Here is a 106,265-nt window from a genome sequence, read left to right as displayed (position 1 = left end):
AAGGTTTTGCCCTTGGAGCAACAGACAAACCACCGGTTTCCCTGCTCTGTGTTTGAGCCGGTGTGAGAGAGGGGAGGGGTGGGGGTGGGGGTGGGGATGGGGGGGATTGTTGCACCCCGTATACTCGCCTTTGTTGTCATAGCAACAGCATGTCTGCTGAGTGTATCTTGAATGAGCACATAGGCTTATAAGGGTCAGTCTCAGCTTTAAGGCTAAATTAATGCTTCATCGTGATGTCTGAGATAAGAAGAAGAAGAACCAGGATCTGCTTTCTTCTGATGTTAAAGGAATAATTCACCCCAGTGTGAAAATGATCTAAAGCATAGATTCATCTAAAACGCTGAAGGACACAAGTTTGAATTTCTCCGAACAGGTTGTGCAGCTGAATCCAAGTATTTTGTGGTTAAATGTTTGTGTCCATCTGTCTGATGTTTACCTGGTTATCACACAGGTCCTGTTACACACTAATGTCTCACATTCATATGTGGTCAGGGATGCATTTGTCAATAATTATTGTTGTGTGGATGCAAATGTATACCTGACTGCAGTAAAGTGAGCCTGATCAGTATGTTGGTATCTGTACATGATGCAAAACCCTGCAAACTCAGTGTGTACTCAAAGTAAATACACACTTTGTCCCTCTCTCCTCCTCATTATCATGTCTCACTTTTTCATTTGAAGCTTTTCTGTGGGATTTTTTTTTAATTAAGTGTGCAAACATTAATCACAGTCCTCTTCTTTAGCTCTACTTCAAAATGCATATTTAAATATATATATTTCTCTGTGCAGCAGTGAGCTCAGGTCCCCAATATTAAAATAAATTGTGAGCGGGGAAGCGAAACATATATATATATATTTTTTTTTTCCTTTTCAAAAACAAGTGCTAATACAAGATATATTTGAGACACGTTCTAATTCATGCAGAGCATAATCAGGATGTTTTGTTTTTGGATAAAAGACAGCAGGTCTGAACACGACCCTGGTTCCTCCTCACAATGTACTAAACGATTACAATCATAGTGATACACCAGGGCGTCGTCTGCGAGGAGTTTAGTTTGTAAGAGGTAAATCTTTGAGATTTGGTTTACGTAGCACAGTTGTTTAGCCTCGGATTGTCCTGCACTTTAACATTTCCTATTTATAGGCTAAATCTGTGAAAAACATGAGAGGAGTCAGAACACAACGATCCTGCTCCTGAACTGAAGGGCTAAACTAGAAGTGACCGCAGGTGCGAAGAGATGAGTCGGTTAAATTTGTTGTCAAACTTTGTGTGTTGTACTTTTCACAAAGAAGTAGGAATCTCTGTTTATCCTGTTTATGTTTTTTTTGAACACATCATCACCTCATAATACCCTCCCACTCACATCACTATTTGACATTTTTTAAGTCATATTTTTGGCACCGTGTGTAAAACTTTTTGCTTAGATTCAACTGACGGTTTTAGAAAGTCGTAGATATTAACTGTAAGATAGTTTGCAGATAAGTTACAGTAGGACAATGATGACAGTGAAGGCCGGCGTAAAATAACGAGCGAGCTGTTGGTTTGTAATGGAGCAGAGATGACGGTTTGTCTACGGTATCGAGCCCAGATGTGGTCACAGCCAAACTGTCATAACAAAATATGAATCCTGCATTTGTTAAAACACCCTGCAGATCAGTAGTTCATCTTCAAAACAAGAAAACTCTCACTGGAACACTCAATATTTCAAACAAACACAAGATTTAGTGTGTTTTAAGTGCTACCTATTTGTCATCCTGTGATGTAAGGTACCTCCTGTGCTTTAAAAACAACCCTAATTAGTTTGCTTCCTTTTTGAGAAAGAAATATTCATACCTATTAGACGGAACACCGATCATTTTGCCTCATTTTGGAGCAAAGATTACTCAGATGTTTTTTACCGTTGAAACAGGGCCAACTCATGGTTTAAATGAATGGGAAGTGTTTGAAGTAGTGTTTTAATTTGGCTGAGAAGCAATATGACCGACTCTCGAGAGACTGTGAACTCAAGAAGAAAAGCTTTGATTACCGGAGCGGCTGTAATCCCACACAGACGATTGTTGCGGCCCGAAGTCAATAATTCACGTCTCACCTCTACAAATCTCTGTGTCCGGTCTGTCTATGAGCAGAAGAAGGAAAAACAAACAATGTCGAGTGGAAAGACAAAAAAAAACCCTGAGCCAACAAAGCTAAAAAAAACAAAAAGTTAGGATGCCAGAATACACTGAAAAACTAAAGCTCAGACTGTGTTTTTACTCTTAAAGCCTTGTTCTACAACTCAGAGAAACATCCAGAGGGAACAAATATCATTCCATGTATGTTGTATGTACAGTATGCGTGTTCATTTTATCTCATTTTTTTTTAATTTGATATTTCAGGCTGAAGCAAGACAAGTAAAGACACTTGTTTTTATTTTAATTATTAGTCTGAGTTATTTTTATTTCTCTCTGTGTGTGTATGTGTGTGTGCATGTGTTAAAATATGCATTCTCTATTATCACCATACCGTTACCACATGCACAGACTCACACATACACACACACACTCACACACATATACACACACAAACACGCTTTCACACACTTGCCTGTTCTGGTGGAGGTTATAACGGCAGAATGACGTCACTGTATCCGGTTTGTATATGGAGATCTGTTATTAAAACGTTGAAACTGAAACAATCATCTTCTCATGTTTTCTGTGTGTGACTGACATGCTGTATCCATACTGGTTTTATTGGTTAATTTACAGTATATTATAATAACATGATACTGGTTAAATGCCTGCTGTCAATATGATGGAGGTTCCTCTCTGACTACAGCCACAGAGAAATTATTATTGTTATTAACTAGTGTTTTATTATGAAATATTTACAAAGGAAGTGAGCACATTAATAAAGTGTAAATAGGATTTCATCTGTTCCAGTGAAGAGGTTTGGAGGCTTCTGCAGGGAAACAAAATAATCAAATCTAAAGTTATTTAATATTGGCACTAAATATGATGTATAACTACTTAATTCACTGATCTGTGGTGGATTTGAGAAGAAATGTTTAAGGACCATTTCAGTGTTTTTACATATTTTATCCCATTAATCTCACATCAAACTAGAGGATATTTTCTATCCTTTGGTTTCCATTTATGTCTTATTTATGCTTTAAAATTACAGACAGTAGCAGACTCTTTAATGTCTACATTAAATTTGTCTTAGTTACATTAAAACCATTTAAAGACCTTGCGGTGCAGACTTAGAATAGATCAAATAATTTAGTGTTTTATTGCAGTGATCTTCCCCCAAAAGAAATATTTTCAGAACAAAAGTAAGTGTAACATGTATGTTAATGGAGTGGACAAAATATTAAGAACACCATTCAATATAATGCACCTCAGTACAGCAACACACCACCCATTACGACCTCAGTAATAAACATTAAGCAGAATTATCACCTTTCTGACAATGTCAACAGCAACTGAAAACGTATGAGCTTCATAAATGTAGAATTTATATCAGAGCTGTACAGGTGTACCTAATAAAGTGGCCGGTGAGTGTATTTTGCAGCTCAGTAGTTACTGAAAAACTCATCCCTTTCTTTTATCGATAGAGGGCAGTGCAGACAAATACAGCCAGTTTCAATTTTTGTCCTTGTGGTGGGAAAAAAAAGTGCCGACGTGACGTGGACGTGACGTCCCGACAGCTCCGTCTGCTCGCCCATGATGGGGGTTGTTTTCTGTCTGCGTCAAGTCAGAGACTGTCAGTGAACAACCGGAACCTTTTCATTCTGTCTTTAGAATAAAATCTCTGTCAGTAAAAGAAAAGGATTGTATGATCAGATGGTTTAGTTTCTCCCCTCAGGGATCATTAAACTTTCATATGTAGTCTAACTGAGGCTGCAGCTACTTATTATATTCATTACATTTAAATTTATTCCTTTGGCTTTGACACTTTAAACCAAAGCAACATACAAATGAGCTACAATCCAAACCACAGTGGTACAATGCAGCCCATATTAATCAACGATCAATGTTAATTAGTCAGTGATTAAAATAATGAGTGAGTAATTAATTATTTAGTCTATGAAATGGCACAAAAATACTAAAAAAATGAAGCATTATAAAGTAACTGGTTGAGTTAAAGCTGATTGTAGATATTTTAAATAGTGTTGTGTGGTTCAAAGACCCTGCACACTCATGGTCCTCCACCCCCCCACAGGTTAGACCTGATTATAGCTTTTCTCAGGACTGTGCAGATGTGCACAGACTGGTCTCACCTGACATCTCTCTCCGACTCAACTGCATCAGTATTGTTAGTTCATGAAGTTTGACGACTTCACATAAATCCCAATGTAGCTTTGTACAACTCCAACATGAACACATGTGATAGCTACAGGAAACACCTGAGAAGATATGCAGGACCGTTAATCTATAATAATGTATCATATTTTACTAGTTGATGATATGATTAGTCTGTAAGATCAAAGTGAGAGCTAACTGTAGCTGTAGAATGAATGTAATGGAGTAAAAATGTAACGACAGCCGAGTATAAAGTAGCATAAAATGTGTAAGTACAATAGTTGAGTTAATATACTTCCACTACTGTCAAATTCAGGGATTCAGGGACAAGTCTGTGTAAAGAAATCATCATTCTCTATGTGTTTGACTGCTTCACTACCTTCACTCCTTATTCTTTATAGTATCCTTCACAGTTCCTCGTTAGTTGACCAGAATGCACCTGTGTCTCTGCCTCCACTCGTTTACCTGATCGTGTTCACCTGTTCACTGCTACTTAAGCTGCTGCTGCTTCTTTCCTGACTGATTCTCAACTTTTCATCACCACGTGTGTGTCTATTTTTGCCATTTGTGCAAATAAATCACTGAAGTCTGAATTTTTATTCTTCTGTCATTCTGACTCCCATAATGAGACTCACCATCCTATCCTGAAATCCTATATCATCCTATTTTACACTATGAATACTTTTATAAACAAGAATCTTAAGCTGTATCTTAAGTCCTGACTGACAGCCGATCATGTGAACTCAAAGAGACTCTTGCTTTGAAAACAATGACAGGAAACAGCGTTGTGTAATAGTTGCGCACTTTACGCGGCGGAGGGTTTGGTGTCTCCACGGTGTCGTCGTGCCAGAATAAACAATAATAATAAAGGCAGAATCGTGGTTCACCGAGCAGTTTGAAGATGGAGAAGAAAGAGGAGACCGTCGTGGTCAAACGGTAAGACTGGTTTATTCAAATACACATTTAATATGTTTTTAATCCGTATTGTGTGTCCGCTGCAACTTTCCCACACGCGTCCCGGTGAGGAAAACAATGCGGGCTGTGCGGTGCGATGTCGTTTAACCTCGAAACTCATCAGTGGCTGTTTGATACAGATTAGAAAGGTTTTAACACCACATGTTGCTTGCATTACAGAGAAATATAGACTGTCTGTATTTCCTTTTCAGTGCTTATAATCTATGCAGCTAACAGTGATTTTTAACTCAACTTTATTTATATAGCAGCTCTCATACAAACATGCAGCTCAGAGTGCTTCACAGAGCAGGATTATAACAACACAGATAAATAAATAAATAAGCAAATAAAAGCAAAATAGAAAACAAGGTTAAAAAATACAACAATAATACAGGTGTTGAAAATAGATAAATAAAAGTCAATAAAATAAACACTAGGAATAAAAATGATATAAAAAGCAACAGTTAAAACTTAAAAACTCAGCTTGCTTTCTCCTTTTATGTATCTTGGGTCTGGAATGAGTTGCAAAATACCATTTATCTTAAAGGCACTCCCATTGTTAAAGGCCTTTTGCAAGCTGCCCTGAAGGAAACATGCTGTTGTTGTTTTATATAACCTTGACTTGAGGTGGATTGTGTTATTGTGGTTATAGATGGTTTGGCCTCTAGCCTGTTTTCTCTTCTTTTATTCTTTCTCTTGTTTTACTGGTGCAGTGACTGTTCAGAACGGGCCGGTTGCTGATTATTTCTCGAGAACCACTTATCAATTAAAATGATCATGACTTAATAAATGAAATGCTTTGAATCCAGACAGAGGGTGCGGTCGAATAGTTTTTTTGCTCAGGAAGGAACTGAGTGAAATGATCTGGAAGTATCTAAGAGCTGGTCACATTCTCCAGCTGCTAAGGAAAGGTGCTTCAGTGCTTCACTTTCTTATCTCCTTTAACATAAGGTACATTTAACCATCCTTAACTAAAAGAAAGGAGATAAGTCTGCCCATAATTCCTTGCGGCAACAATATTTAAAGCAACCAAGCGATGCACCACTCACTAACTCAAACAAAATGATACGTACAGTAGTAGATTTGTAGGCGTGACATGTTATCTTGCAGACATTTATTATTCATTTTCATACAATAATTGGGATTCAGGAGCGTGATTCTCAATGTGACAGTTTTGTGACTGTTAGCCTGTATTCTTGGTAATGAAGTAACATTTTCCACCACTGTGTTGTCCGCATTTATTTATCCTGCATGAAATAACACGGTAAGAACACACAGGGTGAGGTATCTAATCCATCCATCCATCTTCAGAACGTTGTAGTTTCACCACAGCAGACAGACGTCAATAACATCTGCCGTCGCATAGTTACGTAGCTCAGTGTGAGTGCAGTTGGATTCTTTTATCACCTCGGTTGTCTTTTATGAATTCTCCTTCACATCCTTCCTTGACCTTGTGACGTTTTCCATCAAGGTCAAGGAAAAGATGATACTTTTCAACCGCAGCCAGAGACTTTACCAGTGAGATTAAACTGAAGGTTTATTGGTTGATTCTGCTGCCAATCAAACATGTCAACACTCAGATTGGCTAGTTTACTGCCTCCGGCTCTGTTTTTCTCTCATTCTTCTCTCACGGGCAGTTTAACTGAGGCCAGAATCCCTGCCCCCGCCCCGCTGTGATGTGACTTTGTTTATATCAAACAGCCCCCGCTGCACTCAGACACAGAGCTGAGCGGCTCGCTGTTCCCTTTATTCAAAGCTTATTAATATATATAACATGCATAGAACGTGTCGTGTTACACGGTAAATCACCTGCTGAGTGTTTGATGGTTGTTTATTTGTGCTTTAGAACGTAAACGCCATGAAACAATCAGAAGATAACGTTCTGTCATTCCTGGGTCGTCTGTCATTTATCTCTATCTCAGAGAAAGCTTTCCAGTTTGTCTCTCTGATGCTCGCTCGCTCTCTCTCTTTTTCTCTTGTCTTTTTTAAAACAAGTCAAGAAACCCGCGACAAAGCCTAACTTTTAACGTTATCAAACAAAGAGAGGTGTCGTCCCCTCGTATCTCTCATGACGGGGTTGTATAGGTCTGATCGTGACGTGCAGTCACAGATACCAGAAGCGACGCCCCGCCGCTGCTGATCGCTTGTTTATTCAGAGTTTGAGTTTATTAATATTAATCATACTGTGTGTCCAGATTGCACCAAATTCAACACTGCACTCCCTTTGGTCCCCAGCCAAACACCCGCCAAGTGTGAAGTCGATCGGATGAACGGTTCAAGCATTACGCAAAGGACATACAGACAGAGATTCCTTCCTTTAGTAGATAAATGTATTTTATGTGTTCAATCATGTGAAATTGTTGTGAAACTGCTAATTCCGCCGTCTTGACCAGGACTCCCTGGAAGAAGAGGTCTTGTATCTCGATGGGACCTTCCTGGATAAATAAAGGATGGATGGATAGATAGACAGATAGAAAGATAAACTAAAGCTATAACATTACTCCGAATTACAATTTAATTTCCTTTTAAAAACACAGAGAGAGCTTGCCATTGTGATATCAGAGGCAGCGTGTTCCACAGTTCAGGGGCATAAAGACAGAAGGAAGCCTCAACGGTACTTTTATGGGGCGTTAAGGAACATTTAGTGATCTGGAACATACAATGAAAGAAAATCTCTGATGCAGGGAGGAGTAAGGTTATGTAAAGCTTTTTAAACAAGTAAAAGAACTTTAAAATCAATTCTCTTTTAGCGGGGTCTTATTTCAATAACACACGGCATCATTTTATAAAAGGGCTGTGTGGTTTATTTATGGTTCTCAACATGTATTCTGGTATATTTGTATGTACTTGTACTTGTATGTTCTTGCATTAATCTGTGTATAGTGTCCTGTCGCGTCATTATAGTTGGTCAGACTTCCATAGAAGTCTTAGTTCATGTCACCGACTGGTCATTAGTGTAAATCATTCGTGGTGTTTTGCCTCAAGGATTTATGTTGACTCACATTTCATGCTACGTTGCTTTTATTTAGCTATCAAGTCCCGCAGCAACGGACACATTGAGTCATGCAGCACAGTGTTGACTGGCCTCTGGTGACTTGTAAAACTTCTTCTCCCAGTATGATTTATCATTTAAAAAAGGAGTCTTGACACGCTTGAAAAATGTTTTAACACCGCTGGGCGTTAAAAAAGATTAAAAATAGTGTTTCTTTTAGCTCTCTGAGGATCTTTACTCACTAAATAGTGAAAGATAAAAATGAAGTAATGTTGGTTTTAGAAAGATTGAGTAAGAAACATATTTTCATTCTGACCTATAAATGCACGTGAATGTATGTTTGGCTTTATGTCTCGTGTGAACCAGCCTGCTTTGTTGGAAGTTATAGATTATTATCATCCATCCTTTGATACAGAACTAGAGAGTACGGTGGCCTGCAAGGATCATGGAATACAAGCAGACCAAAGTTTATATAATTGAGCTATTTCAGTGGTATCGTCTCAAAAATAACTGGACAGATTAACTTGCATAACACAAAATATTGATTTTACAGTTGTGGTGGTTGTCTTTCAAGGGTTTATTGCAATAACAAGAATACACATTTGCAAGTATGGATCTGTAGATACTGTATGAAGTTCAGGTATTTTTACATACAGCTGCATGCGTCACAATCATCCCATTTTTGTCACCCTACCAGTTATTTTTAATTAATTCAGCGTATCTTTAGGGGGTTTCTTTCAGTTGAAGGTCGAGTCCTTAACTGCCTTTCCTTCCCGGACTTTCCCGCTCTGCTTCTGGCTAATGAGAAGCCAAAGTTACAGTGACCGAGTCCCAGAGCTCACCTGTGATGGAACCTGTTGGGAACGTTTTCACACAGGAAGCGGAAGGCAGTTTAACACAATAAGAGTAAAAAATATCCATTACAACAGTTTTCATTTAATGCCGTGTCTATAATCATTTCAAATACATGTCGATAATCAGTATAGGCATCCATATTTGGGTATAAATATTGGGCGAATGTTTAATGCAAACACTGAAGCTGGAAATAGAGCGGACTCACTCCCAGTCCAGAGAGAGAGAGAGAGAGAGAGAGAGCACATACACGACCTCACTCAGCCGAGGTTGATATTTTCCGCTGGTATTTGCAGTATATAGGCGTGTTACTCATTTCAGGCTTGCACTCAGCATCAGATTGTGACTCATCTGTGTGGTCGTCATCTGATATGATCACTTAGTTATTTTGCACACTTACAGCCAAGTCCAGTTGGAACCTGAACCTGTTTTGTTTGGATGACATACAACTGCAGATTATGATGATGATGATGTCCTGAGTCTTAAAATACTCCCTTTATTTTCTACCTAATGCAATGATATTTACTTTTATTTGATGCAGTGGTCCATATGCTGATGGTAACATGTATCCACTAGGATGGAAAATTCTTTGCACTGTGGGAATGTTGGCAGCGCTGAAACATGAATCTTCACTTTACATTCAGTCAAACTAATGTGGCAGCTACAATTGTTAGATTTCATCTGTGAGACCGACATTTATCTTCCAAATAGGAGTTATATCATATATCAAAATGCTGCAGAGACATAAGAGCCAGCGGTAAATTACCAAAAGAGCTGCACGGATAAGTTCGTCGGATCATTTTCTCTCCTCGAGATGATGACGCAGGAGTCGGACCGCCAGCAGCCAAGATGATGCTGGTGACACTGAAAAAAACTGACATTAAGAAAAACTGAAGATTGACATTAAAATGCCAAAAATATCAAAGTAAAGTAAGATAAGTAATTTCTTTTAATGCAAATGCCAAATTTTATTTTGACTGCCAAAACTGAACTGTTACTGTTTTAAGCTCATAAAATACTGGCTGTTGGCAAATTCAGTTACCAGTGGGGAGAAAAAAACAAAAAAATAACAAAGCTGTTTTAATATCATCATGCAAGACTGCGAGACAGTTATGTATGTTAACTCCCATGTGTTGTTTGGAAGCAACAGCGGATTTTGTGCCAACACACACATTTCAGTCGTCTTTGTTCTGCTGAAGTGTGTTCCAACCCAAACTAGTCCCAGCTTCACGGTCTTCTGAGTTCAACATGTATGTCAGCGGGGATACGAGACGTCTGCGTGTGTGTGTGTGTGTGTGTGTGTGTGTGAGAGTACAGGCTGGAGGTGTGTATTTATTTAGATTGTGTGTGTGTGTGTGGGTGTGTGTGGGTGTTTTCCTTCTTACACAATCTCATAGGACGACTCCTGCAAATAAACAGCTTTATAGTCAGTAACCACAGTTTGTTCTCCAAGACACAGACACACACACACACACACACACACACACAGAGACACTGTGGTGTTCACAGTCTCCCAGACACACAAACACACACACACAAACATGCAAACACACACACACACTCGCGTTGAGCAATAACAAATGGTCGCCAAAATGCAGCTCTGCTCTCTGACCAAGGACAGTCTGTTCCCTCAGGCTCCTCCCAGCTGGCACACTTGTGTTGCTGCTGTGAGAGACCGAGTGACCGGACCAGTTCAGCAGAAGCAGTATTATTAACCGCAGTGGTACTATTATTAACATTAGTAATAATAGGATTAGTGTTAGCTGTAACAACGGCAGTAATGTTATTATTAGAGGTGTACTGATGGCAGGTCGCACAGACTGTAAAGCTGGTTGATGGATATAAAATTGACTTGACAATAGTCGGTCCACTCAAACACCTGCTTCTTCTTACAGTGTGATGCACCCTCTAATACAGTTTTCAGTTTTATTTTCTATGTATTACATTTATTTTTTTACATATTTCCAAAACATCAGTTTCATGAGGAAAAACTGCCTTTTTTCAGCTTTGTGACGAAACGTTTTTCAGAAGATCCGAAACGTCTTTAAATGGTTTATTTTGCTTAAGAAGTAGGAGATATTACTGAACGCATTAAAGGCCAGTTTATCTGAATCTGTATTCAAATTCTGTAATTTAGTGGAGTAGAATTAATAGTAGTTGTAGTAACTGTAGTATTAGTTGTAGTGTTAACAGTAGTATCAGTATTAGTATCAGTATCAGTATTAACAATGGTGGTAGAAGTACTAGCGGAGTTATTTGCAGTAGCAGTAAAAGTAGTAACTAACTTTCCAGTTAAAATGTTTCTGAACGCTAACTAAATGTCAGAGAAAGTCCAGACTGAACCCTCATACAGCAGCGTTATGACTGACATTTTTAGTTTGGACATAATTCAATAATTCAACATCACAAGAGTGTCAGAGGATCCATCACACGTATTGAATTATCTCTCACTTCAGTGAAACTTGGGACTCCCTAAAACCAAACGTTGCTTGTGACTCACTGTGACAGTTTGTACAAGTTATGACCGGTTCAACCGTTGCGTACGTGATTTGTCTTTTTCACCTTCTCAGACTAATTTAAAACATTCAGAGGCCTGAAGACGTCAAATTATCCAGTAAAATCATCGAATCATTTCCTGATCACTTAAAGATCCCATCCTGACATGTTCTTGGACATATAAAAATCATCTGCTTGGAATAATAAATTACACTTGACATGACAAGAAATGTTCAGTTACCACATTTAAATCATTTAAAATTCTTAACATGGCATCTTCTCTGTCTACCTCATTAAAAATCCAGAATATATGAATATGCAAATATGTTTCATTTCAAAAGCTTCAATAGACATGTATTAAGACACATAAAATAGTCTGCTTGGAATAATAATGTGTGTCTGATATTGTTTTTCCACCAAAAAAGTGTAATTACGACATTAAAATCCATAAAATGGATTCTACTTCCTCATTAAACAAATCTAGAATCTATAAATATGCTAATTTAATTTCAAGTATAGTATATAGTATATATAAAGTAAGTATAACTGCTGGACACAAGTGGTGTTTGTGTTTCTGGAGGCTTCAAGTTTCCACATCACACTTGTATAAGTTAAATACCGGATCACGATTGGCTCCAAACTACTTGTGATGTCACAAATCCTGCTCGTAGGCCCCGCCTCCTTAAAATCTGATTTTCAGTGACCGCAGAGAAACTTTCCACTTTCAGGAGATGAATGTGAGAACAGTCTTTTAGGTTCAAACTCTGCACGTACATCATTCTGCACAGCGAAGCTCAAACATTCAACTGACGGAAAAAGAAGAAAAACACATTTTTTTTAACTGAAGCGGGACTTTAAATTAATCTCACGCCCCCCAGGTTGTGACCCGCTGCCTTACAAAGTCAAACCAAACCAAACATTCTCAGGGCAGCATCCTTTACATTTATGATTCAAATCATCTGTCAGAGAGTCCCCTGTCGTCGTTTCATCGGTTTCCCAGACCGCTCTGAGAATAAAGTTTTACGGGATCATGTGATAATCTTTAACGAGTAATGTGACAAAGCCACAAGTTGTGAAATCAGAAGGAGCCTTGTTACTTCCAGCTGAGTGAAGTCGTCCCCATGTGAACCGCTCAGACGTCTTAATCCCTCAGAAGCAGCTCGCAGTGGGTTTGTCTGTTTGTGATTCCTGTCAACCGGACGGTTGATGTGTGTTTCTGGGTGACGTGGGTTTGTGTTTGTCTCCACACCCTCATGTGTCTCGACATGCAAGTATGTGTATATAATGGTTGTCCTGTCTACCCTTTTGTGGTTCGCTGACGTTTGTGTGTTCAGCTGCGCTTCCTCTCAGATGTAGCGTGACAATCCTCAAATATAAAAATATATTTGACAGGAGGAATTGTGTTAGGAGGCGCTGGCATGTGACCTTTTTATATATAAACTATTTGTAGTGTGCTGCGGCTGCTACGCTATTTATTTACTCAAAAGAGACACGTCTGCATGCAGGGACTGGAACGGTACACCGTGTATGCTCGAGATCTTCTTTAATATACAGAGGAGGTAAAACTGGTGAACTGTGTTTTTATCAAAATAATTAATAACATTTTACCAAAACAATCTAACAGGATGAAAAGTCTGTAGTCATGTTGCAGCCCTGTCGACACACACCAGAAAACAAAACTGTGTCTGATGTTGAAGGTTCAGTTGGACGAAAATTAGGAAGAATTTAGTCGCAGACATACAAACACAAAGCTGGTGGGACTGTAGACCCAGTTAATTTAAAATACTGTACATATGTTCAAGTCACAGAACTAAAGATCCTTTTTTCTTTGTCTGTAACAATCTTTGACCCACAAGATGGTTTAACTGCTGAAGGTATTTTCAAGTTATGTAGATTTGAACACAAAAAACACTAGTCTTTCTGAGTGATACAAGACAAAATATAACATCATAAAAGCCAATATACAGTACAGTTATACACAGCACGTACGAAAGGAATTAACTAACAATTCTTTTCCTTATCAATTAATCTGCTGGTTATTTTCTTGATTGATCGTTTGGTCTATTAAAACATCCATCTTCAGATGACTTGGTTTGTTTGACCAACGGTCTGAAATCCAGAGATTCAATCTGCTGTCACATAAAACCAGCAGATGTTCATGAACGACTGACTGGAACTGATGAATGTTTGACATTTTTGCTTTAAAAACGACTGAAACTGTTAATTATCAAAATAGTTGCCGATTTTTTTTTGTTGATCTATTTTTAAGCTTCCCCCAACAAAAAAAGAGAAAGGAAAGTAGGACCGTGAAGGACCGTGAAGGCTCGGCCTGCAACCCAGGGTTTGAAGAGATGAGAAAGCACAAAAAACTCAGAGGCCAAGTTAGTGACATGCATTGATGTTACATGAATGCATACAGATGGAGAGGAGGAGAGAGGAGAGAGGAGCTCAGTGCATCATGGGAAGTCCCCCAGCAGTCTTGGCCTATAGCAGCATAACTAGGCGAGCCTGGTCGGCCCCTAACTATAAGCTTTATCAAAAAGGAAAGTTTTAAGCCTACTCTTAAACATAGAGAGGGTGTCTGCACCCCGGACCGAATCTGGAAGATGGTTCCACAGGAGAGGAGCCTGATAGTTGAAGGTTCTGCCTCCCATTCTACTTTTAAAGACTGTAGGAACCACCAGTAAGCCTGCATACTGGGAGTGCAGTGGTCTAGTGGGATAATACTAAAATGGGAGAAATATGATGTCTTTTTCTAGTTTTAGTCAGTTCACGTGCAGCTGCATTCTGGACCAGCTGGAGAGTCTTTAGAGACTTGTTAAGGAGTTACAATAATCCAGCCTCGAAGTAACAAATGCGTGGACTAGTTTTTCTTGGGACAGGATGTGTCTGATTTTTGTGATATTACGTAAGTGAAAAAAGGCAGTCTTTGAAATTTGATTTATGTGGGAGTTAAAGGACATATCCTGATCAAAGATAACTCCCAGATTCCTTACGGCCAGGGTAATGTCATCCAGAGTAGCTATAACATTAGATAATATGTTTCTAAGGTGTTTAGGGCCACGCACAATAACTTCAGTTTTATCTGAGTTTAGTAGCAGAAAATTGCAGGTCATCCAGGTCTTCAGGCATGCTTTGAGTTTGTTTAACTGATTGGTTGGCAATTCATTTAATAGTTGGCCACTAATTAATTAATTGACAAATTTTTGCAGTTCTAGTCAGAAACTCCCGTTCATAAGAAGGTTGGTTTACAATAAAAAAAAGATATTTCTCAATCCAAACAAAGATGGTAGCCAGAAATCACATCTTCTGGCTTAATTGTGCAAAACAGGAGAAATATATAAATGTGTTGTTGTGTATAAAGATACAAATTAATGGAAAGTTTTAAGTTCAACATTAATTTACACCAGTATTGTTTCTTTTGTCCATATTTAGTTCCTGTGCCATCATGTCAGATGTGACACCAGACTGGTTTTTTGTAACTTTATGATACACAGCACAGAAAGATATTTTCTACTTCTGAGAGTCGAGTCTGCAGGAGAGTCTCTCTGCTTATGATTATAGACATCGTGCAGATGTGTGTTGCATCCTGAAGCTCACAGCTGATCTCATGCACTGCTGACTCAGATAGAGTTACAGGGGTCTGAAGTAATGTCACACCCCCTCGTATCGCTTTCACATTATGTAACAAGGGCTGGCTGTCAGCTTGTAGCGCGGTGCAGGATGTGTTTTTTGTTGCAGCGAGTCCTTCAGTGTCTTCTCCAGGACGAAGACAGTTTTTGATCATTGATGCTGCAGAAATGTTGCATTTGGTTCTCAAAGTGTTAAGTTTTGATAATCATACTTATTTAAAAAGCAATTAGCCATCAGGTTATCACATAAATGTCAGTTTTCCTCTCTACAACAACTCATATTAGACAATAAATGATAAATCTTTCACATTTGCTGTCTTAAAAACAGATTTATGGTTAAAAAAAATAATTAATTTGGTGTACAGGAGGTATGTAATGTGTTGTTGTTTTTTTTATAATATAATTTGAACTTGTTTATAAAAAGAAACACAAAAAAACTAAAAATGTCCATCCTCTACATAAACCAAAACATCACAGAGAAAATCCAGTAAAAGACAACCTGGTTCTCTGACAGGTGATCTGTAACAGATGTAGTGAAACGAGACCAGGTCAAAACCTCACACATGGCTGGACCGCGTACGGAACGCTGGAGGGCTTTTCATTTGAGAAGACGGATACAGGAAGTGACACTTGACCGACCGTTAGTGCGACTGAAGTGGTGACACTTGGCCAACTGTTACACCGTCGGTCAGCCGAGGTGTGACTTCATCAGTCAGTCAGTCAGGGACAGACTTCCACCTCTGTGGTCCAGCTGAAAAACATCACTGCAAGGAGTGACTTAAACCAAAAATGTTGATTAAACAATAAAACAGGATTTTATTGGGTACAATTCTAATGAAATTCTCTGAAAACATCGAACCTTTCCCAGCATCGGTGATAAACAAACCAAATCCCTTTTCGGTAAAAGCTGCTACTTATCATTTGATAAGCAGCTGATATCTTGTGTTTGTACACTGAGCAGCAGATATAAAGTAAGATTTGCCAACATGAAAACACAAAGACTTGTCAGATAAACCGACTGACTCAGTATCCTGGCTGCTGTGACACTCACTTATACACGTGAGCATGTGTGCGTTACATTGCTGACCTTTGTATAAAAGCCATAACATGGATGAATATGTCATAATAGATTTGCTTCCCTGTGTATTTACTGCTTCTGGGAACATCTGCTGCCACTTTGAGCTGTGAGTGAAAGCCATTCACGAGTAATTTACTGTGTCATCTTCTGATCCAGCAGCACTGAAAAACACAAACATCATTAATCCCTCCTCAAATGTTTTTGCATGGTAATCATAAAGTTTTGCTTCGCTGTTAATGCTAACTGTCAGATTGGCTGAGGAACATGCAGTGGAGCTGAGTCTTTGTCAGAGTCCAGGAACATTGTGTGCTACCGTCTGAATACTGAAAGCTGAGTTCACACACTGTTCACTCACTACTGAATAGTGTTTGTTTTCACTTCCCATGTCGACGCTGCACTCCTAACAGGTCGTACGAGCGACATATTCTGCTTATGAACAAGTAAATCATGTAATATCATATGTGTGCAGACTTCTCCGTCTTTCATCTGTTTTTTTGCCGGCTGTAATTTGAGGTCTGTTTCTTTAATAAAAGATCACTGTCTCATCTAATCATATCAGCTCCACAGTCCATACACCTGCGCCATTTTGCCCATTTGTAATTGAATTAAAGCCGCAGTATGTAAGTTTTTTTTCCTTATATTTTCTTAGTCAAATATGCTCCTTAACATGGAGAGATGTAAAAGGCTTCTGTCATCCCGGCTCATTGAACAGCCTAGCAGCAAAACAGAGATATTCCCTTCTCAAGTTTTTAAGTGAGCGTCGCCCTTCTAACCAATCAGAGGAGGCCAAAGTCAGGGGCGGGAGCTGACGGCTGCCAATCAATATGTGAACACTTCTACTACTCATCTCATAACAAGGCTACATGCTAGTATTAGCTGCTGGAAGATGTCGCTATGGCTCCCAATACCTGCACTGGTTGAAAGCAAGATCTCCATTACTTCCAGTTAAGGATGGGTATCGTTAGGATTTATCAATACCAGTGCTGCTTATCAACACCGATACTTGTCTGTACTCATATTGATATTACTCTCCATAATTTGGTGCAAAAAATAAAGACATGACATGAAAAGATTCAACAGTTATTTATTTACAAACATAACAGTTAAATTATTCATGTGATATAAAAAAGGCAAGTTAGCACTCCAAGCTAATGCATGCTAACTATGCTATGTCGTTGTCGTTAGTGGGTGATATCTGGCGCTGGCAGCATTTTTTTGCAGATACTAGATATCAAACTAAAGCCAGAGACTATATTGTATTGCGTTATTGTGAGCACGTCTGAGCAGAAGGCAGAAGATAACGTTATCTTGGAGCCCGACAAGCCCGGGCAAGGTCTCTCTTCCTGCGGGCAGCTCTTCTTCTCCTGCTTCAGACTCACTCAGACTCACCGTGGGCGGCAGCTGTCTCCACAGCCTGCTGCTGGGTGGTCTTCTTCTTCCTCTTCTTCTTCTTCTGCTTCCTCATCTGCTGCTCCTTCTTCTCCTCCTCCTCTGTCGTCCATGGCAGATGGCAACCCGTGTTAAGGTGCATTACCGCCACGTACGCCAGCTATGTTAGCATGAATTAACGTTACATAAATACCAGGAACTTATCGATATTTTGGTACTGCATTCCGCGAAGACCCGCCCTACTCTGATTGGCTAATACTCGTTGCTTTCGTTGGTTAGGTTTAGGCATGAGGAGTGAGATGATTGGGTTAGAATAAGAATATCAGGGCGGAGTAGGAGTGTTTGCTTTCAAATCTCATACTAGCGCTAGCTTGATTTCCAGAACTTGCATATTGTAGCTTTAACAAGCGACTCGATGTGGTGTAAACATGTTACAGCTTAGTGAAGTTTATTATAAGTTTAAGAGAGTGTAAGACAAACCTTGAGAAGAAGAAGAGCAACAGAGTAGGCATCCTTCTTCCAGGACAGAGTCATGAATGTTGTATAAACAGAGTAGACAGAAAAACATAAATATTACATAAAACTATATGAACAGTTTATGTATATTTTGTGCCAAACCATTTTTACTCGACTGCAACAAGAATGAGGATGCCAAATCCAAGCTGTGCACTAATCTCAAAATGATGAATATCCGCCACACACCCTCCAGGGCCACTGTTGTTGTGACTCAGAGGTCACATAAACATTTTCTGTGTATTTGTGTATGTGCTTTAGTCGTCTCTCTCACTTTCTCTGCTAATCCTGCTTTGTAACGGGCTGCAGATGAGCTTCCCTGATTGGCTGAGTGAATGAGTGTGAGTGTGGACGTTAATCCAGGGAGCTGACTGGTTCCAGTCTCCAAACTTGTGGTTTTGAAAGGCTGGAACCAAGCTGACCACCCTGCCGGCCATTATGTTGTTGTGTAGAAGGTTGTAAATAGCTTTTGCAAATAACAGCCTGGGTTCTGCAGGGGCGGGCGGCATTTTGATTTAACTTCTTCTCCTGTTTTTGTTCTTTTGGTCAGTGATTTATATTTTTGTTTCTTTTCTTTGGTTCGGTAATTCGAGGTTCAGTAACTTTAGTTTCCTTCTGGTTGTTGTTTTGCTGCTAGCCCACCCTGAAGCCAAAAAACTATGACAAAAACATTGAAAAGGCGCCAAAATTCCTTGTTGCTGGCGTTTCTCATTTTCATGTCGCGCCCACAGCTGGACCGTAACACTGTATACAGTAAAACTACAGTATAATTTTCAGGAAGTGCAGACATTATTGCATGTTGAATTATATGGTTTTGTATTGTAGTGTATAGTATCAGTTTATCTTGTATCACAGTCAAAACTGAGGAGATATTTTTGAAGCAGTATCTTGTGTTTTGTCCTTGTCGTGTGTTTAATCATTCATCAGAAAGCCTGACTGAGCTCTGAGTGATACTAAAGTTAATGTTTCTTTTATTGTCAGTGATTATTGGTTCCTTTTTTTGTCTTGTTACGGCACTCTAACAACAGTCGCTGCACATTACAAGTGTTTGTAGTTTCAAAGGGCAGAAATTAGTTGCGTTTGAAGTCATTTCAAGTAGAGCAAATCCACAGTGTTGCTTTCTGTGTCTAATTGGATGTGATTGGATATCCGCCCACTGTACAAAACACTGTATATGTGTGTGTGTGTGAGAAATTTAACCCTGCTTTTGTCCCTTTTGTCAGCACATGTTTCTGGATTCAGAGAGAGAGAGAGAGGGAAAAAACAAACAGCGAGGGAGGATCTGGACACTTTCCCAGTAGCTAAATAACATTCTGTTCTCTTCAGTTTTTGGACATTTCTCTCTATTTTTGCTGTCCATTATTTTCCTACTTTGGGCAAAAAAAAAAAAAAAAAAATCTAGGAATGTTTATAGCCCGAATAAAGAGATGGAGGTCTTTATGCCCCCCCGCCTCCCTCCCTCTTTCAAGAATGCCAAGGATGAATTTATAGAAGGGTCGCTGCTGTGGTTCCTTAAGCGGAGTCGAGCAAACCCCAGCGGGACGTCGGAGGGTCTCAAGACAAAACTGAAGATTTTAAGGCTTTTAAAAAGCAATAAAAGTTTGAATCATATCCGTCATAATTGAAAGTGTCAGTGATGAGTGTTAATTGAGGATAAGCAGGAAGATGCAGCCCTTGATTTTTTTCGTTGTTGCATCAAAACTCCCAAATTTTCTTACAGCTCACAGTTTTTTAAAAGTCATCACAGATCACAGCTGAGTTGGAAAACATCATCTGGGAGGAACCTTTTGGAATTTGTTGATAGAATCTGAAAGAGTGTTTTCATTTCTTTTAAACGATCCGTGTTATTTGGTTGTAGATGTGACTTCATCAGATGATATGATTTGAAAAGAGACATTAAAATCAGTCTCAGATAAATGATGATGATGCTTTAAAGATCACAGCAGCAGAACTTTAATGTTTAATTTTGCAGGTTTAATTTCCCATTTAGCAAATGTTAGTAATATGAAACGTTGGTGTATTTACAGTATTTTAATCAGGGTTTTCTTCAGTTTCTTATCATTGAACTTACAGAAATGCACTTGTGTGTTTTAGATCAAACAAACAATGAAAACAGTGTCTTTAACAGAGAAAAAAAAGGAAAAACATGGAGAGAACTGAAAAAAAATGGATACCTGAGGGTTGTTTTTGAGGGGAAAATGTTTAAAAGGCTGAGAGGACGTGATGGAGGGAGTGTGATATGATCTTTTTTTCTTTCTCTTCTGTTGATCCTTAACTCCTTGCTGACATATTTTCTTTTCTGTCCCATTTCAACTCTTGTTTTTCTCCCACATTTCTGCCGTCTCTCCTCATCTCCCCACCCGCCTCTCCCTTCTTTTTTGTTTATGACATCTAAACGCTCTTTCTTTCTTTGTCCTCCTCCTCCTCTTTCCCTCTCATTCTTCCTCTTTTTATATCCCCTTCTTTCACTTTCTTCCTCTTCTTTTCTTCAAACATTTCTCTCTTGTCCCAACACACCTATCCCACATCCCTCTCATCCTCCTCCTCCTCCTCTTCCTCCTCCTCCAGGACCAGTTCAGAGCAGAGGAAGCTGCATTCCCGTGATGCGGCCAGGTGCAGGCGGAGTAAGGAGACAGAGGTCTTTTATGAGCTCGCCCGCACTCTCCCCCTCCCCCGCCGAATCTCCAGCCACCTGGACAAAGCCGCCATCATGAGAGTCACCCTCAGCTACCTGCGGATGCGCCACCTCCTCCAACCCGGTGAGAATCTGCAGATAATCCTGAACCAGATACTCCCGTCAGGTTCAGACACGGTTTCTCAATTATTTGTTTGTCTTTAACTTGCTTACTCTCCTCTAACTCCTTAAAAAACATCATAACTCAATGAAACGTGAGGATATTGAGCGATCGCTCGGCCTCCACCTGGCTGATACATCGCTATAACATTCCCCACGTCTCAGTCGTCTCAATTAAAATCCTCTCGTCTCCCCTTCATGACTGAAGGAGATTCAATAGTGAACTCAGTCAGGCTTCTCGAGCCTGCTTGATTGGAAAAAGCAGCGCTCCGATACTCTGCACGAGTGTTTTTCTATCAGCGTGTTATCCCGGTGATATGAGTTGGCTCGGCATAAGTTTTGTTCCCTCAGGTGTGAGAACAGAGTAATGAACTCATCAATAATGAAGGGACATCGTTGAATTTATATTACTCAGATGACAAAATATGAAAAATGCATCAGGATCTCTGACGCGTGGCTCCGCTGACAGCTTTCATAACCCCGAAACTTCGCCGGAGGAGGGAGGAAAAAAGAGAACGGTTTATTTTACTCAACTGTGGATGAAAGTTTTTATACTTTGAGTTGAATTCGTTACAAGGTTAAATGTTAAATCACTGGGAAAATGGGATAATTATATTAACTGTCATTTCTTTAACAAATGATGGATTGTTATAGTCAGACAGTGGTAAGAAAATACTTTTGGTTCATGAAAACTCCACTAATGTATAATATAATTTCCATTATGTGCAGACGTGCAAGTTTAAAAATGCAGAAATTGAGTTATTCCTTCTATTTTCATTAATAATCCAACAGAAGCTTACAAACAATTAAAGATCTGCTCTGAAACAAGTTCTGTCTGCCGCAATAATCATCTGGTTGTTTTTACAACAGGTGAGAATCAAAAGGAGTCGTCTAAAGAAGAAGAAGAAGAGAAGGAGGAGGAGGAGGAGGAGAAGGAAGAGGAGGAGGAGGAGGAGGAGGAGGTGGAAGAAGATCCAATGGACTCTTTCTATCCTCAGGTGTTGGCTGGTTTCATCATGGTGATGACGGAGGAAGGAGACATGATCTACCTGACAGACAATGTCAGCAGACACATCGGCATCACTCAGGTATAATAGATATTATATATATATATAGATATAATAATTAGATTCACACATGTTGGTAAAAACATTGGACACACAGATCATAAAGTATCTGATACGTTCACGTATTAAGTTTCTTTCACACATTTCAAACCTGCTGACTTCCTGTTTATGTGTCTGTTTCAGCTGCTTCTTCTCACCTGTCAGGCTCTTTAGGTTCATTCAACTTTAGAAGTAGAATTACCTCCATCATAATCATTTCGTACATATACTTTGTGGTTCCAGATTTTTACTACACTTGGTTTATAACGACTGTTTCTTTAATCGGAGTCGGTGCTTTTACTGTACGCCTCTGGGATAGTATGTGACCTATTCTCAGTAACTCGAGCAGGATGGAGAGAGACAAGACATCCCTGAAATCTATTTTTAGTTCTGTTTGAGATCCAGTTTCTCACTGAAGCACAACTAGGTTACAATAACCTCGTGATGAAATACAGAGCGAAACTTCCTGTCCCACTGAGTATCACAGGGCTGTAATGATTTAATCCAGTAATCATAACATTCACTGTCACTTCTCTCAGCAAAGATTCAGCACAAGGATTTAATTTGATACAGTTTGTTTTGATTCATTTCAACATTTCCAAAAAAGTATAATGTAGTTTAAAAAGTGAAGTCCAGACAAGCCTTTAACTAAGGCGTCAGTCGTACTAAATACATGTATTTATATATAACACATGTGCAAAACTTCAAGTTACTGACAGATGTTGTTGTTTTTTATGGTCCACAGCTGGAGCTGCTGGGTCAGAGTGTCTATGACTTTGTTCATCCCTGTGATCAGGAGGAGCTCCGAGACCTGCTGGCTTCACGCCCAGGTCAGACACACCACTTATTATGATAAGAATCCTTAAAAACAGATATAACATATTCAAGATTTCCTCTCAAATCCAAACAGGAATTATGACATAAAGCTTGGATCCGTGTTAATGTTGGACAAACACACCCGCTTTTTTTGGCAAAGAAATGATTTGATCATAGTTTTGTAAGATTTCTGTGTTTTCAATCATTTTATTAAGATAGTTCTGACTTTATTTTTCTATAAATGATAGATGTCTTAGTTTGAAAACACAACTCAAAGAGCTTATTTTGAGTTGATAAAATTTCTGTCTCGTTGTTTTCAGGTTCGAGTAAGAAACCGTTGACAGCACAGGCGAGCGAGAGGAACTTCTTCCTGCGAATGAAGAGCACACTGACCAGCAGGGGGCGCACCGTCAACATCAAGTCCGCCACTTGGAAGGTTGTTTTAACAGACTTCATAAAAAGACACACATACACACACTTAACTCAGCGCTAAAGCCAAGCCAAGACGGGCTTCTCTGAGGACACACACACACACACACACACACACACACACATACAGTACCAGTCAACTGGTAACTTTTGACTGGTACTGTACACAAGTCCAGCCTGAAAGAGATACGAGTGGGTCGGACCATCTCTGGCAGTCGGCCTTGTTCTCTTCATGCTGTTCTGTGTTCCTAGTTCACTCACAGTTGCTCACACTGAAACACACTCGGTACATAGAGTTCACACACTCACCGCAGAGCAACAGATGTCCTGTGTTCATTTATGCCTGATACCATATTTGTTGACACCAGAGCTGCAGACCGAAGCTTTGAACTCAACTTCAACTTGAGAGACAGAAATAAAAACATGATTTAGATTGTGAGACTTGATCTACTTGACTATTTGGCCTAATTCTCTAAAAAAACTTGACCTCAGGCTTGAAAGCATAAACACAGACGTTTCAGTATTTGGCCAAGAAGCAGTAAATACATAAAACAGGGACAGAAATGCGTCACACAGCTGGAATATTTAACCGCATCAAAGGGACTTGATGTGCAAAACACACTTTTAACAGCTCTGAACAGAAAATATTAAAATTTCATGTCATTTTAATGACCAGCATCAGACACCAGAGAGATTTGACTATGAAGACTTGTGACTATACATGACATAGACGACATGCAAGATGATTAAACAGTTTGTGGCTTTAAGATGAAATTCAGTTTGAGCAGCACAAGGGATTCAAATTTATACATTAAAAACAAGTAAGTAGAAACAGAATAGATACAGTAAAGTAGATCTGCGTGTCCTAAAAATATACACACGTACACACACTCATAGTAGTATCTGTATAAACATGTGCAATATCAGTGACAGTTAAACTGTGAGTGATGTGTGGTTTTGAGTCTCAGTCAGTGGAGGTAGGAGTTATTGTGGCGTTGTGGAGTCTGATGGCTGATTGCACAAAGGAATCCACTAAGCGGTTAAAGACACGTGGCTGAAAGAGTCTGTGGCTGAACGTGTTCCTGAGCTCAGCGTAGAGAGGATGAGAGTCGTTGTCCATGATCAGCTTCTCTCTCATCGTCTTCTCTGTTGCTGCCTCCACACCGTCCAGCTCCGTCTCCCTCCACGGAGACGGCCTTCCTCACCAGCTTGCCTGTCCTTATGCCACCTCCCCCAGTACACCACAGCAAACACTGGTCACTGCAGACTGGTAGAACATCCGTAGCAGCTCGTGCACATATTGAAGGACCTCAGCCTGCTCTGTTTTCCTGCAGAGGGCCTCGGTGTTAGATTAGTTTAGAAAAACATGTTTCTAACTCAGTTAATCAAGCTATTTAAAAGTATTATTGTGAAATTGCTGCTAAAACGGTATCTAAATTTATCTTCCCTTCTCTGCAGGTTCTTCACTGCACAGGTCACATGCGACCGTTCGGCGGCTCCTCGTCGCCCCCTGCAGCCAGAGTGATGACTGTGCTGTGTGAGCCTGTCCCTCACCCGTCCAGTGTGGAGTTCCCTCTGGACACCTGCACCTTCCTCACCCGCCACAGCATGGACCTGCGCTTCACACACTGCGAGGGCAGGTAGGACCACCAGCTAGACCCTGACCTTTGACCTCCTGTTGATGGGATGCAAGAGAACAGTTTTTTTTTTTTTAATGAAAAACTAGAATGTCAAATCCCTCAGAAAACCTGTTTATTTGTTCTTTTTTTTAAATTCGTCTGTTGTTTTTGTTCTCTTCCTCTTTCTGTTTCCAGGGTGACAGAGTTAGTGGGATACAAACCTGACGATCTGATTGGCCGTTCAGCCTTTGAGTTTCATCACGCGCTCGACTCTGATCACGTCAACAAGAGCCTGCACACATGTGAGTGTATATGTGTGTGTGTGTGTGTGTACCATATCAGAGAAAAGACACACACATGTAATTACAATGAAGTGATTATGAACAAAATTTTTATTTCCTTTGTTTTTAACTTAAATATGCAGCACATCTCTATAAAAATACCTAGAATACAGTATTAATAATGGATATAAACATCTAGACTTTCTTTGAAACACAAGATTTGTCACCTTCTATCTGCGAAATGTAAAATTTGCCATGAGATTTTTCACCATATTTGCATATCTGAGGTTATTCAATGTGTTTCTAATTCTTTTGTTTCAAGGATTGTAGATTTTTTTTGCCCACAGAGCAACACAAAACATCAGTCATTGTTTTGGTGTTGCAGAAATATGTCATAAGTCTGTAAACAAACCAGATAGAGGATGTGTCTGCCCACACAGGAACAGGATTTTATTAATGCCGCAGTATTTCATGTATGTACTTTGCGTCCATCCCTCTTTACTGATCTCTCTTCTGTTTACGTCTCTCCGTCCACGCTGTGTAGTGCTCTCCAAAGGTCAGGTGAGCACCAGTCACTACCGTTTCCTGGCGAACAGCGGCGGCTTCGTCTGGGCGGAGACTCAGGCCACCGTCCTCTACAGCAGCAAGACGTCGCAACCCGAGGCCGTCGTCTGCCTCAACTTCATACTCAGGTACTTTAAAAAAACAGCGAGGTTGCGTCACATAACTCTTGCTCTAACACGAGTTGGGACAGAGCTGCAAACTCAGAAACCAAAACATGACCAAGAAGACAACTTCTTTTTATTTCTATTTTTTCTTCTTCTCCTCTCTCTTCTGCAGCGCCATAGAGCAGCCGGACGTCGTTTTCTCCGTCGAGCAGATCCGTTGCGGCCAGCTGCCTAAAGCTGAACTCGAGTCACCTTCGGCTGCAGCAAAGGAATGTGAGACCTCTGACCTCTGTGACCCCGACGGCGAGCGTCTCTCTGACTGCGGTCAGACCGACGACGCGGGTTCGAATCCCAGCAGCGCTGCGGAGCTTTTCTTGAAACTGAACGAGGAGCCGGAGGAGCTTCTCCAGTTGGCTCCCGAGCCCGGAGACACCATCATACCGCTGACCGGAGGTTTGTGTCAGACTTTAATGTTCACAGGAGCATCACTCTTTAAAAAGTCATTTATTAGTTTACCTCATTGTCTGCACAAAACAGGAACTTGCAACTTATGTTATAAAACTTCTCATCATCAGAATCAAATGTACTTTCCTCGTTCCTCTCTCTAACATGCAGAAGTGTACTACGGTACATGATGAATGAAATACTTTTATTTTAACTACCTGTATTTATAGTATCAATAATTATGGCCTCATATATGGTGATTAAGTTGTACTAAAAGTTGCAAAAATTAAATGTAGAGAAACAAATTAGACATTATAAATTGATTTTTTTCTCCCCAGTTTGCATAAAATAATGTGGTCAAATTATAGAGCAATAGCTTTACATGAGGCTTGTTTTGTGACTTAAGGTTTCTCAAAATTATCAAGAATCTTACATTCTTAAATAAGACAGTTAGTCTTCGATCAGTGATCTGTGTCCGAGCTGTTGGGAACCAGTTGAATCCGTCGGCTGAGTCGTCTGAACTCTTCGTGTTTTCTGTCTCTGTCAGATTTCGTCGAGCTGTCGTTCGCCAATCCGCTCAGTCCGAGCTCAGTGCTGGACCATCCGCAGGATCTCTGCACGCCACAGCTGCGCCAGCTCCTCTCACCCATCTTCAATCCCATCACTCCACCCTCATCATCATCATCATCATCATCACCTGATCCTAAGCAAGAGCCGGTAAATACAAACCTTAAATATTTAAAATCTTTTTCTTTTTTTCCTCTGAAAGTGTCTCTCAGTCAGATTTGTCGTCTCCTCCCTCAGGGCTCTTGTGAGCGGGAAGTGATGGACACCAGCAAGGTCGAGCAGTTCTTCGCTGTTTGGCCAGAAGACAGTCAGAAGGCAGAAGGACAAACACTGGAGGTAAAAGCAGGACACACAGATAAACCTTCACTTAGATTAGAAGACCATGTTTCTGTCCTTTCCTCTGTTATTTATGACGTCATCAAATCTGAAGGGCTCCTTATTTGTTTTTATTTGTTGCAATATTATGAAAAAATGTGAACTACAAGTCTCAGGATGAATATTAGAACAGTGTAGAGGCATTTATTGTTTTTCTAAATAACTTTGAACAGCTGCTTATTTGCATTTCTATTTTCTATTCACCTTCTATTTGTGGAATCATTCGTTAGAAACTGAACCTCTTGAAGCAGAAAAAAAAACAACTTTTGGTTTCAATTCAGAATGAAATGAGTTTAATCTGATATGAGTTGAGTTTGTGAAAATTGGGCCAAAAAAAAAAAAGGAAAACAAACATCTGAGTTGATCTTCAAAAGAGCAAGAATGTGATAAAGATGCTGTGATCCGTAAACTATTAACAATCCATCAGATATCGTCCTGGTCGACATCTGATGCTGTAGCTGTAAAAAGTATAAGTTCTCATGATCCAGCTTTAAAAATGTGTTTCAGAATAGAAACTCACAAATGCCCACATGATGTAGAGATTAAATCATTTAAAACAAAACAGCACTAAAACTGTGAAAGTTAGATTTTACAGTTATTTGTGCACAACTTTGAAAGTATGAACACTAGTTTCCATCTCTGTTTCTCTCTTATTTTTAATTTCCTGTCTGTCTTTTCTCAGTACATGGAGGGGATGGACCTGGACATGTTGGCTCCTTACATCTCTATGGACGATGACTTCCAGCTGACCTTCCTCAGCAGCCTCCCAGAGGAAGCCGACAAATCTCCCTCCTCTTCGTCTGAGCCCTCGGCTGTGACGCCCGTAGTCTCAGCGAGCAGGAAACGGTACGATAGAACAGTTCCCTCCCGCACGTTTATCCTTCAAAAGACCACCGACAGCAACCAGTCGACGACGTCCCTCCTTTAACCCTCAAATGATCCGATAAGAGGGAAAAAGTGTAGAAAATATGAACTAAAGAGAGAGATGGAGCAGATGTTTGACAGTAAACATGTTAATTAGACGAGAAAATGTCACATAAAAATATGCAAATGTGTAAAAATATATATATAAAAAGATGAGATAACCTTCTCCTGCTGCAGTCTGCAACATCTGTCTTGTTTGTTTATATTTGTGTACAAGACTTTGATGATCAGTCACGTTACACGTCTGATATGAAGTCATTTGGAGGAGACTTGAAGGGGAAAAAATGCACCTTTTGGAGTAAAGTAGGACGTTTGCAAAGCAGCAGAAATCTGAATATACAGTATATGACGGTCTGTGGGAGCAGCTATCTTGAAACTTCACAGACATTTTCCTTTCAAAATAAGATGACTAATAACATTGCAATATTTTTCCCCATTCTTAATCTTTACTAATCCTACAATGGGAGTGAATGAACGTCAGTTATCTCTAAAGACTACAAATGTCTCACAAGATTTATTGTCTCTCTTTTAGGACCCATAACCCAGATGAGGAAATGCCGTCCCAGCTGATGATTCAGGACAAGAGACAGAAACAGGATCCTTCCTCAATAGAAGAGGAACTGCTTCTCAGCCACAGATTACTGGTGAATGGAGGAGGAGGAGGAAGAGGAGTAATAAAAGCAAGGGGAAAAATGTTTATCTAGCACTTTTCTTTAAAAGGTTACAAGAGAATCAAGGAATTTAAAAGAAGGATCATTTTCTGGCTCGAGAACTTTCCGCTGTTAGTAATCGGTTCCTTGAATTTCACTGGAAAACAAGTGAAACTGTCAGAAAAAACGATCTGCTGATAGGAGACATTTTTAATGCCTGACCTTTTTTTTGCAGAGCAGAGACTGTCGAGTGAAACAAGACTCTTTGTTTAGTTAGTTTGCTTTGATTCAGTTCAGTTTGGTCGTTTTCGAGCTCCGTTTGCAGTGAAGTTCTAAAAATTCTGATAAACGCTGACAGATCGCAGGCCAATAGTTTCACAGGTGCTCTCATCCAAACCGTCTGACAGCAACAGACAGGAAGTACAGAACAAGATGAGCTTATGAAGCTCTGATCACTGTTAATCAATATTTCAATCATATTTACATGTTTTTTACTCTAATAACTCAGTTTACACATAATGTAACAGGTGTAATTCATTAATATATTACCTTTCAAAAGGTAAAAAGTTAACAGAATGACATCACCCCTATTAATGAAGCCACATTTTCAGTGTCAGTTAATGACTTAGAGGGAATTTAACCTCTGTGTTTAAGTTTTTGTTGCTCCTCTGACTGTTTTTTTTTTTAACTTCCTGTTCAGGGTTCTCTGGAGGAAACCGACCAATCAGATCTGCTCCTGGACCCGGGTCCTGGAGGACGGAGTCAGCTGCTCACAGACAGAGACCCTGTTCTAGGAGGCATGCAGGGACTCTGTGATACTGCAGGTATGATTCTCACACACACAGAGTTATAGACCTCTGCGTGTTATTTTCCATCTCTCTCTCTCTCTTCCGCTTCATTTTCTGTCACTTCTCTACTTTCAGCTTTCTAATAAAAAAATCCCCTCACAACTAATTGATAAAAATGAAACAGTGAAATAGAGAAGTCTGTCTAATTAATTCCTGACGTTGAGATCTTGAGGTTTGACTTTAACTTCGATAGTAAAACATGTTTTAGTTTGTGGCTTCCAGAGTGATCAAGGTGACACGACGCCCTCTGGTGGACACGACGGAGCTCTACGTCTCTCCTGCCTGTTTTATCAATCACTGATCCATCGGACAGATTTATGTTATTACATAACAGCTCACTCCTCTCAGACTCAAGCTACTCAAGCTGTTTATTTAGTGCACATTACTTATATTTACTTATACTTTTTCATCACATATGGACGACACTGGTCATGGTGTTGATGTTGCTTTTCAGATCCCAATTTTTAAGTTATTTTATATTTTTATGTCACACAATTACATATTCTGTTAGTCTTTGATTTTATTAGAGATTCTTTTATCTGTCTACAGTATACGTATACAGTAGCTATATATTTATTTATCTAAAACCCCATTTCTGACATTAACATGTGATGTATCTGGATAATAACCTCTGATCATGAGCAGTTTGTGTTTACACCAAATATTGATAAGTGTTCTGGTCATATTGATTCTGCCTGGACTGTAATTGCATCTCAATAATCAACTGAAGCAGGTGGAGGACTTCAGCACACATAGTGCATCCCTGGTTAAGGCTCGAACATGTACAGATATATCGATGGCCAAAGCGTAAAACCTCATATCTGCAGAATGTTCTGATTGGCTGATTTCACTTTGGATGATGAGAACAAGGAAGGCTGCTCATATTCAGTCTGTCTGTAAGATAATCCCGCCCTTCGTTGTGACAGAAAAGTCACACAACAAAACAAAAACACAACACAGAGTCTCTGAGTGTGTTGAGAGGCTGCAGCACGAGTGTGTTACACAATCACTTTCATTTCTAGTGAAAGAGGAAGCAAATACACTGAATTTAAGGAGATCTGACCCTAGTATACTACAATGTAGTAACTATTACATTTACTGCATCTTTTTACCTGAAAACAAACTTAATTTCATTTTTAATTTAATTTTAATTATTAACTTAATTTAGAGCATCGTGTTGTAGAACCTCCTCCAACTTGCACCAAGTACAAAAGCTCCTATCTGCACTTTGAGAGGCATTAATACCTAGTCGGTATTGTTAACACATAATATAATAATATAGTCCAAAAACAGTGTATTATGTATTGGGTATCCTTAACAAATAGCATTAGTTTTCTCAAAAAAGTGCATTTTTCAGATAGGAGGTTTTACTCTTCGGCCATTGATATGTGAGAAGTTGACATTTTGAGTAAATTAAGAGAAAAACTATTGTTTGTTTAACCAATCAGAACAGAGCAGGAGCTAAAACGGCCTGTTTTCAGACAGAGGCTGAACTGAGGGGCTGCATTAAGGGCCAGTTTACGATAAATAAGGAGTTTTTTTTAACTGTATCATGCAAAGATATTCCAGTAGAGCCCCAGATTACAAATATAGAGCTGGATATGTGCATGATCCGACCTAACAGTGTCTTTTCTGTCTCTTCCAGCTCTGATGAGGGACATCTTCGTACCACGCCCGCCCGACCTGTCGCCGCCTCTCTCACCTATGACCTGATGAAGCACCCGTCAGTCAGTCAGTTCAAGAGATGGCTCAACTTCTGCGTTCAAAAGCGAGAAACTCCGACGCCAGATCTGTCCAGCAAAAAAAAACATAGCAACCTTGAGCGCGCACACACATACACACACATTTAGACACACTCACAACATCCGCTGTGTAACCATGCCGTTGCTTGTAGCTGAATCAAGACAGTCACATGTTATGGGTTTTTTTTTTTCTTTCTCTCACTGTGAATCAAAAGCTGAGATGAGGTGTTTTAAAGGTCAGGCTGAAAGTGCTGCGGTCCGCTCTCAGTCAGTTTCGCAGTTGGTTTTTTCTTCTGCATTTGTTCTTCTACACTTCATCGCTGATTTAATGTGAGAAAGAATTGTCATTGTGGTCTGTCTGTTTCATCTGATTCACGGAAACAGCAGGTGGTGCTACATTTTATTTTAAAAGGTGTTAAAAAAACGTTTAACAGCGTGACAAACCTGAAAAGTCTTTTTCTCTGTGCAGCTTTCAAGTTTTTTCTGACCATATTTAACATCTTTGTCATCATTTAAACATGTAAAAAAAACCTGTGCAGGAACTCCCATAATGCTCTGCTTTGACTTTGAGCCAAACGTCGAATAGGAACGTTTTCTGCGTTTTTTTTTCTGAGTCAAAGAAACTTGCGAACATCAGTGGCAACATCGATCGTTTCAGTGGCATCTTTTTATACACTTCCTTTTTTTTTAAATGGTGCATTTTACAAGAAAGATGAATTCTCAACTTCTATGTTATCTGCCTGAGTCAACAGTTATCTGCAATTTATTCTTGTAGGTGTTTGTTTTAATCCTCCTGACGTGCCGGGTGGGTGGGGTTTACTTTATCTAACACTCCCTATCAGCTGATATCTGGCGTCAAAGTGGACTAAAACAAAAACCATGAAACATGTTGATTCATGCAGTTTGATACATCCTTTTATTATAACTTTAAATATATTATCTGATTAAGTTGCGGTAGTGAAATAGTTAATGATTAATGAGACAAACGGTAGAGGTTCTCTCTCTCTCTATATATATATACGTTTAGAAATGTAATGAAACACTAGTATTAATGTTTTTCTTATATTTTATTTGACTTGTAACAAATTGTGCCTCACATGTAAGTAGAAGAGTTTAATGAGATATTGTGATGCTACTACGCTGTCTGTTTTTATTTGTCCACAGACAGTTAAGGGAAGATTTTCTTATAACATGTAAACTGCCAACTCTAAACTATCCGTCCTAAATTAATGTGAAATGGCCATTTTTTTTGTTTATTTCAGACATGTTAGCTCTTCCAAAGCTCTCTGTGCCTTTTTATCATCCAGGAGGAAACGACCTGTTAGCAACACACAGGCTCTGCTCTAAATGTCCCCAGTGATTCAGAATACGGGAGAAAATTTCATACTGTTGTAATGTTTTTCCTTTTTATTTTTACGGTTTATCCTGATATGCATTCTTGAGCTAAATAAAGCTGTTGAAGCAGAAGCTGCTGTGTGATCTTTGTGTGTGCAGAGAGAAACGTTTACCTTCCCAGAAACAGGAAAACATTTATCCGCTGTGATGCAGGTCTGATCACTGCATCACTGTCAAAACTGGAAAATCACTTTCCTCAGTGTGTCGGTGTGCACGTAGGCTTTTGGCTTATTAGAAGTAAAACGGTATTATTGAATTACACAAACAGCTTGGTTGACTGTAAACTGCTGCTGTGTTTAAACACCTTACAGCCCGAAACCTGCAATACAAACATCTCCACAGTGATGAAATGTGCTGCATCTCGCTGGAAATTCCTTATTTTCTTGTTAGCTTGCACCTGTCTGAACCTTTACTTTTCTAGTTCATCATATAGATGGATTTAAGCTTTTAAGTATGAATATAATATCTAGAACAGAAAGTAAATGTTTGACAAAAGGAAATCTTAAAGTTTATAATGACATCAAATAGAGAACACCTGCATTTTTTCATGGAAGTACAGTTGCAGTTCAGCCTTTTTACAACTTCAGCTTGTATCATGAGTGCAGTGATGGAAAGTAAATAAGTACATGTTCTCCTGAGGTACTTAAGTATTTCTTTATGAAACTTAATACTTCTACTTTACCATATTTTGGAGGGAAATGTCCTTTTTTCCTCCACTATATTCATTTGAGACCTATAGTTACTTTACATATTTTCAGATTATATTAAAGAAAACATCTGATGAGTTCATAAAATATGACACACTGTCACAGGTTAAACTACCCAACATTATATAAACTAGTTCATTTTGCTCTACCTTCACCAGATACAACAGTAACAGATGCTACATACACATGAATGCGTCAATAATATATTAATCATTTATAAAACTTGTATGAGCTGTTTTTCTGCATCAGGGGAGGACAGGGTGACATGAGCCACTTTTTACAGTTGATGATTTTACTGCAAAATTAAAGTGTATTTGTTTCAAATAATAGTTAACATAGTTACCTCAGGTTGTTGTCTACCCATGGAAATTAAAAGGAGTTATCTAATTATTATTGTTTTAGGACGATGACCCATCAAAAAAAGTTAGTCCTATGGCACAACTTACCCAAAGGTAGGGGTAAAATGAGCATGGGGTAAATTGAGCACTCTATGGGTAAATAGTGCTACCATAATATACTGATATAAAAATTACATAAAATCAAACAAATTAGAGATGATTTTGAACTTTATTAATGGCATCAATTTAACAAAAACTCATACTTTTTAGTAAAACCATATGTTTATGTCCTGTTGTTTAACATGTTACCTCAACATTTTCAGTAAAGATTAAACTGTGATCTTTATGTGTTACTGTAGCTACAGAAAGAATGTGAGTGTAAATATATGGACGGTGACAAATTAAACAAAAAACCGGTACACGTCTGAATGTTTGACCCCTACAGTGAGGGGATCTGGTGGCCCTGTCATGCTTTGGGGGCATTTTGCTGGCATGATTTGGTTCCACTTGTCCCCTCAGAGGGAAGGGTCACTGCTAATCAATACAAAGTTGTTCTGATTGATCAGCTTTATCCTATGATGAAACATTTCTATCCTGATGGGAGTGGTCTTCTCTAGGATGACAGTACCACCATCAACAGGGCACAAGGGGTCACTGAATGGTTTGATGAGTATTAAATGATGATGAATCATATGCTATGACCTTCACAGTCACCAGATCTCAACCCAATTGAACACCTACAGGAGATTTTGGACTGACGTGTCAGACAGCGCTTTTCACCACCATCATCAAAATGAAGGAATATCTTTTTGAAGAATAGTGTTCATCCCTCCAGTAGAGTTCAGAGACTGTAGAATCAGTGATGCTGTTCTGGTGGCCCAACATCTTACTAAAGACACTTTATGTTGGTTTTTCCTTTAATTTGTTACCTGTCTGTATGTTTAGCATGTTTGTTTGTGGCTTAAACTTAACATTAGTCAACAATTAGGTATTTATTCGTCAACATTGTAACACTGATCAAACATTAATAGGAACAGTGTCTCTGGTCTCTAGAATATCAGAAAGTAATTTTTGGGGGTAAATTGAACCATTGACTCAACTTGCCCCAACATCACTGGCACGTTTTACCCCACAACCTCCATTTAGACAAAACTGTTTCATACAGTGACTCAGATCCACAATTATGCTGAGTTTATGACCTTGTTTTGTATCTTACACTGACTTAAATTAACATGTAATAATGTCCCAAACTTATCTATCTTAATTAAAATACAAGACTGATAACTTTAGTAACATGATGAATTCACTTGGCATGACATTTCTCCATGTGCTTGAGTCCAAGATGGATTGAGTAATGTGAACTACACTTTCTTAATGTGTGGTCACATGATTACTTTTGTTTATGGTTACCTGGATAAAGGGGGGTGGCTCTATTTACCCTGTTCTCCCCTACTGCCCTACTTTTTACTGTTGATACGATAAGCACATTTTATAGCCCACTTCTACCTGCAGTAAGTAACATTTTCACTGACGGATTTGAACTTGTAATGGATATTTTTTACCTTGTGATATCGTTACTTACACAAGGTATCTGAAGATTTCTTCCACCGCTACATGAGCGCTTTAATCTCCTTTAAAATACGGATATAATTTAATAATAATAAGTGAATAAAGCAGTATCTCCCATCCTTCCTGTGTTCTACTGACACCTGATTAACTGAGTCAGGTGTTTTCAGCCGACCGAGATGTAGAAAGCACAAACTCTTGAATCAGCTGAGAACTCCTGCATTGGTTAATCATGTATGGGCAAATAAGCAGGATTTCATCATCTTTAAGTACAAAATTTTGGGCAGAAGATGTTCCCATCGGCCTCGAGGGAGTAACTATAAATTTACCCTGTTTGCACAATCACATCCTGGTGTCACACGCTGGTCACTTGGAGGAAAATCTCTGTGTGTTTTTGTTACGAATCTATACTGAGAGGAGGAAATACTCCAGCCGCTTCCCCCCCCTCCCCTCCCCTTTGCAATAAGAACATTTTGAAATAGTGACTTTTTCAAACTTCACTCTGTGTTCTGTGTTTCCTCTCTGGCTCGCAGTGTTCAGGCGTAACTTCCTGTCTGTGATGCGATTTCCTCAAACACCGGGCAGAGGTGGTAAATGTGTCCTTATTAGCCAACGCCGGCTGATAAATGACTCACACGGACGAGAAGAGGTGGTCAGAATTCATCAGTTTCTCAACCAAAAATGAAGAAGGAAAAAAGAAAAAAGTACAAAGTTTTGGGGGTCAGAAAGAAAGTTCAAGTGTCCCGCAGCAATAAAACACATTTAAACACTGTTTTCACAGAGACAAGATGCTCTAAATGCATCTTTTTACCATCTTACAAACACACACATACTGTACTTTCTTTATGAATGAGTTGCCCTTATCCATCCATTCATCTGACTGTAACCACATCTGACTGCTTACAGTAAACACTGCTGACTCTTCTCCTTTTCGTTTCCAAACAACAGACTCGTCCAACCGACTTCTCTTTTTTTGGTCAAACTGGACAAATTCCTCAGACACACCCAGGATTCTTACTAAAGCAGGAAGTCTCATTCTTTAACTCTTAATCACTGCCGTGCGCTGCAACAAACACCGGTTTTTATCCAGGATTAAGTCCTTGGAGTCGTTCTTACTGGAAGGATTCATAACATTTCCCTGGAAATGAACGTTTGAATGACAGTTTCCTGGGAAAAATCCCTTTGCTCACAGGAAGTGATATCTGTTTATAGAGGCAACATCAGATGTTTGGAGTGAAAACAAGAAGACAGAAAAACAAGAGGCCACATTTTACACTTAATATCTTCAGGAATATTCTGTATAAACCAGGCCAGAGAAAAACAAAGCAATTATCACTAATCAACAAAGATTATTCCTCCTGCAGCACATTGAAAATAATCCAGCAGTGAGATCATTTAACCTGTTTCACTGTTGATCAGCTTGTGTCAGGAATGCAAGACACTGAGGATCTCAACATACAGCAGATCACTGCTGCAGCATCGAAATTAAGTCATTTTATTTATGAAAAGGTATAAAATATACTGGAAATCTTATGGATTTGTTCTCTTATTTTAGCATTCAAACACTCAAAACAGGACTTTCAACACATAAAAGTTGCAAAGATACATGATTCATGATGGTTTCATTATGTGTCTTTTTACATCTTTATTTTCACATTATAAGAGGAGTGCATCGTTCTTGGAAGTACTGCAATACCAGTGGACGGAGCAAGCCCCTATTCCATCTCCCTGCTCCAAAAATCTATTTAACATATGATCCCAGGATAGGGGATGTAAAAATATTAGCTTTATTTAACAAATAGACATTTTAAGGCTGCAACTAACATTTATTTCCAATATTGATTAATCTGTCAATTATTTTCTCAATGAATTGATTAACTGTTTGGTCCATAAAATGTCAAAAAACTGTGAAAAATGCTAATCAGTGTTTCCCAAAGTCCAAGATGATGTCCTCAAACATCTTGTTTTGTCCAAAACCCAAAGATATTCACTTTACTGTCATAGAAGACTAAAGAAAGCAGAAAATATTCATATTTGAGACGCTGGAATCAGAGAATTTGGACTTTTTTTCTTAAAGAATGACTCCAAATGATGAATCGATTATTTAATAGTTGACATAATCGTTGCAGCTCTATAAATTCTCAACTGATAAACCTTTCTTCACTGATCTGGTGAGTGAAATAAAACAATTTACTGCTATTATTGCTTTTATGTAGTCAGTGCTCGTTAATGTTTTGTGTTTGTGCTTTACGTTGGTATTTACACTACATGTTATTGTGCACTTTAACGTACATGATTATGCTTCACAAATAAAGTTTGTTTGAAAAAGCTTCAATAATATAAATACAAAAGAATTTATATGACAACCAACTGAGCTGAAAATTAATTAATTAAATTACTCAAAAGTCGTCAAAGTATCCGTCAGCTTCTGTCAGTTGGTCTCCAAAGTTTTCCTGAACATGTTATGCAATAATTAACCATTTACTCACTGCGTGACCCATAAAAACTGATGTTAATTAGTTTCCTGACTTTGTAGCTGAGACGCAGAAATCAGAGCACACTTGAACTTATTCAACAGGGTTTTGACCTTTGAACTTTTGTCTTTGTCAACCAGGGAAGGTGAACTGTTGTTGTTGAGTTAGAGGACTGTTTCTCAATCACTTTCTCTTCCCATCAGCACAGTGTAAAGCAATCATTAACCTTATTGCGTGGTGGTGTTGTTGTTGTGGTGTGTGTGTGGACTGACCTGCAGCAGGTGGAGGGGAAAGGTTGATCAGATCAGGACAAACAGGTTTAGATACAGACTCTGTAGAACAACACCATATTTTTACAAAAATCATATTCTTTTAACATTTTTAATTATTTTAAAGACAAATCCATGCAGATTCTTGCTGTTTTTCAGCTGAGAAAATTGCTTGAAACTGTGAATTTGAGGTTTTAAAATGATAGATTAACATTTTATTCTTTAGTAGCTGATTTCCTAACACAGCACATATAAAAAAAAAACATCAGAAGTTTTATTCTTTTACCTTTGAATGAATGAATATGTTTGTCCTGGTCTGCTGTGCTGAACTCATCCAGCGTGCTCACAAAAACACCAGGTGACACAAATTAACAAACGAGGCCAGGATGTCAAATAAAGACTCAACATTTATTTATAATATAACTCTGTGCAATAATACAATATACAAATAACCAATCTGTAAATATTATAATCCATATAATAGTTAGATTCCTTTTTACCACAGAATGAAACATAAAGTACATTCAAGGTCTGTGAAAGTGTCAGTCGCTCTGCAGAGATCAAAGAGACAGAAAAGGAACCAGCGAGGTGAAGCGAGGACACTGAGAATCAAGAGTTTAAGGTTATTCGGGGGCTTTGGTCCCAAATCTGTGTTGTTCTAGTGCAGGTTGTGCAAGAAAACTGTTATTTGGATATGGAGTATTTTGATAAAAGCACCTATTTGTCTGCACCGCTGCCACCAGGGCAAATATATGAACAATCATTTCAGAAAGATTCAAATTAATCAGATTATTCTTATTTTACTTCAGTCACCACTGAATGAACACAGGAGAAACACTTTCAAAGACCTTCTGAGCATTTTCAAGTCTCTAAATAATCAATGTACACAAACTTTTAATGAATTAACGTCACAACATGCTGTTGTTCACAGTTGAATTTCACAAAGTTCACCATCGATCGCCCGAGCATCTGTTCGCCATGCTGGCTTCAAATCAACAAAATGTGCATGACAGTCCGATTTAGACTTGAAGAGAAAAACGCTGTACAAAAGTCTCAGATAGAAATGGAGTAGAGTTGGTTGCCGTGGAAACACACAGGTTTCTGTAACAAGCACGCCACCGACTTCATCAAAGAAGTCTTCATCAGCCCCGTCACTGACGGGAAGGATAGACAATGTCTCCAGAACAGCACTGAAAACACACACACACACATGCACACACACACGCATGCACACACACACACACACACAGTGAAAACCGCATAACTTCAATTTTTTTTTTATAGGATTTTCTTGTTTAAACTGAAGGTTCACAAAACCTTCAAATCCACTTTGGTTAATTGATTTGATTAATTTTCTTGTTGAATATTAAAAAAAAACAAAAAAAAAAACAATGAATGTGCATCGTCATCACGCTAAAAACAAGGCCGTTATTTCCTGAAAAGATGACATTCTGGATACACACGTGCACATAAACTCTCTCTTCTGTCATTCATACATTAACACTATACAATCAACATTTCATTTGTAAATATTAACTTCTCTTCTTCAGGTTCTTGTGACCTGACATCTGGCCAATCAGAGCTTATCAGCTTCGTCTAAAATAGCGTGTGATAGGACAGAGTCCTCGTGCTGGTGAGCTGCAGCCAACCAGGAAAAGTGCAGGGAGCACAGGAGTCTGCTGTCAGTCATTCAGCTGTTATCATCTGCAGAGCGAACGCTTGCAGCCAATCAGCTGTCAATTAAATCGTGCTTTTTGTTGCTAAACAACCGCAGCCTATGTGCTAGAAACGAAGATAAACAAGAACCACGCTCAAGTGTCCTTGTCATCCAAAAGTGCCACATGTAGCTGCCGGACGTCTTCGCCGTTCATTCTGTCTCTAGGATGTGATTGGACTTCCTCGTAAGGGGGCGGGGGGTTGTCTGGGCTTTGGTTGGACAGGAGAGGGCGCTGGTTGTCGTCCGATTGGTTGTTGTGAGACGACAGGTGACAGCCGGGAGCCTCCTGAGCCAATAGGAGCTGGGTGGGTCCCGGCGCTGAGCAGGCAGGTATGCGTTGCCCCCAGCTACCGTAAACCGCCTCCTCGTAAGAGGGGAGAGAGACAGGAAGTCCGTCCACCATCAGGTCCAGCTGGTCTGAGGAGCGACGGCTGCTGGGTGAAAGAGAGAGAGAATTACTTCAGATGCAATTATGAAATATAAAACAATAAAAATAATCTTCTTCCAGCATGTAAGTCTCACCTGTGTGATTGACAGGGGTAGAGGCGGGACTTGACGACCAGGCAGGCGGTGGTGGTGAGCAGGAAGATGGACACGCCCACCGCCGTCGTGGCCATGCTGGGCATAGATTCGTTCACTCTGCTGTTAGAGTTCACGTTAGGACTCTCTGAGGAGGAGAGAGACATACGTTTAAAGGACAAATACACACTGAGAGATATCAACAATTACACAACTCTGGACCGTTACCGCGGGGATTGAATCCCCCACAATCCTGAAACACTCACACTGAAACATTCCTGCTGTCAAAATCCATGATATCTGGACACAATGGCGCCAAAACACACATAAGTCATTGATTATTTGTCAACAGAAAATGAATCAACAGCTCTGATCGCTGCTTCATCGTCATTTTTCAAGCAAAGTTGCCAAAAATTTGCTGGTTCCACCTTCTCTATCTCCTGTCAGAGTTATTTTTTTGTGGTTTGTCAGACAAAAAAAAAAGACATTTTGCAGCTGCATGACAAAAAATAGAAATCACATCTTGTCAATAATTCAATAGAAGAAGAAGAAGTGTTTGCATGTAGCTTGTGGTAAGTGTTAAAACCACAACTTGGTGTGGATACAACTTTAAGACCGAATCTGTGAGTAAAATCTAAATGTGTGCCAGACAGTCACCTGAGCTACATCGCTGTGGGAAAACTCAGGTATTCTAGGTAAACGGGCTCAACAGAAATAGACGATCAAATAAAAGATCTGTGAGTGGAAGGTTTTTTGTTTAGTTATGTGGTTTGCTGGCGCCCGTGATAATACTTCAGTATGTTTCCATGAGGCCCTACCATCGCAACACAGAGGAAATGTTTAATGGTTATTATAGTGGCTTCCCCACTTCCTCTTTCTGCGTTCTAACTTCCTGTCGAAGCGCTTTGGGTGAATGGCGACAGAGGAAGTCAGGAGCTGGTCTGAGGAACGTAAAGCATCTCATTCCCCTGCAGAGAGTCTTTGCGTGTCTATGTTAAATAGGTCATAAGATAAATGCGAGCTGCTGCTGCTGCTGCGGCTGCTGGTGGCTATGTGGTGGGTTCAGTCCCATGATGCTCTGGGGTTTAAATATGTGTTAATGCTTTTTGTTGACTCAAGCCCTCACGTCTGGAGTCAGTCGACACATTACTTATGTGTATTTAACTGACAAACCCGATAACCCGACTTAAGTAATGACACGTCGTCTGTTTCCTGAACACACTGAAAACAAGAGGAAACTGTCATAAAATGACTAATCAGAATTTAAACTGTCTGGATAAACACTGTGATGAGTCATGAGTAGGTTATAAACTGAGGTAATCGCTCAGGAACTTTATCATGCCCCGGTGCTCCTGCGAAATGTCAAGAGCTGTTTAGAGTCATCTAAGAACGTCTGCCCACTGAAACTCTGCAGGAGGTTTTTATCTAAACTCAGAGACATTTGAAACACGGGACACCCCAGACTACTACTAATACTGAGCTAGCAGCGTTTCAACCCACTGACCTCCACACGATTACATGTAGGTACTTCAATTTGTATCGGTTTAAAGGTTTGGATAGGAGTTAGGATGAGACGAATCCCAGATGCTGACTTTATCACACAAAGTAAGTTTTTCATTATATCATATTTTTATCTTTATTTATCCAGATTAATGTCAGCTGAGGCCTTGCACTTTCTTTCAGGCGTTAAACGGGGTCAAACGGGTGACCTTCTTGCTACAAGTCTCTCACCCTGAACATGAATTAATCCCTGCAGGAAAATCGGATGCGTTATTAGATGATGAAACCGAACCTCACACCCATAAACAGTCAGCATGTAGCGTCAGTCAGTCCTTCCAAACTCTTACCTTTGATGGGGACGCAGGTAGGTATCGGAGGTTGCCACCTCCCGTGGCGGCACCTGGAGTTCCGGACGTTGTTGATGATGTGGTATCCGGGCTCGCAGAAGAAAAGGATGCCGCTCCTCGGGGGGAATCCTCGGCACGGCGACGGCTCACAGCGGAAACCTCCATGTTCTGGCACCAGAGGATGACTGCAGTTGCTCACTCTGCCTGTAAGAGACACAGAGAGTTTGTGATTCCTTTGCAGACTGGAATTCCTGCCATTTAAGTGGAGTCAAGGGATTATTTGTAGCTTCTACATCACATCATTGCTATTAGTTTCTGTTTCTTCTTCACCCCTCCTCCATCTCCGCAGCGCTGCTCTACATGCACTTGTTTGCTTTTGGCTTTAAAGAAGAGGATAAACATTCTGGAGGTGATTTTCTCACTCTCTCCTTCCGCCAGCTGCCACTGCCAGCAGAGATTTAACCCAGTTTGCATTGTTCATTTTCCCCATTTTGTGCTGTAAAATAATCCATTAGATGGAAAAATACAGTAGAGGTTCGTGGAGGCTGCCGACCTCGCTACTCAGTGTCCACCAGCAGAAGATTGTGGTCATTTACTAGGCGGCTACTGGCTGAGCGAATGTGAAGGGCAGCGAGACACAAGGACAGTAAGTGACTGATAGAAGAACAGAAAGGTGATATTGTTACTGTAAACCAAAGCTGACATTTGAGTGAAAGGCTCAGATATTCCTTTTTTAATCTGTAGGCAGACATGAATGTATGTCAACTCTTTCCAGCAACTCACTGCTCATTCAGTAAAAAACACTCAACATCAAAAAAAAAAGTTGCCCACAACAACCTCTGCCTTACCCAGAGGACAGCATCATCGGAGCAGCCAACAATGTTACCCACTTCCTTTATTTCTTCACCTTCCACCGTAAAAGTCTGCCTCTACAGAGTTATGGTTTCCACTGCCTCCGCAAGCTTCTACACCCCAAACATCAACACGTGAAGAGTAGGTCAAGTGTGAGGCTGAGAGTGGAAAAACACTGGATTTTCTGTAAAGAAGCTACAACGATACAACGAGAGGCTTCTTCAATTCAGAGAAATAAGATTCATTGTGGATATAGTTCCTCTAAACTAAATGTTTATCTCACACTACTTACATACAAAACACTACATCTCGCATGGTTTCACAAGGTGGCTGACTCACTGCCACCTTTTATGCAACTTTGATGAGGAGTTCAACTGAAGTTTTAGAAAACTAATGCGGAAAACTCGTATGAAAAGAGAAGGAAACAAAGTGAACATGTTGAGCTAAAACAGAAAGTGACGACATCTTGAAACTGCTGAAACTTCATTTATGTTTCCGCAATAAGCGGTGATAAAAGCGCGATAAAACCATGTGCTGGTGAACACTTATTTGAGTTGAATTATCTATCAAAATGATCAAAACCATGTTTCTAGAAGATAACGTTTTTGAGGTGTTTCGGTATCGAACTGCTGTGGTAAATTTCTCCTCAAATGTTACAGTACTGACATGAATGGAAACCAGATATCCAACGAAATATCTCACGAGTTCCTCCGTGGAGAAACAGATGGTTTTGTTTTCCAAAGATTCTCTAAATAGTCTTTTTCAGTTTCACACAGTTTCGTTTGCAGGAGACGAGCTGAGGAGAACTTCCAGCTCACAATCGCCATCAAACCAAAAAGATCTGCTGCGAATCGGATATAACGAATGAATGAATGATTGTAGGGGATTGGTTGTAGTAGAACCTGCACAAAGGTGTGTGAGAGGTTTAAGGGTGGATACGTGGGGTCAAAGGTCATACCTGCAGTGAGATGTTGAAAAGAGGCCAGGAGGAGGAGTCCACAGACCACACTGACGCGTCCACACGGCCATGGATAGAAAACTGACGCAGACATCAAACCAGACTTCCTGATGACACAACATAGAAGAAGAATCAGAGAAAATACACACACACACACACACACTGAGGAGGACCAGTCAAAACACTGTAAAAAGCTCTGGTTAAAGGTCTCAGCCACAGTAAATGTCAGAAAATACAAGTGACATCACATCTGTGGCAAAAAAAGGGTTTTTTTTCAATCTTGTCACCTGTGAAGCAGCCTGTAGTTTGCTTCAAATCCTGAGAAGATTGACAGATCAAGTGTGCTCTGTTGTGTTCATCCACACCTGTCAGCTGCTGAGCATCACCACAGCTCTGCTCCTATCTACTGCTGTTGGTCTACAGAGCAGCTGCAATGATCAATATCTTCACTGTGAATTTCATGACAAAACCTGACATTTGAACCGGTGACGTGAGTCCCGTCTGTGCCCTCCGAACAAAAAACCCCGCAGGCTAAACTTTTCACATGAGAACATTTCTGCAGCACTTCAATTAAAAAAAAAAAAAAAGTGCTTGTGTGGCATTTTTAAAACACATCGTTATTAAAACATAATGGTGCTGTTATGTAACCAACAGCAATGCATATATGAAATGACTGCTTTGAGCTAGCGAGGTCACATTTACTGTAGTCCTTGTACTTGTTATAATATCATGTTTATGCTGGAAAACAAGCCTCTTTTTTCATTTTGTGCCATTTTCCTTCCATGGTGGCACAATATGTAAAACGCAGCACGGCTAACGGTGGCTGATAGTCTTCATTATCATCCTAAATGAACCTTAAACATTGCTCCCGTGTTCTGCTTTATCTTCCTATCGAACCTTTCACAACATGACTGTAAACCTGGCCCGACTTCAACCTCTCAGTCGAGCATAAGTGAAACCGTCACCTCACACTGTTTGCTGTTTCAACATCAACCATATTGACCAATACCCCCCTCCCCCCCCCCCCCCCCCCCCCCCCTGGATCTGACAGCAACAGTAGCGGAGCGGTAACAAAGAACTTTCTTCATGCTGAAACAGAAACTCATCACCACAACAACCCAAAGTCTTTCTCCAGATGACTGGCACGGTACTCATCTTAGGCACGCATTTCCTGTCATCAACCAGTGCCAACAGAGCCAGACCTACGGCGGGTTGTCAGCCCTAAATGCCACACTGTTTTTACGGTGTATAAATATGTGTGTAGGTGTGTAAATATGAGTGTAGGTTGTGCTTTGGTGTCTTTACTGTGTGTTTCATGATTTCATTTCAAGAGAGATGCTAGTCATCTCGGGAGCAGCTGGGGGAGGGCCCGATGCTTACTAGCATCCAATGTGGTTTTGTGCTTTCTCGTCTCTCAAGTGTACACCTTTGGTTGTGGACCACCTGTTGGTCCAGATTGAAGCCTGCTGCTACCGATGTTATTATTGGTCGTATTTCTGTTGTTATTGTTGTTGCTGTGCTTCTCTGTGTCACTCTCTCTCCCCCCTCACTCCCTCTTTCTCTCTCGACCCAACTGGTCAAGCAACGCCCCCTTCAAGTGCCCGCGTTTTTTTCCCTGTTAAAGGGGAGTTTTTCCCCACCGCTGTCTCCAAGTGTTTGCCCATGGGGGGGGGGGGGATGTTGGGTCTCTGTAAATTAAAGAGTACGGTCTAAACCTGCTTCTACGTGAAAAAGTTCCCTGAGATAACTTCTGTTGTATTTTGGTGCAACATAAATAAAACTGACTTGCCTCGGCATGCCAGTCACATTCAGATGGGCACGCACACACACACACACACACACACACACACACACACACACACACACACACACACACACACACACACACACACACACACACACATATACACACACATAGGATTCAAACCTTACAGAGGTTTAACACACACGCATTCTATGCTCCATCTTATGTGACCACAACCTGCGTGGGAGGTCTGTATCTTAGTCATCATGGCTCTCTGTGATATTATAACTTCTGCTGTAATGTTTGTCAAGTTGGCAACAGCAAGGCAAGAAGATTATTATGACAACAGAGAATTAAAACATCTCGTTCTCTAGAAATACGTCACCACTTTTAAATTAGTTGCAGCTACATGTTTTAATGCTGTTCAAATCAGTTTTTCCCCTTTTTTTTTTTTTTTTTTTTACCCACAACAAGCTTGTGAAATCATAGTTTAGCTTCACTCAGATCACTTTTCTTTTTCAGCTTATGAATAAAAGTTGGGTTTTTTTTTGACAAATATATTTATTGGCATTTTGCATTTCAGCACATCCTCACATATACAAACGTATCACCACCCAAACAGCCTCATCCCTTCTCATCTCCCACTCTGTCCACTATCGTCACAAAAGTTGGTGTTAGAAAAGATGTGACGCATCAACACCACCGCAATCAGAATCACTACAGACATCACTCTGGCAACCCTTAAATGTCACTTTTCCCACCGATTTCAGTGTCGGCCGGCACAATCTGGCATCGCTCTGCAGCAGGGTGGTGAAGACTGGCTGCACAAAAATGTGACTAACAGAATCTCTGAGCTGCAACCACAGGTGACTTAGCACTTTAGCAGGCTGGCTGTCCTCCTGTATCTGATTCAGACTAAAAACTGGTTTCATTTTTACAGAGAAATAGCTTCAGTAGCAGGTTTTGCCTCTGCATTTAGTGTCTCATCCGTCTCACTTCCCCTTCAAGACCAAGACGGAGAATGATTTAGGTTAAAGCCGAACGCAGCAGAGGACCACAGTGTCATCTTGGTCTGAGACGCTAACAGCCGCAAGCATCGTGCCATTTTTATGCACACGAAGTAAGTGATTACATGTTAAACTCATTCTGCAGCTCAATAACCCCTGTTTCTGTGGCGATTCAAACAAACAAACACCACATCATCTCCTGTTAAAGGACGTTAAGTAACATTCGATGCTTTAATCGCTCTGTGCCAAGTCTCTCTTTCTTGGGAATCTTTTTCTGGCTCACAGGAAATGATGCATTTTATGTTTCTGGCAACGACAGCATTTGTTTGGCGTAAGTTGTTCTGGCGAAGAGGAAGAGAGAAGAAAAAAAAAAAGGAGAGAGAGAGAGCTACCCACATAAACATCCACGGAGAAAATCCCAGGAAAAAATGTGCCGCAGGGAAAAAAAAAAACTCCACATCAGCTAATCTCTGACAATGAACTGAACACTGAAGGTAAAGCTACAAACAGCGTGACCTCTGTAAGTCACAGTTAAATAATAGTAAGTAGTGTGGAGGGTCTTAGCCCACTGAACCACATCTGACAGTCTGGTTGATCAGTGGCTTTTCCACGCTGAACTTTGCTCTTTCCGTTCTGCTGCTTCACTGTATTTCTGAGAGCAGGTGAAAACAAACTGTTGAGTGTTTGGAGCACTGCTGAATGAAAGTTTAGTGTCTCTTTTATTGAGGACTGACACACACACATTGCACTTCAGTTTTATCCTGTATCCTGTATCTATCCTTGTCTTCAACATCTCCTCCTTTTTTTGACTACAGTGGATTTAAACTAAAACTGAAGGGCGCAGCGAGGTGGCGTATCACCTCCACCTGTTCGGTCTGTTGGCTCCGATGAGCCGGGGCTTGTGATGCTTTGAAAAGTCAGTGTACACAATGCGCACTAAACATGCACAGCACACAGTGGAAGTGCTGATGCTGCTTTACTGAACACAGTGAGGGGGGGGGGGTGGGGGTGAATCTGAAGCTTTCCATTTTCTGTTATAATGGAAAGCTTTATAGAGACTTTCAAAAAAAGCATAAAAATGATTTATTGTGGATTGCCGGATGTCAATAATGTACTAGTGTTATAACTTGTAAAATCCACAATAAATGTAAAAAAAAACACATCCAGCTCTGGAGTTCTAGTGTCACGTGTTCCTGCAGCTGCTTTATCAGGTAAATCAGACACTAATTTTCATATTAACTGGTGCACGTAAAAGCCGATCAGGTGCAGTATGGGGAACGAGCCCGTCGTGTGCTGTCACACTTCTATCATATCTGCACTCGAAGTGAAGGAGAGTCACAGCAGGGCAAGGGTTAACAAACAAGTCAAGTCCAAATTTATTATAGCCCGATATCATAAAGTATGCCTCAAGGGGCTGAACATATGATAAAAAAACAGTGATGAGCAACATCAGCAGAATATATGAAAGCATATAGAAGTGAGATAAACTACATTTAAAGCTTTATAAATTGAATATTTGACGCATACAAGAAATATAAGTGCATGCCACACATTTCCAAAAACAAAACCAACCAAAAACCACAATAAGTTTCACACCTGTGGGAGCATAGATTCTTCATTTTGCAAGAGAAGCTTTAAAACTCTAAAAATCTGCATAGAAACCTTTTAAAAAAAACACCTGAAACCGGCTTTAAGGAACCTGTTTCCCCTTAAAGAACAAGTCAAAGCAGCCTGAGACACAGTCAAGGACCTCTGAAGCCCCACTTAATGAACCCTTGAATAACCTTGAGTACCCTCAAGCTCTCCTGGAAACCCGTAGAAGACAAAAGAGAACCCTGACCCAAAAACCTCTTAAAGCCTCCAGAGACCCTGCCTAAGACCTGTGAGACCTGCTCAGTAAAATCCTGAACCAGCACAGTCTGTCTGTACTAACATCATTAATTATATATATATATATATATATATATATATATATATATATATATAAAGCTGCTTTGTTCCTCAGCAACATCAGCTTCATGAGATCACTATAAGTAACACGTCTATAGTTATTAACTAGTGATTCACCTTTTAGATATTCACCTGTTTTATCACTGTAATGTTAATAATTAATAAGCTCTGACATTCTGGTTACAATTCAGTAACAATTAACGCTGACTATGGTTAAAAATTCAATCTACTGCATCATATAACATTTTTAAAAAACCAATAATCCGTCTTATTATCACCTTTATCACCACTCAGCTGCTGTCCCCGGTAGGTAAAGTTAAAAACCGACCTCTCCTCTCTTTGAATGAACCCAATTTAAGCCGTTTTACTGGTAAAAACGTCTCACCTGGAAGCCGTAAATGAAGCAGCAGCGGCGGGATCTCGTACCGGAGGATCTGCGGAGGTGAGTCTTGTTTTTGTTTTTTTGTTGTTGTTGTTGTTGTTTTTTAACTGAGAGACGTGAGGATGTGAAAAAGTGAAGATGGATCAAGACCTGCGGCGGTCAGCTGACGATCGCTCCTCTTGCTCGGCAACAAGTGGGAACCTTTTGGTTTTCTCTCGCCCTGACTCATCGATCAGCTGTGTTTGACAGCGGCACCGAGGCTCCCATTGGCCGGAGCGCCTTGAAGCACCGCCCACCGCGCCTCTCCGCCATATTCTGGAAATTCTATTCATTTCCCACCGCAGAAACAAACACACACACACACACACACATACATATATACCAAAGTGAGACTGACACACCTAAAACTAATAAGTTCCTCTTTCTTTCCAAGCACTCACACACAGAGAGAAATGTAAACTGTTGTCACCTGCAACACATAAAAACACAAATACAGCTCATTGAAAATAAGTGAAATGCTTCCTGCAAACTTTTTTTGAAATGAAAGTCACAAAATGAGAAGATGTTAATTGATGCTACCTGTTCTACACGTTTATAAAAAAAGTACAAACAAGTAAAAAAAATGATGCAAATGTGATATAATTTAATTTTATTTTCCTTATTTGAATCCATGCTCAAGATATCACAGTAGGCCTAATCTACAAGTGACTGCACGTAGTTAGAATTGCAAGTTTAGTTTGCAGTTTTACTGATATATTACCCTTCCACACTCTTATAAATATTTTTTTCTCTGACAACAATAAATTCACACTGATCCTAAACTCTACATTAATCTCTAAACCAGCCCGTAAAAACCCTGCAAACTGACTTTGTTTTTCTATCCTTGTGAGGTCCAAACACACAAAACAAACTGGCATGTGCACCACAAACGCAGCTGTCCTGTGGTCTGTGATAGCTGTCATTGTTTGAAAGGGCCCACCCTTGTTTGTGTGTGAATGTTTACAGTAAAAACGCGGCTGAAGAGCCACAGCCTGCAGAGCCCCGGCTGCACGGCTCAGCTCAGCCTGCGCAGACACTTCAACTTGACGGAAGTGCTAAAAATACAACCGTGCTGACTCTGCCTGCTGCTGTAATAGCTGCAGAGTTTCTCCAGGATTTCCACTGATGGCTGGTCTACAGCAGCACCAGCTCATCAGGGGAGCATGTGGAGAATTCAACAGACATGCAATCAGTCAGATGACTGAAGGATGACTTTCAGTCTAGGCCTCATTATGACATCATCGACACTGCGTGTCCTAATTTTGAAAGAGAAATGGAAAACAGAAACCTTGATGCATCATTTATTTGTCCTTTCATGACTCAGAAAAGAAAGGACGCACCCGCAATTACAAAGATAAGCAGCACTCTGATTGTGTATTTTGCATATTTGGGCCTATTTTGTTGATTGATGGCATGTTTTTTTTCCCCCCCTGTGAGTAACAGTGGACACTGGCCAAACAGACACCAGCTTGAGATGTTCCAGCAGGTTCCACAGTTGACTTAGTGGTCTGAAACATATAATCTTAGGAGTTAAAGAACAACAGCTTTCAATCACACAGAAACACCAGATAACAGTCAGATAGAGATGTCGGTACAGTGTGCTCTCATTTACGTTAATATGCAACTATTCTGCACTAGTGATTTATAACGTTTGCCTGAAGTCTGAACATTAAATATAGTGAGAACTAGCAATGCATGATGTTGGATTTTTTGCCGATATTTCCAACTCACTGTGGCTGATTGCCGATGCCAATACTGATATATGCACATATTTTTTTTCCAGCTGGCTGAGGAGACTATTATGCATGCAAGCATAGATTAGATACTAAGTATGATCAAGAAAGACAATATATGAAGGAAGAATTTAGGAAGCCTTAAAACTTTTATGAACTTGCCAAATTGGTGGAGCAGTAGAGTTTTAATTGAGTTCATTAGACAGACAGGATTAATGTGAAGGATTTAATCTCTGGTCCACACTCCGGAGCAGAAGGTGGCAGTAATGCATCCAATGGATTTTTTCCCCAAACAGAGTGGTACATCCTGTCAGCTGAGGTGTTTCCTATCTGTGCAGCCGAACTTAGCAGCTACTTGACGGACTGTTTCTCCCTGACGGTCCCGGTGTTTCCTCTGCAGGCTCCACTTCACTAAAGCTGCCCGTCAGACTCGCTGCTTCTTCCCACTTTAACCTGAATAACAAATCAGGAAGCAACTGAAGAAGCAGCAGGTCTGACAGGCAGCTTCAGTGAAGTGCAGCCTGCGGAGGAAACACCGAGACCGTCAGGGTGAAACAGTCAACAAGGCAACAAATCGGCCTCTCATAATCAGCAGAAATGGCCGATGCCGATATTTCATTTTAGAGCTTTTATCGGCCGATACCGATGACGTGCTGATACTATCGTGCATCCCTAGTGAGAACGTGTAGTGCAGGGTGGTGGATGTCCTGGACTCCTCATCACAAGCTCACAACACTAACAGGTTAAACGCTACATACTAAATGTAAATGTATATATTAGCACGCTAAGACTTTTGTGAGTGTTTGGATCTTTTCTACATTCATCAATGAAAGCTGTGACCTTGTTTTACTTCTTGTAAAAGTTATGAGCGAAGAACATTTTTTACTGCAGTGAGAGAGAAGAGACGAGTCTGTTTATCTCTGGAAGGAACAACATGAACACAGAAAACAGCGACACCATAGATGACTTTTACAAAAGCTGTATTTGCAAAAAAAAAAAAAAAAAAAAAAGTAAAATTTGCAAAGTGAAGTCTATGTTTTTACAATACCAGTGAAATTTACAATAACAAGATGGTGCAGGTACAGTTGTTGGAATCTGACATTTGACAAAAACATGTCAATAATGCAACAGATCAACAAAAAAAAAAAAATCATCTTTTAAAACCAGAGACGAGAGAAGTTTAACAGTCCGTTAGAGGAAGATTCATTTGTCTTTGTCACATATTTTACAGAGCATGTGGGTTGGTCAGTAGTGGTCTTGGATTCTGGAGACACCAGAGATGAGCCTCAGTAACCGGATGTGGAAACCGGCAGTAAATCCTGCAGGTTTGTTTTTTCCTAAAAGAAGCAAGACGACTCACTTAACAAGGACGAGCCTCAATAAAAATATATCTGTCGAGATGCCGCTAAAGCAAAGCAAGGCACTAAACCCTGAACGACGCGCAGCACCGGAGCTGCTCGTCGGCTACTAGTAAAAAGATCAACAGGAAGCTTTTCGGAAGCTCTGTGGTGTGAAGCAGCGAGATACTGAAAACACACATCGAACATGAAACCCCCCCCCGGCGGTCCTGCTTCTTGAAAAATCCTTTTAGACTCTCTCAGAAAATGCAACAGAGGTGACAAGAGCGCAGACTTTGAGGCACTCAGTAACCACTTCTTCTTCTTCTTCTTCCTCTTTTTTTTAAAATTTTTTTAAAATTTTTTTTTAAATATGTGGAAAATCTTCAATCTGAAGTGGTCTCTTGAAACTTGAAAACTGTGAGGAATGTTAAACTTTTACACCACTTCACATACAAACCACGTAAAAAAAAAAAAATGACTTGAAGATTTCTCACTACGCGCGACATGAGAGGCGTCACCCGAGTTTCCTTTCGTTAACAGTCGTAGCGTCGAGTCAGAATCGTCGTCTGTCAAGTAGCGATCGTGAATGTTAAGGCATGAATATGCACGCACACACACACAAACACACACACAAACATATCCTCACACAAGCACAAACACGCAAACACACACACTCAACAGTAGGAGGGTCCGTCAGAATGTGGACCATGCAAACGTAGTGACAGTCTACCTCACAAGAAACATCACGAAAAAGAGAGAAAAGAGATCTGTCGTCTTCATATTGATAATGGAAGGAAAAGTAATGAAATGTAGAAGGAGGCGTAACAGGAACAACGACAAAGTCTGTAATACAATAAGAGTGTTTGTTTACACCTGGATGAGTTAGACAAGAGACTAAAAAACAAACTCGTCAACATACTACCGGGACTAAGTCACAATATTAGCCGGCTGGGCTTCTTGAAAAGTACAGCAGGAAACACACAAGATACCAGCATTTAGCAGGTGGCATGTTCTCCCCTTCATTAGGAAGTCTACTGATTGTTAATCTCCTGAATGAAAATGAAGTGTTTGAAACATACAAAGCAAGTGATGAATTGATACAGAAGTCTTAAAATGGATTTAAAGAATACAGTTGGTATCGATATTCACATTTAAGATCCTAATTGTGAGGAAACTCTCAAAACAAACAAAAAAAAAACAAAACGGGAAAATACAAAGTGTCTTATCTGAGAATATAACAGCTACAGCTTCCAGCTACACCTGATTGTCATTTAGTGTCTCGTTTTATTTAGTTAAGCCGTCCTGTCTTTGATTATAATCAAACCCAGACGCAATCGTTTCCTCATCTGTGAGTCATTATCGGCTTGCTCCACTTTTGACCACAAAACAGATCATGAGACTGACACAGCTGAAAACGTATCATCCGATAGGGCTGCCAAGGTGACAAAGTACAAAAAACAACCTACCATAAATTTCTTCTGAGTGAATGTTTTGAAGGAAAAAAAAGCGGCAGGGGACGAGGTAAACCATTAACCTACATTCAAACCTGTATGTAGCGTCTCAAAGCAGCTCCGGCCTTGGCACGAAAAAGATGACGTCAGAGAGTGGAAACTAAATGGAGGGGAATTGTTCACTTTTTAAAAATAAAAAGTCTACTGACGACAGTGTTTAACTATGTGGTAACATGAATGAAGATTGAAGTTTGACAGGCGATGAATGAAACGACTGGAAGGAAGTGTTTTCACTGTGGTTTAAGCTGCAGACTAATTAAGTCAGTGTCATCACAGTACCCACAAGGGGAAAAATACCCCTGTTTCTACATGAACGCAGTAGTTATTAATGTTACATCTCTGAAGAGGTGTGTAGCAACGCAACATTAACTACAGGGTGACGCTAATTTTAGTTCACCGGTCACATCGTTCTATTTAAACCATTGTTATAAAACAAACTATTCACTTGGAATAAAGCCTGCTTCCTGCTTCGAGGTCTTCATCCTGCCCTGCAATGCTACTTTTAGTACGAGGCCTCACGATTGTTTCTACGTTTGAATCCACAAAAGAGATCATTCACTGTATCAGCGGGAGCTACAGCTGAAGTATATACAGTACATGAATGTCCTGCGTACAGCGTTTGCTGCTTTCTAGTCGCGGTTTTGACTTTTCCTGACAGGAGATGGAAGTGTTCTGGGTTCAGAATTGAAAAAGTCTTAAAAAAATGCTACATGACTGATGTCTGGTCTGATGAGAGGAGGCTCTCCGCAGCAGCTGGACTGGAAGACATAGAAGGAATGGAAACAGCAGCCTTGGCCTAGAGAGGGGAATGTGTCCGCAGGGTCCGTGTTTATGCGCATCTCCGTGTCTCATTACCTTGAGAGGGGTTGATTGTAACAGAGCGACTGCCTTATCTTTAATTTAATCTTCTGTATAAATGCCTGATCATTGCTACAAGGTACAGTGTGAAACCACAGAAGGCTGCTGATTCAGACCAGAAGTGGGCGTCTTAATAACCAGAACTGGGCCAAACTGAACTATAATTAATTCTCTATGGTTTCACTCAGGCTTCCAAGGAAATCTTTGTGTAATTTTTGGTACAGGGAGACAATCAGTTCAATATTTGAAAGTAAGTTTAGTTTGATTCGCAGTAAACTGAATGTTCTGATGTGAAAAAACCCCACATTGTGTCTACACAGCCTGCGAAACAAAAGCTGCAAGATAAAACAGCCTGTGCTACGTGGCTATCTGTCTACACAGGAAGCGTTCAGGCACAGTATGAAGCGGAGGTCACCTGCGTTTTTGGCAGCACTCAGAGCCAGACACACACTCGCTGTAATGACTTCACTTCAAAAACTGAAGCAACAGAAAAGATGTCACATGGATGGGAGGTTCGTGCTCTCTCAGTGCCATCCAGAAAAACTTCACCCAGGTCTTATAATAATGTTTTCGGCTCATGCATGTGTGTGTGTGTGTGCGTGTGTGGGTGCACGTTAGCAGCTGCTATTCACTAGTGTATTCTCATCAAAGTGTTTCCTCTCTTCTAAGTAGTTCTGTTATCTTTCCGTCATTTGAGTAATGGTCCACTTTCACAGAAGCCACACAGAAATGCAAACAGAAATGATCACAGTTTCATAACTTCTCTCTCTCTCACACACACATACATATATATATATATATACACATTACGGGTATGAGCAGTGCCTCTCATGGGAGATGTAAATTTAAACAAAACAGCGTTTCTTCCTTATCTGTAACACTCTTATGTCTGGCACTGAGTAGTGTGAGAGTTTTCCTTTAATCGCTCATAAATAAAGGAACTCGCCAGATGACAAAGACCTACTGTTCGCTCCTTTGAGGCACTCACGTTAAGAGGCGGATTAGGGAGCGGTCCGTCAGACGCATCGACTGGGGAAATCAAACATTAATCGAGTCAATTGGACAACCGGCGTTGTACACGAGCGCTTCTCCACGTCAGCAGCTGGCCATTTACTGAAAACAGCACTCACTGTTTGTTTGTTTGTTGAAGGAGAGCGATTACGTGACGAAGAAGCTGACGTGCACCACGGAAAAACAACTCAAAAAACAACACGCCGCTCATGTTCAAAAGATCATGAGTGAACCATTGTGAAGTGAGTAACGTCTATCAGCTGAAGTAGTAAATTAAGATAAGTAGGGTGCGGACGAGCCAACGGTTCTAGAAACGCTACGGTAACAAAAACAGCTGTTTAAAAGATAAACAGTTCAGTTTTCGGAGGATGTTCTCGTCCGTGTTTTTGTCTGAGAGGCATCAGAAAGTCTTAACCTGGTCTGATCTAAAAACAAACAAAATAAAAACAAAAAAAAAAGTAGAAAGTCTAGTGTCTATTATCTGCATGCTGGAATCAACTGGGAGTGCAGCTTCTATCTCTCATTGACAGTGCTTCAAAAATTCATCACATCTCACTCTAAAATAAAGCAAGGAAACAAATCATCATCATCATCATCATCATCATCATAAAAATCACAAAATAGAGATAGTAAAACATCAAAACTGATATATCTCTCTATGTTCATTGTACTTACACAGGAAAATAAGAAGGAAATAAGAGGAAAAAAAAAAACACAACTCCAGTGTTTACCTTTTTGACTTAGTGTATGTTTGCTTGTTTACAACAGGAAGCTAGTATTTATATGGCTACAAAGTCCACGTGACTCATTTGTGAGTCAAAAGATTTCCTCCCTCAGTAGTAGTAAGTTCTGGGTGTGTGTGATGAGGATCCGAGTGTCCGAGTCTGGGGATCCGTCTGTGTGAGAAGTCTTTGTAGTGAGAAGAAAAAAAAATAAAAATAAAAAGTTCGGGTTCCAGACTGTCCGACAGTGAGATTAAAAGGGGGTCGTTCTATCTGTCTCTAAAACTAACATACGGGCTTCTGATTGGTGTGCAAAACCCCACCTTCACGCTTCAAATCCAGGTAAGGTCCAAATGGAAAAAAACAAAAACAAACAAACAATAAAAAACAGCCACAGTCTTGAATCTTTTCCAGGTCAGACCCTTCAATCGAATAAATGTTTACGAGAGATCGAGTGAGCAAGTTGTGGCTTCTCCGCCGCCGCCTCCGTCTCCGACCCCCCCCCCCCCTCACCTTGATGAGTCAAAGCGAGAGCTCACACTCATATATGAGCCATGAAACACTGTCATTAACAGTGTTGACAACATGTTTACACACACACACATGCACGCACGCATACAGACACACCTCCTTATTGCCTCTTCTCCAGGGAGTAACCTCCCCACAGTTCAGTGATTCACATAAGAAAAGTAGAATACTCCTGCACACCCAAGTTTACACTTCGCAGCTCACAGTATTTTTCCCGAGTGTTTTGCCCCTTATAACACAGAGCAACCTGTGACCTCTGACCTCTGTGGGCCCCACTCCTCTCCTCTCCTCTCTGTGTGCAGGAGTATTCTGTTCCATCTGAAACCTGCGCACGCTGACCCTCCAGACGGTCTGGAGGTCTTTGCGTCACATGTCATCATCTCATCCTGTTCTGCCTCATCAGCGGGACGATGCAGGACGGCGGGCCGGCCTTCGTCAGGAAGGGGTGTTTGAGGAGTTCACTGGCTGTGGCCCGCTGAGCCGGGTCTCGCACAAGCATCCTGTCCAGGAAGCCCTTGAGCAGAGGGGAGACCTGGGAGAACGAGAGGAGAGAGAGAGTCAGTCAGGTTTTACTGATACTATGCTGCAGGACTGTTAAGAGGTAGTGAGTAAAAGTGTTTGTAGGTCAGTAGCACAAAAAGGGGAAATTATAGGGTGGTGTGTCAATCAAACCACATGAACAAAAGCAAATGGTTGTGGAGTTGTTGGGTATGAAATCAGATAGCAGTTTCACACAATAATTTAATGATATTAAACCAGAGTTCACATGAATTTCTTTTGTCAGTAATCTCCTCTACAGTCTATTTTAAAATAAAAGGTCACATTTTGAGACCCATTCAGTGATTCAGAGACTAAAAGCAACTTTCTTTTCTAGTCGGAGAATTTGGACTGACGGCTGCTCAGTGACAGGAACAGAAATGCGGACTTTACATACTGTACGCATACGTTTGTGTTTTCCAGCTATGAAAACCAACTTAAAAAACTTATTTTAGTTTCAGTTGTAGCCTGATTGGCTTGAATCATTTTGGGTAATCTGATCAGATTGTTTGACTTCAGCCAGAAATAATCTGATTTCTTGAGTGTGTGTGAAGTTCGCTGTCAAAATGAAAATGATAAACGTGCATTTTAAGACGTATAAACACACAATCAATCCAGTTGCCCTGTGGTTGGAGTGCAAAGTAACTGGTGGAGGAAACAACAACGCAGTGTTATTATTCCTCCTATCTTTGCCCTACTTTCTGTTTGGCTGCTGCTCTAATTTAGATATCCTCCACTCCTTTAATTGTGCAAATAAGAAGTGCATGATCGTTGTAAATTACAGGCCACCACTAGTCAAGTAAGGTGGAAGTGGTACTGGGAACTGTGCCAGTACCACTTTATCATTGTTGCTCAATGAAGTCCATAAAGAAGAAACCAATAAAAAAATAAAGGTCATAGATTACCCAACACTAGTTTTTAATCTGGTGTGTCACTTTCCAACCTCAAGACACCCAAAAAATGACACAGCTTATAATCAAACCTTTTCCTCACAGCTGGTTTGCTTGCAGCTGCAAACACTTGGTGATTATGTGTTTGATTTTGTTCTAGATGGTGGTGCAACGTATCAGAGCTTTCAGCCTTTGTTTTCCGTCTTTGTACCTTGTGCAGATTCTTCAGTTTGGGAGGCAGGTTGTCTCGAATCATTTTCATGGCTTTGAGCGGCGGCTCGTTGAAGTACGGAGGCTCCCCGTCCACCATCTCTATGACCATGATACCCAGAGACCAGATATCCACCTGGAGACGGTGAGAAGAACAAGAGCAAATGAAGTCATCCGACACTCACAAATAAAGCATGCAACACTTTTAATGATGCACGGCAGCGGAAGGAAATGGATTCGGCCCTGGGCTTAGCTCAGCGTTTCTGAGACCTATGTGGTTGGGACCTACATATAACAGCAGCCAGGAACCCGCCAGTGATTAACCACCAGCTGATACACATCATCAAAGCAATGTCATCAAAAGACAAACACTAATAAGAAAAATTAGGTCATTCTGTAACATTCTGTTATTGCAAAAACCAGATAAATGACCAATTAATTTACACACTAATAAGAAAATGCATGTATGTACATATGTACAGTCATCATGTGCAGAGCCTCCATAGAGAATACGTCAATAATACACATCTGTATTTATAAAAAGCAAGACAAAAACAATAGATGGTTTAAGCCCCTTGGATTTTCTCTGTAGTTTCCCCTCTCCGTCTCCTCGCCTCAACTGTGGCCTACCGGCCTCAATACCCATGAACTGTAGCCGACAAACTCCGCCGTCAGCAGAATTTAAATGTCTGGCTACGGGAGACCTCTCATCCCTATTTCTGGTGCTTCCCTAACGCTCGGAAATCCTAATTCTCAGTTCCCTTCTTGTTTTGCCCGCGTAGCAAAACCCACAAGGACTTTTTCAAACGGTCGGACTACATGTGCGGTCCTTCATGCGACTGTACCGCTGACTTACATTTTTCTGCCTGTGTGCGGATGTAAAAAAAAAAAATTACTCAATTGCTTAGTAGGGAATATTAGAGGGTTAACGAACTCTCGGCCAACGACGGGGTCACTGGAGAGAATATACAGATGTTTTCTGACGACACTTCAGGACAACAGTGTTGTTTAAGAGGAGGAGGAGGATTTGGTGCTTTTTCAACAAGCTTCAGACAAACATGCATTTAAAATTCTTTGGTTGTAATTCTTTTCTTGGAAACGGACACACAGCTCATTAGTCTGTCTCTAAAACTCTTCCTCAGAGCTACAGATTCTTTTCATTCCCCACAGATGACTGCAAGGCGAGTTTCCTCTCCAGGCTGTGTGGATGATAACTTGACTAATGTAAATAGTCAAGTTATCTTGTCTGTAGTAACTCAGATTTGTTTACTCTCACATCCAAAATAGACACTGATTCTCTACCTGCCTCTACTGTAAATGTAATAGAGGGCAATCTAGAGCTGAGATACCCCTTAAAATGCTTCTAGTTCCTCAGATGTACCAGTAAATACAAAAAAAACAAGTCATCAATATATTCTATTTGATCTTCATCTAATCAGGCAGTCTGTTCTCACCTGAGAACAAGAAACATTCATAAGACAAAAAAACACATCAGCAGACAGAAACAACAACAACAACTACACAATAAACAAGGAATTCATTCAAACGGTTACAAGAATCATAAAAAAACATTAGATATAAATAAAGCTTATAGATGAATAGCATGAGATGGATGTTTCTTCTATTTCTTTACTTCTTCGATCACATCCATCTATAGTAACGCCATTATTTAGGATCTTAAGGGAAAAGTCATGTTTCAGTCAGAGCGAGGACGTCTGGGAAGGTTTCATTTATCAAAATGAGGATATAGTCGACTTTTAAGAGTAGGCTGAAGATGTTTAAATGCAACAGTTCGAGCACAGGGTGTATTTTAAAGTCTTGAGATGTGTTTTTTTAAGTGTAACAAAGGGGCGGACGAGAAGGCACAACAGACACAGGAGGATAAATTTGATTTTTGAAGGAGACATGCTTAGGTCGACTTCTATACCTACCTAGGCGGCCAGATTTATAAATAACATGAATGTTATGTACAACTGACTGATTGTAGATAGATAAGTCTGTAGTGGGAGAATTTACACAGTTGTTAGAGGTTCCTGTCTCCTCAAGTACAACAGAACAGAAGCACAGGGACCCAATCAGACTGGTGCTAGGACCTCGGGGACATCGATAGTGGCGGGACTGGTCAGAGCAAGTGGGCGTCTTGTTAGCGGAGCACCAGGGTGGGTGACAGACAACGAAATGTTTGCTGAAAGTGGTTTTGCCACCAGCCAGTTTGGATGTCTGTGTTCCCAGAAGAGGGTTGAAGTTGTCGATGTAGGAGGCTGATGGAAGCCAGGTGTGCAGAGACGGTATTCTGCTAAAACGCCCGACACCGCGGCCACAGGAGGGGACGGGACCCGATATGTAGATGTGTCTCACTGTCAGACTGGTCCTTGTGGATGTCATTGGTGCCTTTGTGTACGATGACCTTGTTAATGTCCGGTTCGTTTCGTTATATTATAGTTTCCTAATTCTGTTCTGTCAGGGTCGTGACTTGACGTGGGCGTTGTCTTGTGGACGTGGAGCTGGTTACCCTGTGCCGGTTTAGTCCACAGGGACCTGAAGCTGCTGGTCCAAGGATCCTCCACCTCCTTCCTCTTCCAGACACTACAGGACTCCCTGGGACAGGTTCTCGACAATGTTTATGGATCTTAAGCAATATGTAAAAAATTGGGCGTATGGGATGGTTTTGTAACAAAAATCTATATTCGTCCTGTGTTATTAATCAATTACTTATTGCCCAATCAAGAGTGTTTCTAATTTCACCTGAGAAGTGAAGTGTGGGAACATAACTCAGAGCGGTGTAGAAATCTGTGTTACTCAACTCATTTCTTACTGAATTACAGTAAGATTCTTTATTTTGCAATAATACTAAACCCCCCTTACCAGCATTGCGTATAACTATTGTTTCATAATTAGCGAGATCTTTCAAGGGTGGAGATAAATTTGAAAAATATTTGTTAACAGAAGAAAACTAAGACCAAACATCATCTTCAAACAAATGTCAAAATGTCTGCACAGGAGTCACTGAGAGGATAAATTAACTTTTGAGCTTAAATTTACTGCCGGTTTGTAACTCACTAGTTATCTCCACCTCGTCTTGGTGCTCAGAGTGCACAGAGGAAGAAATGTTTTCAGAGTCTTTTGCAAAAAAAAAAAAATCTTAATTTTTCTGCACTAAAAAACAGTTGAACTCTCGTTGTAAACAGATCAGCAGCACTGGAAGGCACGGAAGACAGACCTTTAGACAGCAAAGCAGTTTCCTGCTGCTGTGCGTTATTACATCTCTTACTTATTTGCGAGGGCTGATGACTTCATCTGCTATTTTTGTGCCTTTCGGGTAGGCAGCCATTATACTCTGAAGACATCTGAGCCGAGCGTGTCAGTTCTTTTGTTTGAGACAGTGAGAAGAGATGTGTTTGCTTAAATAACAGTAAATCCTGAGTGTTACCTCTGGTCCATAAGGCAGTCTGGATATGAGCTCTGGTGCCATCCAGTACGGCGTGCCGACCAGAGACTTCCTTCTCTGCACTTCCTTTGACACCTGGGCGCAGAAACCGAAGTCTGACAGCTTCACCTGGAGACAGAGAGAAGCCGGATAAAGAGGGACGTAGGAAAAGAAAAGAAGAAACAGGAGTAGAGAAACGTCAGTGTTGTTTTTCACAGGAGGCACACACCTCAGCCACCGGCACCGTCAGAGAGTTTTTAACATCACATTTGCATTATGTGAGGTTGAAGAAACACAATAACAACTCTCTGTATCCACTTTTTAATGCTTGTAGTCTTTTCCTAGTGGTGCTACAGGACTACAAAACAAAGCAATACATGCAGCATCTTTTGATTGTGGAGAAATGCAGCAAAGTTCATATAAGTAAATATTGCATCTGGGTTCATCTGAGGTACTACATCTGACAAACTTCATTGCTATGCCTTCATAGTTGAGTAGTCCAGTGCCCACCCTACTTTCAGAGAGAGCCTGTGCATGGCTGAGTATCTAGAGAGAGAAGCAGTCTTTGATGTTGCCCACAAGGCCAACTACTAGATTCAGATGGCTCAGAAAGAGAAATGAAACAAACTTGCACAGAGAACCGGTGCACGTATGTATGAAAACACTCACAAACAAAACTGTAACATGATGACAACGGCGTCCACTGACAGGCTGAGCTTCAAACACAACATCCAACTATTTATCTGAGCTTTATTGTAAATTTAATCCTGGTATTAATACTAGAGTGAAACAGAACAGAGTTATAATGTCTGAACCCATTTATTTTAAGTGATATAACACTCCCTCTCATGTATACCATCCAGCACACAGGTGCATTCAGATACACCGAACACACCCTCTACTGATGAGAAACACTTCAAGCTTGGTCGAGTCTGGTTCCTCTGTTGCGCCAAACCGCAGGCAACATGTCAAACTAAGCCTCATGTCAAAACATCACGGCAGCCAGCAGGAAGCTCTCGGTGCAAGTGTTGTGACTACTCAGCGTTTTTTCCTGAAATCATACAAATAACTGCACATGATAATACTTATAGTTCGTTTCTAATTACCGCCACGTGTCACACTCTGTTGGGCAGCGTTATGAAACAGGTTATGATCATTAAACTGAAGTGTCTGCTATTCAGAAAGCCTGCTGTGTTTGAAAAAAAGTCAACGAGGCGTACAAGTATGAGGAAACAAAAATAAAATGTATCTACCAAAGCAGAAACTTGTTTAGGAGTCAGAAACTCCTAAACAGGACAGTCAGCAACATGAAGTAGCACTTCCAGGGGCCTTTGCAGCCTTACATATATATATAGATATAGATATCACACATACTGCCTGTGAATGACATAGAAAAAGCACTTCAGCGTCGCTGTAGAGGTCTGACTGGCCGTGCATACTGCTGGAGACGGAGGAGACGGGTGAAACCACATCTCATAAAGACGTCAAGCCACAGACACTAAACTCGCATCGAGGATACTGTGGTTAACGAGTTAGCTCATCTAAGCATCATGTGTGTGACTTGCTCGCAGTGCATGTCGCCTTAACTTCGTCAGGAATCATTGATATCACTAATGTGCATCAAATAGAGAGAAACAAACTCAGCACATCAAGAATGAACAAGAACATTTGTTACTTTGCAGCTGTGACCTGTAAAGCCTGACAGATGTTGAGGCCAGGCTTGGAAAAAAAAGAAAGAATCATCACATCTGTAATCTCAATCAATCTCTTGCTAATCGACTGAAAGTGAGCGAATCGGTAGCAGGATGTGGAAAGTTTGGCTGCAAATTACTTATTAAGTGCCCTTAGTTTCACCAAATAATTTCCAAAATAGGCCTTCATGCTGCGATGTGCAGTTATGGATTTGAAGAAAACACTTCATCACCTGTGTGGACAAACTCACTGAAGACATTTAAGGAGGTGGGTTACATTTTGTTTCTTTTTTGCATTGTTTGGGGGGAATTTGATATGATAGACGAGAAGAGGAGGGGAGAGATGGGAAATTACATGCAACAAAGGACCCCCAGCCGGATGTGAATCTGGGTCACTGTGGTTCATGGGTTTGTGGTCGGGACCCTAACCTCCAGGCAACTAGGTGCCCCGTGGCATGCCTCGACTTACTGGCTTTGTCTAAATGCCTTGTAACGGTGTGACTGAAAACTCAGGTAAGCAGAACTTCACATCCATGTCTTCTGCACAGAGTGTTCTCTAGCAAACAGCAATATCTGACACACAGAGTCATTTCAGCCCTCCCTCATCATCATCTGGACCACATCTGAAACACTACAGTGCAGACTGGCGTCAAGCGAGACAGACGCTTTATGATTAAAGCCTCGTTTTAACCATATTGATTACCTGTGGTTGTTGTTTTGCATGCAGTTTGAGCGAGGTGGTTGTGAGCCCTTATCATCTGACACGCAACAAGTTTTGGTTGTTAAAGTAGTTCCGCAGCTTTATTTCCCCACATGGCTGCTATCAAAAGATGTGATTCAAATTTTAGTAATCTTGTTTTAATATCATAATTGTAGTGTTTTACATCTCGACTGCAGATCATACTGTACATCTTCTAGCCATCTGTGGCTCGTTCTGGCTCACGGTAGGACTGCCTCTCTCTCTTTTTTTGTCAACACTGTTGAGGACGTAGTCGTCGTGTCTAAACCGACTGGTGGTTTCATCCTTATGTTCAGTCTGAGCACAGCCGGCCAACTGATCTGTACTGTGTGACATTGAAAGTTGCAGCAGGTGTAAGTGGCCTTGCAGAAAGGCTGATTAAAACATGTAGTTTGAGTTAATAAAACACACACATACAGTGTCTGCCCAGTTAAAGGGGAACATGTATGTTGACTGTGGCGCACCAGAAGCTAAGTCCCCCCCCCCCCCCCCCTCCCCTGGTTTTGCTGTGCAACCAACCACAGTGGTTTCATTTTCTGCACATAGCAGACATTTGCTTGTCAACAGGCAGGAAGTGATTTGACATCAGCCTCAGTTCCACAGTAGTGGTTACCAGAGAAGCATTTAGTTCCTTTTCCAAATATTTTCCTTTTTTATTTATGTCAGGTTTTGTCAGCCTCTGCCCCGGGACACAAACTTTGAATAAAAGCAGCAGGAACACGTCCTCTGTCCATCATATGGGTGCATTTGTGTAGCTAATAACATTAATAAATGGAACAGAGGCATTATCAGTGCTTGCCCTGCTATGACTAGTCGAGATGTCTGCTGTGAAAAACGCCTTTTATGTCGATAAAGTTCTGCTGTAACTACAGTGTTGTGGTTTGACATATAAAAGCCGATGTCTACTGTAGCAAATTTGAAAAAGTGGATAGTATATTCACTTTGTTTCTGCGAAACCACGCACCGATCACTCTTCTATTCATTGTCGTGACTGATAAGCCCACAAAAGAAGTGTTTTGCCTTCCTCTGACATTTCAAAAGGAAGCTTTTCAAAAAAAAATTAGTAATCACTAATAATAACATGGTTTACAGCTTTAATGCCAGTCTTAAATGGCTTTTTATGAAATGCTCTTCCGGCACAAGAAGAACTAAGCTGTTTTATGCGGTGTTATGTTGAAAACGGCAGTGTGAACATACCCGGCCGTCATGAGTGAGCAGGATGGAGTCACTCTTTATGTCTCTGTGGATGACACCCTGTGTGTGCAGGACAGACAACGCCTTCAGGACAGACAGACACACGGTAGCAATCTGCTCCTCGTTCATCCTAAAAAGGAAAAGAGACACCAGAGAGATGATGTCAGTGTCAACTTTTCACCTCCTCTGTCTTTTTTTTTTTTTTTTACTGTTTTTCCCCAGTTCAATCTACATTTAGATATGATACATTTCTGAAACAATGCTGATGACATGTGTGACACCCACATACAGATCAGACAAAAGCTTTGACCTTTGTGTCTTTGTTTTAGATTATATTAGTGAGTTAAACAGCTGGAAGAACCTGGAAAACCTTCATATTAATCAAAACTTGCTGTTGCTAAAAAATGTTAAATGACACTGAAGCCAGGGCTGTATATCTCTCTGTGAGGATCATTTGGTCACACTGCCCCCTTATGGAAGAAAAGAGTTTTGTGGGTGCAAGATCAAATGAGGGAAATTTAAAGCAGGATACATTATAACATAGAGGCAGTAATAAAAATAACATTTCATTGGCAATTAAAAAGCTTAAAGCATTTCAAAGTATATTCATTAAATAGAATACAAGGCATAGATCCACCCGTAATGGTTAAAGCCCTTAAACAATAAAGTAGCGAGGTATCACATAAATGAATGAAAACGTGTCTCTCATCGACCTGGTGTGCGTCACGATGTCAGTGAGCGCCCCTCCCTCAAGGAACTCCATGACAACCCAGAGCTCGTCTCCCACCAGGTAGCTGTTGTACATCTCCACCACGTTCTCATGGTGATAGTCCCGCATGATAACCACCTGCGGTTTCCACGGAAACAAAGACAGAGAGAGACACACACACACACACACACACACACACACACACACACAGAGAGACAGGGTACAATCACATTACTGATTAGACTCAGAAGAATAGCAGGGCGGCCTCGTAGGTAGAGAGACAATCATATAACTGTAACGGCGACGCTGCATAGATTAACAACCGCAATCAGACACACTGTGCCCCTTCCTGATAACTCGTACGTCAACTGGAACATCTGAAATGTACAGTAACATTTAGTAACTGATGTGGGTGTGAAATGGCGCCGTATAGTCTGCCACCTACATAAGAGATGAACCATTCGAGTCTAGTGACAGCAAATCTGATACTATCTATCTGACGTGTCTGAAGTAACCATTTTATTCAAAAATTTTATTTCTAGCAAACTGCAAAAGCTGTTAAGAGAGACGAGCTTTCATACCGTGTTCGGCTGCTCTGCTTTCTTTATATGCGAAATATACCTTTATAAAATTTGCTTATGTCAGGGAAACGTGGAGTTTTTAGACTTTTTAATATTTATATACGCCATGTATGTAATTATAATTGTGGGCCACCAGGCTAAAAAAAATCTTTTCTCTAATGCCAAAAATTACTCCAAATATCCATTCATTCGGAAATCAATAATCATTTGCGTTTGGGAGTCTCTGTGCGGCGCCGTTCTTCTGAAACTTGAGTCAACCTCTGTGCCGTTTCCTGGGAAACTCTCAACGCGATGCGAGCGCCACTGCCGTCAGCGTGCCTTTAAATTTACTGCAGAGTAAGAGCGCGGGTGTATGGGATGCAGGTTAGCTAATGGTGACACCTAAATAGAAAAAAGCTCTTAACACAAATATACAAATATAACCAAATACGTAAAAGTTTTCTATAAAGGGAAGAAGGGAGAGTGACAGAAGTGAGGGAAGTGAGAGGGACAGATGAGGGGAAGGCCCAGCTTATTTTTATGCAATAAATGCACCTTATCGAGTCATTGCTCACACCTCGTCTCTTTAGGGTTTTTTTGGTGCGTGCCACCAGGCCTAAAAAAAAATTCTAGGGGAAACACTGCACAGTATGTTATCATACATTTAACAGGAAAATGTTCTCATTGGGATAAAACAAAACATAGACGTGTTCTAGCTAAAATAACACACAAATCAGAGAGATTTTGGTGACACAGTGGGTACACATGAAGGTAAACTAGTCATGAGACATAAATAACACGCCACGGAAGAGTAAATACAATTACCTCATTAAAGAGGAGTTCTCTACGCTGTTGTTTCCTCAAGTCCATCTTCTTCACAGCGACCAGTTTCCCCGTAGTCTTCACTGTGGCGATACACACAATCCCCGTGGACCCTTCCCCTATCTTGATGTAGTGGTCCAGGTAGGTCCGCGGATCGCCGGGATCGACTACCATCTGTAGCGCCGCCCTGAACTGCTCGTGGGAAACTCTCTGGGGCTCCCTCTGGGGGGAGCGGGCCTGGGGCGGAGCGCTGGATGCCGGGGGACCGGAAGGCACGGGCGGCCGCGGGGCTGGAACGTTGGGGTGAGGGGTGTGTGGATGCTGGGTGGATTCGGGGGTCAGGCTCGGGTGGGAAGTGTGATGAGGGTGCGGGTGGCTCACGGGGGGTTTTGAGTTGGAGGAACCTCTGTGGGAGCCGCTAGAGGGGCCGTTTTGAGGGGAGGATTCATGGTGTCGCACCGGCTGGAAGGAGGAGAGACAGAAGAAGGTCGTCACAAACAAAACAGAAGCAGAGGATAAGAAATCTAGAGGAATCTTTTCAGGATCGGAGCTTCAATAAGTTATTTATTAACACAACTTAGATCACTGGAAACAGGAAGCTCTGGGGTTTTTTCCATATCTAGCAAATTGAATATCTTCATTCAAGATTCAAGATTCAAGATAAATGTATTATTATCATTTTACATGTAGTCTGTAGTCCCTTTATGCTTCTCACGAAAACAGAAATGATATAAATGGATCAATAAATAATAAGTCATAAAAAAGTCATTTTTTATATTGGAGTGCAGAGGATGAACTGAGGAGTCTCTCAGTCTGAGGAGAGAAGCTGCTCTGTAGTCTGCTGGTACGACAGAGGATCATCACACTGATACAAAAATAACATAAAAATCCAATAATCCCACAAAGCAGTCTCGCTGGTTGAATTACGACATTACCTACGACGGCCTCATACACAGAGATATTAAAGACGTAGCTACCAAAGTGTAATCTGTGTGGGAAGATCTCTGACATTTGAGAAATCTACATCATATATACATCAGTGTATATTTACCTAAACTTTTATATAGAGGCATAAAAAGGCAGATTCAAAAGCTTCAAATGTAGACTTTAAAACTAGAAGAGTCATACACTTAATAATATGAAGTATTTAATACATTAAAAGACTAAAAAACTAACAAGAAACAAATAGAAATTCAAGCCTGAACCTTTAAGTGCATTTTTAACTCTGCAAAGTCAATTTTGTTCAATTCTGTAAAGCACAAAGTTATTCTCTTGCAGAAAGTTTTAAACTTTAACTGCAGAGATCATAAATTATCGCAGCAGCATCACTAACAGCTTTCAGAAGAGAATCAGGAGAGAAATCTGACCTGGAGAGCAACTAGAGCAAGGTGATAAGAGCTACCATCCATCAGCTGCCGGCTCAATTCACACCTGTCTGCCTTTTTTCTCTCAGTCGATTCGCTTCCCTCAGGGCTGCTGCCTGCCCGCGTCTGGAAACGGTCGCCCGTCTTTCTTGTCTGTTCACGCCGCCGTCCTTACCTGTCCTGTGGGGCTGCGTCCTCCCTCGCTGTCTGTCCTCGGATAGGTGTTGAACGGCCGTGAGGTCTGCTGGGCAGTCTTCATCACTCCCTCCGTTACTGGCAGGTTTGGGGTGCGGATGTTGGGCCCGGAGAGAGGCCTCTTCTCTCTGGGGGACTGAGGGCTGCCGTCACGCCCCATGTAGCTGGACTTCGGCCTGTGGTCGCTGGGTTGATCCCTGCGAACCACTTGCTCCTGAAGAGAGGCAGGGTTGGGGTGAGAGAGAGGAGATACTCAAATATTTGCATTATTAATTGAAATACACAGACCCCAAACACTCATTCATCTTCAGTCCCTACCTGGTCCCGGTCTCTGTCTCTGTCTCTGTCTCTGTCTCTGTGAGGAGGAGGAGGAGGGCCAGAGCCTGGTCTGTCCCTGTGGGCCCTGCTGGGCTCTTGGCCCCGGGGCTGCTGCTGGGGTCGACCCTGGACTCCGTCGTCTCTCTGAGGGTGACGGACCCCGCGCTCACCGTGACGGGGGTCGCCTCCGCTGTGGTGATCTGGTCTGGATCGGTCTCTGAGAAGCAGAGAGATGCAAAGATTAGTAGAGGGACTCGTGGTATAACAGCTGACAAATCTCTGCTATGTTCTTCTTCTTTTCTATCAAAAAAAATCATTAAAGTCGACTTTATGTACAAATATCGTTCCTCACAGACCCCGATGTCGGCATATACAAGTACTAAACACAACAACAAGGGTTTAAAAATACTAAAATAAAACAAAATACTAAAAAAAAACCTTAAATATTTCCAGGTTAAGCTAGGCTGGGGGTCGGTGGGGACAATAATAAAGCTTAGATCAAGAACAAAAAAACAGTAATGATAATAGTGCAAACAGGACAAATGATGCCACAACATCTGTGCCACATGCTGCTGCTGAATAAACAAGCAGAGAGTAAACACAGAACTAGAATAAAAATAAAATGTCATTGCTGCTCCAAGCTGCTGCTGCTGCTACTGTTGCTTGTATCAAATGCTACAGACTTGTTTATTATCCTCATCTGTGCAACTATACTGAATTTGGTCACCATGGGATATTATATTTAAGAGATATGGCAGTTAATAGGCAGTAAACCACACACACTTAAGTTTGGCAACCCATACAGACAAACAGTAATAGATATCATAACAAAAATCACAGCCCACCCACCAAGTTTGGTGATGATTGAACGAAATATGCCCAAAAAGAAGCAAAAAATCCAAGATGGTGGAAATTTTTTACAGGTGCAAATGGGCGTGGCCTAAATCTGTCAAATTGGCTTCATCCCAGGAACCTACTGTGCAAATATTGTTTCACTAAGCCTCATGGTTCAAGAGTTATCAGCTAAACATAAAACATGTAATAACGGACCACATAGTGGTATTATTGGTACCATACGGGGTGCCCGTCCATAAAGTCTGAGTTGTAGAGATATTGATGACTGTAGGTACTCTCCCATAGAAGGCCATTCAAAAAAATACTATTTCAAAAATTGATATCTCCACAGATATCTGAAAGAAATTAATAGCCTGCAACACAAAAATATGCTTCACATGTTAGAACTGGAACCATGTTTCTAGCTTTCAGCGTGTGGGACCAGTTAGGTGGCACAGAACACCGAATAATAATAAAGATTTGAAGAACAATGTGTGTTCAAACAATTATCAAATGCTTCAAATTAGGCCTGCAGCTAATAATTAATAATAGTCTAAATAAAATGTCAGATAATAGTGAAAAACAGCTGTTGTAACTTCCCACAGCCAAAGATGACGCCTTCAAATGTCTTGTTTTGTAAGACCAAGTCCAAAAAATTCAGTTTACAATGATATAAAACAGAGAAAAGCTGCAAATCTTCACATTTCAGAAGCTGGAACCAGCTGGAATCAACTAATCACTGCAGCTCTACTTCAAATCTTATTCTTCTTCAAAATCTGTAATATCTCTCCACCTGGAGCTGCAGTTTAATTGCTCACCTGTCCTGTCTGTCTGGGTGTGAGTAGTGTCTTTGGTGAGGGTCTCCGTTCTCCTGCCCTCCTCCTCCTCCTCCTGAAGAGGAGTCCCTGCGAGGCTGGATGGGAGGGCTGCCTCGTCGCAGGGAGTTAGAACGAGTCACAGACATCGTGTCAAACTCATCCAACAGCCATGTCAGAGAGCCATCCACTCCCAGCTTGCTGCCACGAACAATTGTCTGGAGATTTTGTAAAAAAGAAAAAAGTTCATAGGATGAGTGTGAATAGGATGAGAGGTGCTAACACACAAGGCTTGTCGTCTCAGATTAGACACTTCCAATCAATTCAAAAGTGGTGAGAATTGTCACTATTTTTAGATTCTGTACAATTCTGCAAACGCCTTGTTCACATTGTGAATGCTGGCAAATTGTTGCGTATTTTACAACTGCTTGATATATTGGTGGCTGATGAACTATTGGCTGATTAATGAGAAAATTAAATTATTGTTCCCATAACGGAATTTAGCCAATAATTGTCTGATAATGCAGAGCCTTTATGATTCATATTAATAGTGATATAAAACCTAATGTAATAAAAGATTTGTCACAGTATTTACGGTATTGTGAAAACATTTATGAATTTAGATGATAACTATGTCCAGCAGCAACTTATAAGTCTGAAAGTGAATGTAACTAGGGATGCACAATATTATCGGCACGTCATCGGTATCGGCCGATATAAGCTCTAAAATGAAATATCAGCATCGGCCGAAATGAACATTTTCTGCCTATTATGAGAGGCAGATTTGTTTCCGTCTCCTCCACCGCATAACTGTGCTTCCCTCCACGGACTGTTTCTCCCTGACGGTCCCGGTGCTTCCTCCGCAGACTCCACTTCACTCAGCTGCCCGTCAGACCTGCTGCTTCTTCTAGCAGAAGCTAGCTGGCTGTGCTTCCCTCCAGCCATGCTGCTGCTAACTCTCCACTAGCCTCTCAGCTAACGTTAGCCCAGGCTCTCTATGTGGATCCAACCGGAGCACTGAGCCCCAGTTTGTTATTCAGGTTGAAGTGGGAAGAAGCAGCGGGTCTGACGGGCAACTTGAGTGAAGTGGAGCCTGCGGAAGAAACACCAGGACCGTCAGGGTAAAATAGTCTGTGGGGGAGCTGCTATGTTCGGCTGCACAGATAGGAAACACTTCGACTGACAGGATGTACCACTCTGGGGGAAAAAAAAAATCTTTTTCTTTTTGGTTTATAACGGCGGTTGGCAACCAGCGTATGAGGTGTTTTACCGCCACCTTCTGCTCCGGAGTGTGGACCAGAGATTAAATCCTACACATTAATCCTGTCTGTCTGATAAACTTAATGAAAACTCTACTGCTCCACCCACTTGGCAGGTTCATTTAAGTTTTAATACTAAGCTCCTGAACTCCAGTCTTCCTAAGTTCTTCGTTCATATATTGTCTTCCTTAAATGTAACGTCACTGCTGGCTCAGTTGTGGAGGAGTCACTTTCAAAAATGGAACAACTTCAGTTATGTGGAATTGGTTTGATAACATTAACTTTAAGAAAAAAGAGCAGAGGTGTTACACCCAACTTACTCCATCATAGTAACACATCAGCATTTCATTCAACTCAGGTGACAACGATTGATAAACCATGACTAGGGCTGCAACTAATTATTATTCCCCTTATTGAATAACATGAGACATGATGCATTATAAACATAATTCTTGACATTTAACACAAGTATTTAAGAATTGTCAGTAGGTAACACCTTGTTTGTTGTTTCGGCTTTCGGCCCGCCCACCTTGCGTGGCTCTACAGTGGTGATGACGGTCGCGTCGATGAAAGGTTTGGGCCTTTTGGCTGTGTCTTCGATGAGCGACTGCCATTGCCGCGGCAACCCGACAAACTTCTGCTCTTGCTCGTCAAAGTCTGTATGTACACGATGCTCAAAGTTAGACGGAGCCGAGATCTGGATACGAGATTTCTTCTTCTTGGTGAACATGGTGGCGGCTGAGGCGGCTGCAGCCTAGCATCAGACCTGCGAGGAGGAGGAAGGAGGAAAGAGGAAGGTTAGCAGGAAAAACGGAAAAAAAAATGCAAGTGGTACATGTAAAACATACTTGTGATGGACATGTGTTTATAAAAACACACATACAGAGCTAAAATAGTACTGATGTGGGTTAAAAAAGAAGCTTTATTTGAAAAACTCACATCACATCATGATAAAAGTTGCTTTGTGTTGTATGCAAGTGTGTGTACTTCAGCAAAAAACTGGCTTATTTCACCACACTGAGCATTAAGTGACATATTGGCATTAAACCAGCTGTGGCCTTTAGCTGAAGGTCATCAACAGGCTAAACAATTGGCTCACTGCTTGTCTCCCATTACTTATAAAAGGACAACTTGCTCTAGCGTTTCCAAATGGGCATAATAACAAACCAGCCTTGAGGGGATAACAATCTGTGCACAAGCAGCAGACAAACGTCAGAGAAGAATCTTCAATGAGCCGTGTCCTTGTCATCACTCGCCGCTTCTCTTTGTCTAACCGTCACAGCTCAGCTGTTACACGGACGGACGCTGTGTCGTCCTACATCATGTATACTGCACATGACTCGCTCTCAGTCCGATAAAAACAGCTGCATAACCTATTCTGGGCTTTGATTCATAATAAAATTATTCTGACTTATCAGTATGGGAATTTTCCCCCAGGCCTTGGTGCGTCATTTATAACCGTTGCATATGCGCAAAAAAGACCCAACCCAAATCTTTATCTGTAAACGTTGAGCGCAAGGCACTTTCTCATCATCATATCCCCAACCCTCGGAGCACAGAGGAGCGGGTCGGACCATATGATGGGCTGCATCACAGCATTTCAGTGAACACACGTCTGATGCCATGGACTGGAGCAGCAGTGGCTTCCACACACACACACTGTCTTCTCCATTAACATCCATTAATTAGAGGAACACCTACATACTGGATTTTGGAGTTAAATGCAGTGTTTATTGTTTTATTAGATATTGAGTGTGTGCTCCCATCAGTCATGTATGTCTAGTAGCATATATGAGTCACAGACCCTCCAAAAATTCCTTTAGACTCTAGTTTTTCCAATTGTAACGTTTCATTTTTCAGTATTGTCCTCTCAAATGTGGTTGTTTGCACTGCCTCATCACAAGATCATCATCAAAGATCGACCCCCACAATCAGTGGAAGTATCTGCTGATTGCAACCTGCAGATTGTGGAAAAACTCTTATAAGGATTCTCTAAAGCGAGTCATTCTTCAGAGAACAGTCTGAACAAACTCCCCCCCACCCACCACCACCACCACACACACGGCAGGCGAAGAAATAAATAACGTACCGAAAAAATATACACATCCTAACAAAAATAAATACACGCAAAAATACAAATTATAGAAAAAACTTTCATCCTAGTCGCTTTATCAGTGGGGATCAAAAGAGACACGCCCAGTAGACAAACAGAGGCTCGCTTGCAGTGACTGGTGTAAAACCAGGCCTGAGCTGAGGGGGGGCAACAGGACCGATGAGGGGTGTTAAATTCTCCCACAGCCTTCTCCTTTCAACAAAATACTGTATCCAACTCAGCAAAGAAAAGAACAAAAGCAAGTTAAAAACAAGGCAAGAATAAAGATGCAGGGATGTGAAGACCAGAGTAGGGGGACAGGCAGACAGAGTCCGGGTGGTGGAGGGGGGTAAGGGGGGTGGGGGGGACTGAGTGAGAGGGCGATCTGGGTGGGTCATGAGTTAGAGGGCATGAGTCATGCCGCCGAGCTCAGTCTGCACTGTTAATAAAGCCTTTCACAGCGGGAGCGTTTGAAGTCTAGCAGGACCCGCCCATGAGCACAGTGAGAAAAAAACCCGAGGTTCACAGCCAACAACGCGGCCTCGACGAGCACCGACGCAGAACTTCAACACACACACACACACACACACACACACACACCAGTCTACTACAAACAGCACGGAGAAATCAGGATAAACTGCCAAGTGCACCAGCGCAGAGACGTTTCTGACTACTTTGATTTTTATCATGCGGTGCAAAACCAGCACGCCGAGTTCAAGGCATAAAATGGTCAAACGTATTTTTACATGCCGATCCACTTCCAACACCTTTGAGGGGTTTATGCAGTCATGCACAGTTGCAGAAGGGAAAAGTACAAAGTGGCCGCACACTTCAAAGAAAACAAAAACAGTACAGCTCATTACTATCAGGCATAGTGTGTTTATCACATAGCTTAATTACTAGCTTTACTTATAAAACACTCTACTACTATAGAGTTTTAATTAGAAAACAGAATAAATCATCATGTATTCCTGTCAAATTTTAACATCCCCATCATTTTACCAGATGTTGCAATGATGTTGCAAAATTTTCAGCACTTTCTCCATCTTTGCACAACAATAAGACCTTTTTCAAACACACTATTTATATAAACACCAGCGTCATCATAGTAGAAATGTGAATTCATGTCAGTCATGCTGCAGGATCAATGCATATATATATATATGACTATATATAAATAAATGTTGAGTCATTTTCCAGAAAACACATGTTTATCTCTATCATTCCAGCTAACAACTCTTTAATTAATCATTTGCTAAACTATCTCACAACAGTGTGTTTACAGCGCTGGTGTTAAATGCCTCTTTCCAGTCATAATGAGTCTGGTGACAAAAGATAAGCGGGGTATAAATCACTGTAGACGCTAATCATTGGTGTTCAGCTGAGATAGCACTACAGCGAAGAGTCCATCAATGCTCGTGAACACTGGGACACACAACTACTATCTCGAGGAAGGAAACGATTAATGAAGACTGTAGAAGTTCAAGAGTACAACGACATAAATCAATGCGTACATGAATCCTACCCTATGATTACATCTACTATCGGCAAGATGGAAACAATTAGGACTTTAGGTTAATGGCTTGATTTGCAGTGTCTTATTGAAAGCACAAGGAGCTTCAACAGACTGTAAATCAGGACGAAGAAACTGTCATGTGGGGATCCAGAATGTCATTGTGTGTCTCGTATTCGTAGACGGCGGTCTGGCTGCGAGTCAAGGAAGATTGCGGCTTCTAAAATCCTGAGGTATCTGGAACACTGAGCTCAAGGGCTGCGGTTGAAAAACAAAATTTTTTTTTTTACTGCTGCTGAGAGCCAAGACACAATCAGGTTTAAATGTCAGGAGTGACCCGGGCAGGAAACAGACTACGGGGCTTTGACCTCGAAGATTTTGTCAGATGCGAGAGAGAACTTCATTCGCTAGGTGGCGTGCACATGGTTGACTGTTTGTAATTAAAACATAATGGTGTGGGTGCAACTGGAGGGCTCTAAAACACAATGTGAGGCTGGTTATGCAATTCAGTGTAGCACACTCAGCGGCCAATAAATGCACATGCAGTGTTAAGAAATAGAAAATTATACCAGCAGGCTACGAGTCGGCGATACAAAAAAACCATACAAGTCTTGTACTAACAGACAGAGTCAGATGTCGGAGGAACAGGTGAGCTCCAGGCATAAAGACAAGTGATTTACAGCTGCAGCAGGTGTACGGTCACGCCCCCGCCCCCGCCCCCCAACCCAGACAAACCCCGTGGCTCACTCCCCTCCATATCCCCATCATCTTAAAAACACCATGTGACAGTGAAAAGGATGAGACCAACAGGTGTCTGCTCTTTCTGACCACTAGATGATTTAGTTAATTAAGTATTTTAAATAAATTCTGACTCAGTTAATTAAATGGGAAAACTCCCCCATTTCTCTTGGGGGGTGATTATGGGTCTCTGCCTGTTCAGTTTATGACTTTTAAGACCTGTTGAGATCTTTTACAAGCCAGTTTGAATACAATTTCACAGAAATATGACAGCAGGGTGTGACAGATTTCTCATAGGGAAAGTACAACATAGGGCACTGAAGGTGATCTACTTTTTTTACACGGTAAATTTAAATTAACTTAACACCTTTTAAGACCTTTTACAACGTCCAGACACTATTGTAGCCACCTGTCACTGAAGTCTATGTAGTAAAACAACAAGACAAGGTCGAAACCTAGTATATAGCTGAGCCCTGTATGATCAATGTGTGAAATTGTGGCCGATTTGTTACAGGGATAGTCAGTGGTAGTGTCTATAATGTGAATTCCTGGATATTAAATGTTCATGTGCAATTTTCTGTAGTGGTCCCAGTAATATTTGCTGGTAAAGTTACTGAACATGACATGGTTTAGCTACATTTGAGTGAGAAAAAGGGTGTAAATGCAGCTGCAACAACAATACTTTCCACTTTTATCTTGGGATGTTTAATTTGAAAGAGTTATTTTAATTATAACTATTCTAATTATCTGTTAACTCCCTCTGCTCTTTCATCTGTTTCACTCTGCGGATGTTTTTCTCCGTATTGAATGTTTTGTCAGAGTGATGGTTATTTGGGGTGCTTTAACTCTCGATGTCATAAAGGCTGCGGTGGAAAATTGTAAATGAAAAGTTTTGACAGCATTTCGGGTGCAAATTCAGGAGGCTTATCTCCGCCCAGTTACAGTCAAATCAAGTGCTCCTGCAGAGCAGCCGCCCCACACCAAACTGATATTACAGCCTACATGAGTCTCATGTTTTAATGCTGTTGTTCATCATTTGGGATGTGAAAAAAAAACGTCAGAGAAATAAAAAGCTTGCATCCTGGTGTTTTAGTTCAGTTCTAAAATCTAAACGCAGCCGGAGAGTCGATCACACCGGACTGTAGAAGGGGAGACGCAGAGACGCTGGTATGCGTCTGTTTAAACAGGAGTTTAGCTGACTTCGCTGCATTTAACTCCAGAGCTGAGAGCGTCAGAGCTCGGAGCAGCTTCCATCATCTCGCGCCGATTCATTCTGAAAGAGCAACAACGGCCAATGGGGAAACTCTAACACTCAGCCTGTCCACCAATGGCGTAACTTCATCACTCACTCGTGGGGAACTTCGGTTATAGACCTTACAAACAAAGCTCGAATGTTGTTGCGATTACTGACTATTAAGTCCACATAGAAACCTTAAAGATAAAAGTGATCAATGTATAAATCATGTTCTGCGAGTGGAATATGGCTTCAGACAGGAAAAATCTTATGGTGGGCTTTTGACCTGAGGCTAAAGCAGTATAAGAGCTACACTGCTGCACCCTGCTACCCACTCAAACAGTGTTAATGCTCCCTCACACATGAAGAGTAAACCAGAAAGCTATAAAAGGCCCCTCCTCTCACAGAGCAGCTCCCTCCCCTCAACACAACCACTATAGTTATAGCTTCCCTATGTTTTAAACCTCCCTCCCACTCAAAACATGTCACTCTCTCATCATCTCTCCCTGTACCCTCAATCTAGCTGTCTCCCTTTACCCTCAATCTCTCTGCTCTCCTTCCCCCCCCCCTCTTTGATGGGTTCCCACCCTCCTCCCACTTCTCCCTTAAATAGTCCCTCTCTCTCTGCTAAACTCAACCTCTCTCTCTCTCTCCTTGCATTGCTCCATTGCCGCTCGTCTATGCCTGGCTGAACAGTGAGAAAGCCTGTCCGGTCAGTGGGCCAGAGCCAGGCTGATGAGCTCTGGATGAAACTGCTGTCCTCTGTCCTGATTCAAGTATTGTACATGGGTGGTCCCCCACACGGAAAAACACTAAGTCACGGCAATACTATTCAGCAGCAACGACACTATTGGGTATGAACCTGACCTAAATTTAGCAGGGCCATGGATTTGTTATGCTTTTTTGATTCTGCTCATTGATTCCTGAAAGCAATTCTGAACCTATTAACGTACATGCACATATACAGTATATACATGTATACATTAAAGGGGGCTGAACTTGACAATAGACAGTGGCTATGCAGGATAATCACTGCACAGATAGTCTGTCTAACAAGACGAAGGACCGATAAGAATGATAAAATACCTCGTCATTGATGACAAACGGCTGGTAATATAAAAATAAAGGAGGTTTGTGTTTGCAACATAATTTGGTTCCTTTTCTCAATCAAATTTACTCAAGATTGGAGTCAGGATTCAGCAAGAAATGTTACACAACATGATAAATGCCATTCGAAAACAGATCTCAGAAAAGAAGATGATTCTGCAAAACCCATTAAAAACACACTATAGCTTGTACAGGTTTTAATACCTAAAACAAAAGCTGGGAGTTATTTGCTTTAACTGATTTATACCTAAACATAGTCAAGTAAAATTATCAAATCAAACATGAAGATTAAGGGACATTTTTCAGTCTGACAAATGCAGCAAAACACTAATACTAAGGGACAACAAAGTTATTGTACACTTCGGTTTTTAAGGCCTCTATAAAAATGAAATTTCTTGCCCATTTAATGCGCCGTGAAACAATATTTTGTATTTAAATTTCAACTACTAAGAATCTGAGAAAAATGATCTGACTTACTACAATGCGTTTACACAGGACGGGGATATTTTCAGTACTTAATGTGAGCAAAATGTTCTCCACAATGTATTGTTGTTAGCATCAAAGAGGCCTTATATAACATGTAAGAGTGAAGCAAATGAATGTCGTCTTTATGTGGACAATTTCTGCTCAAAACAAGACACAAAACTGGACATTTTCTGACAATTAGTTGATTTTTTTTTGAGGTAATTACTTATTTTTATAAAATGTTTTATCAACACGTCAAGGAGGGTTAGCAATGATCACGTGTTTTATTTCTGAGTAATAACCGTCTCATCATATTGTGTAAAAGACACCGCTAGTTAGAAAACACTTCATCAGAGTCAGCCACAACAAAGAGAGCGTGCGTCACCCATTAAATCTCTGCTCTAATGAGTTTCTATCTGTGAAGTGACGATGATTAAATGTTTAACTGAGAGAGTGAAACTCCGGAAACTGACGTGTCAGCTGGACCATTTTAACAACTCTGTCGGAGTCGCGGGAACTACAAAGACAACTTAGTCCACTCTGATTGTACAGTCAGCGTTACAGTGTAGGCTTTCTCTTACCTCACTCAGGAAATTAATGTTAATTAGAGTCAGCTGATATCATCTGTTTTACCAGTGAAAGCAACAATCAGTACAGGCTAAAAATGTAAAGCTGCTACATAAATGTTTGGTACGCTGCTCTTTGCTAATGAGAAAGAGAAAGTAGAGATAACATTCGTGTGGTCAAATTATTTTTCTCATTCACACATCTTAATTTTCATTTTCATTTGCAGCAAAAGGGCTGCTTTAAAGGACAGCAGCGATACAACACAAGCAGGCTTCAGGTGCATAAACACAGTGGAGTACAGTAAAGCAAGGATCTGCATTTCATCTGGTTTATTTTAGCAAGAACAGATCTAGTGACCACTGTTGTTATGCTGTTCTTACTTTAGCTTGTTTTTGCTGAATCAAGGGTGATAATTAATAGCCTGTCTCACTACTGCAAACACACACATACACACACAAAGTGCTGTGCAAACACACTGTACACTGCGTGACCTTGGAGCTACCGAGCGCTCACACGACCGTCAGCCTTCACAACACAGTGTGTGTGTGTGGCCTTCTCAGCTTCAATATTACACCGACTGAGACTGCTTACATCTGTCTACTGTTACGGTAAATGAGGTAGTTAAGATACAGAACTGGTCGTTACACTTACTTAAGTTCCCATGACATGAAACTGCATCGACCCACTTATCTCAGACATGGCAAATGCCGCACCGGTTGATGTTTACTAAGGATGTCCTGATCATTTTTGTACGCACGCATGCACACACCCAGACATAGACAAGAACCAAAACAGTTCAAACTACAACTGAGGGAATAAAAGATTTTCTTTAGATGTTTTTCCGGACCAGTGGGACTTAATAGTGTTGACCTGATGTCAACAACTGGAAGGACTGGTGGAAGGGGGTGCGAGGGTTCCTGCTTGATCAGAGTGGCTTTCCTGATTACTGACTGGGTGTAAAGTTCAGATAGGGGGAACCAATTATTTTGTTGGCCCTGATTTGTTATGCGTGAGAGTTTTGTTTTGTGTTTGGTGGTGAGGGCGTTGTACCAAGATGAAATGTTGATGGGGAGTATAGAGTCAATTAGCGCCCTGTAAAGCAGGGTTAAAATGTTCTTGCTGACATTAAAAGTCCGTTTCAACGCTCACAAATAGTGATGTAACAGAACAAAGTTGATCCATGATCCTTACAGGTCGCCCCTCATGGCATGTGAACCGCAAATTAAGTGCAAGATTTAACCATCATAGTGAAATACAGTTTTACTGCCAGTTACTTTTTAGATCCGGCAGCCAGACATTTCTCTGTTCTCTGTGTGGGAGCGGCTGAGATTGATAGTAAAATGAGAAAAGCTGGTTCAGCTTAAAAGGTCAGTCCACCTTAAGTAAGCCAGGTGAGGTTAGGCTAACCCACTGTCGCTAACCCCCTTCACTTTTCCAACAGTTGGGGAAACAACAGATGAGACTTTTCTTGGTCTTGAGCAGCTGCAGCATTTATTAACTGACACACTGCAGCCTGTACTGTACATTTACTGCCAGACTGACATCTTACCTAACTAACTTTTTCCTCCACTCACATTTACCGTCACTTTTTTGCCGCTCTCTCTCTCACACACGCTATGCACACACTTTACGTTCTACCGTATTCCTTAAAGGAGCTACGCTACTATGCATGAAGAGTAGCTGGTGTAATGGCTGATGAGGATCCTAATAAACTAAACTAAACTAAACCAAGAGTTTCCAAGGCAACGACACAGAGGTTTACTCACATTTCAGAACAGTGCCGCACAGAGGCTCCCAAACGCTATTGATTATTGATTTTCGAATGAATGGACATTTAACGTTATTTTTGGCATTTTAAAAAAGGGTTTTTTTGGGCCTGGTGGTGGTTCTTGTTGACCTGGCAGCCCGTCAGACCTGTACAGTTATAGGGAAGACATTGATTTCCCTAAATCTTGATGCAGAGTTGCAGTGAAAAGATAAATAAGACAGATGCAGGCTGTGTTTTACACTGATGAAACTGATGATTGATAGATTACACAAAAAAGCCGTTGTGTGTTTACGAGAGGGGGGCATGTTGAATCCTAACGAATCAATCAGGGACGCTTGTGTTGCAATAAGTGCAGTGACAGTCATGGCTAGCAGAGGAGAAGAAGAAAGCCTCTAGCAAAGCCTCTAAGCTGCATGTATGGGAGCACTTTGGCTTCCCTGTAAAATATAATGATGATGGAAGAAGGGTGGTGGACAAAACCGTTATGGTGGGTAGGCCTTGTGTCACGAGAAAGCTGTAAGATAATGGCAATACATCAAACACAGCCACCCATTTGACAAGACATCACTCTGGTGTGTCAGTGACGGGAGCCAAGAGAAAGGATGCTCAACAACTTCTCACTGGTCCCTCTACTTGCCCCTCTACGAACTGTTTTATTTATAAGAGGTTATCACATAACAGCAAAGACTAAAGTTAACTGTCATGTTTAACTTTAAGTAAATGAAACTGAACAAGGACACAGAGTGTCATAGATGCATGTTTCTCATTCTTGAGAGTATTTATGGCAGTGAAAAATTACACGCTCCAATGATTACTCTATTTAACAACACTCACATAATCCCGAGGGATGTTTGTATCACACATCACGCTGCTCGCCTTACTCAATTCTTGATTGGCCAACAGCACGTGCCAATATTCTCTGATGCGTGCAAGGGGGGGGGGGCTTTGCTGTGTGCCAGAGAATGATGATACAATGATGAAACATTCTTTATTTTACCCGATCGGGCAAGTGAGTTGCTAAGTTTACTAGCCCGACGTGGCATTTTACTTGCCCCAGGCAATCGGGCAAGACTTACTGTTGAACCATGGCCCCCTCACACAAATCTGGCACAGGTACTGACAGGAGCAGTAGCAGAGTGGAAGCTGGAGAGGCCCAACAGCAATATGCCAATCGCCAAAGATGATGCCAAGAACCGCCGTGACAGAAGCTGGACCGGGACCACAGACAGGGTTCACATGTGATCAATTTAGCATCCTAAGGGGGAATCTCAGCGAACCAGATGGACCACCTCCTTGGGAAGATCAGGAAGGTGGTTTACTATTTCCACCAAAGCACAACAGTCGCTCATGTGCTTCAGATCAAGAAAGAAATGCTACAGCTACCGACTCACAAGCTCTTACACAATGTCACAACAAGATGGAACTGTACTTATGACATGTTGTAGCGCTATCTTGAGCAGCAGCAGCTGTATATGCTGCCCTGACAGACAAGACCCTGACAAAAAATATCAAACACTTCATCACCTTGTCTGCTCAAACCCCTTAAGATGGTTACAACCCTGATGAGCACTGAAACTACACAGTCCATGATCCTACCTCTGAAAACAAGGACTCTACAATCCATGGCCCCAAGTGAGGAAGACCGCACCATCACCAGAGAGGTCTAGGCTTAGAGAGAGGACCTGAACCCCAGATACACTGACCCCCCTGTTCCACAAGACTGTCTTCATAGATCTACTGCACTGGATCCAAGGTTCAAGTCCCAGTCTCACCTAGACCCTGCCCTATGCCCAAGGACAAAGTGATCTCACCGCTGAGACTGTGAGCACTGAAGAGGTAAAAAAAAAAAGCTTATCAATTCCTCTTATTGATGCCGAGACATGTGATGTTGATGGAGCAAAAAAGGCGGAACTCAACTTCGAGGGGCGGTGCGGCCTCCGGACTGTCTACAGCGCAGACACACTAAAAGTTATCTTCAGCTATCTCGTAGTTCATCTTCAAAAATGGCAGCGGTTGCATTGATATAATGAGTAAATAATCACCTTTGCAAGATGACCGTGAAGTATATTGTGAACTTTCCACGCCATCACTCAGAAATTAATGTTAGCAGAGCGGAGCAGCGATCAGCAGTAACAAATGAGACACACTCTGCAGCATTAAACAACTTAAACCAACTCTTGAGATGAGAAGAAGAAGAGAATAGAAAATAAGAAGAACTTGATGTTCAGTCTGTTTTTCACCTAAAAAAAAATCCTGCGTCTGTTCAGCATCTTGGACGGCGATGTCTTTCCCCAGAGCTGACGGTGCAGCAGCTGGAGACGTGACATTAATAACACAGCGGAGCACTCCGCCTCCCCTTCAGTTTGTTATTCTCATACAGACAAGAGACTGTACCATGATTTCAAATGAATTAATTCATTAATTAATGCAGTTAACATCTGGCTGTGGACCATTTATCTTATCTACCAGTTATGTGTCATATATTCATCAGCATGCAAGGTCAATGTTATATAGTGGAGATCATAAAACAATTGCATTAAAACTGAAACTCTGTGTAGGCCGACTTTAATTCCAGAGAAAATTGATCAGGAATCAGTAAGGGAATCAATAAAGAATCGTACCGATAAGCAGAATCGATAATGGCATTGCTATCAATAAAATCTTAACCATTCTCATTCCTAGATGTGGACAAAGGCTATTTTTTCATTCATTAACATGTTTAAATGAAGAAGGTATCAAGCCTCATGCTGCAAAATTACATTGTAAAACAATTGAGTGCTGAATATTTTACACATTTTAGGACTTTATTTAAACATTGGACACCTTGAATGTTGACTACGGGCAAAAGTTCTTTGCTTTAAGTGTTTTACAGAACAGAAAGCAAAGTTATATTTGTCTCCCTTTTTATTTTGTTGCTGATCCGAAAAAACGATCCGATCCGTGACTCAAAACCGTGATACGATCTGAACCGCGAGTATTGTGATCTGTTGCACACCTACTCACAAATGATCTTTGGTAAAGTACAAACAATGGATGTGGAAAGTACACAAACCTGACAGCCAGGTTTAATTTTGTCATGAAGTGACTCCTGGAATTGACGTTTATTAGCGACAGCTCATTAACTAACAGTTATGCTTCGATTTCAACTGGTGCAGAGTTCTACTGTGGCTACGCTTTACCGCACAGTAGCGACTCAAAGCACGTTGAGGCTTTAAGTCTGTTTTCTTCCGCTTTACCCTCATAACTACAGTGATTTTCTTTCGGGCTCTGAACGCTGCCAAAAAGCGGTCGACCTAAACGCAGTACCGAGCCTGACTGAACGCAGCTCGTGTAGATAATATCGAATGAATGAAACTGCTGGTTCTGCGCTGCTTTGACTAACACCACCTGTTTAAACATGATGTTAGAACCTCACTGCCTGACACCTTTTCAAAATAAGATGCATCAGAGACTTCACGTCCTCATGACCCGAGAACTTTAAGTGAAACCCAAACTGTCTTTATTGTTTACTATTTGAAGGAGCGGTGATGATTGAATCTATGCAACTCATCCTATAACTGTAACTTAAGATTATAAATAATGTTTGAACTAAAAGAAATAGATTAGAATTAGAAGATAAAATACCAGTGTTTTAACCATTACTCTTTGCCAATGGAAGAAAAGAGAGCAAGGACATAAATGATTTGAAAGACTTTATCAAACTGTTGTATTTTACCAACTTGGTATTGGATCCAAAGCCAGCTAGCAGAGCCCAACCATAAATCCTACAATAACAAATATCCCTTACAAGTATCCAAAACTGATTTCTATTCTTACAAGCTCAAAAAATGAGCAAGCAGGCAAATTGTCAAGCAACGACCTCAACCTCCGTATGTATATCTGAGAATAGGAACTCCAAGCTACTCCCTTTTGTTAAATAACACAAAATGCATTAAACAAACTTCCTGCACATAAGAGCATAAGCACTCAACTTCCTACACAAACACACAAGGTAGTGGTGAATCATTACCAGAACCTGTTCTGCCCCTCATCTGCATGTGTCACCAACACTTGTGCAAAGCAAGACAGATGATCGGGATAGCTGAGTCCGACAGCTGTCTTTACATTCACAAATATCAGCTGTCAGGGACAGATTTGAATGGCAAAAGTCAGGGGAAATAAGGGAGGAGAGTTAAAGAAGACAGTCATAGTCCAGTTAGTCCCCCAGCAGTCAAACAGGGCTGTCTATGTGAAACAAGAAATCATCCCTCACTCTTTCTTTCTCTGCCTCCTCCCCTTTCACACAAGGCAAACAATAAAGTTATTATGCTTTTTTTTTTCTTCCTGACTCACAGTTAATCCATGCTGTGAGATTTTTTAAACAACAGTTTTGTTGTTTATGGCGCAGATTAACTTTCGCTCGGTCGCAGCAACGCAGCACAGCTCCGACCACAAGTTGTAACTTAAACCTGTAACTCCTTCACTTGCTTTACACACGACTAAACTAGGAGTTAAAACACAATAAAAAAAACGATATAAACATCCATAAAACTCACCATATATTGTCGGGGATACTCACTTTTTAAACCACAGGTAGTCTTTTTTAGCCAGCAGCAGCAGCAGCAGCAGCAACAACACACACACTATCCACCTGATCTCATGTCGGAAACGCAGCTGAGGACGAGGGAAAAACAGATTCCCTGCAGCAACAAAGTTGTTTCCGCGAAGAAATTGAACTCAATTAAAAACCGTCGGAAGCGTCGTTACGTTTTCATTTTTAAAAAATAAAATAAAAAAAAACACGGACACGGTTGCAGACAACAAGAGTCGGCGTCCAAAAACACAAACACACACACACACAGAGAGGGAGAGAGAGAAAACACAGTGTTGTAGCTTTGGGCTGTAAATATAAAGTGTGTCGCATTCCTATGGTTTCAGCAAAACGCGGCCCAGTATCATGACGTCACCGGGAGAGAGAGACAGAGAGGGAGAGAGAGAGAGAGAGGGAAGGAGAGCGTGCTCGCGGGCGCGTCCACGAGACAACGATAGTAGCACCGGTTTGTTATTATAATAACATTATAAGGTTATTATATAATGTCCTGTGAAATATTCAGCGAGACACTGAAACCGTTTCCTCTACTCTTCTCTTGTTCTTCCTGCTGTCAGTCACACACACACTGAATCTGCCCTCACAGGTGTATTTCACAGGTGTATATTGTTACCTGTAGTCACGTGATGAGGCTCAGACTGCTGCTCTTCTTTTTTTTTTTTGCTGTATGGTTGCAGATAAAGTTGATCTACTGCTCCAATAAAAACTGTGCACAGCAGCTATTACAGGGAATACTGATTTACTGCTTTGATAATAAACAGAGCTTGAATTGTCCTGTCAGTGTTTGTGTGTGACCATTTAAATAATAAAAAAAAAATGACAAGACACCAAACAAGTGAAACAAACAGTAAATATACATTCTAGCTTTTGGATGATGAGACATATTTATTTGTGAGTAATTAAGACTAATGAGAAGGGTACAGATTATTTTTACAGATTAGCTTTTGAAGTGCATTTTTTTTGTTTTTGTCACATGACAATATGACTCACTTTGGCACAGACGACTGTGACAGCGTTGCTCAAATTATTGCTATTCATAGTCTGATCAGGGCAGGCTAATGTGGAATATCATGTCTGCCCGCTAATATGAACACATCCGTCACCGAAGACACTACAGCGGACACACAGGTAGTAAATCAAGTGACCTGTTTTATACTTTGAGTGGTTTATCGAATAAAATTAAATTTAGTACACAGTCTTTTTATTGGTGTCCTGTTTCCCAACATAACAAACAAATCAGCAACTAAGTGCTTTAAAATGTCTATATTCTTTTCCACTTTCATCAAAAAAAGGGATTTATTCACATTAAAACATGTATTAAAAGACATCTGTACAGTTGTTTATAGTAGGAGCTCCTTATCAAAGCCAGCCAAAGCAAGAACAGTGAATCATGTCTATTTGTTTCTTTATCTACTATCTACTATCTAAAAGACTACAAGGTGTCAGAATCAATGAGGAGAGAGCCCGTTCAAAATTCCTTTGAGAGTAAAAATACAGCAGGAACGAGTCCACTCAGCGAATGAGAGCCAGAAACACACAAACCTGCCAATCCCGAGGCCGAGTTCAAACAAAGCATGTAGTGTTGCAGCCAATGAGGGCTGACTTCCAGAGCCAGGTTGTGGAATGTGGAAAGGTCAACGATAAAGACGGCAGAGAAAGAGAAAGAGAGACAGAGAGAGAGAGAGAGAGAGCGCTACATAGAGCAGACAAGCTAGGTTACACATATTTCAGCACACGTACACACACACACACACACACACACACATAGAAATCCAGCTAGTCTGTGCACAAGACCTTGAGACCTTTGCTTGTCTCGCCCTTTCTAACAGATACACTGAAATATTTTTTTGTCAAGTTCACTGGAAGGAGTTCGCGAGCTGCCTCCAAGTTCAAACAATGAATAGGATGTTATAGGTCACCTCACACACACGCAAACGCTAAAAACGTCGAAGCACACAAAACAATGCATATGCAAAGATGTTATCTGCTGCTCTATAATGAGTTTGGGCACAGCTGCGGGTGGAGGCAGTAAAAAAAAAACTGATATATTTAAAGAGATGTTACCTGCCTGTTAAAATCCAACAACACTGGTTCAATTTTGGATTTGAAATAAACATGAAAAGGAAAACAGAAGCAGGCTTATCAAAGTACAGGTTTGCATAAAGGAAATGACTCCATGCTTGTGTTATTACTCAGTGAGAACACCGCTCAATGAATGGTGAGCAACCGCAGATCATGTGACCATGGTTTTTTGTTGTCTATAACATGGCAGTTCTGCAGGAAAAGGAACCAAAAATGTCCATATCCTTATAATGACCCATTTTTATTGAACAAAGTATTTAGTTCACCAACCACCTGACTAAGACTTTACTTCCTGTAGCTGCTTCTCAGTGTTTACTGATGCATTTCATCTGAAGCAGAACAAGAAAAACAGCAATAGAAGTCATAACAGCTCTGGATGACAGCGAGAGTTCATCAGAAAACTGTGATGCTGCTGTGTTATTATTTTCATCTAAGTCTGTTAGATAAAAGTACAGAAACAGAGAGGTGGTAAAAGTCTCCTGATTGTTGACTTCACTCAGCGCAGACCGCCTTGTGTGATTATCAATCTAACTGCAAAAAAACTGAATCTAATGATAAAATGTCAGAAAATGGTGAAAAACGTCGATCACTGTTTCCCATAGCCCAATGTGATGCACTAAACTGTCTTACATTATATAGATATTTCATTTATTATGATAGAAGACTAAAGAAAACCAGAAAATATTCACATTTGAGAAGCTGCAATCAGAGAACTTTGGGTCAGAAAAATGACTCAAAACAATGAATCGATTATCAAAGTGACTAATTTAATAGTTGACAACTAATCGATTATCAACCGAACTGAAAAAAACTTTATTCATTTATTAATATTAATCTGCTGATTCTTTTCTTGATTAATCGATTAGTTGTTTGATCCATAAAATGTCCGAAAATGGTGATAAAAACGTCGATCGCTGTTTCTCACAGCCCGATGTGACATCCACAAATGTTTTGTTTTGTCCCGAACGACAGTCCACAACCCAGAGATATTTCATTTATTATGATAGAGGACTAAAGAAACCAGAAAATATTCACATTTGAGAGGCTGCAATCAGAGAGTTTTGAGATTTTCTTCTTAAAAATGAGTCAAAACAATTAATCGATTATCAAAATAGCCGATTAATTGTTGCAGCTCTAAAACAGATCAGGTGATGAGAGAAAAAATCCACTAACTTTGTACTAAACTAAACTATCATCACAACCTGCTACAGCACGATGTCAAACATCAAAGCATAAAACTGTCCAACACATGATTCAGTGTAGCACCAGACATCAGCTGCAGCACCGTCATTACACGCTGACGGCATGTTGTGGAAAAACTGAGGCGATGAGGTGATGTTGTTGTGAAGAAGTCGAAACATCACTTCAGTCTCTACTGTCATTAGTGAGGCCAGTCATCAGCCCATCATCTGGTCTGAGATTTACTGTCTACAAGACAGTTAAACCAAATACAGCAGATTAGTGAACGTAGGAAAGAAATTAAGATCAATCAGATGCACGTAAAGAAAAATAAAAAATCCCTGTAACACAAGCTGGGAAGATTTGGGCAAGTAAAGGTTAACAGTCTTCTCCTGCTTCCACAGAATCACTATGTTGTCCATGAATAAGTGAGACTAGTGACAAAAAGTATTCACTGTTTGTGCATTTTCATGCCAAAAAAAACCATTCCAGCTGCATTGAATGGCTCCCTTAGAAATTCATTCTTGGATCAGATCATAAAAAAACAACTGAAGCTTTATATTGAAAGCTAAGAAAATAACATTCTTGATGAGGTTTCATTGATCTTGAAGATTGGTTAACAGCGTTTAAAGGGGTAAATAATAACCGACTCAATAGCAGACTCCTGGGCCTATTTACAGGCAGAGCGCTGCAACAAAAGTCTCGCCCGCGTCATCTAGACTATTCCAGTGTTATGGGACTGCAAAAAAAACGTAAACAAAAAAGCAGCTTTTTTTCCCCCCCACCTCTTGTTTCACGGCCTACTATAATATACTGGCATTCCCTAGTATTGCAACACCAGTGCAACTGAGGTGAAACACAGTCACCATCCAGATCTCTCTCTCTCTCTCTCTTTCTCTGTACTGTGTCTGTTTGTGAAACCTCCATATCACCAGGAACGTACAGGCCCAAGCTTGATTTAAGTGTCTGTATGTGCAAACACAAGAACAGCACCGAGTTTAGCCTGAACAGAGGACTACTACAGAGGGCTGCACATATATGCAAGCAGAAATTCACAAAGTAAGGTACTCATCCCCCAAAACAACACTGGATTATTTTCATTATCAATTAATCTATGTGATAATAAGCAATATCTAATAACAGGCAAACTATTATTGGGAACAGGAGAGAGGAAAGGAAGATTATATTGGTATTATGGGTATTTTAGCATTGATTAATTTATCTTAGGCAGCTTTCACTCTCAGATTTTGTTCAGAATCAATACATGATAACACAGAAACAAAAAGTTTGAACAAGGAATGCATAAAAAAACATTTTGTGGTCTTGATACCATCTGAGCTGGTGCCTAACAACACACATATCTATTTTTTTTTTTTTTTCACTGTCATTTTTAACACTATATCCACTGAGCTGGAACCCCAGACTTTGTGGTTGACACTATGACTCAAAAATAGGCCTGTTATTGTTATGTTATTGAAGTGTTTTTTATTCAAACTGTGTTCTTGCCTCTGTTCCTGAGCACCTAGAGGGCTGTGTTGATGTTGGCGGCTGCAGTCATTCCAGAGAGGATTTTTTTTTTCCTCTAAGGCAATAAGCCTGGCCCTTTCTCCCCGTTACAGGGAAGAATCATAATGTAGGGTCTGATATGACCAGTGAGGGGTTGTTTTTTTTTTTCTCTCTCTCTCCCTGCTCTTCATCACCCAGCGCTTATTTAATCTGTTTCCAGTCAGCTTAGCTTGATCCTACCTCTCCAGACACAGGTTTTATTTTGAAAGGTTGAACAATACAGGTAATGTCATGGGTTCATTTACTAATCCCTTGTGTTTTTGCAGATAAGATATATATATTTAAAAGATCCTGTCAAAAGAAACAGATAACTTACATAAAGGAATTGAGACAGCAAACAAAAACAAAACACAAAAAAACAGAGAAAGCAAAGAAGAGTTAAGAGCAACTTTGTTCTCTTCCAAAACTTTTTTTTTTTTCCTCCATCACTCCCCTGACGTGAGGTGGAGTCGGGGGGTTTTCACTCACAGAGTTGCACTGCTGTGTTTTCTCTCTGCAGCTCTGGTTGTTTGGTCTTAAGCTGAATCTGTTAACTTCTCTTCACTTCTCTCTCTCTTTGGACTCTCCACAAACACACAGACCTACCTGCACGCACAGAACAAGTATCCACTTTCATCTTTGCTCTCTCTTTCTCTTCACCCTATCTCATATCACTCAACTCCATGTCTCTCTCTCTCTCTCTCACACACACATAGACACATTCCTCCCCCCCGCCCCCCCAACCCTCTTCTTTTTCAAGCCAATGCCATCTTTTTCTGTGAAACTTGATACCAGGAGAAAGATGGGAGACTTTTAATGTTTCCATGCTTTCTCATCCACTACAGCATAAACTTAACCAGCAAGAACAGAAAGAGAGTTACAACTGACAATCATTTTCATTAACAAATTCATCTACTTAGCACTTTTCCCAACTAACAAAGTGACTGATCTGACCTGCAGCAACATGCAGTAATTATACTTGACAGCTGAAACTACTGTATTGACTTCAATTTGACCGATTTATGACATCATTTTTGCATTTAACAAGTCAGAACATCATGCAGAAATACTGAACAAGTGGATCTCTTATGTGTCTACAATCTACTTAACATCCTGTTATCTATTGTATCTCCAGCCTGAAGTAAAGTGTGGTTGATATAAAGGTCATTTTACAAAACCCAAACCTCAGATAACGCTCATAGCAGGAAATAAAGTGAGCAATGCTCTTCTGTTCCCTTTCTGATCTTTGATTTTCTGAGAATAAACCTCCACTTGCTATTTACCACGCCACAAAATGACATTTTCTCTTTCAACAGCTTCTAAATAACAAGGAAACTGACACAGAAAATGACAATTTAACGCTTGATAATTTACTACCGCACTCAATAAAAGGCGTCTCGGTTGTACGGGGGGGTGACGTCTCCAGCTTCCAGTGCTTATTGCTGATACGACCGCCGCTTTAGCCTCTAGCTGCCACCTCGTAAGTTGATGTGAAAAGCTGTTAAGAGTTCATGGAAGAAGAAGACGCCTGAACAGCAGCTGTGTTTGTTTCTCTCTCACTCTCTCTGTCTGAAGGACCCTCGGGTCAACTCGCATCACACTAACAACAACATCCCTCCTGCCGTCGTTTCTGCCCCCTGCTGGACACGTCTTTCAACAGTCATCTACGGTTCCTGATCGTCTCCACCTTCGTGACTCAACCTCCCTACTGCGCTCCACCCTAAACACCCTTCCTGCCAACCTTGTTTTGTTTTGGTTTTTTTTCCTCCCAAAATCGGCCGGCTGTCAAGAAAGAAATCCACTTCGATTGGGTGCTTAGTGGGTTACAGATGTTGCTGTTGTTCAACTCTATGTCTTTCATCCTGAAACTGAAAAACAGTAAATGTAAAACCTCCAAGGAAATCTGAAAGCAAACTGAATTTCATCCACAAATTTTATTTATTGAGTCAAAACAGTATGATCACTTTGGCCAGTTCTACATGGTGCACATACTGGCTTGCAGAGCTTTTAAAATAACAGTCCTGTCTAGCTTATCTTCCATGCAACAAAGAAAAATCTTAGACTTATCACTTCCAACGAATGGGAAATGTTTGGGAACGGTAAAATAGGGTGTTGTTACATGTCTTCATCCTGTCAGGTTGGGTGACGCACTTCAGGCAGGCCAAATATTAGTCCTGTCGTCTAAGGTTGAAATTCTGAGCAGCTGAACCGTTGGTACTGAGAGAGGAGACGGCCTATTCTCAAGCCTTCGGGGCACCACAGATCCCTTCACTATTACTACTGTTACAAGATAGCAGGGAGGGGCGCACAGAGCTAATTGAAGCCTCCTGTCAGGGGGAGAAAGAAGAATATTGCTACTGAAGCCCTAGTTTGCGCAAACACCACTGAGTGCTCTTAGCATTATGTAAGAGAGAAAAACAAACACCAGCATGCAGCCGATACTCATTTACCAGTGTATTTACCCCTCCAGATTCTCTTTATATCTATTATTAGCAATACAAGGTTTATAGTTTTTCCAGCTATTTGACAGTGGACCAAATACTTAATGCATATGTGACTGTTACAGATATGGATTTGGTTCATCAAACATATCAGTGATGACGAGTGTTGACCCTGACAGCCTGTTTTTCTTGTGGGATCTGTTCAGTCTTTTCTTGCCTCTGTTGACCCCTCTTACATCACTACGCAGCAGACAACCTGAATACTTCCTCAACTACTATCACCAAATATTACAGCACAAAGAAGATGCTGCTTATTTTGCAAGTGCAGAACCAGATTAAGAGATTCACATTAAGATACAATCAACTAAATAATCACCACTAACTCCATCCCTGAGTTACTTTAAGCTCCATTCCTCACTTGCTAATTTCACAATTGTAACACACTCCTTGAAAAAATAATCACAAAAATGCCAATTAGCTAAATACCAGCAGGACAATTAACAGCAGCGATACAGCAATGAACAAATACTCTATTACATGTGACCCCGACTACACACTGCTTTTTGTAAGACATCAAAAGACAAAAAAGGTTGAAAAACTCTGATCTAATCTTTAACAATGTGTTGTATTTTAAAAGCTTGTTATATTATCCATTGTGTCAAATTTTCATCTGAAAAGTAACTAAAGCTGTCAAATAAATGTAGTAGAGTGGAAGTATAAAGTAGCATAGAATCGAAATACCTAAGTAAAGTACAGGTACCTCAAATGTGTACTTAAACACAGTACTTGAATATGTACTTAGTTACTTTCCACCACTGACAATTAATATTATTTCTCAAAGCTGAAATCCACCGATACAGACAGTATGCTGATCTACCGGTGACACATTTGTCACCTGATCTGTGGCATCTGGTGATGTGCCAACCTGTCACCTAGTTCCTCCCTGGCACAGATATTCTTGCTGAACAACTTGCAGCGCGTGATGTAGAGCTGGGGGTTGATTTTGATAAGAGTGCTCACCGCTGGGGTATGTGAGCCAGGAGAGTGACCCCTCCATACCGCTCTGGCATCCCAGGAATGTGTGGTTTGCCAAGCACTAATCGCACAACCTTGCTGACTAACTAACTCCTAACTCACACACTCACATACACTCTACACCCCGTGAGAATATGTCAACCTGAGACATAACACACACACATGCATGCATATCTGGCGGCTGGCGGGGGGAGAAGGAGGAGGGAGGAATAACATAAAAGACCGGAGGATGTGGAGAAATGACTTGTGCAATAAAAAAAAGTGGGGTCAAGGAAAGGAGAGAGCAACTCTCAGACAGCCAATATCCTTTTTCCTCCTGCAGCATGCCCAGACAGCACACGGCGGAGACGCACGACCCCATTCCTGCTTCACAGGTGAAAATGAACCGGTTAAACTTACCGGTACAGACACACTGCAATATAAAAAAATAGATGAATGGCAATGAAGACAAGATGACCTCGGTGTTTCAGAATGGCTCATAAGACAGATAAGAAATGTTACCAGAACCAGTTCGTCTCCTGGATTCGCCATTAAGCCGTCCGGCGAGCTTAGAGGGTCTTAGCAAAGAAAACACAGCCTGAACGTAAAACCAGCTTGGTTCTTATTAGTTGAATAACTTTAACAAGTGACTCGTCGCTTTGTACATCGGCCATATTTTGAAGGCTGCAAGCTTTACACCTCACCTATAAACCATTCTTCACACAACACACACATACAGACCCACATGGAAAGTATCTTTTCTCTCTTCCTCTCAAACCAGACTGACCAGACTTTAACGCAGCTAGCGTTAGCCACTGTTAGCAACTAAACGGGGAGCAGAGACGCGCCAGCAGCTTTAACAGCAGTTATTACACCCAAATGTGCTCACTCACCCCGAAACTCCCAGGTACACGTTTTCTGCTGCCACCAAGGTATGGAAATAAACTTTGTTCTGTTTAAAAGAGCCGAAGCGGACTAACTTTGATCAAACTGTGTGACATTAGCCGAAGTCTCACTTTCCCGACGCCATGTTGAACGGGGGGAAATACTACATCCGGGAAACTGCGGCCAAGCACCATGGCAACCGAGTGCAGCGGGTCACCCGGGAAACAGTGGGTGAGGGCAGTCTGCCCATATATATCCATATCGATCTCTATATCATTATACTTTCTTATCTATCTATCTATCTATCTATAGACAACCAGCTCCTATCCATACTGACCATTAGAAGATCACGTCATATTGCACTTACAATATAAGTGATGGGGCCCAAAATCCAAAGTGTGTCCACAGTCATTTTGTGTAAAAATGCATTCAAAATGTTTTTTATCTGAAGCTAATATGACGCTTCAGCCGTCCAAATTAGTCAAAACAAGATATGCGTGACAAAAAGAAAGAAAAGTAAGTAAAGTATCCATAGAAAGTCAGAAAAATACAACTACCATGAAAGACAGGTGGTGTAACTACTGTATATTAATACAATTTTACAATAAAGACTAAATAAAAATCTATTATATGTGAAGGGAGCTGTTGGGTTTAAAAAATAATTAACAAGATATTGACTGGGAATGTGCAAATGTTCACAGTATAAACAGTATATGTAATGTGCAAGTGTAATAATACAAAGAATATAAATAATTGCATTAATGTAATTAATCATGTTAGATGTGATGGGTTCACAGATGTGTAATATAAGTTTATAGATTTTACATGTAGTGTCCGTGGGAGACAGGGAAACACTGTCCGAGGAAACACAAAGAGGGAATTTGATGCTAAAAAGACTGTAAATGTGTCAGATATCCACTTGATATGACTAACTCAGACTGAGCTTCACATCAACTTTTAAATGACTGTGTGGACACACTGTGGATTTTGGCCTCCATCACTTACATTGAAAGCACATTTGAAGGGGATCTTTTAACAGCCAGTATGAACAGGAAGAATGATATGTTGTTTTAAGACACAAAAACTGTGATCCTGTCCTTTAAGTGTTTTTCCAGGTGGTAGCTCCCATTTTCTTCCTGCTATTTGCATTGCGCTCTAAAAAAAATCCTGTTAAACCAAACTAAAAAATGAAGCAATATTTGTGAGCAAGAATTCCCACTAAACATACAAACTTACAGCATGGCTAGATTTAGTATTTTGGTTTAAAATATAATATTTGAGTGTGGCTATCAGGCTTTAACAGTGTGGGCAGAGAGTAATAAGGAGGTTAAAATGGGATCAGAGGTCAGTATATGCCTTGGGACATTTCACTTTGTTATTAGGTCCCGTTATAGATTTACACTCCTCACCCTCCCCTCTCCACACACAGAGCAAACATTTTAATACACTGTCCCCAGTCATTTCCTGTCTGTTTATGCAGCTAATACATAAGAGCAAAACAGAGAAGAGTTAGATAGAAGACTGAGCACCAGATGAGAGATGGAGAAACAGATATAGGACAGAAGTACAGGAAGACGCAGAAAAGATTTCCAAACCCGACATCTGCCGCTGAAACAAACTGTCTGAAGTTTTCAGCTGTTAAAGTGCATAAGTACAATATTTTCAGTCTCCGCCTGGTCCTAAACATTTTAAGATGTGAAAAAGAAGATCTGTCATAACAGATTATCGTGAAAGTTTCAGGCTGGTTGAAAGCAGAGCCGCAGAACAGAGATTTTCCTCCTCAGCAAACAGGCGCAGGAATCAAATTTGTAAAAAAAAATCTTATAATTAAGTACAGAATTAATGCTATTTTGTTGTAAATAAGGTGCAGAAATCATGTTTGCAGCTCAAGAAACGTGCTCACTATTTAAAAAGAGCATCTTTTGTCTTAACCCTAAGTGTTTGATACATATTCTTCATGTTTAATACAATTACACCAAAGCAAAAGACACATTCTCTTCCTCTCTAAAAATATACGATGGGGGAGGTAGAGGCACCAAACTGGGATCAAAATGGGACAAATCTGCATTGCACAGTTCCTCCAGGCTGTGGAAGAAGGCAAAGTTCAGCTTTTATCTTATTTTCAGTAAGTAAAAACTGTGCTAAACAGCAACGGCACAGCTGAGGAAATGCCAGGAACACTGTTTCTCGGAGGGACAGACACAGCTGATGTTCTGCTCCACAGAAGAGCAGAGATGAACAGGAGGGAGGCGGAGGGATGCATGCACTGCCCTGAGGCGGACCTCTGAGAACAGATATTTGGATGCGAATCGACGGCTGGATGTGCACAGACCAGACACGAAGCTGGCAAATCGATTTGGCTTCACCCGTCTGGTGTATGCTACTCAGGGACAACACGGTGCTGTGAAGCAGAGCCTCCTGCCAGAGCTGAGGAAGAGCAGAGAGGAAATGAGAGGATAAACAGAGATGTGGCTGCACAGTGATGAGGAGGAGCAGAGGTGTAACAGTCAGGAGATGGAGGGCATCAGAGGATGTCAAGGGATGATCAGATGGAGACGCATCCAGGAGAAGCCCTGTAAAGCTGGAGATCAGAAACGAACCGCTCAGGGCCAGTTTAGAGCAACTATGGAGTTTGTAAAAACAGAAAGTGAATGTGGCAGATCCTCCCTGACTGCAGAGCGGTCTCTGCTTAAATTAGACAATTCAGGCAATAGCAAACGTTATTCTGCTTTCAGAGAATCCAGCTGCAGCATTTTCTGGTACAAATAGCTGCTCTATAAGTTACTGGCTTTAGGAAAGGTAATAGAGAGAATTATTTTTGAATAAATACAAACTTATTTTGACATTTATTAACTTGAACACAGATTGTCAACATGTTTATAGGGCTGGTCATTCTACATGTACAGCTCTGACACTCTGGCAAAGTGAGCAAGATAACAGGATATTAGTGGGTGTAGTTTTACTTGATTTCAGTTCAGCGTTCAGTGTTATAGATCATTCTTTGTTGTTAGATAAGAGGAGACAATATGGCTTCACTTTTACTGCATTAAAGTGAACTGACAAATAGGAGACAGACAGTTTTCTTTAATGGCAGTTTGTCAAAGATCAGACGTGTTACTTGTGGAGTACCTCAAGGTAGCTGTTTGGGGCCGCTGTCGTTTTCTGTCTTTGCTAATGATCTTCCATTAGTTTTACAAAAGGCTCAAATTTCTATGTATGCAGATAATTCGACAATACATGCAGCTGCATCATCAACAGGAAAGCTGAATAACATTTTACATAAGGAGCCAAAGTTAGTGGTAAATTTGAGTAGCAAGCAACAAATTGGTGCTTAATGTTGGTTAAAGTCTATTATAATAGGATTAAGGTATCAGTTAAAAGCTGAACCAACACTGGAATTAAATATAAACAATATAATAAACCTACTGAACATAACAACATACAAAACCTCTGGGTGTAAACTTTGATTATAAATTATTATCTTAAACAAACTGATAACAGTGTGAGTAAAATGGAAATGGGTGTGTCAGTTGTGAGAAGAGTTTTAAATGCCACCAGATGTAATTAGACAAGTTCACAACTTGATTACTCTTTAATGATTTGGTCCAGTGCTTCAGTGAAAGAGATTTAAAAAAAAAAAAATTAAAAAAATATAAAGCGGTACGTTGTGCTCTTACAGAAATAATGTAATAGACATGCATGACAGTCTGAGTTGGCAAACTGTCAGTCAGAGATTTGCTTTATTAAATCTAGTCAGAAATGTACTGGTGACACGATCACCGAACATATTATATGAAAGGTTATTCTCTCAGTTTGCTCAACGCAATTATGAAACACGATATATGCAACAGAAAGAAGGTTCATGCTGCCTAAATCGACACAGTATGACACAGAAAACAGTCGTGTACGGAGCCACAGTCAGGTGGGATTCATTAGTAGAAGGAAACACACAAACCACTTGGTTTGTTTCTCCTGTGGTGCAGGGAATCAATTCCACCGAAGATCCAATTCCAAAGAAAAAAAAGTTAATTCACACTCACACTAATCACTTCTGCATTGATTTATTTAAAAAGTGTCAACGTTTCGGGCAGCAGGACCTTTCTGAAGTCTTGAGAAAGGTCCTTCTGCCTGAAACGTTGACACTTTTTAAATAAATCAATACAGAGGTAATGAGTATGTGCGGGAATCGACTTCTTTTTTTCTTCAGGTGGAATTCATTGTTCAAGAGAATACTAAACATTGGGTCAAAATTTTGTTAAAACAGTATCTCTAAACTTCTCAGGAACCATTATTGAATTGTGTGTGTGTGTGTAAACTAGTGGTGTCAGGGAATAAAATGTAAACCTTGGTAGAAAATCCCCGCGGCAGAGAATGAGAAATTAATTTGAATACTAATTAAATGTGTGAAAGCGCAGGATGGATACACATATAATTTAAGAAGGTCATTCAGACAAGGATTTATGTTTATTAAGAATCATTAATTTATTTGTATGAAGAAGAAAAAGAAAACAAATCAAGTTTACTATACATTCTTGAGAAATTGTGATTGTGGATGAAAATGTTGTTTCTCCTCTGTATGTACTTGATTGTTAATTCAATGAGATGGGCTGTTTATGTAGCTATAATGTGTAATAAGTATATATGACTGTATGTGTGGTGGACCCCAGGAAGAATAGCCAGTGCTTATGGAGATCCTAATAAAGAAATAAATAAAGAAAAGAAAGGCTGCCTCCTGCGTGTGAGAGCACATTGGATGAGCTGCTTCGGGCCGAGCATGTGACCTGTAACACCCACACCTCTGAAACGGAGGGAAAGTCAGTCTATAGGGAGAAAGACAGTGGCAAAGTGGGAGTGAAGAGAGTTAGAGAATCATACCACCTCTCCTCCAGCTGCTTCTTGTCTCCTTCTCCGTTATCTCGGTGAACAAGTTATCGTCAGCCCTCTGCTGCTCTGTCAGGCTGAGGCAGGGCAGTAGGAGGAGGAGGAGGAGGAGGACGGGGGCTGCAGCAGGATGCTTAAGATATCCAGGAGGAAAAACTTTCTACAGAAGACGCTGACGCCGAGCAGCACCTTGACTCTGATGACCATCAGCACATCTGTAAGTAAGGAGTTAAGGGACCCTTCTTGGAGACCAGACTGAGCCCTCTTGAGCTTCTTGCCTCTCAAACAAGTCCGAGAGTTAGAGAAGGTGATAATAACTCAGATACTGTAGGAACCTGTCTCTAACCTGGCGGAACTGCTGGTTGAAGATGAAGATAGTGGTGTTGAAGGTACTGATTCAGACTATGCATGAAAGTAAGGGTTTGATTCTTTCAGAGCAGTTTAACTTGGTATTGTCTGTAGATAGTACACATTTCACGGTTTTAAAGGGAAATAAAATCCAGGAGTCTCTGTAAAACTTAAATTTATTACACAAGTATTGTTAAATAACATGTTAGTGGGTCAATACAGGACAATACCTCCCTTCCACACCTTTTATGCCTTTGTAGGTCAACAGGACAGCTGTCATTTTTTAAAAATAATTATTTTTATTTAATTTCATGCTTTCCACCATGACGTTTTGCTTACAATCTCTTACTAACCAAGATATATATAATATTACCTTGATATATAAGATAGTATATACTGTATATATCCTTGGATGGTGTCAGGCTAACATGAAACATTGATACATTCACATATACGAGACAGGACAGCTGTGATTTTATCAAATGGATCAACATGTGATGCTGCCTGAGAGATGGACTCAAAAATTACACTTTTGTTTTACAAATCAAGCGATACATTACTGCAGTAACACGATGATGAACATGTAACTGTCTTGATTCATTTATTATTAAAAACTTGTTACAAACTTAACTGAACCATTGAACCAACCAACATAAGTTAACACATTAATAACATGGATTACCAAATACTACTCAATGGTAACTGAATAAATCAGTGTAACCATCAATCAGTGTTAGTACTTTTAAACCCATTCCTGTTCCTTTAGCTCACTTTTTGGGTCATGTGATCTAATAATTGAGTTCCAACATTTGATGCATATTAATCCCACAAACTCACTGCATAGTTACATCTGTGCAACACTGGCCTCTAGTGAACAAATACACACACTGCTCTGTGCCAGTAAAGACCTCTGTTACTATAAGTGTCTGAACAATAAGAAATCCATAAGACAGCTGGACTCATACAGCTTCTTTTTCTCCACAAATGACTGATTTTATATTACCACATATCTGAGTTTTGCCTTATACATATGTGTTTGTATCTTTTTTTCTCTTCCTACTGCTATTATTAAGTTTTTCTATTGTTTTATTTTTATTTGTACACTTGATATTTATATTTGACCTAACATTTATCATAATTTTGTTTCTGTGACTCTTGATTCCAGCAATATTGTCTACCTGTATGTTTTGTAATATATCCTTGAGAAGGTTAAAGTATGTTGGAAAAATAATTGTTTCAGTTTCAGTGTGATCTAATGACCCAGAAATGAGTGAACTTTTGAGTAAATTATCATAAGTTCAATATAGATCTTCAGATTTTTTAAATTTTTTGTGTATAAAACAATTCAATTTATAAAAATATAGAAATATATATAAAAAGAGCTGTTTCTTAAACAACTTGTGTGGCTTCATTTCAGTTAATCTTGCAGTGGAAGCAGATTTAGGTCATTCACGAGTATCAGCGGCTTTTCCGTGTCACCCTGTAAATTCAGATCAATAAACCCTGAATGTGCTGAAACTGCTGATCCCTTGTGTACATTCCCCAAGTTTATTACTGGTCTTTATTTATCCAGTGACATGTTTTTTGCTGAGCATGCTTTGCTCTTTTCCAGCTTGGTTTCCCTGTTGTGATTAATTGCTGCATCCAGTGTGTTTCCATATATTTACTCTCTGACGCCCTTTTACACTGTGAATCATGTTTGTCCTTTAATGTTTCTGCTTCCTGATTTCTTATATTTTTCCTCAATGTAGAAAGTTTTGTGTGTGTGTGTGTGAGGTTGAACATAGTTTCTTGATTCCCAAAGCTTATATTGTAAATATGAATTTGTTTGGGTGTGTTAAAGGTTAATTAAGCCCTCAAATGCCTCCTTTAAATGCTTATTTTTATTAAACGCACAATATGTAATTTCTGCTGCAAGGGTCTCTCAATCAAAACAATAGCAAAAGACGGAGTGTGATGACAGTGTGAAGTAGCGAGGTATCATGGGAATTGTTGTCTTTATTGTTAAACAACCAGCTTCTCTGGGTTTCACTTCAGTGTTCATTGTTCAGGATGTTTTTACCAAATTATCCGCAGAGGTCTCCTTTTAACCCTAACCCTAACTCTAACCCTCCTAACCCTAACCCTCCTAACCCTAACCATAACCCTCCTAACCCTAACCATAACCCTAACCCTAACTCTCCTAAACCTAACCCTCCTAACCCTAACCATAACCCTAACCCTCCTAACCCTAACCATAACCCTAACCCTCCTAAACCTAATCCTCCTAACCCTAACCCTAACCATAACCCTCCTAACCCTAACCATAACCCTAACCCTCCTAACCCTAACCATAACCCTAACCATAACCCTAACCATAACCCTAACCCTCCTAACCCTAACCATAACCCTAACCATAACCCTAACCCTCCTAACCCTAAAACAAACATACAAGGGGATTAAAACCATAAAAAAAACTGATTAAAGCTGTTTCATGTAAAAAAAAATCAATGTTTCTCCAACGATGTTTGGCAGGCACAGGACTTCCTGGAGGGGCCGTTAGCCGAGCTGCTGCTAATGTTTGCTCAGCTTGTTTCTCTGATAACTTAAGATCCAGACATACGATGACTAAAATCCTTCATATGGTTAAAAGATAAGGTTAAAAACCACCAAGATCTAAAAAGTTTATCATAAAAATGTGGCTTAAAACTGAATAAAAGTCCATTTATAGCAGTTTCTGTCAAACAATCACAATGCTGATGTATTGTCTTGTATGTGTATAATCTTTGGTAGAGGAGGTATGACACCATTGACAGGCGACCAAATGAAACGGACCTTTATTAAAATTACAATTTTCTCAGGGTTTGAAAATTGTTGGAAACATTTGGGATAATGTAAGTACACACTCAACAAAATATATAACATAGGTCTAGTTGTTTTTAGACATTTTAATGTGGAATAGTTACATATTATATCTTTAACTTGACTAACTTGACAAATAGTAAAGGCATTAACATAGCCCGGGCTACAGGTTCGACGCTGGCTGAGGCCACCTGTGCTTCAAATGTGAAACACTTTGCACAAAACAGCTCAAACTGGAAACTCTCTTTCCTAATTTACGCTGCTCCACAGCTCAGCAGTTTGGCGAGCAGCCTCACTGCTTTCCATCCTCCTCTGAAGTAATGAAAGTCCTCAGAATCGTACAGAGAGGAGCTTCATCATCATCCATCCTGTCAGCGATCACTGGCCGGCTAATTACTTTAACAGGGGGGTCAAGTGTATCGCACGAAAGTGGTGAAGTTGTCTGGCATGTTTCTTCACAAGACTCAGGTTTTATTGCCTTAAAGACCTTAAATATAAAACCATGAAATCAGATGTTCTTTGCTGTCATTTGAACACAGTGATCAGTAAGAAAGTTACTATTTTCTTGCACCGATTAAAATTGACGTAACAGTATTTTATGCACTATTAAAACATCAGAACTCTCCCATAAATTTGGAGATATCAGGAGGAATTGTCACAAACATAAAACTATGAAAGATGTCTATGTTGAGCTACTAAAAACATGCAAAATCAATCAATTAAACTTCATATCTCAACCTTCATGTAGTTTATTTCAATCCAAAGTGCTTTACAACATCAGAACTGAATTCAGGCAAACAGGGCGAATCTAATCTGCTAATTTACAGCCGATAAGACGCTTCGACCTTTTTGCTGATAAAATGTGTGTTTACAGAAAAATCTGTCCTTTTTTCGCCTGAAGGTGACTGAGCTTATTGGCTCTGAACCAAACCGGCTGCAGCTCCAGCCGGCAGAAGCATCATCCTTCATATCACGACTCAAAATAGCCATCTCAACACTATGAGTTCAGAAAAATATCAGCCAAAATGAGTAAGAACATTGCATTTGTTTCCTTTTCTTGATACACATGCGGTGAACCTCCTTATTGTTTGTTATTGAAAGTCTGAAAATACTGAAAAGCAGTAGATTTATTTCACTGTAAAATGAGTCTTGAAGGTTTGTTTTTAATAACTTTTGATTTTCACTTGCTGTTTTCAGAATATGACATGGTTAATTTTATTTATAAGATGTTTAATGTTCTCATTATTGTTGTTAGTGTAATATTATTAGCAGTGCCAAGGTTCATTCATGTATTTATTGTTTGCTTGTTTTCTTTATATATAAATGTTGCATATAAAGTGTTCTTGCAGTTACGTGAAAGGTGCTTAAAATCACATATATTATTATTAATATTATTATTATCCTTCACTTCTTTGCCCCTGCTGATGTTCGTTCACTGTCAGCTGCAGCTCTTCTGTCCAAAAAGGACATTTGGCCTGAAACTCTGCACCTGAAACACATTCCCGTCACGTTGCAGGTTGGAGGCCTGAAATGGAAATCAGCTTTGTGTTGATTCAGCCACTTTACACTCTCTAATGCTCTCTGATGAGTTCAGGCATCTCAGTTGAATGGTAATCACTTTCCTTCCTCTACAGTGAATGTGCAGGTTTGCTTGGTGACATTAGTGCACATTGACTGGACCTGACATTCAGTGCAAGAGGACAGTTAACAAAAAGGGTCATTGTGCACATTCACACATCACTGCAAGACAAATCCCATCCTCTACAGCTGTAATGTTAATAATTATAGCTATATGTGTTATATTTTCTCATTTGCTTTCTTGTTTTTTATGAGAATTACAGAGTTTCCTTACAATGAATCAGCTGGACTGGCTCTCAGCTTCCTTAAAACTGCTCCAAGTATTCACTCATTTGGTCATTTGCAGATTAAAAGATGTCGAGGTGTGATTGTTCAAACTGGATCAACTACATTTAAAATACTGTCATCATACAAGAATTTAGAGACTTTTGGAGTCCAAAACTCTTCTTAATGCTTCTTCAACACCAGAGAAACACATTCTAGTACATGTACCATGAAAACAACAACTCTGTGTCTGATTGTTTGTATATTTACAAGCCAGTTTTTTCACACATTATTATCATAATGTGTGCAACCGTGTGTGGAACCTGGCTCATCTTTCCTTTTCTTTCTCAACTGTATCCAGTAAAGATGCAACAGAAATGGAATCTAGAAAAAAAACCCAAACTTTATTTATATGGCACTTTGCTGCATAAATAAGTGACAAAGTAATTTGAACCAGGAGTAGAACATGTCAGGATTGCAATGAAGAAAATATCAGACAATTAAAAAATGAGACAAAGTTAAAATGGAATGAAATACCCAACAATAATATAACAATTAAAAAAACAATAAAAATCAAAAATAATGGAACAGAGAAGACATGTTGGCAATAAAACATGCACTAGCATTAATAAAGAACAAAAGATCAGTTTCAAG

The 106,265-nt window shown here is 40.5% G+C and overlaps 3 protein-coding genes across 11 annotated transcripts; 1 reads left to right on the top strand and 2 right to left on the bottom strand.

Moving 5' to 3' along the window:
* The first annotated feature begins 4,818 nt into the window (after positions 1-4,818).
* hif1al (hypoxia inducible factor 1 subunit alpha, like) lies at positions 4,819-32,917 on the top strand. Of its 2 annotated transcripts, XM_042413521.1 has the most exons (15): positions 4,820-5,217; positions 20,756-20,946; positions 21,852-22,069; positions 22,833-22,917; positions 23,224-23,339; positions 24,791-24,972; positions 25,147-25,253; positions 25,777-25,924; positions 26,073-26,353; positions 26,892-27,061; positions 27,149-27,247; positions 27,969-28,132; positions 28,743-28,854; positions 29,561-29,684; positions 31,354-32,917. In XM_042413521.1, the coding sequence occupies exons 1-15, from the start codon at positions 5,183-5,185 to the stop codon at positions 31,419-31,421; spliced, it is 2,100 nt and encodes a 699-aa protein (XP_042269455.1). In that variant the 5' UTR covers positions 4,820-5,182; the 3' UTR covers positions 31,422-32,917. The 2 variants fall into 2 exon arrangements, with proteins under 2 accessions (XP_042269454.1, XP_042269455.1); XM_042413520.1 differs by having other exon boundaries at positions 4,819-5,217; positions 26,892-27,247.
* Positions 32,918-38,588: 5,671 nt separating this feature from the next.
* Positions 38,589-49,409, bottom strand: zgc:152863 (uncharacterized protein LOC562658 homolog). 3 transcript variants are annotated; one of them, XM_042413522.1, is made up of 5 exons: positions 49,179-49,409; positions 44,093-44,199; positions 42,283-42,486; positions 40,439-40,583; positions 38,589-40,350 (listed from the first exon to the last, which is right to left on the bottom strand). In XM_042413522.1, exons 2-5 carry the CDS (start codon positions 44,184-44,186, stop codon positions 40,011-40,013), a joined length of 783 nt encoding a protein of 260 aa, XP_042269456.1. In that variant the 5' UTR covers positions 44,187-44,199; positions 49,179-49,409; the 3' UTR covers positions 38,589-40,010. The 3 variants fall into 3 exon arrangements, with proteins under 3 accessions (XP_042269456.1, XP_042269459.1, XP_042269457.1); XM_042413525.1 differs by having other exon boundaries at positions 38,589-40,347; positions 49,179-49,405; XM_042413523.1 differs by lacking the exon at positions 49,179-49,409 and adding an exon at positions 44,380-45,074.
* A 7,477-nt stretch (positions 49,410-56,886) lies between these two features.
* On the bottom strand, positions 56,887-95,924 carry pak4 (p21 protein (Cdc42/Rac)-activated kinase 4). Of its 6 annotated transcripts, none has more exons than XM_042413942.1 (11): positions 95,708-95,924; positions 73,011-73,247; positions 71,226-71,440; positions 69,574-69,790; positions 69,236-69,469; positions 67,700-68,158; positions 66,319-66,452; positions 65,609-65,735; positions 61,985-62,110; positions 58,556-58,690; positions 56,887-57,449 (listed from the first exon to the last, which is right to left on the bottom strand). In XM_042413942.1, the coding sequence occupies exons 2-11, from the start codon at positions 73,209-73,211 to the stop codon at positions 57,294-57,296; spliced, it is 2,004 nt and encodes a 667-aa protein (XP_042269876.1). In that variant the 5' UTR covers positions 73,212-73,247; positions 95,708-95,924; the 3' UTR covers positions 56,887-57,293. The 6 variants fall into 6 exon arrangements, with proteins under 6 accessions (XP_042269876.1, XP_042269878.1, XP_042269877.1 ...); XM_042413944.1 differs by lacking the exon at positions 95,708-95,924 and adding an exon at positions 86,501-86,887; XM_042413943.1 differs by lacking the exon at positions 95,708-95,924 and adding an exon at positions 86,524-86,887.
* Between the last annotated feature and the right edge of the window lie 10,341 nt (positions 95,925-106,265).

The sequence above is a fragment of the Thunnus maccoyii genome, chromosome 6, assembly GCF_910596095.1.
Source record: "Thunnus maccoyii chromosome 6, fThuMac1.1, whole genome shotgun sequence".
Taxonomy (NCBI): Eukaryota; Metazoa; Chordata; class Actinopteri; order Scombriformes; family Scombridae; genus Thunnus; species Thunnus maccoyii.
This window is presented reverse-complemented; position numbering and strand designations above follow the sequence as displayed.

Excerpts from the sequence above, each read along its gene's own strand:
- hif1al (XM_042413520.1), top strand. The coding sequence starts at position 5,183 with ATGGAGAAGAAAGAGGAGACCGTCGTGGTCAAACG. Across the intron at positions 23,340-24,790 it reads TCAAGTCCGCCACTTGGAAG|GTTCTTCACTGCACAGGTCA; the intron begins GTTGTTTTAACA and ends CCTTCTCTGCAG. Across the intron at positions 29,685-31,353 it reads GGGACTCTGTGATACTGCAG|CTCTGATGAGGGACATCTTC; the intron begins GTATGATTCTCA and ends TGTCTCTTCCAG.
- zgc:152863 (XM_042413522.1), bottom strand. The coding sequence starts at position 44,186 with ATGTCTGCGTCAGTTTTCTATCCATGGCCGTGTGGACGCGTCAGTGTG. Across the intron at positions 40,584-42,282 it reads TACCTGCGTCCCCATCAAAG|AGAGTCCTAACGTGAACTCT; the intron begins GTAAGAGTTTGG and ends TCTCCTCCTCAG. Across the intron at positions 40,351-40,438 it reads TACCCCTGTCAATCACACAG|CAGCCGTCGCTCCTCAGACC; the intron begins GTGAGACTTACA and ends TCTTTCACCCAG.
- pak4 (XM_042413948.1), bottom strand. The coding sequence starts at position 73,211 with ATGTTCACCAAGAAGAAGAAATCTCGTATCCAGATCTCGGCTCCGTCT. Across the intron at positions 62,111-65,608 it reads TGCTCACTCATGACGGCCGG|GTGAAGCTGTCAGACTTCGG; the intron begins GTATGTTCACAC and ends CTCTGTCTCCAG. Across the intron at positions 57,450-58,555 it reads AACTGAAGAATCTGCACAAG|GTCTCCCCTCTGCTCAAGGG; the intron begins GTACAAAGACGG and ends TCGTTCTCCCAG.